At 47.0% G+C, this 144,179-nt stretch overlaps 1 protein-coding gene across 5 annotated transcripts; it reads right to left on the bottom strand.

Annotated features, from left to right (window-relative positions):
- Positions 1-38,366: 38,366 nt before the first annotated feature.
- On the bottom strand, positions 38,367-142,197 carry ZNF740 (zinc finger protein 740). 5 transcript variants are annotated; one of them, XM_063952098.1, is made up of 11 exons: positions 142,091-142,166; positions 139,052-139,095; positions 115,291-115,404; positions 68,232-68,408; positions 65,630-65,713; positions 65,428-65,551; positions 65,210-65,328; positions 50,795-50,871; positions 43,129-43,196; positions 42,920-43,038; positions 38,367-42,332 (listed from the first exon to the last, which is right to left on the bottom strand). In XM_063952098.1, exons 3-11 carry the CDS (start codon positions 115,315-115,317, stop codon positions 42,231-42,233), a joined length of 897 nt encoding a protein of 298 aa, XP_063808168.1. In that variant the 5' UTR covers positions 115,318-115,404; positions 139,052-139,095; positions 142,091-142,166; the 3' UTR covers positions 38,367-42,230. The 5 variants fall into 5 exon arrangements, with proteins under 5 accessions (XP_063808168.1, XP_063808166.1, XP_063808167.1 ...); XM_063952096.1 differs by lacking the exon at positions 139,052-139,095 and having other exon boundaries at positions 142,091-142,197; XM_063952097.1 differs by lacking the exons at positions 139,052-139,095; positions 142,091-142,166 and adding an exon at positions 142,004-142,079.
- Positions 142,198-144,179: the final 1,982 nt, after the last annotated feature.

The raw sequence follows: 144,179 nt of genomic DNA, 5'->3' as shown, positions 1-144,179 counted from the left end.
ACAGATACACTGCAGAAAATCAACAAAATCAAGTGGAACAACAATATGTATATGGCAACAGCAGATGTGGAAGCCCTCTACACGAACATACTGCACGAAAAAGGCATAGAAGCAGCGAAATTCTATTTGGACAAAACGGACCTTTCTGAGAATAAGAAAGAACTACTTCTGCAAAGTATATCATTCATATTAAAGAACAACTATTTTTATTTCAATGGCTCATATTATAACCAACTGGTCGGCACAGCAATGGGCACTAAATTTGCGCCAAGTTTCGCAAATTTATATATGTCATACTGGGAGGAGAAACAAGTAAAAACAAACCCCAATTACAAGAAAAACCTCAGAATATGGCATCGGTATATAGATGATATCATCTTTTTTTGGGAAGGACCGAAGGAGGAATTAGAGAACTACTGTAAATCACTCAACAACAACGATTTCAATCTAACTCTCAGTTTCACAATGAGCCAAAAAGAATTACATTTCCTAGACCTAAACATCTACATTGAGGAAGACAGAATGGAGACCAAATGCTATAAAAAACCCACGGATGCCAATAATCATATAGTCATTACAAGTGAACATCATTTAAATTGGCTTAACAGTGTACCCAAAAGCCAGTTCCTCAGATTAAGAAGGAATTGCAGCAAGAGAAACGTATGTGAGGAACAAATCGACCAAATGAAAAAAGGGTTTGAAGAAAAAGGCTACAATAAAGAACGATTGGGCAAACTCAAAGAGGAAGTTATGAGCAAGGACAGAGAAGAACTCCTTAAAGGACAAAACAAGAGAAATCCCGGAGAAGATGCATTTAAATTTGCCTTTATAACACAATTCACTCATCAACATAAAAAAAATTGAGTATATAATTAAGAAACATTGGCATTTACTACAAAAAGACCATCTGCTTAAAGACACCATACCAGCAAAGCCTAAATTCATCTACAGAAAGGCACCAAACTTAAAAAGCAAACTAACCACAAGTGCACTACCATCCAAAGATCATCACCCCATCAGGAGTAAGGGCTTTTATAGATGTGGGACATGTCAGGCCTGCCGTGAAATAAACACCACCAAATCTAAATATGAAAATTTGAATGTGAACGGCATCACTTATAAACTTCATGACCTGCCACACCACCAATATAATTTATTTCATAGAGTGTAGTTGCCATAAGATCTACGTGGGCAAAACAAGTAGGGCACTCAAAACGCGGCTTGGAGAACATGCGAGGAACATAAAGAAAGGAGTCATGACCCACCCGCTATCTAGTCATTTCAAAGAAAAACACGATTCATCAACAAAACATATTCTGCAATTTCTAGCCATTGAAAATGTGAAAAACACTTGGAGACACAGAGATGAAGTAACGAGACTGGCCAAGACGGAGATGAAATGGATCTATAAACTGAAAAGCCTTGTCCCCAATGGCTTGAATGCAGACTTTGAACTAAAATGGTTCGTTTAATCTTGTTTCCCCTCTTTTTCTGCAAGTCTGACACACTAATAGCATTTGTTTCTATATCTCACGTGTAAATTACTTATTAATCGATTTACTCACGAGGGATTATTCTATTTTACCCTTTTTTTTGCTATATTTATTTTTAATCAATTAATTATACATTTATATGTCCCACCTTTACATTATTTTTATCATTTTCTCATCATCTTCATTTACATTTGTAGACTGTTATTTTTATTATAACCATCATTGCTAGATGTACGTATATATGGCCAAACTATGTTTGTTTATATATGGGAAGTCAGTTGAGAAGGGATTTACATACAGAGCAGCATTAGCGCTGTTATGCGCTTCACATGCGCTCCACTGACGCGACAGGAAGTAGGTTACCGGAAGCAGGATGCGTTCCGTGGTGCTTTCTACGGACCGGAAATGTGCGGTTAACACCCGCTGAACACCCGCTGAACCGCCGTTAAGGATCACTTTGTGGTCATTCCACTTATACCACCAACGTATTAACAGAGGGGAATATTAATGAAATAAAATTATAGATAGTCAGAACCGTTTTTATAAGATCGAGGATTATCAACCGGAAGTGCGACAGATGTCACTTCCGGCGGACGTACAATATTATATTTAAACAATTTTTTGGGAGCTTATAAAGTTTTTACTTACATCTAATTTTCAATTAAACTGAGAAAGGTTTTGTATTTGATATACTGTAGCCACATATCTGGTGTGCATTTTAATTAAATTAGATCAGTGACCTTATGAACCGGATGCAATCTCCACATAGGGTATAAATAGCTTATTCTGACTTAGTTCCTGTCATGCAGCCTTGAGGAAGGGAGAGATCCCGAAACGCGTCGGCACTATATGACAGGAGAACAACCGTGGGAAGGAGACTCACCAGACGGACAGAGTTGTGTGGACTTTGGAGACGGGTTCCGGAGCCGGTATCTCCCTATCTTGACATCTTAAAGGCACACACCCCATGAAAATCTGGTAATTCTCCACCTTTACTTCCACGCACTAGGATGTCTGTTCTATATATTGACACCAGCTATTAACATCAGAAAGGCACTGTTACAGGCTTTGATTTTACCTTTACTCTGGTAAACCTCCATCTATTACCATATATTTTAGAAGTGCCTGTTCATTTGGCTACATTCGTAAATTTTTATTGTTTGAATAAAAAATTGTTTTATTTGCAACATACTACACTATATTTGGAATTATCTCTTTACGCCCACATGTGGATTCCATTTATCCAAAGTACCTGTTAGAACCTACGACAGAGGATACATAAGGGAAGTATCAATTTTATATTGTTACCTGATAAGCGCACCACATCTGGTCTAACTTTCTGCATACACAACTCTAAAGAATATGGCACTAATCCTGCATCATTTTGTCTTAGAGGTACCTGTGAGCACATCCAACATTTCGTTTGGTTTAAGACCATACCCACTAGTGAGTGGTAATCACTCAAGGGATGTCTATCAAATGCTGCCTTATTGCTAGACTGACATTTCTCGATGCACTAATCTTCAATAATGGGGTCACAATAACTACAAAATACAGTAATCCTCAGACAAAAGCCTATCACGTTACCTCCGAACTCTGTAACTACTAGACCTTTGATTTTCTCTGGCTTTAACAAAGTGATAGGCTGATGCTGGGAACCTATAAAGACATCCCTCCTTCCTCCAGAACCAGTTCCAGTCCCACACTCGACTCCTCATGAAAAAAACTCACAAAAATAGAATGTCCTGAAAAAAAAATGTTTGTCAACGGGAAAAAAAAAGAAAGAAAGAACAAAACAAATCTTGTCGATAGCAAATCAATTAAAACGACTGGTCTTTCTGTAATCTTTTAACACGCTTAGGTAGTGTTCAACAGTGCCGCCTCTCAGTCTTCACGGAACAGACTCTCTTGGTGATACTTCTGCGATCTCACTCCATTTACGAGTTCTTTCCGGACTACCGACTTTCCTGCGATGGGAATCGTGGACCCAAGTCTCTCTCGGCTACTTTCACTGGGATTGTGCTGTCAACAAAACTTGGTACGGTCCTTTCCACCTGTCTATTAGGCAACCTGAGCGTAAGAACAATCACACAGTCTCTTGGTTTACAATCAAGACAGTTAGTAGTTGGCATACCAGGAATCAACAGTTTCAAGTTCTTTTGTCAAGTTCTCAAATGCTGGCTCATCTCGATCATTGTGCGGATCAATCATGACATGAGGTTGTCTTCCAAAAAAAAAAAAAATTCGAAGAGGGTAATTCGTTAAGTGGGGATCTGGGAGTGGTTCCGATGCTACATAACACTAGTGGCAGTGTCTATGACCACAATAGTCCTGTTTCAAGCTATCACTTTGCTCCTACTCCTAAGGATAGCATATCTACACACAAATTTCTGCACAATTTTCTTTGTGGTAAACACAGCATTATTTGTGGCAGCAGGATATGCCTCTACCCAGTTTGAGAAAACACTAGTGCACACCAATACATAATTCAAATTCCTACAGGGTGTTAACTGTGCGAAATCGATTTGTGTTACCTGAAAAAGGTCCGACTGCAGGAGGAGTATGGGATGGCTCTGTTGGTACTTCCTTACCAAATATTCTTCCTCATGCAAGTAAGACAGGTCATTGCTTTCCTGCTTGCCTGAGAAGAGAACCCTGGTGCACGCCAGTAAGCTCTTACCAATTTGCACATAACTTCCTTACCTAGGTGAGTCAGACCATGTGCTGCCTCAGTTAGGCCTGGGAGATACGTCCTGGGGGCCACTGGCCTACCTTGTCCATCTCTCCAGAGTCCTGAGGACTCCTAACCATACCCCATCGACTTCCAGACCTCCTTTTCCTGTAGGGAATGCAAATTTGTATCTTAATTTAACTGTTGTGTGTTTGCAATGTAGAGTACCACGAGCATCACTCAAAAAAAAAAAAAAAAACATCTCTGGAGGAGAAAAAGGAAAAGGAAAATATCAGGTCTGCGTTCACCAACGGGCTGTCACTTATGTCTGGTCTCGTAGTAAAGGTCTGATTCAGATATTCCATACCATCATGCATATCAGTGTCTATACAAAATTTCCCTTCACCAGTATTCTAATCCTCCACCCTTTGTGCATGACAAGGCACACTGCAGTAATATACTGGTGCCATCGTGCTGATGAGACATACCTGGTTCGGGCAGAACTTTGAAGGACCAATAAGGCATGTGGTGTATGAATTGTCAAATCATGTACCAGTACTACATACCAGTAATCAGCGCACAACAAGTCATTAACATATTGTACCAGCACCTACCCACTCTCAGGCTGAAAGGACTGTAAACAGTCATGCAGGACTTGGGAGACAATACTCAGGCTGTCACTCGAAATCTTGGGAGAATTGGGTCCATGTATTGTACCACCCTGTGTGAACGCAAAGATGAAGAGGAAAACTGTGAAGAAAAAAGAACAGAGGTTGGTGACAGATAAGTTTGTAGAGGTGGAGAGGATTTTATTAAAATGACAACTGGGTTGGGCACTACGGGGAATTGATTAACTACTTGGTCTACCCCCCTTAAAGCTTGTGCATGCTGTGTCACTACTGGGACTACCTCAGCCATCAATCCAGTGTCCTGTCCATCCTAAATTCATACAGAACCCGGTATCTGTGAGATAATTTCCTCTACCTGTGATGGACATGAATCTAGAACAATGGAATGCAACATTAGTCTTTGAGGGTATCTAACGGGTGGTCTTCAGTATGCCGACTGACGGGATCCCGGCGCACAGTATACCGGCGCCGGGATCCCCACAGCCGGCATACGACACTTATTCTCCCTCGTGGGGGTCCACGACCCCCTTGGAGGGAGAATAAAATAGCGTGGCGCGCGTAGCGAGCCCGCAAGGGGCTCATTTGCGCTTGCCACACTGTTGGTAAGCCGGCGGTCAGGCTCCCGGCGCCGGTATGCTGGTCCCCAGGAGCCCGACCGCCGGCATACCGTAGTGAACTCGTATCTAACATACCTTGTACTTCCTGAACGGGAGTACAATATATGTATTTCACATTTAACAAAATCTCTGTCGATTAAGTTAGTCAGGGGCCACTGCTGCTAGAAAAAAAAAAAGAAAGGGTTTAGCATCATAGAGGCCCAATCGTAACTTCAGCAGGTTTTGTCAAAGGGTAATGTTGCGCTTCTTTCGTTCCTCCCATTTGCCGAATTAGTGTTTACCAGTGGTCTTACCAAGATGAAGAATTTTCTAGTACTGCAAAAAAAAAAACAACAAGCTTCTAGGTCATGCGAAGTATTCATTCAATCCTTCTCATCCCGTATTAAGGGTCTGTACATGGTCCAACAAACATTTCCGAGCTCATCTAGACTAGGGCATTACTAGAAATGAATACTTCTTATGTGGTAATTAAAAAGAAATACCCGGGAGTTACCCTATCTCTGTCCGCTTTCCTACTGGTGAATACTAATGTGCGGACAGGATATTCTCCATTTATGACGTTACTTTATTTTATTTTTGGGTTTTACTATATACACTGCTCACAAAAATAAAGGGAACACTTAAACAACACAATGTAACTCCAAGTCAATCACACTTCTGTGAAATCAAACTGTCCACTTAGGAAGCAACACTGATTGACAATCAATTTCACATGCTGTTGTGCAAATGGAATAGACAACAGGTGGAAATTAGAGGCAATTAGCAAGACACCCCCAATAAAGGAGTTGTTCTGCAGGTGGTGACCACAGACCACTTCTCAGCTCCTATGCTTTCTGGCTGATGTTTTGGTCACTTTTGAAAGCTGGCGGTGCTTTCACTCTAGTGGTAGCATGAGACGGAGTCTACAACCCACACAAGTGGCTCAGGTAGTGCAGCTCATCCAGGATGGCACATCAATGCGAGCTGTGGCAAGAAGATTTGTTGTGTCTGTCAGCGTAATGTCCAGAGCATGGAGGCGCTACCAGGAGACAGGCCAGTACATCAGGAGACGTGGAGGAGGCCGTAGGAGGGCAACAACCCAGCACAGGACCGCTGCCTCCGCCTTTGTGCAAGGAGGAACACTGTCAGAGCCCTGCAAAATGACCTCCAGCAAGCCACAAATGTGCATGTGTCTACTCAAACGATCAGAAACAGACTCCATGAGGGTGGTATGAGGGCCCGACGTCCACAGGTGGGGGTTGTGCTTACAGCCCAACACCGTGCAGGACGTTTGGCATTTGCCAGAGAACACCAAGATTGGAACATTCGCCACTGGCGCCCTCTGCTCTTCACAGATGATAGCAGGTTCTCACTGAGCACATGTGACAGACGTGACAGAGTCTGGAGATGCCAAGGAGAACGTTCTGCTACCTGCAACATCCTCCAGCATGACCGGTTTGGCAGTGGGTCAATAATGGTGTGGGGTGGCATTTCTTTGGGGGGCCGCACAGCCTTCAATGTGCTCGCCAGAGGTAGCCTGACTGCCATTAGGTACCGAGATGAGATCCTCAGACTCCTTGTGAGACCATATGCTGGTGCGGTTGGCCCTGGGTTTCTCCTAATGCAAGACAATGCTAGACCTCATGTGGCTTGAGTGTGTCAGCAGTTCCTGCAAGACGAAGGCATTGATGCTATGGACTGGCCCGCCCGTTCCCCAGACCTGAATCCAATTGAGCACATCTGGGACATCATATCTCGCTCCATCCACCAACGCCACGTTGCACCACAGAGTGTCCAGGAGTTGGCAGATGCTTTAGTCCAGGTCTGGGAGGAGATCCCTCAGGAGACCATCCGCCACCTCATCAGGAGCATGCCCAGGCGTTGAAGGGAGGTCATACAGGCACGTGGAGGCCACACACACTACTGAGCCTCATTTTGACTTGTTTTAAGGACATTACATCAAAGTTGGATCAGCCTGTAGTGTGTTTTTCCACTTTAATTTTGAGTGTGACTCCAAATCCAGACCTCCATGGGTTAATAAATTTGATTTCCATTGATAATTTTTGTGTGATTTTGTTGTCAGCACATTCAACTATGTAAAGAACAAAGTATTTAATAAGAATATTTCATTCATTCAGATCTAGGATGTTGTTATTTTAGTGTTCCCTTTATTTTTTTGAGCAGTATATGTACTCTAATGACTCCATACTTACCAGTTCCACTGGTCTCAGCCACTTCCCCTGCAGGCTACTGCTTCTCTTTTACCGGTTGGATACTCCTCTGAGTGCATGAGAACTGGCTGAAACCAGTCAGGTCACCTTCTCCTCCTAAATAAAACTTTGACATTCATTAGTACATATATAGGTTACATTCATATTTTTCATATTTTTATTATTTTCTATAGTTTTTATGTTGGCTGTAACTGCTTCCACATCTACATACGGCGGTGTACTTGCTTTCTCTTTTTTTTTCTACTGATTTATTGCTGCTACAAGTTCAAACAGTTATCATGTTTTTGTTCTCATTTCATATTACCTGCAATACCTCAGGATCAAACCCACCAACTCTAGGAAATAATGCCCTATCATCCACTGTCATTCACACCCATTCGTCACCAAATAGCCTCCGTGTAGGGACCGTACTTCCTACTCATTATAAATCAAACGGGCCCTCTTGGCCTCCGCTATCCAGCCTGAACCCTGGCTGCCGAACGTTTCCCGCTTGTGCACTTGGCACCTATCGCGGACTTTTGACACGATCCCCAAATGAACAATACAAGCAAACGGTGAAAGTCCTCAGAGTTCTCTCACCAACTCCTTCTCCGCTGGCCGTACCACGCCTCACTCCAATGGTGACCACCGCGTACCCAGTGAGGATATCTCTATCAGGCCCCTCTGCACTGTAAGTATTGACGTATCAACAGCAATAAATCAATACGCTACCTTTTCAGTGGAGGTTAAAAATCAGCCTGTTCTTTGTGGTTTCTTTCCACAGGAATTCCGCCTGGGAAACGTCACCAAGCCATCCTACGGACTTCCCCCCGGAATATTTCCTGAGAGAGAGTCAGCGAAAAATTCATCTACCTTACACAAATCACCTCTGTGTATGCTCCACACAGCGCGTATGATGACGCAATTGCGAAGGGAACGCAAATGGTATCACGTTGTGCCGCGTATCACACACACAGACGTGCGGTCCAATTGCACGGCCTATAGATACTTGTTATCTATATGCCCTACGATCACGGGAGTCGAATTCTACTAGCTGTGCTCCAGAGCCAGAGCGTAATATCAAAAACCTTAACTTCAATGCTTCACAATCTATCAGGGACGTGCAGTCAGGGGAGGCAGTGCCTCCCCTGTCATTACTGATAAAAATAATACAAAGAAGATACTTATGACACATATTCTGTGTCATAAGTATCTGCTTTAGCCTTCATATTATTTTAATAATTTTTACCCTTTAAATATCTGTGTTAAATGTGTGTTGGAGGCACCGCTGTCGGTGCCTCCCGCTGTCAGTGTAAAGGGCCGGAAGCGGGGGGCGGAGCCAAGCACTGGGCAGTGAAAGCCCATTAAAAAAAAAGCAGTAGAAGCGGCACTTACTAGAAGTGCCGCTGTGAGCTCACATTAAAGCACGCCCCTGTCACTGAGGAAGCTGTGATAGGGCAGTGGGCAGGGCCGGCCCTGTCATTACATCTGGTCCAGGTACAAGCACAGATGGCCCTAGACACCGCCGAGATGCTACTGCAAGACAAAATTGCCCCCTTCTTAATCTCTGCCAGTGCTCCCTCCTGTCCACAGGACCAGGCCAGCACCCTTCTTCCCCTCTACCCCGCGATCTCTTGTTAATGTGACTAGACCAGCCCCCTGTGCGGGGTGTGCTCTCTCCTAGTCAGAGGACCAAGCCCCGTAACACTTCTTCCCGTCCTCGATTTCCTTCAGTCTATCCAGTCTGAAAGATCAAGCCCCGCCCCCTTCTTCCGTTCAGCCAGCCCAGTCCCCAATTCCCTACTAACCTGCTCTGGTCCGGATGGATGATCAGACACCATCCCCTTCTTTCCCTCAGCAGTCCCCAGTTCCCTTTTCCCTGGTCTGTCCCTGCTGGAGGACCAAGCCCCGCCCCCTTCTTCCTCACAGCCAGGCCTGCAACTATCCCTCTACCCTGCTCTGTCCCAGCCTGTGGGTCAGGCCCCGCCCCCTTCTTCCTCACAGCCAGCCCTGCAGCTATCCCTCTACCCTGCACTGTCCCGGCCTGAGGATCAGGCCCTGCCCCCTTCTTCCTCACAGTCAGCCCTGCAGCTATCCCTCTACCCTGCACTGTCCCGGCCTGAGTATCAAGCCCAGCCCCCTTCTTCCTCACAGCCAGCCCTGCAACTATCCCTCTACCCTGCTCTGTCTCGGCCTGAGGTGGATCAGGCCCCGCCCTCTATTTCCCCTCAGTCAGTTCTCACTTACCCTGTACCTAGCACTGTCCCAGCTGTAAGACCAAACCCCGCCCCCTCCTTCCACCACTTTTCTTCTGATTTATCCAGCTCTCTCCAAAGGGCCCTGACTCCTCCTACCACTCTACCATGTCGCAGTGTCGCCCTTGACTAACTCTAAAGCTCCGGTGGACAGAGAGAGGACTTCATCATTGTAAGTTCATGTGGAGGGTGGCACAAGGATGTGTAAAAATAAGAATTTACTTACCGATAATTCTATTTCTCATAGTCCGTAGTGGATGCTGGGAACTCCGTAAGGACCATGGGGGGGTAGCGGCTCCGCAGGAGACTGGGCACAAATAGAAAGCTTTAGTACTACCTGGTGTGCACTGGCTCCTCCCCCTATGACCCTCCTCCAAGCCTCAGTTAGGATACTGTGCCCGGACGAGCGTACACAAAAAGGAAGGATTTTGAATCCCGGGTAAGACTCATACCAGCCACACCAATCACACCGTATAACTTGTGATCTGAACCCAGTTAACAGTATGATAAACAGAGGAGCCTCTAGAAAAGATGGCTCACTACAACAATAACCCGATTTAGTTAACAATAACTATGTACAAGTATTGCAGACAATCCGCACTTGGGATGGGCGCCCAGCATCCACTACGGACTATGAGAAATAGAATTATCGGTAAGTAAATTCTTATTTTCTCTGACGTCCTAGTGGATGCTGGGAACTCCGTAAGGACCATGGGGATTATACCAAAGCTCCCAAACGGGCGGGAGAGTGCGGATGACTCTGCAGCACCGAATGAGAGAACTCCAGGTCCTCCTCAGCCAGGGTATCAAATTTGTAGAATTTAGCAAACGTGTTTGCCCCTGACCAAGTAGCTGCTCGGCAAAGTTGTAAAGCCGAGACCCCTCGGGCGGCCGCCCAAGATGAGCCCACTTTCCGTGTGGAATGGGCTTTTACAGATTTTGGCTGTGGCAGGCCTGCCACAGAATGTGCAAGCTGAATTGTACTACAAATCCAACGAGCAATAGTCTGCTTAGAAGCAGGAGCACCCAGCTTGTTGGGTGCATACAGAATAAACAGCGAGTCAGATTTTCTGACTCCAGCCGTCCTGGAAACGTATATTTTCAGGGCCCTGACTACGTCCAGCAACTTGGAGTCCTCCAAGTCCCTAGTAGCCACAGGTACCACAATAGGCTGGTTCAGGTGAAACGCTGAAACCACCTTAGGGAGAAATTGAGGACGAGTCCTCAATTCTGCCCTATCCGTATGAAAAATTAGGTAAGGGCTTTTATAGGATAAAGCCGCCAATTCTGACACGCGCCTGGCTGAAGCCAGGGCCAATAGCATTACCACTTTCCATGTGAGATATTTTAAGTCCACAGTGGTGAGTGGTTCAAACCAATGTGATTTTAGGAACCCCAAAACCACATTGAGATCCCAAGGTGCCACTGGAGGCACAAAAGGAGGCTGTATATGCAGCACCCCTTTGACAAACGTCTGAACTTCAGGAACTGAAGCCAGTTCTTTTTGGAAGAAGATCGACAGGGCCGAAATTTGAACCTTAATGGACCCTAATTTTAGGCCCATAGACAGTCCTGTTTGCAGGAAATGCAGGAAACGACCCAGTTGAAATTCCTCTGTAGGGGCCTTCCTGGCCTCGCACCACGCAACATATTTACGCCAAATACGGTGATAATGCTGCACGGTTACATCCTTCCTGGCTTTGATCAGGGTAGGGATGACTTCATCCGGAATGCCTTTTTCCTTCAGGATCCGGCGTTCAACCGCCATGCCGTCAAACGCAGCCGCGGTAAGTCTTGGAACAGACAGGGTCCCTGCTGGAGCAGGTCCCTTCGTAGAGATAGAGGCCACGGGTCCTCCGTGAGCATCTCTTGAAGTTCCGGGTACCAAGTCCTTCTTGGCCAATCCGGAGTCACGAGTATAGTCCTTACTCCTCTCCTTCTTATGATTCTCAGTACCTTGGGTATGAGAGGCAGAGGAGGGAACACATACACTGACTGGTACACCCACGGTGTTACCAGAGCGTCCACAGCTATTGCCTGAGGGTCCCGTGACCTGGCGCAATACCTGTCTAGTTTTTTGTTGAGGAGTGACGCCATCATGTCCACCTTTGGTTTTTCCCAACGGTTCACAATCATGTGGAAAACTTCTGGGTGAAGTCCCCACTCTCCCGGGTGGAGGTCGTGCCTGCTGAGGAAGTCTGCTTCCCAGTTGTCCACTCCCGGAATGAACACTGCTGACAGTGCTATCACATGATTTTCCGCCCAGCGAAGAATCCTTGCAACTTCTGTCATTGCCCTCCTGCTTCTTGTGCCGCCCTGTCTGTTTACGTGGGCGACTGCAGTGATGTTGTCCGACTGGATCAGCACCGGCTGACCTTGAAGCAGAGGTCTTGCTAGGCTTAGAGCATTGTAGATGGCCCTTAGCTCCAGGATATTTATGTGAAGTGATGTCTCCAGGCTTGACCACAAGCCCTGGAAATTTCTTCCCTGTGTGACTGCTCCCCAGCCTCTCAGGCTGGCATCCGTGGTCACCAGGACCCAGTCCTGAATGCCGAATCTGCGGCCCTCTAGAAGATGAGCACTCTGCAACCACCACAGAAGAGACACCCTTGTCCTTGGGGACAGGGTTATCCGCTGATGCATCTGAAGATGCGATCCGGACCATTTGTCCAGCGGATCCCACTGGAACGTTCTTGCGTGGAATCTGCCGAATGGAATCGCTTCGTAGGAAGCTACCATCTTTCCCAGGACTCTTGTGCATTGATGCACTGAGACTTGCCCTGGTTTCAGGAGGTTTCTGACTAGGTCGGATAACTCCCTGGCTTTTTCTTCCGGAAGGAACACCTTTTCTCTGGACTGTGTCCAGAATCATCCCTAGGAACAGAAGACGTGTTGTCGGAATCAGCTGCGATTTTGGGATATTTAGAATCCAGCCGTGCTGCCGTAGCACTACTTGAGATGGGGCTACTCCGACTACTAACTGTTCTCTGGATCTTGCTCTTATCAGGAGATCGTCCAAGTAAGGGATAATTAAAACGCCTTTTCTTCGAAGAAGAATCATCATTTCGGCCATTACCTTGGTAAAGACCCGAGGTGCCGTGGATAATCCAAACGGCAGCGTCTGAAACTGATAGTGACAGTTTTGTACCACAAACCTGAGGTACCCTTGATGAGAAGGGTAAATGGGGACATGGAGGTAGGCATCTTTGATGTCCAGAGACACCATATAGTCCCCCTCTTCCAGGTTCGCGATCACTGCCCTGAGTGACTCCATCTTGAATTTGAACCTCTGTATGTAAGTGTTCAAAGACTTCAGATTTAAAATTGGTCTCACCGAGCCGTCCGGCTTCGGTACCACAAACAGCGTGGAATAATACCCCTTCCCTTGTTGCAGGAGGGGTACCTTGATTATCACCTGCTGGGAATACAGCTTGTGAACTGCCTCCAATACTGCCTCCCTGTCGGAGGGAGACGTTGGTAAAGCAGACTTCAGGAACCGGCGAGGGGGAGACGTCTCGAACTCCAATTTGTACCCCTGAGATACTACTTGCAGGATCCAGGGGTCCACTTGCGAGTGAGCCCACTGCGCGCTGAAATTCTTGAGACGGGCCCCCACCGTGCCTGAGTCCGCTTGTAAGGCCCCAGCGTCATGCTGAGGACTTGGCAGAAGCGGGGGAGGGCTTTTGTTCCTGGGAAGTGGCTGTCTGTTGCAGTCTTTTTCCCCTTCCTCTGCCCCGGGGCAGAAAAGAGGAACCTTTTGCCCGCTTGCCCTTATGGGGACGAAAGGACTGAGCCGGATAAGACGGCGTCTTTTTATGTTGAGAGGCTACCTGGGGTAAAAATGTGGATTTCCCAGCAGTTGCCGTGGCCACCAGGTCCGATAGACCGACCCCAAATAACTCCTCCCCTTTATAAGGCAATATTTCCATATGCCGTTTAGAGTCCGCATCACCTGACCACTGTCGCGTCCATAATCCTCTTCTGGCAGAAATGGACAGCGCACTCACTCTTGAAGCCAGAGTGGAAATATCCCTCTGTGCATCTCGCATATATAGAAATGCATCTTTTAAATGCTCTATAGTCAACAATATACTGTCCCTATCCAGGGTATCAATATTTTCAGTCAGGGAATCCGACCAAGCTACCCCAGCGCTGCACATCCAGGCTGAGGCGATTGCTGGTCGCAGTATAACACCAGTATGTGTGTATATACTTTTTAGGATATTTTCCAGTTTTCTGTCACCTGGCTCCTTGAGGGCGGCCGTATCAGGAGACGGTAACGCCACTTGTTTTGATAAGCGTGTGAGCGCTTTATCCACTCTAGGGGGTATTTCCCAACGCGCCCTAACCTCTGACGGGAAAGGGTATAATGCCAATAACTTTTTAGAAATTATCAGTTTTTTATCGGGGGAAACCCACGCTTCATCACACACCTCATTTAATTCGTCTGATTCAGGAAAAAATAAGATTTTACTTACCGATAAATCTATTTCTCGTAGTCCGTAGTGGATGCTGGGACTCCGTAAGGACCATGGGGAATAGCGGCTCCGCAGGAGACAGGGCACAAAATAAAAGCTTAAGGATCAGGTGGTGTGCACTGGCTCCTCCCCCTATGACCCTCCTCCAAGCCTCAGTTAGGATACTGTGCCCGGACGAGCGTACATAATAAGGAAGGATATTGAATCCCGGGTAAGACTCATACCAGCCACACCAATCACACCGTACAACTTGTGATCTGAACCCAGTTAACAGTATGATAAACGCAAAGGAGCCTCCGAAAAGATGGCTCACAACAATAATAACCCGAATTTTTGTAACAATAACTATATACAAGTATTGCAGACAATCCGCACTAGGGATGGGCGCCCAGCATCCACTACGGACTACGAGAAATAGATTTATCGGTAAGTAAAATCTTATTTTCTCTGACGTCCTAGTGGATGCTGGGACTCCGTAAGGACCATGGGGATTATACCAAAGCTCCCAAACGGGCGGGAGAGTGCGGATGACTCTGCAGCACCGAATGAGAGAACTCCAGGTCCTCCTCAGCCAGGGTATCAAATTTGTAGAATTTAGCAAACGTGTTTGCCCCTGACCAAGTAGCTGCTCGGCAAAGTTGTAAAGCCGAGACCCCTCGGGCAGCCGCCCAAGATGAGCCCACTTTCCTTGTGGAATGGGCTTTTACTGATTTTGGCTGTGGCAATCCTGCCACAGAATGTGCAAGCTGAATTGTACTACAAATCCAACGAGCTATCGTCTGCTTAGAAGCAGGAGCACCCAGCTTGTTGGGTGCATACAGGATAAACAGCGAGTCAGATTTTCTGACTCCAGCCGTCCTGGAAACATATATTTTCAAGGCCCTGACAACGTCAAGCAACTTAGAGTCCTCTAAGTCCCTGGTAGCCGCAGGTACCACAATAGGTTGGTTCATGTGAAATGCAGAAACCACCTTAGGTAGAAATTGAGGACGAGTCCTCAATTCCGCCCTGTCAGAATGAAAAATTAAGTAAGGGCTTTTATATGATAAAGCCGCCAATTCTGACACACGCCTGGCTGAAGCCAAGGCTAACAGCATCGACACCTTCCATGTGAGATATTTTAAGTCCACAGTGGAAAGTGGTTCAAACCAATGTGACTTTAGAAAACTCAACACCACATTGAGATCCCAAGGTGCCACTGGAGGCACAAAAGGAGGCTGTATGTGCAGCACCCCTTTTACAAATGTCTGAACTTCAGGTACTGAAGCCAGTTCTTTCTGGAAGAAAATCGACAGGGCCGAAATTTGAACCTTAATGGACCCTAATTTTAGGCCCATAGACAGTCCTGTTTGCAGGAAATGAAGGAAACGACCCAGTTGAAATTCCTCTGTAGGGGCCCTCTTGGCCTCACACCACGCAACATATTTACGCCAAATGCGGTGATAATGTTTTGCGGTTACGTCCTTCCTGGCTTTGACCAGAGTAGGAATGACTTCTTCTGGAATGCCATTTTCCCTCAGGATCCGGCGTTCAACCGCCATGCCGTCAAACGCAGCCGCGGTAAGTCTTGGAACAGACAAGGCCCCTGCAGTAGCAGGTCCTTTCTTAGAGGTAGAGGCCACGGTTCGTCCGTGAGCATCTCTTGAAGTTCCGGGTACCAAGTCCTTCTTGGCCAATCCGGAACCACGAGTATAGTTCTTACTCCTCTCCTTCTTATGATTCTCAGTACTTTTGGTATGAGAGGCAGAGGAGGGAACACATACACTGACTGGTACACCCACGGCGTTACCAGAGCGTCCACTGCTATTGCCTGAGGGTCCCTTGACCTGGCGCAATATCTGTCCAGTTTTTTGTTTAGACGTGACGCCATCATGCCCACCTTTGGTTTTTCCCAACGGTTTACAATCAGGTGGAAGACTTCTGGGTGAAGTCCCCACTCTCCCGGGTGAAGGTCGTGTCTGCTGAGGAAGTCTGCTTCCCAGTTGTCCACTCCCGGAATGAACACTGCTGACAGTGCTATCACATGATTTTCCGCCCAGCGAAGAATCCTTGCAGCTTCTGCCATTGCCCTCCTGCTTCTCGTGCCGCCCTGTCTGTTTACGTGGGCGACTGACGTGATGTTGTCCGATTGGATCAACACCGCCTGACCCTGAAGCAGAGGTTTTGCTTGACTTAGGGCATTGTAAATGGCCCTTAGTTCCAGAATGTTTATATGAAGAGATGTTTCCATGCTTGACCACAAGCCCTGGAAATTTTTTCCCTGTGTGACTGCTCCCCAGCCTCTCAGGCTGGCATCCGTGGTTACCAGGATCCAATCCTGAATGCCAAATCTGCGGCCCTCTAGTAGATGAGCACTCTGCAGCCACCACAGGAGAGACACCCTTGTCCTTGGCGACAGGGTTATCCGCTGATGCATCTGCAGATGCGATCCGGACCATTTGTCCAGTAGATCCCACTGAAACGTTCTTGCATGGAATCTTCCGAATGGAATCGCTTCGTAAGAAGCCACCATTTTTCCCAGGACCCTTGTGCACTGATGCACTGAGACCTGGCCTGGTTTTAGGAGGTTCCTGACTAGCTCGGATAACTCCCTGGCCTTCTCCTCTGGGAGAAACACCTTCTTCTGGACTGTGTCCAGAATCATTCCTAGGAACAGTAGACGTGTCGTTGGAATCAGCTGCGATTTTGGAATATTTAGAATCCACCCGTGCTGACGTAACACTACCTGAGATAGTGCTACTCCGACTTCTAACTGTTCCCTGGATCTTGCCCTTATCAGGAGATCGTCCAAGTAAGGGATAATTAAAATGCCTTTTCTTCGTAGAAGAATCATCATTTCGGCCATTACCTTGGTAAAGACCCGAGGTGCCGTGGACAATCCAAACGGCAGCGTCTGAAACTGATAATGACAGTTTTGTACTACAAACCTGAGGTACCCTTGGTGAGAAGGGTATATTGGGACGTGGAGATAAGCATCTTTGATGTCCAGAGACACCATATAGTCCCCTTCTTCCAGGTTCGCTATCACTGCTCTGAGTGACTCCATCTTGAATTTGAACCTTTTTATGTAAGTGTTCAAGGATTTCAGATTTAAAATTGGTCTCACCGAGCCGTCCGGCTTCGGTACCACAAACAGCGTGGAATAATACCCCTTTCCTTGTTGCAGGAGGGGTACCTTGATTATCACCTGCTGGGAATACAGCTTGTGAATGGCTTCCAAAACTGCCTCCCTGTCGGAGGGAGACTTTGGTAAAGCAGACTTCAGGAACCGACGAGGGGGAAACGCCTCGAATTCCAGTTTGTACCCCTGCGATACTACCTGTAGAATCCAGGGATCCACTTGCGAGTGAGCCCACTGCGCGTTGAAATTCTTGAGACGGGCCCCCACCATATCTGAGTCTGCTTGTAAATCCCCAGCGTCATGCTGAAGACTTGGCAGAAGCAAGGGAGGGCTTCTGCTCCTGGGAAGCGGCTGCATGGTGCAGTCTTTTTCCTCTTCCTCTGCCCCGGGGCAGAAAAGAGTGGCCTTTTGCTCGCTTGTACTTATGGGAACGAAAGGACTGAGTTTGAAAAGACGGTGTCTTTTTCTGCTGATGTGAAGTGACCTGGGGTAAAAAGGTGGATTTTCCAGCCGTTGCCGTGGCCACCAGGTCCGATAGACCAGCCCCAAATAACTCCTCCCCTTTATACGGCAATACTTCCATGTGCCGTTTGGAATCCGCATCCCCTGACCACTGTCGCGTCCATAACGCTCTTCTGGCAGAGATGGACATAGCACTTACTCTTGATGCCAGGGTGCAAATATCCCTCTGTGCATCACGCATATATAGTAATGCATCCTTTAAATGTTCTATAGTTAACAAAATATTGTCCCTATCCAGGGTATCAATATTCTCAGTCAGGGAATCCGACCATGCGACTCCAGCACTGCACATCCAGGCTGAGGCGATTGCTGGTCGCAGTATAACACCAGTATGTGTGTATATACTTTTTAGGATATTTTCCAGCCTTCTATCAGCTGGTTCTTTGAGGGTGGCCGTATCAGGAGACGGTAACGCTACTTGTTTAGATAAACGTGTGAGCGCCTTATCTACCCTAGGGGGTGTTTCCCAACGTGCCCTAACCTCTGGCGGGAAGGGATATAATGCTAATAATTTTTTAGAAATTAGCTGTTTTTTATCGGGGGAAACCCACGCTTTATCACACACCTCATTTATTTCCTCTGACTCAGGAAAAACTATTGGTAGTTTTTTCACACCCCACATAATACCCTTCTTTGTGGTACTTGTAGTGTCAGAAAGGTTCAATGCCTCTTTCATTGCCGTGATCATGTAACGTGTGGCCCTACTGGACATTACGTTTGTCTCGTCACCGTCGACACTAGACTCAGTATCTGTGTCAGGGTCTGTGTCGACCCACTGAGGTAACGGGCGTTTTAGCGCCCCTGACGGTGTCTGAGACGCCTGGACAGGCACTAATTGATTTGCCGGCTGTCTCATGTCGTCAACAGTTTTTTGCAAATTGCTGACATTATCACTTAATTGTTTAAATACAATCATCCAGTCAGGTGTCGACTCCCTAGGGGGTGACATCACCAACACAGGCAACTGCTCCGCCTCCACATCATTTTCCTCCTCATACATGTCGACACACGCGTACCGACACACAGCACACACACCGGGAATGCTCTGATAGAGGACAGGACCCCACTTAGCCCTTTGGAGAGACAGAGGGAGAGTCTGCCAGCACACACCCAGCGCTATATATATATACAGGGATAACCTTATATAAGTGTTATTCCCTTATAGCTGCTGTTATTATCGTTATTTGCTGCCAAAAATGCCCCCCCCTTCTCTTTTTTACCCTGATTCTGAAGCAGGACTGCAGGGGAGAGTCAGGGAGCCGTCCTTCCAGCGGAGCTGTGAGGGAAAATGGCGCTTGTGTGCTGAGGAGATAGGCTCCGCCCCTTCACGACGTCCTTATCTCCCGCTTTTTTGTGTAAAAATGGCAGGGGTTAAAATACATCCATATAGCCCAGGAGCTATATGTGATGTATTCTTTTTTGCCACCTAAGGTATATACTGTTATATTGCGTCTCAGGGCGCTCCCCCCCAGCGCCCTGCACCCTCAGTGACCGGAGTGTGAAGTGTGCTGAGAGCAATGGCGCACAGCTGCGGTGCTGTGCGCTACCTTAGACTGAAGACAGGATGTCTTCTGCCGCCGATTTCACCGGACCTCTTCGTCTCTTCTGGCTCTGTAAAGGGGACGGCGGCGCGGCTCCGGTGACCCATCCAGGCTGAACCTGTGATCGTCCCTCTGGAGCTAATGTCCAGTAGCCTAAGAAACCCGATCCACTCTGCACTCAGGTGAGTCCGTTTCTTCTCCCCTTAGTCCCACGATGCAGTGAGCCTGTTGCCAGCAGGACTCACTGAAAATAAAAAAACCTAAACTAAACTTTTATTCTAAGCAGCTCAGGAGAGCCACCTAGATTGCACCCTTCTCGGCCGGGCACAAAAATCTAACTGAGGCTTGGAGGAGGGTCATAGGGGGAGGAGCCAGTGCACACCACCTGATCCTTAAGCTTTTATTTTGTGCCCTGTCTCCTGCGGAGCCGCTATTCCCCATGGTCCTTACGGAGTCCCAGCATCCACTAGGACGTCAGAGAAACTACAGGTAGTTTTTTCACACCCCACATAATACCCTTTTTAGTGGTACTTGCAGTATCAGAAATGTATAACACCTCTCTCATTGCCGTGATCATGTAACGTGTGGCCCTACTGGAAGTCACGTTTGTCTCCTCACCGTCGACACTGGAGTCAGTATCCGTGTCGACGTCCGTATCCACCACCTGAGGTAACGGCCTTTTTAGAGCCCCTGATGGTTTCTGAGACGCCTGGACAGGGACTAGCTGATTAGTCGGCTGTCTCATGTCATCAACCGTCTTTTGTAAGGAGCTGACACTGTCACGTAAATCCTTCCATAAAGCCATCCACTCAGGTGTCGACTCCTTAGGGGGTGACATCTCTATTATAGGCAATTGCCCCGCCTCCACATCATTTTCCTCCTCATACATGTCGACACAAACGTACCGACACACAGCACACGCACAGGGAATGCTCTGATAGAGGACAGGACCCCACTAGCCCTTTTGGGGAGACAGAGGGAGAGTATGCCAGCACACACCAGAGCGCTATATATAGATATAGGGACAACCTTATATAAGTGTTTCTCCCTTATAGCTGCTGTATTGTTAATAACCCGCCAATTAGTGCCCCCCTCTCTTTTTTACCCTGTTTCTGTAGTGCAGGACTGCAGGGGAGAGTCAGGGAGACGTCCTTCCAGCGGAGCTGTGAGGGAAAATGGCGCCTGTGTGCTGAGGAGATAGGCTCCGCCCCCTTCTCGGCGGCCTTTCTCCCGCTTTTTGTGAAAATCTGGCAGGGGTTAAAATTCATCCATATAGCCCAGGAGCTATATGTGATGTATTTTTAGCCAGCCAAGGTGTTTCTATTGCTGCTCAGGGCGCCCCCCCCTAGCGCCCTGCACCCTCAGTGACCGGAGTGTGAAGTGTGCTGAGAAGCAATGGCGCACAGCTGCAGTGCTGTGCGCTACCTTGTGGAAGACAGGATGTCTTCTGCCGCCGATTTGCCGGACTCTTCTTGCTTCTGGCTCTGTAAGGGGGCCGGCGGCGCGGCTCTGGGACCGAGCTCCAAGGCTGGGCCTGTGATCGGTCCCTCTGGAGCTAATGGTGTCCAGTAGCCAAGAAGCCCAATCCACTCTGCACGCAGGTGAGTTCGCTTCTTCTCCCCTTAGTCCCTCGATGCAGTGAGCCTGTTGCCAGCAAATAAAAAACCTAAACTAAAACTTTCACTAAGAAGCTCAGGAGAGCCCCTAGTGTGCACCCTTCTCGTTCGGGCACAAAAATCTAACTGAGGCTTGGAGGAGGGTCATAGGGGGAGGAGCCAGTGCACACCAGGTAGTACTAAAGCTTTCTATTTGTGCCCAGTCTCCTGCGGAGCCGCTACCCCCCATGGTCCTTACGGAGTTCCCAGCATCCACTAGGACGTCAGAGAAATGTTATTGTGCAGAATGTAGTGCAGTGCAGTCATTTTGTGCAGCGTATTTAGTGTAGTGATGTAGTGCGGCATATAAGGGCGTATTTAGTGTAGTGATGTAGTGTGGCATATTTAGTGTAGTGATGTAGTGCAGCGTGTAAGGGCGTATTTAGTGTAGTGATGTAGTGCGCTTATAAGGGCGTATTTAGTGTAGTGATGTAATGCGCGTATAAGGGTGTATTTAGTGTAGTGATGTAGTGCGCATATAAGGGCGTATTTAGTGTAGTGATGTAGTGCGCGTATAAGGGCGTATTTAGTGTAGTGATGTAGTGCGCATATAAGGGCGTATTTATTGTAGTGATGTAGTGCGCATATAAGGGCGTATTTAGTGTAGTGATGTAGTGCAGCGTATAAGGGCGTATTTATTGTAGTGATGTAGTGTGCATATAAGGGCGTATTTATTGTAGTGATGTAGTGCGCATATAAGGGCGTATTTAGTGTAGTGATGTAGTGCAGCGTATAAGGGCGTATTTAGAGTAGTGATGTAGTGCGCGTATATGGGCGTATTTATTGTAGTGATGTAGTGCGCATATAAGGGCGTATTTAGTGGTGATGTAGTGCAGCGTATAAGGGCGTATTTAGTGTAGTGATGTAGTGCGTGTATAAGGGCGTATTTAGTGTAGTGCGGCATATAAGGGCGTATTTAGTGTAGTGATGTAGTGCGCATATAAGGGCATATTTAGTGTAGTGATGTAGTGCGCGTATAAGGACATATTTAGTTTAGTGATGTAGTGCGCGTATAAGGGCGTATTTAGTGTAGTGATGTAGTGCGGCATATAAGGGTGTATTTAGTGTAGTGCGCATATAAGGGCGTATTTAGTGTAGTGATGTAGTGCGCCTATAAGGGCGTATTTAGTGTAGTGATGTAGTGCGTTTATAAGAGCGTTTTTAGTGTAGTGATGTAGTGCGGCGAATAAGGGCATATTTAGTGTAGTGATGTAGTACGCGTATAATGGCATATTTAGTGTAGTGATGTAGTGTGCGTATAAGGGCGTATTTAGTGTAGTGATGTAGTGCGCGTATTTAGTGTAGGGATGTAGTACGCGTATAAGGGCGTATTTAGTGTAGTGATGTAGTGTGCGTATAAGGGCGTATTTAGTGTTGTGCGCGTATAAGGGCATACTTAGGGTAGTGATGTAGTGCGCATATAAGGGTGTATTTAGTGTAGTGATGTAGTGCGGCGTATAAGGGCGTATTTAGTGTAGTGATGTAGTACGCTTATAAGGGCTTATTTAGTGTAGTGATGTAGTGCGCATATAAGGGCGCATTTAATGTTGTGCACGTATAAGGGCTTATTTAGGGTAGTGATGTAGTGCGCATATAAGGGTGTATTTAGTCTAGTGATGTAGTGCGCGTATAAGGGCGTGTTTAGTGTAGTGATGTAGTGCGCGTATAAGGGGGTATTTAGTGTAGTGATGTAGTGCGGCGTATAAGGGGGTATTTAGTGTAGTGATGTAGTTCAACGTACATGGGGGGATTTAGTGTAGTGATTTAGTGTAGAAACGTACTGCGACATATAGGGGGGTGTACAGTAGTGATTTAGTGCCTCATACTGGGATTATATAGTAGGTATGTAGTGTAGTGATTTAGTGCTGCGTAAAGAGTTAGTGCTAGGGGGCACCAGTCAAAAGCTTGCCTTGGGCATCAAATGGGTTAGGGCCGGTTCTGCGTACAAAGCTGTGTAAGGCGCGGCGCCACAGTTAGGAGGGTGCCTGATTACAGAGTTGTTTGCACTCTATCCAGATCCTCTCTGTAAACTGCACCACCGACAGGTGTCCAGGTGAGCCGGGATTGTCATGGAGGGGAGGTTCATGGATCCATTGTCGGACTCTGTGACGGGGGATTTCTACAGGTGCTGGGAGCTCCGCAGGGTGAGAGGGCTTTCTTGAAAGGAGGGGCCGCTGCTGAGTCTGTCTGTCAGCATGAGAAAGGTTCTATGTGAGGAAGGGGGCATGTCTACAGCCACGGTGACCCCCCTAGAGCCGGCCCCTAGCAATTGCCTAGCACATCTGGGACAGTGTTGGATCCAAAGTGATCTGTAGCACTGTGTGCATGTGACATTGGGAGTCAAGCTAGTCCCCCCAAGTCGGTCCCATGCCCCCTTCTGCTCGGCCGGTTCACACTGTGTGCAGGGCCATATGGCCGCTACTGCGATCAGTGCTCTGATTGGGTAGTGGTCACTGGTCCTTTAGTCACAACTACAGTAAAATCTGTTTCCACCATCCTCTCACATCCTCTGCCTGTCCGTCTCTTTCCTCTGTGTGTCTCTTTCCACCATCCTCTCACATCCTCTGCCTGTCTCTTTCCACCATCTTCTCACATCCTCTGTCTGTCTGTCTCTTTATTCTGTGTCTCTTTCCACCATCCTCTCACATCCTCTGCCTGTCTGTCTCTTTCCTCTGTGTGTCTCTTTCCACCATCCTCTCACATCCTCTGCCTGTCTGTCTGTCTCTTTCCTCTGTGTGTCTTTTTCCACCATCTTCTCACATCCTCTGCCTGTCTGTCTGTCTGTCTGTCTCTTTCCTCTGTGTGTCTTTTTCCACCATCTTCTCACATCCTCTGCCTGTCTGTCTGTCTCTTTATTCTGTGTCTCTCTTTCCACCATCCTCTCACATCCTCTGTCTGTCTCTTTCCTCTATGTATCTCTTTTCACAATCCTCTCATATCCTCTGCCTGTCGCCTGTCTGTCTCTTTCCACCATACTCTCACATCCTCTGCCTGTCTGCCTGCCTGTCTCTATCCTCTGAGTGTTTCTTTCCACCATCCGCTCACATCCTCTACCTGTCTCTTTCCTCTATGTATCTCTTTCCACCATCCTCTCACATCCTTTGTCTATCTGCCTGTCTGTCTCTTTCCTCTGTGTCTCTTTCCACCATCCTCACATCCTCTGTCTGTCTCTTTCCTCTACGTATCTTTCCACCATCCACTCACATCCTCTGTTGCCTGTCTGTCTCTTTCCTCTATGTGTCTCTTTCCACCATCCTCTCACATCCTCAGTCTGTCTGCCTGTCTGTCTCTGACAGCAGAGAGGGATCTGAAAAGATCCCCCACCTGCACAAGCTGACGCATCAGGGACGCCGGCGGTAACTGGCATCGGCTTGGGGGTGGTAGCAGGTATCAGCTCAGCAGCGGTAGGGGTCATCAGCGGGACTCAGTGAACATTATGGCTGCAGTGCCTCACCAGCCACTGACCTCACCGCACGCCACTGCAATCTATACTCTATCACGCTCCTCTGCAAGTTTCCTCACTACTTGCGTATTTCTCTATAACGTAAGGTTGCAACCCTTTCACGCCGCCGAGCCTCTGCCAACTTAGCATCTCCACAGGTTCACGGTTTCCGGGGTTCAATACATCCACTCCTACTTTCAACTCACACTAATACACAATGTTTTTCTGTACAGAAAAATACCACTCCCTTTGATTGGTAGCTTGCCCCAGAGGTAGTACACTTTATCTGATTTTAAAAGCAGATTACTATAATATTTTGTTTAGTTACTTGCTATTGTATAAATATGTCTTCTATCCCGCCTTTAAATTTATTTCTATTGTGTGGTTAAACTTGCGCTCGCTACTTCACGCAACTTTGCGCGTCCCTGCGCCACATGTACGTTCCTGTACGCTTACCTCACGTACTGTACCATGTGTATACCGTGCGTTCGCAACTTAATATACACTTATCACGCTCAATGTGGGCAAAATGCTACTGCTCACTACACAATACACTTTTGTTCTTCACACCCGCTGGAAGTCGCCCACATGGGTAATCCTCCTTTGAGTGCTTACCTAAATTTTTAGGCCGGAACTGCGTTTTGTGTGTGTTTTAGAATGTACCCACTTACACAAATACACAAAATGTATAACAAATAAACGTATCCGATTCTTTGCAGATCTATAATGACTATTGACTATAATTTAAATGCTATGATTCAGATTGGATAGCTATCTTGCAGAACATACGCTGATATAAATATACACATAATTATAATAATATATATACACCATTTACTGCACTTCTATGTAACTCCTTCACCCATTCATATGTATTCGTAAACACATACTGAATGAATGTAGTTTCTCTCAGAGCCTCTATTTTGCATATCAACAGAGGTTCATATGCTTGTACAGGTAGGTGGTTGAACAGGTTTCAATTAACATTTAAATGACTATCTTGTAGCAGACAGAGATTTAACAAATCCTGGGAAAGAAGAAAAAAAAACACCTCTTTTTTTTTTTCTGTGTGCAATTTTTTACACCAAGCCAAGCATTTATCTCACCATTTGTCTCTCACTAGGTCCAATTGAAACTATTTGTAATTGACTATGGCATGGGTTTGTTAAATTCATTGGTAGCTTATACATGGTGTTGGATTTGTACATATATGTTGTTTCTTTGTGACAAAGGAAACTGACTGTTTTAACCAGACTGAAAGTCAGCTATTTAGCTAGGTGGATAGAGTGACCTTCCTAAAAAGGCCACTGCTCCTCCCCCTCATTCCCAGCCATGTGCTTGGGCAAGATGGTGGACAGGCCATGTGGCTAGCTCTTTTGTCACAAAAAAAAAATCACAATTTATACAAGCACCGGAAGTCTGTTACTTTTAGGCCTGGGTTTAAAAGTATGTGAATAGGCCTGAGCATGCTAACACAGCTATATCATACCTATGCACCAACTTTTAAATGCTCTTTAAATTTACTTAACAGATAAACAATCCAATCTGAATCAAACACAATATGACTTATTTGAACTTTGTTTTGCAACAATAAAAAACTAAGCTGTAGCATTTTAAATACTGTGCATTTATATATTGTCCCTTGAATTTCATATCAGCGCCTTACTGATAACACAAAAGAACAAACGGATGTTGTTCAGCAGCATGTCGCGATGCGTCCATCGTTAGCTGGTAGACCACAGCCGCATCTGTATGGTGCATCATTAAGAACGTGATATCGCGGACGCAGCCCCCAACTGTAAGAGTCAGATATATTTCTAAGAATTGTTTAAAATGCCAGCCCTAATATATGTTGCGGACGCAAGGCGCATCTTATTACCATGTACGATAAAAGTGCGCTGTACGTCGCAAACACTACATCCCTTAAGAGAAAACAAGTACACGCACACATTTAGGAGTTCCAAAGCTCATTGATGTATATATTTGATATTAAAAGGATATGTATACAATATATCATATGTACAGTATATATATGGTTAGAGTACAATTACATAGGAAGCAGTTGTTACATAAGAATCCATACAGTTACAATCAGCAATTACCCCATTTGCTCAATGCACCCTCAGCTCCATTTCCTCCATCTCTCTCAATGCTCACAGTAGCAGAAAGACAACAAAACAGAACTTCTTGTGAGTCTGTAATCAGCCATACACTGTGTATGTTGGGGGAGTACATGTCTTCTGTTATTGGTCCAGGGGAGGGAACTTTCTCATTCATGATGAGTCATTGGTCAGTGTGAGGGCTTTTGTTCTAGGTTGCTGGCCCATGTATCTTCCAGAAATCCTTTTGTTCACTTCAGAATTGTGGCTTTATAATTCTACAATTAATCATAACTACTCATTGCAATGTGCTACAATCCAACCACAGGCACCAAACCAATCCACTCATTCCTCCGATCATTTTGACACCAAGCACGACATGTCCATCTTGCTCCGCTCCAAGAATACACATACATGGTGTTATACCCCATTATATAATTTAAAACCTTATAATGTCTGGTGCTTTACATGTTTAATTTATGTGTGGTATGAAATCTATTCGCACGCACAGCGACTCATCAGTGTGGAGTTTACCTGTGCTGTGTATGTAATATTTTGGACTTCGACGCCAACCAACCTTGTTGGGATCATAAAGGACAAACAGAGTGTCCGACTTTCTGTGACGAGAAGTTCTCTTAACATAAATCATCAAAGCCCTTACAACATCCAGGGATTTTGAAGTAATTGAGGAGTCAGTATCCACTGGCACCACAATAGGTTGGTTGATATGAAAAGCCGACACAACCTTTGGAAGAAACTGCTGACGCGTCCTGAGCACAGCTCTATCTTCATAGAAAATCAAGTAGGGGCTCTTGCAGGACAATGCCCCCATTTCCGACACACGTCTATCAGATGCTAATGCCAACAGTGTGACCGCCTTCAAAGTAAGAAATTTGACATCAACCTCCTGTAAAGGTTCGAACCAATCTGACTGCAGGAACTGGGCTGGATGTGCAGAACCCCTTTCAAGAAAGTCTGAACCTCAGGGAGGGCAGCCAATTGTTTCTAGAAGAAAATGGACAAGGCCGAAATCTGGACTTTTATGGAGCCCAGGCGCAGGCCCACATCCACTCCTGCTTGCAGGAAGAGGAGAAACCGTCCAAGTTGAAACTTCTTGGATTTACACCAAGAAACATATTTTTTCCAAATCCGATGGTAATGTTCTGACGTTACTCCTTTCCTATCCTGTATCAGGGTAGGAATAACTTTGTTCGGAATGCCCTTCCGAGCTAAGATCTGGCGTTCAACCTCCATGCCGTCAAACGTAGCCGCGGTAAGCCTCGATAAGCGAACGGCCCCTGTTGCTGAAGGTCCTCTCAAAGAGGAAGAGGCCTAGAATCTTCCAGCAGTAACTCCAGAAGATCCGCGTACCAAGCCCTTCTTGGCCAGTCCGAAGCAATGAGAATCGCCTGAACTCTTCTTTTTATTTGTTTTGAGAATCCTTGGGATGAGTGGAAGTGGAGGGAACACATACACTGACTTGAACATCCACTGAGTTACCAGGGCGTCCACTGCCACTGCCTGTGGATCCCTCAATCTGGAAAAGTACCTCCGAATCTTCTCTTTTAGGTGTGAGGCCATCATGTCTATATGAGGTATGCCCCATAGACTTGTCACCTCGGCGAACACCTCTGGGTGGAGGCCCCACTCTCCTGGATGGAGATCGTGTCTGCTGAGGAAGTCCGCTTCCCAGTTGTCCACTCCCAGAATGAAGATTGCTGACAGCACCACCGCGTGCTTTTCCGCCCAGAGGAAAATTCTGGTTACCTCTGACATTGCAGCTCTGCTCTACGTTCCGCCTTGTCGGTTTATGTAGGCCACTGTCGTTACATTGTCTGACTGAACCTGAATGGCCTGATCTTTCAGAAGATGTGCCGCTTGTAGAAGACAGTTGTACACAGCCCTTAGTTCCAGAATGTTTATCGGAAGGATGGATTCCAGACTTGACCACCTTCCTTGGAAGTTTTCCCCTTGGGTGACTGCGCCCCAACCTCTGAGACTTGCATCCGTTGCTAGAAGGATCCAATTCTGAATACCAAACCTGCGGCCCTCTAGTAGTTAAGAAGTTTGCAGCCACCAGAGGAGCGAGATTCTGGCTTTCACTGACAGACGTATCCCCTGGTGCATATGAAGATGAGATCCTGACCATTTGTCCTGGAGATCCAGTTGGAAAAAACCAGGCATGAACTCTTCCGTACTGTAGAGCCTCGTAGGAGGCAACCATCTTCCCCAGAAGGCGAATGCACTGATGAACCGATACCCGGGCTGTCTTCAGGACATCTCAGACCATTGTTTGTATCATGCTTTCTCTGCTGGCAAAAACACCCTCTGTACTTCCATGTCGAGGATCATCCCCAGTAACGACAGTCTCCTTGTCGGCTCCAAATGCGACTTTGGAAGATTCAGGATCCATCCATGATCCTGGAGTAGTTGAGTTGAGAGAGCAATGCTCTATAACAGCTTCTCCCTGGAAGACGCTTTTATCAGCAGATCGTCCAGATAAGGAATTATGTTCACACCCTGCTTGCGGAGGAGTAGCATCATCTCCGCCATGACCTTGGTGAACACCCTCGGTGCCATGGAGGCCAAACGGCAGTGCCTGGAACTGATAGTGACAGTCCAGCAGCGCAAATCTTAGATCCTTAATATCTAGGGATACCAGAAATTCTCCCTCCTCCAGACCTGAGATCACCGCTCTAATAGACTCCATCTTGAATTTGAACTCCCTCAAGTAGGTTTCAATGATTTTAGGTTTAAAATCGGCCTTACCGAACCGTCCGGTTTCGGTTCCACAAACAGGTTTGCGTAGTAACCCTTGTGTTGTAGGTGAGGTGGAACTGGAACAATGACATTTGACCTTAGCAATTTTTGAATGTCTTCCTGTAGGATAGCACTTTCTGTCAGCGAAGCTGGCAAGCCTGATTTGAAGAATCTGTGAGGTGGGAGTTCTTGAAACTCCAGTCTGTACCCCTGGTTAACAATATCTTGAACCCAGGGATCCAGGCATGAGGACGCCCAGACATGACTGAAATTTCTTAGTCTTGCTCCCACCTGCCCGATTTCCAGGCTGGGAGGTCCACCGTTATGCCGAGGACTTTGAGGAAGCAGAAACAGGTTTATGTTCCTGGGAACCTGTTGGTGCAGATTTTTGGGATTTCCCCCGACCACCTCTAAAGAAAGTGGAGGGGGATTTGGACTTTTTAACTTTAGCGGTCCGAAAGGACTGCATTGCAGACGTAGGATATATGACTTCCTAGTCTGTGGTGTAGCAGAGGGAAGAAAAGCTAAATTACCCGCAGTTGCTGTGGAGATCCACGCATCTAATACTTCCCCAAATCTAACTCCTCTAGTAAAGTGCCTGACCACTTTACTATGGCTTTAGAAATCCATGCACAAGCAATAGTGGGTCTTAAAGCTACGCCATTTGCGGTGTATAATGATTTGAGTGTACTCTCAATCTTGCGGTCGGCCGGCTCTTTTAAAGCGGTGGACCCAGGGACAGGTAACACCACTTTCTTAGACAACCTAGCTACAGAAGCGTCTACCACCGGCGGGTTTTCCCACTTTTTCCTATCCTCCTCAGGGAAAGGAAAAGCAATGAGAACCCTTTTAGGGATCTGGAACTTTTTTCTAGGTTTTCCCAGGATTTTTTAAACAATGCGTTTAGTTCCTTGGATGCAGGGAAGGTAAGGTGGGACTTCTTACTGTCAGTAAAGTAAGCCTCCTCCACCTGCTCAGGTATCTTCTCAGAAATATGTAAAATGTCCCTAATGGCCTCAATCAAGGGATGCCTCTCCCCCCAGTATATCCCCCTCACCGTCTCCCGTATCAGAGTCGGTATCCGTGTTGGCTTGAATTATTTGGGTAAGAGTACCCTTTTTAGGGTATATACCGGTGGTCTTGGATGAGGTAGTGGGAGCAGAATACGACAAAAACTCTACAGATCTTTTCAAAACCTGTGTTTCATTCTCATTATGAGCTATCCTAGATGAAATCTGGGATATCATCCCCTTAATAGAAGCCACCCACGGGGGTTCGGATTCAGAAGGTTGAGACAGTATATTGCATTCCTGAGTACATGGAATAGACTCCTCTGGGTAAGAGACACACACTGCAGCACAAGATAGAGTCCCTAGACATGGTAAGGTGAGATATATACACATACACACACACACACACACACACACACACACACACACACACACACACACACGAAAATGTCAGACACAGTTTCCTCCAAAGTACCTTCAGAGAGACAGAGTATAAGGAGCACACACAGCGCACCAGTAGGCAGTTATTATGATAAATGCTTGGCGCTGACTGAGTAACTTTAATAGATTAAACAGTTAATAACACTCCCCTGGTACCGCAGAGGATAACTGGAGTTAAGTGGAGTGCAGCGCTCCCTGGCAGCGTCTCTGTAGTGTGATCTGCAGGGAGAAAATAAGAATTTACTCACCGGTAATTCTATTTCTCGTAGTCCGTAGTGGATGCTGGGGACTCCGTAAGGACCATGGGGAATAGACGGGCTCCGCAGGAGACTGGGCACTCTAAAGAAAGATTAGGTACTATCTGGTGTGCACTGGCTCCTCCCTCTATGCCCCTCCTCCAGACCTCAGTTAGGGAAACTGTGCCCGGAAGAGCTGACATTACAAGGAAAGGATTTTGGAATCCAGGGTAAGACTCATACCAGCCACACCAATCACACCGTACAACTCGTGATAACCTTACCCAGTTAACAGTATGAACAACAACTGAGCATCACTCAACGGATGGCTCATAACAATAACCCTTTATTAAGCAATAACTATATACACGTATTGCATAAAGTCCGCACATGGGACGGGCGCCCAGCATCCACTACGGACTACGAGAAATAGAATTACCGGTGAGTAAATTCTTATTTTCTCTAACGTCCTAGTGGATGCTGGGGACTCCGTAAGGACCATGGGGATTATACCAAAGCTCCCAAACGGGCGGGAGAGTGAGGATGACTCTGCAGCACCAAATGAGCAAACACAAGGTCCTCCCTCAGCCAGGGTATCAAACTTGTAGAACTTTGCAAAAGTGTTTGAACCCGACCAAGTAGCCGCTCGGCAAAGCTGTAAAGCCGAGACCCCATCGGGCAGCCGCCCAAGAAGAGCCCACCTTCCTTGTGGAATGGGCTTTCACTGATTTTGGATGCGGCAATCCAGCCGCAGAATGAGCCAGCTGAATCGTGCTACAGATCCAGCGAGCAATAGTTTGCTTTGAAGCAGGAGCACCCAGCTTATTGGGTGCATACAGAATAAACAGCGAGTCAGTCTTCTTGACTCCAGCCGTTCTGGAAACATATATTTTCAAAGCCCGGACTACGTCCAGCAACTTGGAGTCCTCCAAGTCCCGAGTAGCCGCAGGGACCACAATAGGTTGGTTCAAATGAAACGATGATACCACCTTTGGGAGAAATTGGGGACGAGTCCGCAATTCTGCCCTGTCCATATGGAAGATCAAATAAGGGCTTTTACATGACAAAGCCGCCAATTCTGATACACGCCTCGCCGATGCTAAGGCCAACAGCATGACCACTTTCCACGTGAGATACTTTAGTTCCACGGTCTTAAGTGGTTCAAACCAGTGGGATTTCAGGAAATCCAACACAACGTTAAGATCCCAAGGTGCCACTGGTGGCACAAAAGGGGGCTAAATATGCAGCACTCCCTTTACAAACGTCTGAACCTCAGACAGTGAAGCCAGTTCTTTTTGAAAGAAAATGGATAGGGCCGAAATCTGGACCTTTATGGACCCTAATTTCAGGCCCATAGTCACACCTGACTGTAGGAAGTGCAGAAATCGACCCAGCTGGAATTCCTCTGTAGGGGCCATCCTGGCCTCACACCAAGCAACATGTCTTCGCCATATACGGTGATAATGCTTAGCTGTTACATCCTTCCTAGCTTTTATCAGCGTAGGAATCACTTCATCCGGGATGCCCTTTTCCGTTAGGATCCGGCGTTCAACCGCCATGCCGTCAAACGCAGCCGCGGTAAGTCTTGGAACAGACAGGGCCCCTGTTGCAACAGGTCCTGTCTGAGAAGCAGAGGCCATGGGTCCTCTGTGATCATTTCTTGTAGTTCTGGGTACCAAGTCCTTCTTGGCCAATCCGGAACGATGAGTATTGTTCTCACTCCTCTTTTTCTTACTATTCTCAGTACCTTGGGTATGAGAGGAAGAGGAGGGAACACATATACCGACTGGAACACCCAGGGTGTAACTAGCGCGTCCACAGCTATCGCCTGAGGGTCCCTTGACCTGGCGCAATATCTTTTTAGCTTTTTGTTGAGGCGGGATGCCATCATGTCCACCTGCGGCAGTTCCCATCGATTTGCAATCTGTGTGAAGACTTCTTGATGAAGTCCCCACTCTCCTGGGTGGAGGTCGTGTCTGCTGAGGAAGTCTGCTTTCCAGTTGTCCACTCCCGGAATGAACACTGCTGACAGTGCTTGTACGTGAATCTCCACCCAACGAAGAACCTTTGTGGCTTCTGCCATCGCCACCCTGCTTCTTGTGCCGCCCTGGCGGTTTACATGGGCGACCGCCGTGATGTTGTCTGACTGAATCAGCACTGGTTGGTCTCGAAGCAGGGGCTCCGCTTGACTCGGGGCGTTGTATATGGCCCTTAGTTCCAGTATATTTATGTGCAGACAAGTCTCCTGACTTGACCACAGCCCTTGGAAGTTTCTTCCCTGAGTGACTGCCCCCCATCCGCGGAGGCTTGCATCCGTGGTCACCAGGACCCAGTCCTGTATGCCGAACCTGCGGCCCTCGAGAAGATGAGCACTCTGCAGCCACCACAGAAGAGACACCCTGGCTCTCGGGGACAGGGTGATCAGCCGATGCATCTGAAGATGCGATCCGGACCACTTGTCTAACAGATCCCACTGAAAGATCCTCGCATGGAACCTGCCGAAGGGAATGGCTTCGTATGAGGCCACCATCTTTCCCAGGACTCGCATGCAGTGATGCACCGACACCTGTTTTGGTTTTAGGAGGTCCCTGACCAGAGTCACTAACTCCTGGGCCTTCTCCTCCAGGAGAAACACCTTCTTCTGTTCTGTGTCCAGAATCATACCCAGGAAGGGCAAACGCGTTGTAGGAATCAGCTGCGACTTTGGAATATTCAGAATCCAGCCGTGCTGTTGCAACACTTCCTGAGAGTGTGCTACGCTGATCAACAACTGCTCCCTGGACCTCGCCCTTATGAGGAGATCGTCCAAGTACGGGATAACCGTAACTCCTTGCTTCCGAAGGAGTACCATCATTTCGGCCATTACCTTGGTAAATACTCTCGGTGCCGTGGACAGACCAAACGGCAACGTCTGGAATTGGTAATGACAGTCCTGTACCACAAACCTGAGGTACTCCTGGTGAGGTGGATAAATGGGGACATGCAAGTAAGCATCCTTGATGTCCAGAGATACCATAAAATCCCCCTCTTCCAGGCTTGCAATGACCGCTCTGAGCGATTCCATTTTGAACTTGATTTTTTTCATATAAATGTTCAAAGATTTTAAATTCAGAATGGGTCTTACCGAACCGTCCGGTTTCGGTACCACAAACAGTGTGGAATAGTAACCCCTTCCCTGTTGAAGGAGGGGGACCATTATTATCACTTGCTGGAGGTACAGCTTGTGAATTGCCGCCAGGACTACCTCCCTTTCCGTGGGGGAAGCTGGCAAGGCTGATTTTAGGTAACGGTGAGGGGGAGTCACTTCGAACTCCAGCTTGTATCCCTGAGATACAATTTGTATAGCCCAAGGATCCACCTGTGAGCGAACCCACTGGTTGCTGAATTTTCGGAGACGCGCCCCCACCGCTCCTGGCTCCGCCTGTGGAGCCCCAGCGTCATGCGGTGGACTTAGTGGAAGCCAGGGAGGACTTTTGTTCCTGGGAACTAGCTGCATGGTGCAGCTTCTTTCCTCTACCCCTGCCTCTGGCAAGAAAGGATGCACCTCTGACTTTCTTGCTTCTCTGAGAACGAAAGGACTGCATTTGATAATACGGTGCTTTCTTAGGCTGTGAGGAAACCTGAGGCAAGAAAGTCGACATTCCAGCTGTCGCTGTGGACACAAGGGCCGAGAGGCCGTCCCCAAACAATTCCTCACCCTTATAAGGCAAAACCTCCATGTGTTTTTTAGAATCGGCATCCCCTGTCCATTGCCGAGTCCATAAGACCCTCCTGGCAGAAATGGACATTGCATTAATTCTAGAGCCCAGCAGGCAAATGTCCCTCTGGGCATCCCGCATATATAAGACGGCGTCTTTTATATGGCCATGGGTTAGCAAGACAGTATCCCTGTCTAGGGCATGGACAGAGTATCTGTCCATGCTGCTACAGCGCTACACATCCAGGCTGAAGCAATAGCTGGTCTCAGTAGAGTACCAGAGTGTGTACACAATGACTTCAAGATAGCTTCCTGCTTCCTATCCGCAGGATCCTTTAGGGCGGCCGTATCCTGAGAGGGCAGGGCCACCTTTTTAGATAAGCGTGTCAGTGCCTTGTCTACCCTAGGGGAGTATTCCCAACGTAACCTGTCCGTTGGCGGGAAAGGGTACGCCAGCAGTAATTTTTTGGAAATCACCACTTTCTTATCAGGGGAACTCCACGCTTCTTCACATAACTCATTTAATTCATGTGACGGGGGAAAAGTCACTGCCTGCTTTTTCTCCCCAAACATATACACACTCTTGTCAGGGACAGGGTTAACCTCTGAAATGTGCAATACATCTTTCATTGCAATAATCATGTAGCGGATGGCCTTGGTCATCTTAGGCTGTAATTGTGCCTCATCATCGTCGATACTGGAGTCGGACTCTGTGTCGGCATCTGTGTCAACCATCTGAGATAGTGGGCGTTTATGAGACCCTGACGGCCTCTGAGTCGCCTGGGCAGGCCCGGGTTGAGACCCCGGCTGTCCCAAGGCTGCAGCGTCATCAAACCTTTTATGCAAGGAGCTTACATTATCATTTAAGACCTTCCACATATCCATCCAATCAGGTGTCGGCCCCGACGGCGGCGACACCACATTTATCCGCACTTGCTCCGCCTCCACGTAACCCTCCTCATCAAACATGTCGACACAGCCGTACCGACACACAGCACACACACAGGGAATGTTCTGACTGAGGACAGGATCCCACAAAGGCCTTTGGGGAGACAGAGAGAGAGTATGCCAGCACACACCACAGCGCTGTATAACCCAGGGGTATTCACTATAAGTGATTACCCAATAGCTGCCGATTTTATGTCTTTTGCGCCTAAATTTATGTGCCTCCCCTCTCTTTTTTACCCTTCTTGTACCTGGATACTGCGGGGGAGAGCCTGGGGAGCGTCCTTCCAGCGGAGCTGTGAAGAGAAAATGGCGCTGGTGTGCTGAGGAAGAAGGCCCCGTCCCCTCAGCGGCGGGCTTCTGTCCCGCTTCTGTGTGAAAAAAATGGCGGGGTTTTTTACATATATACAGTGCCTGACTGTATATATGTATGTTATGCCAAAAAGGTACTTCAATTGCTGCCCAGGGCGCCCCCCCCCCCCCCCAGCGCCCTGCACCCTACAGTGACCGGAATGTGAAAGTGTGCTGGGAGCAATTGCGCACAGCTGCGGTGCTGTGCGCTACCTAAATGAAGACAGGAGTCTTCAGCCGCCGTTTTCGCCATCTTCAAGCTTCTGTTCTTCTGGCTCTGCGAGGGGGACGGCGGCACGGCTCCGGGAACGGACAATCAAGGACAGATGCCTGTGTTCGAACCCTCTGGAGCTAATGGTGTCCAGTAGCCTAAGAAGCGCAACCTAGCTGTAGACAGGTAGGTTTGCTTCTCTCCCCTCAGTCCCTCGTAGCAGTGAGTCTGTTGCCAGCAGAAGCTCACTGAAAATAAAAAACCTAACAAATACTTTCTTTTACTAGCAGGCTCAGGAGAGCCCACTAGGAGCACCCAGCTCTGGCCGGGCACAGATTCTAACTGAGGTCTGGAGGAGGGGCATAGAGGGAGGAGCCAGATAGTACCTAATCTTTCTTTAGAGTGCCCAGTCTCCTGCGGAGCCAGTCTATTCCCCATGGTCCTTACGGAGTCCCCAGCATCCACTAGGACGTTAGAGAAAATGGCGCTGGTGAGTGCTGGATCCGCTCTGAGAAGCCCCGCCCCCTGTAATGGCACGTCTTCCCGCACTTATTATATTATACTGGCCCGAGGTTTTCTTGCTGCTAACAGTGTGATTAGCCCCTGTTAGCATAGTTGACCAGTGTTAGGGTATTAGCCTTGCCCAGGGCGCCCCTCACAGCGCTGCACAACATGTACCTCTGAGTCCTCCGGAGCGCAGTTTCTCAGAGCTGCGCTCCCCACCCTTGTGCCGCCATTCCCACCGGCGTCATACTCACCACCGCATCATCTGGCTCTGTTAGGGGGTGGCGGCAGTGCTGCGGGAGCGAGCGGTCCCCTCAGGGGCTTGCGATCAACACCCTCAGGAGCTCAGTGTCCTATCAGTGGAGATAAAAGCCATTAACCTCTAGGGTAGGATCCTACTCCCCCCCCCCCCCCCCCCCCCAAGTCCCACGAAGCAGGGAGGCTGTTGCCAGCAGCCTCCCTGTACCTAACTCTTTAAAAAACAATAAAACCAAAAGAACTCCTAGGAGCTCCCCTAGCTGTGACCGGCTCTACCGGGCACATTTTCTAAACTGAGTCTGGTAGGAGGGGCATAGAGGGAGGAGCCAGCCCACACTATTAAACTTTTAAAGTGCCCATGGCTCCCAAGGGACCCGTCTATACCCCATGGTACTAATGTAGACCCCAGCATCCTCTAGGACGTAAGAGAAAATAAGTTTCAGGTGCCACGCAGGATTCCTTCCATATACCACATTTCAGATAATGATACTGCACATAGAGAACTGTCACCAAGGGTAGCTGTTCCTATGGCATGATTATCGAAGGATAGCTCAGACAGGAAATGTGAAAATGTGCTGAAGTCCATTTATGTAGACCTAGTATGGCCTCAGCCTGGGCAGTGAAGGTTATGGAGAAGTGGTTTGACCTTTTATTAGAGGAGATCGAGTCAGACTGAACTAGGTCCCAGTTTTTGTCTATGGTAGAGCAACTCAAAATAGGAGCAGATTAATTGTGAGAAGCTGCTTTAGATGCATCTTTGGTTCAGTCAAATATTTCAAGTCTAACAGTGCTGGCTAAACAAGGGCTCCGTGGAGCAGTTATGTACAGCAGCGACTTGTCCACGGCTCATACGGTACATTTGTCAAATTTTACACTTTTTATTATTTTGCATACAGAAATGCTATTTTTGGACATAAGGTATTACAAAAATCTGCAAGTCCATGGGTGTGATGGGGACGAGAAGTGGAGTCGCAGTTGGTATTTCCATACAGCAGCAATGGCCCTTCACCCCACTCTTCACTAATTTAATCGAACCCAAAGAAACAAACTGTTGTAAGTTAAAAATGTATGCAATTAGGAAATAAAAGAACAAAATAAGGAGCCCTATGTTAGGATTTACTATCTGCCCTTAAAAGACGTTATAAATAAAATAAGTTAAGAACATTCAGTTACTAATTTGATCACAGTTGTTCAAGGGTTTAAACCTTTACAACTTAAAAGAACACACAATACAGTGAAGATTTTTATATATATAAAAAAACAACTTTATTTAAATATTCTACATACACCGGCAGTAAGAAGCAAAAATAACATACAACAGACTGCACAGTGTTCTAAAACTACAAAACAAACCTCTACTCTAAAGTTACTGAGAAACAAAAATGTGTGAAAATAATCATATAAAAGTATTAATACAGTAGTTACATTTAAAGCCTTGGACTAGATCTCTTGAATACACTTGGCTAAGTTCCGGAAGACCCATAAAGAAGGATACCACACACTAATAAACAAGCAAATTTCTCTTGATTATATTTATACTGGTATTGGGAGTGTAACAAATATGTTGATGTTTACAACCTATTAATTAAGCTGCCAACACCAGTATTACAGAATAAACCAACTAAAAATGAACAGTGTTTTGAATTTGGGGCCTAGAATCCGGGTGCCAGGACCTAGAAATGCTCAAGTCTGACAGCCAAAGATTAGAGCAATAGTTTCTGGAAGATCTTCCAAATTGTAATGGAGGGTGTTATTACAACAATGGAATTTACGGCATAATACAAAAAAGCAGTTTATTGAATACCTGCATATTTGTTCCAAAGCTACAGTTAATTTCACCGAGTAGCGCCACATCACATATTTAACACAATATTAAAAACCTGCAAAGTATTAAAATGTATTAAAAATCAAATAAAAAATAAACTAGACGTAAAAGATTTTCAACATACACTGAATTGATTGACACAGCTGATAACTTCTTACCGGTAAGCTGTGTTTAAGTCACATTTCATAGTCGAAAGGTATCACATCATTTATAAAGACATATCCTTATAAATTAAAGCACAGTCTTTTCATTACCATTGTACAATAAACTGAGTCGCTTTCTAACCTGTTCAACATTGTTTCTTTGAATTTAGATGCAAAACTCTAAAATGTTGTTCACATTAATGTATGAAATACATATAAGAGGAAAATGGCTTATAATAAGGTATAAATGGTACTTTGCCCTGGGACAGCAGTTGGTAGTCTTATAGGGCTTTAGACACGGCTGGACAAAGCATAGGTTAATACTACAAATATACATTGTGATATTTAAAGCTTGGACTAAACTCAGTATTAATACAGTTAATGCTAGCTCAGTTGGCGTGTGCTAAAATAGTTCAAATTGGGTTTAAACCCCCTCATCTCCATTCAGTATAGGTCCACCCTTCCATGTAACCCAGAGATGGAGAAGTGGTTGTCGGTGTGCCATTCTCATTATATTCTAATACTAAATTATCCCAGCTTTAATTAATTCAAGATACCACAAAAAAAACCAATGTAGCCGATCTCTGTTCCTTATATTTCCCGCAGGATTAAAATGGGTTTTCCTTTCCTTAGGATTCTTATTAAAGAGTATGTATCAAAACTTGGAGATAAAGTAGAGAAGTTGTGTGATGGAACCAATCATCTCCTGTCATTAATCAAGCACAGTCTTTTAAATGACAGAAGCTGTTTGATTGCTTTGAGCAACTGCTCCACTTTAGCTCTCACCAAGGATTGATACATCTCCCCTTCAGTCTCCTATCTTCCCTATAGTAAGTAGTTAGGTGGGGATCCTCTCCTGGCAGCAGCACCACGATTTGTTGCCTATAGTGGGAAGCTCTGCGCTCTCTGGAGATGGCCAGATAAAAGCAGCGACTGCTCTTTTAGAGGAGCACAGACTATAACCGCAGGAGAGAAAAACAATGGAAGAAAATAGCACACATTTTCCAAAGATTTAAGTGGCGCAGAATTCTCATACACAGCAGGAGAGCTATTAGTCGGACACACAAACTATATCATTCTTCAATTTACTGGGACTTTTCTAAAGCTGGCTACACACTAGATATATTGGCCATTCGAGCTAACAGCTAATCTATTGTAAGATGGTCGACAGGTCGGCGCATCTGGCTGTGTGTACGGACGGTCTTGCTGTGGGGACTGAAGTCAAAGTTGGGCAGACAAATTCAAATGTCCGCCCAGCTGTGATGTCAGGGCAACACACCGAGCGCCCGTAAGAGTGTATTCTTACCTGAATTGGCTGCTCGGGCGGCACAACGGCCAGCTGGCCATCAAGTCGCCCAGGTGTGTACCCATCTTTAGTCCTTTTAGGTCTAACTTTATTACTTTATCTTCTAAAACTAAGCAATTAACATGATTCCATATCTATGTATATATTTCTCCTTCTTGAAATGTAGTCAAGTCTAAACCTTAAAATTATTACACGGTAATAAGGGTTCTAATAAGGTTACTAGAATCTTCTCAGGTTTTACAGAGTATGTTTGCATCTCACATTACTAATGAAACTTCAGGCACCTTCAATGGTTGAACTGTCTCTACAGACATTACTGTAAAAAACAAAAACAAAAATCAGCTATAGATGGAAACAGCATCTCCTTCAGGCTGAATGAGACATTTAACAAACGCCACCGAAAACTAAACAATTAGTTTCTGGAAGTTAAATTAAAAACTGCATATTTGACATTTGCTTACTATGTTCCTGGGTCTCTAATGGGTCTAACCCAGTGATTCTCAAACTCGGCCCTTAGGACCCCACACAGTTCGCATTTTTCAGGTCACCCAACAGGTGCACTATGTATCACCGTAGTCCATATGACCTGTAAAACTTGAACTGTGTGGCACCCCGAGGATCGAGTTTGAGAACCTGTGGTCTAATCATTCAACATCAAAATCCTTTGTTCTCTTCCCACAAGGATGGTTTGAAATGAACTGAATGGCTGTAACTGCCCTTGCTCTACGCAGGTTACTAATACTGTAAGTAAATAGGTAGGAAGTTTTTGTTTTGGGTTTTGTTTTTTGGAGGGTGGTAGGTTACTGTCATACCTCTTTTTCCACCAATCCCCTCAAGAGCCCGGATCCAACCTGGGTTAATTGAACACGGTTTCAAGACCACTTGAAAACCTGTTTACATTCTAAACTGGACTGGGGTAAGTGATGGGTCTTCCCTCTGCTGACGCTTGGAGATATCGACACCACACCGTTACCTGGGTCCTTCCTGGGGTAAAGTGGGATTTATTTATTTTTTCCTGGGTTATTTCTCTCAGACCACTCCCAGCAAACTTGGACCCCGGTTGTCCTGGCAATAACCCGGAATATAAGTTTGGAGGAACAGGAAGATTCAGACAACACTGTAGCAGATAATTCATCATAAACTTTTGTTACATATTAGGCCCTACACCCAAAAATATTTTTTCCATTTTAGGTTGTAGCCCAACATCAAACATTTCATATTTTGTACCTGTCACCTACACATCCTGTAGGCATCTATTGTAAGAATACAGCCTATCAAGTCATTATGGGGACCATGGATGTCACTGAGGCACTTTAGTGTACTGATAGGGTGAGGTCACTAGTTCCTAGTGAGTTAATAAGCTACAGTTTCACGCACATTGGTCCACCCACTACATGCTGCCTTATTGTCTCATTTCAGGTGACAGACGCACACTGACCATTCTCAAGAAAACGCTTGCCGCTTCAAGAATAGTTTTCAAGGATGTGCCAGCATGCAATATGGAATCTTTCAATTGAGTGATCTGCATGGAGCCCTTAAAATAAATATACCTTTTTTTTTTTTTTTTTACAGAAAATGAAATGTATTTCATCACAGAACTATGTTACATTGGACTGATTACATATTACTGAATTAGTCTTCTCAGATCATTAGACTTTAGATCTAAGTTTGCTATTTTGGGCATTACAAAAGGTCAGATATGGCCAAATATCTTGTCGATATCACCAGCCATGCGCTTCAGGGAAGTGATTTCAGATGTCACGGATTTACTAGCAATGTCCTGAGTGAAAGTAGTAGTAGTAGTGGAAACAGAGCAGCTATCAATCACAAGCTACAACACTAATTCGATCTCAGGAGTAGTTATAGATCTTTGCTTGCGGCATCCCTGGCAAATTCTTTTGTGTTTCAGAAGTCTGTCTGTCCTTGAGAAAGCCTAAAAAAGACAACAAAGAGAAACGTAAGCAAACATAAAATAAAATTTTATATATATTTTTCTTGTTTTATTTAAATAAAATCTGTATATAGAGTATACACTGTAACAAGAACCTAATGATATATAGGCTCTCAGCCAAAACAGTAATAGAGCGGAAGTGTCTGGGAGCAGCAGGAGGATCCTCCTCCCACCTCAGAGACTAGAAGATTACTAGAGTTGCGGGAGCTGGAACTCTGCCAACTGTGCAGTACAGACATCACCATTGTCACTTGTACATGGTACCTCTACATTAAAGAAATATCTGATGCACTGTCTGAAATAACATATCATTTATCAATCAGCACTTTCTTTCAGCTAAAAAATGATAATTAAAAAAAACTATGGTATAATTACACAGCCAGAGACCAGAGTACACCTAATGATTTGGCTACCTATCATACTACTCAAACATGACCATCAGTTGACAATGGATTGGTCCCAATAGTGTAAGATTTTGTTCTCTGTAACTAATTGCAATTAAACAATAACAAAGACTGAGCAGCTAAGGGGAGGGTGGTAAGATGGCACAAGGTTTTGGCATTACCCACCTGCTGACACAGCTCGCACTGGTAGGGCTTCTCTCCACTGTGGACACGTTTGTGTCTTTCCAGATGATACTTCTGGATGAACTTCATGTCACACATGTCACACTCGTAAGGTCGCTCTCCTACGATAACAGTGAGCCACACTGAGGATTTATGTACCTAGCACCATCAATAATGATCATTGTCTGTGGCACAGTGGGGCCTGGTCTTACCTGTACTAGTGAACATGTCTCTGTCAATACGGAAAGATGGGGAGTATGAAGGTAAAATTGTCCCAGACCTAAAATATATATGTCATGATGAGTTTGCAGGAAAGTACCCCAATGATAATTTCCCAGTATGTCTTAAATTCCTAAGACATGATATGTAGTATCTGCAAGCCAGTAATACCTTTCAAGGTACAATGTCGGGAGGGAAAAATAAGACCAAAAAACAAAACAAAACAGTACAGTAACATGGGTGGGTAAACAGTGTAGTAACTTGGGTGGTGTGTTGAAGCTCAAAATGTAAAAAGGTAATGAAAAGCACTGCTCTTTAAAATGTCTGGCTTAAGCATGCTGGGAAGAAGTTATTGTGCTGGGCATAGCACTTTAATATAGCCTTCACACCACACAGACAATATCCAGATATCAGAATATGAAGGATACCAACATTTATAAATGATATCAGCTAAGAACAAAACATAACAAAATAAGTGATTTGGGGTTCTATTGAGTACTTTATATTTGTAGCAGGAACCTGTAGACTGCATAAACAGTTTAATATTTTACCAAAAACTCATTTTTTTTCTAAACCTTTTTTCAGTCAGAGGGAGCGAACACCGTAAACACACACACACACACACACACACATATATATATATATATATATATTAAGTTGCTACAGCAGAGAACTTCATGAAGGCGAGCTTGAATCAAGTCTTCCATAATGTCTTCTAATGATAAACTACCGCATTAGACCCAGGCAAACATACTTGAATTGCAAAAGAAATTGGTAATGGGTGATAGAACATTTCACAGAATTGTTATTCAGGGACTGAAAGTTCAAGAGGTAAGACCTCTAGAGGTAAGATCATCATCATGTTACAAGACCATGTCTAGATCCTAGTGTCCTTGGGATCCTGAGGTTTGCCACCATATTGCCAGTAATGCAGGTTATCCATGTTGCTTACTTAGCTACTTTAAGGGTGAAGTCTGTCCCCAATAACAGTCTACCTTCCATGTGCTTCTTGCCATCTACTGGCAGTTACTGTGGACACAAGATTTCCAAGTATAAACAGACACTGAGGGCAAGATGCATCAAGCCTTGGAGAGAGATAACGTGGAGAGATAAAGTACTAACCAATATGCATTTAACTGCTATGTTACAGGCTGTGTTTGAAAAATGTCAGCTAGGAGATGATTAGTTGTTACTTTATCTCCAAGCGTTGATACATATCCCCCTCAGTTCGCTGTGTGGTGTCAGAATATTTTTCTTTTACTCAGCTGGCCAATATTCAGCCTCCTTTCTTCTGGAAACGTAATGTTTCTCTAGATGAGGATTGGGACACTGGTATTTAGGAAACTGCCCAAAATATACATTGTGAAGCCCAAGAAGAGCACTAGGCCTCCAGAAAACTATTTCAGACACTGGCGAAATGAAATGCAAAAGCAGGATAGAAGCAACGTAGCCCAACACACAAGCGGGTGTGAGTCTTGCATGCGAAACAATGTTTTCTTGAGATTGGTAATGTGTCATTAAATTACAGAAACATTTCTATAGGGCAGTGGTTCTCAAACTCTGTGTTGTGGCACCCTGGGGTGCCTCGGGTTACTTACAGGGGTGCCTTGGATTGGTGGTCCAGGACCAAATTAAAATGATTTATGGTCAATGTAATAGGCAAAAACAGCGCTGGTGGCTGTCAATCATAAAATATGTGAACAAACACAAGTAAATGCCCATCACCACAAAATTTAACCTAAGGATGACATATAAACACAATTTACTTAATTCAATATTTATTTCTAAATTTCTTAATAAGAAACTTTTTGACTATGGGTGCCGTGAAAAAAATTCTGATGTCCTAATGCACCGTGATTCAAAAAAATTGGGAACCACTGTTATAAAGTGTTTCTTTTGGTAGTTTTGAAGGTGCTAAGTCAGACTTTCCATGGCTGCTGTGTTAAGCCCCACTAAGGACAGCACTTTGCGCTTTTAGAAAGAATTCTGTCACTACTTCCTGTAGTGACTCAGACACTTCTATATGTCTTCAAGATGCGATATTAATATCAATGTACCACAAGATGCAGAGAGCTGGCACGGGCGGGGTTCCTTAGTGTTCACAGTGATATTGGGTTACGGTCGTTTGGTCGATACAACTTAGGTTGACACTCATTAGGTCGACCACTGAAGGACGACAATGCCATTAGATCGACATGTACTAGGTCGACGGGTCAAAAGGTCGACATGAGTTTTATAAAAAATCTATTTTTTTGGATTTTTTCATACGTAACGATCCACGTGGACTACGATTGAAACGGTAATCTGTGCCGAGTGAAGCGAGGCACCTTGCCCGAAGCATGGCGAGCCATGCAAGGGGACACGGTGCACTAATATGGGTTCCCCGTCACTTTACGGAGAAAACGACACCAAAAAAAACCTCATGTTGACCTTTCGACCTTGTACATGCCGACCTAATGCATGTCGACCTTCAGTGGGAGACCTAAGTTGGGTCGACCCAACGACCCATACCCGTGACACTTATTCAGGATCAACACCCAACATTAAATTCAATGTAAAAAAAAAATCTGAACTAATAAATGCGTAATTTCTTTTTAGTCTGTTGAAAATCAGTCACTGCTTCACACAAAACAAGCAGACAAATATACACACGTTAAAGGTATTGTAACTGCTACATAAATAATCTACATTTGCAGTCCTTCATCAAGCAGGAAAGAGATTAGCCACAGGTCTACCTCTCCTTCCTCTTTCTATGCACGTTTGTGCTCTAACCCAAATAAAACTAGTACGTATGGTACTGTTAGTCTGCAAATGATTGAAATTTACAGGGAAAGTTGCAAAGAGCTTGTAAACTACTTGCATGGTTAGATCATATCTCCAGTAAATTGGGGTAAATTTACTAACGTTTCTAAAACAGAGAACTGGTGGTGTTGCCCATGGCAACCAATCAGATGCTGTCTATCATTGGGATCAGAATGAGATCCCGGCGGCGAGAGCAGCGTGTCCCCTCGCGGGCTCACCACAGGGTTCTATTCCCCATCGGGTGGTGGCGTGGACCACCACCCAAGTGGGGAAACCAGCAAGCGGTTGGGATTACGACCGCCGGTATTTCAGCTGGTGTCAGGATTACGTTTCGGTATCCTGACCGCCTGGATCCCGGTCAATTGACTGCTTCCCCTATCATTTTTTAAAAGGCAATAGAGAAATGATAGACAGCATTTCATTGGTTGCTATGGACAACATCACCAATTCTCTGTTTTAAACACTTTAGTAAATTTACCCCTTAGTATTTATTTGTTTTTACATTTTTTAGTATATCGTATGCACTACAAAACCGATTCCATGTACGAAGCTCAAACATAGTTTGCTCTAATTCCAAACATTCCACTGCGGTAAAGTTAAAAGTAAATAAACTTTAATAATTTCATCCCTCATTTATCGTCTCTCAAGTCGGTCATTCATTAACAGCCCTATCGCTGTGTTTCAAAGGTTATTCACATTAATCTAAAATAAACAAAAAACAAAAGAGCTGAAACAGTGAATATGTATCAAAAATCACAAGTTTATTTAAATATTCTACACACACTGGCAATAGGAAGGGCAGAAGTACAACAGACTGTACAGAGTTATAAACTACACTGAAAAAAGGTCCAGCTACTCTAATGTCAAAAAGAATAAAAAAAAAAACCTAAAGGTAAAACTAAAAGAAAAAAAATATATGTTTTTGACCCGTCTAAATTAAAACTAGGCAATCTAACAGAAGAGTAAAAAATGTAATAATGGAATTGACTAATCAGAAAGCAAAGAGTGAGGTGAGTGGCCACGTGCTAATGTTAAGAGCTTCTCCACACTTAGGGCGAGATGTACTAAGCCTTGGAGAGTGATAAAGTGGTGAAAGATAAAGAACCAGCCAATCATCTCCTAACTGCCATGTTGCAGGCTGTGTTTGAAAAATGACAGCTAGGAGCTGATTGGTTTGTAGTTTCTCTCTCTCTCTCTCCAAGGCTTAGTACATCTGCCCTTTAACCATTTTTTATTAACACATAACAGTGCAGTGGAAATAGGACAAACCAGAGCTGAAGGTGCGATTCCCTCCATTACGTTGTAAAATGTTAAGCTGCGCTTATAATGTTAGGATGCCGCATAACCTATTTCTCATGCATGACCGCGCACTGCCAGTACAAGGGACTGTATTGTAAAAAAAACTTCCTTGTGATTATACATGTGTGAACAAGCTCTAAGGCTGCTAATCATTATTTTATAGGGTAGTGCCAAAGAACATCATTAAGAAAATAGCAAACTTTACAAAGAAAATGAGCCGCGCAAAAAAACTTTATAAAAATAAACAGGGATTTGGTAGTAAAGCCAGCGGTGCCTAAACCTAGCCGTCTGCATCCTCAGAATGTTGACAATTCACATGGTGACATTTCAAATGTTGACACTGTGAACCTGTCCACAATTTGAGGATGTCAACATGTTGGCAGTTTGGACTGGATACCAACCAATTACAGGGCACAATAGACCTTGTAATGAAACAATAGCTCCAAGATCAAATTTCCTATACAGGCTTAATCATTTGTACATTCAATAAAAGTACATTTATTTCAGCATTCCTGTATGAAATACATACAGGTCTCTCTAGATTGAGTCATTGCACCACATGTCGTAGTGTATCCTATGACAGGGCTAGGCAAGACACAGAACAGTCAGACATACAACTAGAATAATATGTAATGTGATCACTCTCATCCACTGTCTGCTATTCATGTACAATACAATGAGATTTATAAAGAAAGCACAAAGGTTTATAGTGCTACATAAGAACAATGTACAAGAACAGAAATGCAGACATGGGGGGATATTCAATTGTTTGAAAAGTCAGTTGGGTGTCTGTTTGTTCCTATCTAATAGACAGGAAAAAACAGACACCCAACCGACTTTTCAAACATTTGAATTGCCCCCACGGTGTTCAGCAGTGACATTAGTCATATCAATTATTTAATATGGTTTTCTAACAAGTTACCTCAGTACAAACTAGAACCCCAGACACATAATTGAATGTACATGTATATTAAAAAAAAAAAGTTAACCACTAAAGTTACTTAACTCCATAACCATAATACAGACAGCCGTTTGAAAAGTGTATTCATGTAATACATTTAATGCCTATAATGGTTTCCTTTCCTTAAAACTGAAAACATGCAGTAACAATAACAAGCAGCAATTCTGGTCTGGCTTCATGACACGTAACTGGCAACTGATGACGTGTATGTTATAGGCAAGGAAGGGTGAGTTTTAAGAGAAATCTTTTCTAACCTGATATTACATTACACTGCATATCTGTTCCACATCAATTAATAGTAAAATAGATGATGGGCTTTTTAATTTGAGGAGAAAAGATTAGCCGTCTCTTTTCCCTATTTCTCAGGTAACCCGATGCAAATGGAGGAGAGTGAGATAAGGTTTGTTCACATCTGAATGGTCTAATCCAGTGGTTCTCAAACTGTGTGCCGTGGCACCCTGGGGAGAGGGGGGGGCGCATTGCAGGGGTGCCTTGGATTGGTGGTCCAGGATCAATTCAAATTAGTTATGGTCAATGCTATAGGCAAAGCTAGTGCTGGTGGCTGTCAATCATAAAACATATGGACAAGCAGAAGTGAATCCTGCCTCTCACAACACAATTGAACATAAGGATGACATATAAACACAATTCACTTAATTTAAAATTTGTTTCTAAATAAGAAACTTTTGACCTAAGGGTGCCGTGTAAAAAATTCTGATGCTTTAGGGCGCCATGATTCAAAAAAGTTTGGGAACCACTGCTCTAATCTATGGACAGATAGGGAAAGCAGTGTCCTTGGGCAACATGCATCACAGTAAGACCCTGATATCTATCCATGCCTGTATACGTTGACTATAGTTTTATTTCCAATTTTATATTCTTCGTCAAATGTAATATGTGAGAGCTCTATGCGTACAATTCATTCTACTTGTCGTTTAATTTTTCATTTAAAAAAAAAAAATCTTGTTTATGGCTTATTTATAGCTTCGCAACGTATTTAATCTAACAGCAATTACATTCATAACAAATAGTTTTCTTTGCAAATCTTGGGGGTACAAATGACGTAAATGGGCTGCCAGGGCTTACCTAGGCAGGGGTGCTGAGAAGGGGTGGGGGGCTTTTGCTAATTATCTGTGCCCAGGCTTGTTGGAGGGACCCGGGTAAGCGGATAAGGGAGGAGGGGGGCAACGCTGAGAGGCACCAGGAAAACTAAGTTTTTGTTTTAGGCCTCATGGAAACACCTGCATCTATTTGGCCACACCCCCTCAGTACCCTGCCTATTCTCGGCAGCCCTGTATCTAGGTGGAAAATGATTGAGATACACTTCCTTAAAAAAAACTAAAAAAAAAAAACTGTACAAGTACCATAAAAACACCCCCTAAAACAAAATACTACATAAACGAAAAAAAAAAATAAAATTATATATATATAAACCCATCTTTTCCTTTTTTGGCTGGAAAAAAAAAACAAAAAAAAAAAAAACATGTAGATGTGAACAAGCCTCTATGGAGCTTTCTACTTCATTTGCAGTTTCAATTTAGTGTATACAGAAAAGCTTAGTACCATGCACCCAGAGCAAAGTGGAGGAATGATCACTAGCTTCTTATTACAGAAAGCAAAATTTCTTGGACTATTATAGGGGACCTCTTGGGCATGTCTACTGCATCTGGCAAACATAAAGAGAACAGAAAATGATACATCTCCTTTCACATTTTATTAGTCTGCTTCATTACATGACAGATTAAAAAAAAAACCCTCACTAAACTATGATCAAATACAAAGTAGGACAAAGCCTAGTTTTATAAGCAAACATAAGCATGAAATCACTGAGATTTTTGGTTTTATAATGTCACCAAGACTTGGCCCCTTAATAAGACGTATTAGGAAATACTACAAAATAAAAACATAAAGGAAAGTATTAGCTCTATAAAAACAATGTGTACTGTGTCTTTATATAAAAAAAAAAACCTCTTAATAAAAATTGTACACAGAGAAACTGTTCTGGACAAGGGTATAATGGGACTATTTGCTCCCAGAGTTAAAAGAAACCTATATAAAAGCTTGTAGAATATTTTTTTTAGAATGATAAAAATAGGGAGGACCTCATTGCTTAAGACACTTGCATGTTTTTCATTGTCTTTTTCCTATGGCTGTGCCGATATCTAGTTAGGTAGCTAGAAACAGCACTCCGGGAGCACACGGAACGACTTCAGATTATCACGGAAAAAACCTGAAAATTAGCTGATGATGTCTGCCGGCAGTGGGTTTAATCTTTCAAAGAGCCCTTCAATATATATTTATATAATTTATACATGTTATTTATAGTTAATGAAATGTGTCTAACCACAGAACCATGGTAATCTGCTGCTAGTCTGTTGTATTTGTGACCTTATTTTGTACATTTGGGAATTAGAAGTGGTTCATTAGGAGTAAAAAGAGTAATCTCTCTCGGCTACCAGTCCTGTGCCTTCAGGATAATCTTTTCAGATGTGGCGTCACACCAGGACTGAAGAGAATTCAGTCCTGAGTGAAAGGAGAAAAGCTGGATACCAAGATTACAGGACGTCCCACACAAATGAAGAAGCTACAACACATACTCTGTTTCGGCAATTTTGGAGTGGCAGCCCTGGCACATCCTCTTATGTTTCAGAAGTCTGTCCGTCCGTGAGAAGGCCTGGTAAAGACAAGTGTGGAGAGAGATTAGAAAGATGAAATGCTGATGTAATGATCAGACAGCCAAAATAAGCATTTTTATGGTGACTTTAAAACAGCCAGCTGTAGGGGTTATGTAATAGCCTGAGCTGCTCGCTGGACGGAAAGTCCGGTGTGTCTGCTCGTATTTTCAAAGTGCCAACCTTTTAAAAGGCAAAACCAGGTTAGGTTTGCCTTTTAAATGATTGACACCGTAAAAAGTATTATACATAATAATCAGGTCACTTCTTTGGTTCCTATTTACAAAGAAGAAAGTTGTTCATCATTGATTCTCCCGAGTACGCCTATATAATTCTTACCCCAAACTGTGACCTATATTCAAGATGTGGTCTACCTAGTGATTTACACAACGGTAGCACTTTCCTGCACTGATCTTCCTTCTTCTACATCCCCGAAGTCAGGGGAATTTTTGCAGAGGAGGGGCCAGTGTGCAGACTCTGGGTAGGCCTCCTCCTCTTTAGGGCGCTGCAGACTCTGGCATTGTGTCAGAGACTACTGCGCATGCGCAGGTCTCCGGAAACATGGCACCCGTCATGTTCTGGGGACTAAATTCCTCTGCACATGCGCAGCGGGCGTTTTGGTAGCGATTTTTTTTACTACGGCCGGAGCTCTGACGCGGGCCTCCAGAATGGCAAGTAATAAATCATGGGTGCAATGTGCGCCCTCCTGGACCCATCGGTGCATTACAGAAGAACCAATGACCGGAGTCTATCACCTTTGCAGCTGCTGCCTGGCACTGGTATCTGTCAGCTGGCATCTCTATGTCATTTTCCATTTCAGTTTTCCCCAACATACACAAGTAACAATGTTTTTTGACCCAGCCAGTGAGCTAACCCCTAAATGTATCTACCCAAAGCTGCAGCCTAATCACCTTTTCTGAATCTTCCTGTAACACGTTGCTATCCTTCTCTGTGCTAACCCTATACAGGTTGAGTATCCCTTATCCAAAATGCTTGGGACCAGAGGTATTTTGGATATCGGATTTTTCCGTATTTTGGAATAATTGCATACCATAATGAGGTATCATGGTGATAGGACCTAAGTCTAAGCACAGAATGCATTTTTGTTACATATACACCTTATATACATAGCCGGAAGGTAATTTTAGCCAATATTTTTTGTAACTTTGTGCTTTAAACAAAGTGTGTCTACATTCACACAATTCATTTATGTTTCATATACACCTTATACACACAGCCTGAAGGTCATTTAATACAATAGTTTTAATAACTTTGTGTATTAAACAAAGTTTGTGTACATTGAGCCATCAAAAAACAAAGGTTTCACTATCTCACTCTCACTCAAAAAAGTCCGTATTTCGGAATATTCCGTATTTCGGAATATTTGGATATGGGATACTCAACCTGTATAGCTTAATGTTATCAGAGAATACAGACATTATCTAGGCCTTCTAGAAAGGCAATTAATAAAAACATGGAAAAGGACAGTGACCAATACTGACCTCTATGAAACACCAATAATATTAGCTCATTCTGATTATGTCTCGTTAATAACTACCCTATTGAACTAGTGATCTATTAGTTGCCCTAGCACGGTCATGTATTATCATCTTCACTAATCAACAAAGCACCCTAAAAATCAGTAATGGGGTGAAGGGTTTTACGACAGTAAAACCACACATGGAAATCAGGTCACATAAGGTGTCTGGTGACACATTAGCTGTCCCACATGAGCAAATTACAGGGGGATATATAATTCCACCATGGGGCCATTTATTTGTGACGTTCTATTTCACCTGCAGAATCTCCAGTGAAAACCGATGGTCTAAAAATAAGAATTTACTTACCGATAATTCTATTTCTCGGAGTCCGTAGTGGATGCTGGGGTTCCTGAAAGGACCATGGGGAATAGCGGCTCCGCAGGAGACAGGGCACAAAAAGTAAAGCTTTCCGATCAGGTGGTGTGCACTGGCTCCTCCCCCTATGACCCTCCTCCAGACTCCAGTTAGGTACTGTGCCCGGACGAGCGTACACAATAAGGGAGGAATTTTGAATCCCGGGTAAGACTCATACCAGCCACACCAATCACACTGTACAACCTGTGATCTGAACCCAGTTAACAGTATGATAACAGCGGAGCCTCTGAAAAGATGGCTCACAACAACAATAACCCGATTTAGTTAGCAATAACTATGTACAAGTATTGCAGATAATCCGCACTTGGGATGGGCGCCCAGCATCCACTACGGACTCCGAGAAATAGAATTATCGGTAAGTAAATTCTTATTTTCTCTATCGTCCTTGTGGATGCTGGGGTTCCTGAAAGGACCATGGGGATTATACCAAAGCTCCCAAACGGGCGGGAGAGTGCGGATGACTCTGCAGCACCGAATGAGAGAACTCCAGGTCCTCTTTTGCCAGGGTATCAAATTTGTAAAATTTTACAAACGTGTTCTCCCCCGACCACGTAGCTGCTCGGCAAAGTTGTAATGCCGAGACCCCTCGGGCAGCCGCCCAAGATGAGCCCACCTTCCTTGTGGAATGGGCCTTAACAGATTTAGACTGTGGCCGGCCTGCCACAGAATGTGCAAGTTGAATTGTGCTACCAATCCCACGAGCAATCGACTGCTTAGAAGCAGAAGCACCCAGCATTGTTGGGTGCATACAGGATAAACAGCAAGTCAGATTTCCTGACTCCAGCCAACCTGGAAACTATATTTTCAGGGCCCTGATAACATCCAGCAACTTGGAGTCCTCCAAGTCCCTAGTAGCCGCAGGTACCACAATAAGCTGGTTCAGGTGAAACGCTGACACCACCTTAAGGAGAAACTGGGGACGAGTCCGCAGCTTTGCTCTGTCCGAATGGACAATCAGATATGGCTTTGTGAGATAAAGCCGCCAATTCTGACACTCGCCTGGCCGAGGCCAGGACCAACAGCATGGTCATTTTCCATGTGAGATATATCAAATCCACAGATTTGAGTTGTTTAAACCAATGTGATTTTTTAGGAATCCCAAAACTACGTTGAGATCGCCCAGTGCCACTGGAGACATCAAAGGGGCTGTATATGCAGTACTCCCTTAACAACTTCTGGACTTCAGGAACTGAAGCCAATTTCTTTCTGGAAGAAAATCAACAGGCCGAAATTTGAACCTTAATGGACCCAATTTGAGACCCATAGACACTCCTGTTTGCAGGAAATGTAGAAATTAACCTAGTTGAAATTCTTCCGTGGAGCCTTCCTGGACTCACACCCTGGCACATATTTTCACCTAAGTGGTGATAATGTTGTGCGGTCACCTCCTTCCTGGCTCTGACCAGGGTAGGGATGACCTCTTCCGGAATGCCTCTTTCCCTTAGGATCCGGCGTTCACCCGCCTTGGCGTCAACGCAGCTGCGGTAAGTCCCGGAACAGACACGGTTCTTGCCGAATCAAGACCCTTCTTAGTATCTCTTGAAGTTCCGGGAACCAAGTCCTTCTTGGCCAAACCGGAGCCACGAGTATAGTTCTTACTCCTCTCCTTCCTATCATTTTCAATACATTGGGTATGAAAAGCAGAGGATGGAACACATACACCGACTGGTACACCGACGGTGTTACCAGAGCGTCCCAGCTATTGCCTGAGTGTCTCTTGACCTGGCGCTTCAGGTGGGACGCCATCATAACCACCTTTGGTCTTTCCCAACGGTTTACAATCATGTGGAAACTTCCAGATTAAGTTTCCACTTTTCCGGGTGGAATTCATTTATGCTGAGGAAATCTTCCCAGTTGCCCACTCCCGGAATGAACACTGCTGACAGTGTTATCACATGATTTTCCGCCCAGCGAAGAATCCTTGCTGTCATTGCCCTCCTGCTGCTTGTGTCGCCCCGTCTGATAACGTGGGCGACCGCCATGATGATGTCCTACTGGATCAGCACCGGTTGACTTTGAAGCAGGAGTCTTCCTAGGCTCAGAGCATTGTAAATTGCCCTTAGCTCCAGTATATTCATGTGGAGAGAAGTCTCCAGACTTGACCACACTTCCTTGGAAATTTTTTCCTTGTGTGACTACTCCCCAGCCTCTCAGGCTGGTATCCGTGGTCCCCAGAACACAGTCCTGAATGCTGAGTGTGCTGCCCTCTAAAAGATGAGCACTCTGCAGCCCCCACAGAAGAGACACCCTTGTCCTTGGAGACAGGATTATCCGCTGATGCATCTGAAAATGCGATCCGGACCATTCGTCCAGCAAATCCCCTGAGATCTGCCGAATGGCATCGCTTCGTAAGAAGCCACCATTTTTCCCAGGACTCCTGTGCATTGATGCACTGATACTTGGCCTGGTTTTAGGAGGTTTCTGACTAGGTCGAATAACTCCTTGGCTTTTTCCTCCCGGAGGAACACCTTTTTCTGGACTATGCCCAGAATCATTCCTAGGAACAGCAGACGTATCGTCGGAAAACAGCTGCGATTCTTGGAATATTTAGAATCCAGTCGTGCTGTCGTAGAACTACTTTAGATAGTGCTCTTCCGACCTCCAACTGTTCTCTGGAACTTGCCCTTTTAAGGATATCGTCCAAGTAAGGGATAATTTAGATGCCTTTTTTCTTTGAAGAAACATCTTTTCGGCCATTACCTTGGTAAAAGGCCCGGGGTGCCGTGGATAATTCAAACGGCATCGTCTGAAACTGATATTGACAGTTCTGTACCACGAACCAGAGGTACCCTTGTTGAGAAGGGCAAATTTGGACATGGAGGTAATCCTTGATGTCCAGGGACACCATATAGTCCCCTTTTTTCCGGTTCGCTATCACTGCTCTGAGTGACTCCATCTCGATTTGAACCTTTTATGTAAGTGTTCAAAGATTTCAGTTTAGACTATGTCTCACCAAGCCGTCTGGCTTCAGTACCACAATATAGTGTGGAAAAATAATACCCTTTTCCTTGTTGTAGGAGGGGTACTTTGATTATCACCTGCTGGATATACAGCTTGTGAATTGTTTCCAATGCTGCCTCCCTGTCGGAGGGAGCCGTTGGTAAAGCAGACTTCAGAAACATGCGAGGAGAAGATGTCTCGACTCTCCAATCTGTACCCCTGGGATAATACTTGTACTATCTAGGGGTCAACCTGCGAGTGATCCCACTGCGCGCTGAGACTCTTGAGACTACCCCCCCACCTTGAGTCCGCTTGCACGGCCCCAGCGTCATGCTGAGGACTTGGCAGACGCGGTGGAGGGCTTCTTTTCCTGGGAAGGGGCTGCCTGCTGCAGTCTACTTCCCTTACCTCTATGTCTGGGCAGATATGACTGGCCTTTTGCCTGCATGCCCTCATGGGAAAGGAAGGATTGAGGCTGAAAAGACGGTGTCTTTTTCAGCTGAGATGTAACTTGGGGTAAAAAGGTTGGATTTCCCAGCTGTTGCCGTGGTCCCCAGGTCCGATGGACCGACCCCAACTAACTCCTTCCCTTTATACGGCAATACTTCCATGTGCCGTATGGGATCTGTATCACCTGACCACTGTCGTGTCCATGACATCTTCTGGGTGATATGGACAACGTACTTATCTTGATGCCAGAGAGCAAATATCCCTCTGTGCATCTCACGTACATATATATAGAATGCATCCTATTAAATGCTCTATATGAATAAAATATTTTCAGTCAGGGAATCCGACCAAGCCAACCCAGCACTGCATCTCCAGGCTGATGGCGATCGCTGGTCGCAGTATAACCACCGTATGTGTGTATATACTTTTTAGGATATCTTTCCAGCTTCCTATCAGCTGGCTCCTTGAGGGCGGCCGTATCTGGAGACGGTAACGCCACTTGATAAGCGTGTGAGCGCCTTATCACCCTAAGGGGTGTTTCCCAACGCGCCCTAATTTCGGGCGGGAAAGGGTATAACGCCAATATTTGCTATCGGGGTAACCCCACGCATCATCACACACTTCATTTTATTTTATCTGATTCAGGAAAAACTACAGGTAGTTTTTTCACTCCCACATAATACCCTTTTTTGTGGTACTTGTAGTATCAGAAATATGCAACACCTCCTTCATTGCCCTTAACGTGTGGCCCTAATGAGAAATACGTTTGTTTATTCACCGTCGACACTGGATTCAGTGTCCGTGTCTGTGTCTAAATGGGCGTTTTTAACGCCCCTGACGGTGTTTCATGAGACGCCTGGACCGGTACTAATAGTTTGTCGGCCGTCTCACGTCGTCAACCGACCTTGCAGCGTGTTGACATTCTCACGTAATTCCCTAAATAAGCCATCCATTCCGGTGTCGACTCCCTAGAGAGTGACATCACCATTACAGGCAATTTCTCCGCCTCCTCACCAACATCGTCCTCATACATGTCGACATACACGTACCGACACACAGCACACACACCGGGAATGCTCTGACAGAGGACAGGACCCACACTAGCCCTTTGGGGAGACAGAGGGAGAGTTTGCCAGCACACACCAAAACGCTATAATTATATAGGGACAACCTTATATAAGTGTTTTCCCTTATAGCATCTTTATATATATCTCAATATCGCCAAAATCAGTGCCCCCCCTCTCTGTTTTAACCCTGTTTCTGTAGTGCAGTGCAGGGGAGAGCCTGGGAGCCTTCTCTCCAGGCTTTCTGTGAGAGAAAATGGCGCTGTGTGCTGAGGAGATAGGCCCCGCCCCTTTTTCGGCGGGCTCGTCTCCCGCTATTTAGTGAATCTTGGCAGGGGTTAAATATCTCCATATAGCCTCTGGGGGCTATATGTGAGGTATTTTTCGCCAAAAAAGGTTTTCATTTGCCTCCCAGGGCGCCCCCCTCCCAGCGCCCTGCACCCTCAGTGACTGCCGTGTGAAGTGTGCTGAGAGGAAAATGGCGCACAGCTGCAGTGCTGTGCGCTACCTTTAGAAGACTGCAGGAGTCTTCAGCCGCCGATTCTGGACCTCTTCTTACTTCAGCATCTGCAAGGGGGCCGGCGGCGCGGCTCCGGTGACCATCCAGGCTGTACCTGTGATCGTCCCTCTGGAGCTGATGTCCAGTAGCCAAGAAGCCAATCCATCCTGCACTCAGGTGAGTTCACTCCTTCTCCCCTAAGTCCCTCGTTGCAGTGATCCTGTTGCCAGCAGGACTCACTGTAAAATAAAAAACCTAAGCTAAACTTTCTCTAAGCAGCTCTTTAGGAGAGCCACCTAGATTGCACCCTTCTCGGCCGGGCACAAAAATCTAACTGGAGTCTGGAGGAGGGTCATAGGGGGAGGAGCCAGTGCACACCACCTGATCGGAAAGCTTTACTTTTTGTGCCCTGTCTCCTGCGGAGCCGCTATTCCCCATGGTCCTTTCAGGAACCCCAGCATCCACAAGGACGATAGAGAAACACAGGTTCTCAAACTCGGTCCTCAGGACCCCACACGGTGCATGTTTTGCAGGTCTCCTCACAGAATCACAAGTGAAATAAATAGCTCCACATGTGGACCTTTTAAAATGTGTCAGTGAGTAATTAATACACCTGTGCACTTGCTGGGTTACCTGCAAAACATGTACTGTGTGGGGTTCTGAGGACCGAGTTTGAGAACCACTGGTCTAAAAACAAGTCAGTAAAACATTTGAGAACAGGATATGATTTTTCCTGAAAAAATAGGATTTTAATACCTACCGGTAAATCCTTTTCTCTTAGTCCGTAGAGGATGCTTCAAGAACCACAGGGTATAGACGGGATCAGCAAGAGACCTGGGCACTTTAAGACTTTAAATGGGTGTGAACTGGCTCCTCCCTCTATGCCCCTCCTCCAGACTCCAGTTATAGGAACTGTGCCCAGGGAGACGGACATTTCAAGGAAAAGGATATATTTAATTATTTAAACTAAGGTGAGATATCAACAAGCTCACACCTCAAACACGCCATACAACATGGCATTCAACAACAACGCATGCAACGGCATGACCAACAACAGTCACAGAATGACTGAACTCAACACAACATGAGCGTAACTATAACCAATAACTGCAGATACAGCCCGCACTGGGACGGGCACCCAGCATCCTCTACGGACTAAGAGAAAAGGATTTACCGGTAGGTATTAAAATCCTATTTTCTCATACGTCCTAGAGGATGCTGGGGATGCTTCAAGAACCATGGGGTTTATACCAAAGCTCTAGAACGGGCGGGAGAGTGCGGATCACTCTGCAGCACCGATTGACCAAACAAGAGGTATTAGCCAGGGTATTAGACTTGTAAAACTTCGCAAAGGTGTTTGAACCCGACCAGGTAGCAGCTCGGCAAAGCTGTAATGCCGAGACCCCTCGGGCAGCCGCCCAGGATGAGCCCACTTTTCTGGTAGAATGGGCTTTCACCGATTTTGGTAACGGCAATCCTGCCGTAGAATAAGCCTGCTGAATCGTATGACAGATGCAGCGTGCAATAGTCTGCTTGGAAGCAGGAGCCCCAATCTTGTTGGGAGTCCACAGGACAAACAGAGCCTCTGTTTTCCCAATCTGCGCCGTTCTGGCGACATAGATCTTCAAAGCTCTGACCACATCGAGAGACTTCGACTCTGCCAAGGCGTCAGTAGCCACTGGCACCACAATAGGCTGGTTTACATGAAATGACAAAACCACTTTTGGCAGAAATTGCTGACGAGTTCTCAACTCCACTCTATCAGTATGGAAGATTAAATAGGGGCTTTTGTGAGACAAAGCCGCCAACTCAGAAACCCGCCTTGCGGATGCCATGGCCAACAACATGACTACTTTCCAAGTAAGGCATTTTAACTCAACCTTACGCAAAGGTTCAAACCAATGAGATTGAAGGAACTGCAACACCACATTAAGATCCCATGGTGCCACTGGGGGCACAAAGGAAGGTTGGATGTGTAGCACGCCTTTCACGAAGATCTGAACTTCTGGAAGGGAGGACAATTCTTTCTGAAAGAAAATTGATAAGGCCGAAATTTGTACTTTAATTGAGCCCAACTTTAGGCCCGCATCCACACCTGCTTGCAAAAAATGGAGCAAACGCCCCAGCTGAAATTCCTCCGTAGGAGCCTTCTTGGATTCACACCAAGACACATACTTCCTCCAAATACAGTGGTAATGCTTCGCCGTTACTTCCTTTCTAGCCTGAAATAGTGTGGGAATGACTTGACTGGGAATACCCTTTCGGGCTAGGATTTGGCGTTCAACCGCCATGCCGTCAAACGCAGGCGCGGTAAGTCTTGATACACGCACGGTCCTTGCTGTAACAGGTCCTCTCGTAGAGGAAGAGGCCAGGGATCTTCTATGAGTAATTCTTGAAGATCGGGATACCAGGTCCTCCTTGGCCAGTCTGGAACAATGAGTATCGCCTGAACCCTTGTTCTTCTTATGATCCTTATCACCTTTGGAATGAGTGGAAGTGGAGGGAACACACAGACCGACTGAAACACCCACGGTGTCACTAGGGCGTCCACCGCTATTGCTTGAGGGTCCCTCGACCTGGAACAATATCGCTGAAGCTTCTTGTTGAGGCAAGACGCCATCATGTCTATTTGAGGAATTCCCCAACGACTTGTCACTTCTGCAAAGACCTCTTGATGAAGACCCCACTCTCCTGGATGGAGATCGTGTCTGCTGAGGAAGTCTGCTTCCCAGTTGTCCACTCCTGGAATGAAGACTGCTGACAGAGCGCTTGCATGTCTTTCCGCCCAGCGAAGAACTTTCGTGGCCTCGGCCATCGCCGCTCTGCTCTTTGTTCCTCCCTGGCGGTTTATGTACGCCACTGCTGTTATGTTGTCTGACTGAATCAAGACCGGCAGACCGCGAAGATGATGTTCCGCTTGCAGAATGCCGTTGTAAATGGCCCTTAATTCCAGAATGTTTATGTGCAGACAAGCTTCCTGGCTTGACCATTTTTCCAGAAAGTTTCTCCCCTGTGTGACTGCTCCCCAGCCTCGGAGACTTGCATCTGTGGTCACCAGGATCCAATCCTGAATCCCGAACCTGCGTCCCTCCAGAAGGTGAGAACTGTGCAGCCACCACAGAAAGGAGATCCTGGTCCTGGAAAATAGAATTATTTTCCGGTGCATGTCCAGGTGAGACCCGGACCACTTGTCCAACAGGTCCCACTGAAACACTCTGGCATGGAACCTGCCGTACGGAATGGCCTCGTAGGCCGCCACCATCTTCCCCAGCAACCGAGTGCATTGAAGGACTGACACCTTTGCCGGTTTCAGAATCTGTTTTACCATGTTCTGTATTTCCAGAGCCTTTTCCACTGGAAGAAAAACTCTCTGCAATTATGTATCCAGAATCACACCCAGGAACGACAGCCGTGTCGTCGGAACCAGTTGTGATTTTGGCAAGTTTAGGAGCCAACCATGTTGTTGCAGAATCGTCAGTGAGGGCGCAACATTTTCCAGCAACTGCTCCTTGGATCTCGCCTTTATGAGGAGATCGTCCAAGTACGGGATAATTGTAATTCCCTGCTTGCGCAGGAGAACCATCATTTCCGCCATAACTTTGGTGAAAATCCTTGGTGCTGTTGACAGACCAAACGGCAACGTCTGAAATTGGTAATGACAATCCTGAACAACAAACCTCAGGTATGCCTGATCTGGAGGATATTATGGGAACGTGTAAGTAGGCATCCTTTATGTCGACCGACACCATAAAATCCCCCTCCTCCAGACTGGAAATCACTGCTCGGAGAGATTCCATCTTGAATTTGAATTTTTTCAGAAAGAAATTGAGGGATTTTAGGTTCAGAATTGGTCTGACAGAGCCATCCGGCTTCGGAACCACGAACAAACTCGAATAAAAACCCTCCCCCCGTTGTGACGGGGGCACCGTGACAATGACTTGATTTTGACACAGCTTTAGTATTGCCGCACGTTATCCCTGTCTAGGGAATCTATCTCAGATGACAAGTTATCTGCCCACTTTTCAATAGCGCTACTCACCCATGCCGAAGCAACGGCAGGCCTGAGTAGCGAACCCGTAGTGACACAAATGGATTTTAGTGTATTTTCCTGCTTACGATCCGCAGGATCCTTTAGGGCTGCCGTATCAGGAGACAGAAGCGCCACCTTTTTGGATAGACGCAATAGAGCTTTATCCACCGTGGGGGTTGACTCTCACTTTTCCCAAAAGGAAAGGGATATGCCACTGGAATTCTTTTGGGAACCTGTGCCTTCTTATCAGGATTTTCCCAAGCCTTTTCAAAGAGAGCGTTCAGTTCATGAGAGGGAGGAAAAGTGACCGCAGGTTTTTTTCCTTTATACATACAGACCCTAGTATCAGGAACAGCAGGGTCCTCTGTTATATGCAACACTTCTTTTATTGCCACAATCATGTACTGAATGCTCTTGGCCAGTTTAGGATTTAATCTGGCATCACTATAGTCGACACTAGAATCAGAGTCCGTGTCGGTATCTGTTAACTGGGTAAATGCATGCTTCTGTGACCCCGAAGGGGTCTGAGCTTGTGACAACGCCTCTTCCATGGATTTCCTCCATGTCTGGCTTTTAGACTCAGATTTATCTAATCTCTTCGTCAACCGAGCCACATTAGCATTCAAAACACTCAACATATTTACCCAATCAGCCGTCGTCGGTGCCGACACGGTCACTCCCCCAGCCTTTTCTGTTCCCACTCCAGCCTCCTCCTGAGAAGAGCACTCAGCCTCAGACATGACGACACACACGTACCGACACAACCACACTGGGGCTATAGGAGACAGACCCACACCGAAACCTGTTAGAGAAACACAGAGGGAGTTCTGCCAGCTCACAACCCAGCGCCTATCCCGGTTCTGAAGCAAGTAAAATACTGCCCAGACCTGTTAGCGCTTTATATTATAATAATTAGCACCAAATCTCTTGCCCCCCCCCCCCCCCTCCTCGTTTTGCACCCTGTTACTTGTACAGCAGTGTGGGAGGCCAGGATCAGCGTCTCTGTAGCTTCTGTGAAGAGAAAATGGCACCGGTCAGAGCTGAGGGCTAAGCCACGCCCCATTTATGGCACGCTTCAGTCCCGCTTAATTTCATATTTTTTATACTGGCGGGGGTCTGTAATCAGTGCCTAGGCACGTTATACTACTTTTGCCAGTGGCCAACTTGAGGTTTTATGCTGCCCAGGGCGCCCCCCTGCGTCCTGCAGTACCGTTCTCAGTGTGGGAGCATGGCGCGCAGCGTAGCCGCTGCGCAGTACCTCAACAAGCCGTCTTCTGCCGTCACTGAAGTCTTCTGATCTTCTAATACTCACCCGGCTTCTATCTTCTGGCTCTACAAGGGGGGTGACGGCGTGGCTCCGGGAACAAGCAGCTAGGCGCACCAAGTGATCGGACCCTCTGGAGCTAATGGTGTCCAGTAGCCTAAGAAGCAGAGCCTTTGAACTCAGAGAAGTAGGTCTGCTTCTCTCCCCTCAGTCCCACGATGCAGGGAGCCTGTTGCCAGCAGGTCTCCCTGAAAATAACAAACCTAACAAAGTCTTTTTCTGAGAAACTCTGGAGAGCTCCTCAGTGTGCATCCAGTCTCATTGGGCACAGAATCTAACTGGAGTCTGGAGGAGGAGCACAGAGGGAGGAGCCAGTTCACAACCATTTAAAGTCTTAAAGTGCCCATGTCTCCTGCGGATCCCGTCTATACCCTGTGGTTCTTGAAGCATCCCCCTAGGGCGTATGAGAGATAATGAATTTGAAAAGATATTACTGAAAATTTTCAGCTATACCCCTCAGAATGTGTAGGTACAATGGTGGCTTATTGGGCACATAAATGACATAAAACAAATTAGACTGCTGCGCTTGAATAAGATATGTCACCCCATACTCCTGATATCAAAAGATCGGGCTGACGATTGTACAAGTGTGCATGCAGTAGCATTAGCTCATAAAAGGCTGGGATCGGATAGTCGAATCTTAAGTACAGTTTCATTTTTTTCAAGTCATAAATTTTACTGAATAAATGAATATGATACAAATGACAGAAAGATGGATCACATAATGACATTGAGTTACAGTGAATGCCAGAAATAAAGATCCAGGTACAAATATAGCGACAACTGGCAGAAATAGATGTCGGGCAAACAGGTTAGGATGTTAACTGAAGAAAAATGTATCAATATTCACCGTAAACAATTCGGAACAGAAAATGAGTGTAGCAGAGATGGAAGGTCTAAGCCAGAGAACAAGTAATGTGCAGTAGCTATAGAACAAAACAGATACCCCTTTTCCACTAGCTCTAAAAACACGGGTAAATGTGCGGGGGCGCGCATTTACCCGTGTTTTTTCCTAGTGGAAACGGCCCCCCCTGCAAATTCCCAGATCAAGTGATCCGGGAATCCCACCCGGGTACCTTGCCGGGTTGAACACGTGTTCAATCCGGTAAGCTGTGTACTGTAAATGGAAGCAGTGTCGATGCAACACGGCTCCCGTTCACAGTGTATGGAAGGGCGGCGCTGGGAGATCATGTGATCTCCCAGAATCGCCCCTGACGCGTCAGCAGCAGCGTCACCAACCCGGCAATATGCCGGGTTGGTGAGCTAGTATAGAAGGGGGCTCTAGCATGGGTCGCAGCCGTCACAGGCTTCTGGCTGCGACCCGTGCTACAAGTGGAAAAGGGGTATAAGAGTGAGAGGGGAATGGGAGGGAGAGGAAAGAAGAAAAAAAAAATAGAAAAAAAAAGGAGAACCCATCGACGAATTAGAAGCGTCAAATATAGAAATTCAGTCAAGTTGTGGTGAATTAAATATAGGCTAAATGTTGCCCGGAAGGGCAACATTATGGTGGGAGTACCAAGGAAGCCAAACGGAATGACATTTTTGTACTGTATTGTTTTGTAGACAAGTGATATATTCCATTTTAGCTACAAACCAAATTCTATTCAATAGCTCTTGGCGGCTAGGAGAAAAGGAGTTTTTCCAGTTGTGAGCTATATGGTATTTAGCTGCACAAGAGATATGGAGAATCAATTTGTTGGAGTCCTTGTACAGTTTCATTTTTAAAGGGGCCGACCACCCAATCCGATCCCCGGCAGCTGACAGGGGGTCACACTGAAAGCACACAGCATGGCTGATCGGGAGAGTTTACCCTGATCTGCTGCTAACTAACTGAAGCAGCATCTCTCATCGCTGGCACACTGAGAGCTGGCTGCAGTTACCAATTATACTCCTACAAAGAAAGGAGCACATCTCCACCCCCCTCACTCCTTCAACAGTTAGATTTAAAATAATTAAAATACAGAGGTGGTTTTGCCATGGGGCAGAATAAGGTGATCCACTATAGAGAACTACTTCACTGAAACACACACACGTGTGAGAAAACAGACAATATTCAGAATCTTTGTCTTGTTATCTGCACCAGCTCTGAGAAGAGATAAATCAGGGACATCACTCACCTGCTGACATCGCTCACACTGATAAGGTTTCTCTCCGCTGTGAACTCGTTTGTGTCTGTCCAGATGGTACTTCTGGATGAACTTCATTTCACACATGTCACACTCGTAAGGTCGCTCCCCTAATTAGTAAAATATAATACAAGGTGAGGTCTTACTAAACAAAATGACTTTGCAATAACCTTATAGGTCCCCTCGACTGTGCAGTGCGCTTATCTTACCTGTGTGGATGTATAAGTGTCTCTTGAGATGGTAGCTGCTCCTGAAAGCCCCATAACAATGCTCACAGATAAAATTTTTGGGTATGTTGAGTGAAAATGGGTTGTTCTCCTCTACTAGGACCATCTGCAACACAGATGACAGTCTAACCAGCTGCGAGACAAGGTTACAAGTACTAAAGACACAGTTAGGACACTCTCATACCTTCTTGTGGCTCTTATTGGCTTGAGGAATCAGTGAGGCTTGATTTCTACCATGAATTGGTTTTGTGGTATCTTTATGTGGCTCCTACGAAAGAATCAAAATAAATAAGAGAAATGCCTATAGAAAAAGCGGCCATAGTGTCGCCTCCATTACAGCATAAAGACCTTTTGAATGTCTATAGCACAAATTCAAATGTTATTGACACTGTGCATGCGTTGATGGAAACAATTATATCTGTGCCCAGCTAGATTACGCTGCCCCCTCTAGGCTACTTCTTAAGGGCCTGCCGGTTGGCAGAATTTCCCGGGGAGAACATTGACACATAGGGGCATATCTACTAAAGTGCAGATCTACAAAAGTGGAGATTTCGCCCATAGTAACTAATCAGATTCTACTGAATATTTATCTAGCACCTTCTGAAAAATAACAGAATTTGATTGGTTGCTATGGGTAACATATTCACTTTTGTAATCCCACACTTCAGTAAATATATCCCCTAATGTCTCAATGTAATTGGAAATGAAAGCATAGAACAAAAACATCTGGAGATAAAGAGACAGCACAGAATCACTTTAACAAAATATAATCATAGTGGTATATTCAATTAAAGTCGGATTCATTCCGACATGTATCTGCCGGAATGGATCCGACAACCCCTATTCAATCCCCATCTAAATTCGACTTTTTCAAGTCGAATTTAAATGGGACGCAGAGGAGGTGAGGGGGCGAGCCACGGGGGGACAGCCGGCGGGCACACAGGAGAGATCAGCGCTACAGTAGCGCTGCAGCAGGATGTAACTCAGCCACCCGACCTCACGGCAGCTTCCACCCGGCTCCAGCAGCAGATATTCCTCCCCCCCCCCGTACCATATATGCCCCCAGTGCCAGATATTTAACCCCCCCCCCCCCCGCCGTCGCTTTTTGGAGGGACACGGAGGGCACAGCTCGTCTCTCCTGTGTCCCTCCTGCTGCATCATCTCCGGCGGCCGCGGGTCTAATAGGGGGAAGTGCCGGTTCGTGAGCCAATTAGAGCTCACGGACGGCACTTTCCCCTATTAGACCCGCGGCCGCGGGAGATGATGCAGCAGGAGGGACACAGGGAGGCGCGCTGTGTGCCCTCCGTGTCCCTCCAACAAGCGGCTGAGGGAAGGAGACTGCAGACTGACATGCGGACGCTCGTCCGCATGTCAGTCTGCTGTAAATCAGTGGCGCCCCCGCAGCCCCTCGCCCCCAAGCCACCGCGAGGACTGCGGGGGCAGTAGTTACGCCACTGCTTACACATTATGCCAACCTTTATTAATGCCTTTATACACATAGGGGTATATGCAATTAATTTTGGATGCATTCCGACATGCATTTGTCGGAATGGATCTGAAAAGGGCCATTCCTGACCATCTCAATTCGACTTTAAAAAAAGTTGGATTGAGATGAGGGAGCTGAGAGTAGCGTGGAGACGGGGGAGAGCAGCAGCTACAGCACAGCATAGCAGGAGGATGGGGCACTGCCGACAGACCACACGGCAGCACCACCCGGCCCCAGCAAGCGGGACCTTGGTTGCTGGGGCCGGGTAGATGCAGCCATGAGTGGCGGTGGTGCCCCATCTTCCTGCTATGCTGCTGTAGCCGCTGCTCTCCCCCATCTCCCCGCCGCTCTCCCCTGTCTCCCTGCTGCTCTCCTCCTCTCAGCTCCCTCATCTCAATCTGAATTTTTTTAAATTCAGATTGAGATGGTCGGAAACGGGGCCAAAACCTGTCGGATTTGGCCCCGTTTCTGACAGAAGCACGCAGATTGTGGCTGTTCCGCTGATCCACGTGCTTTCTGACAAGTCGGAAATTCCTGACTTGTTGGAAAATTCTGGGGTCACTGCCGATCCACGCATTTTGTCAAGGTGACAGAGGGTTTGGTTTTTGGGTCTGTTTTCGCCCATGACGATTCGACCCAAAAAAAGGTGAAATGACATGGCGAAAATGTATTAAAAAACGGGCGAAAATGCCCGCAACTGACCAGGGTGGATATAATTAGTTTCGTTTTTTTTTTGTGTAGCCGAAAAATTGGCACTAATTGCATACCCCCCATAGTCTGATTATATGTTTGGGTTATTATCTTGCTTGAGGATGAACCCTTGGCTAACGAAGTGTATTGCACAGTGTTGTGGTATCCCTTTTGGTTTTAGGTGCCAGTCACTCTGTGCAAGTTGCAGTCCATCAGCTTCCTCCTCCACCATGCTTGACAGCTGGTGTCACAGAAGCACAGGGCTTTATTTACTAGCCGCTGCTTCCCGGCGCATTTAAGCAAAAATGTAAAAGTACAAAGCTTTTCCCTGCAAAACATGGGGTGTTTTACACCTGTTGTAAATTTTGGCCTTAAACAAGCCGCCACTCTGTAAATATACCTCACACCTTGATCGTATACATCAGTTAAAATCAGAAAGAGTTTTAAGTAAAGACGTTTAGCAGTCTATACTGAGAAGGGTTCTTGTAGATAATCAGTGCAATTTAGCGTTGCTAAAGTAAAAAGTAAAACCTGCTATAAAAACTCATCCATGTCGTTCAGTTCCATAGACCTTTGTAAGATAGGACTGCATATAAGTGCATGTGTGTACCGGTGATGTGCAGTTCTCCTCTGTGTCTGATATTTCAGTTATTTCCTCCACATCGTCGTCTCCTTCGTCGCTTGCTATTGTACGTGACAGGCTGGCACTCAGCATTCCCAGCTTCTTACCCGCTGCCGAATGGAGGAGACTCAACCCAGAAATGCCTTCACAGCCCAGCAGGCGACGCTGCAACAACATCATCATTGTTATAGCCATATAAATACTACCAGGGAAGCTACTATACACATAACATTTCTGTGTGCAGTTTACCTACAGTGAACTCTCTCATCTGTAAGGGGGAACTAAAATCACTTCAAATAAAATGTAAGCGGGAAAACCAAAGAAACTTGCTTATACATCTTTAGGTTATCCATCCTGCAGGGTGGGAGAGGGGGTGTTATCTACTACCAGACAGCTGGTGATCCCTTCTCCCCCACCATTTACATGTTACTGTCCCATATTGTGTTAAGACCGCTGTGGGAAAGTTTTGTGAGAGCCTTGGGATCTAGGTGGTCATTCCGAGTTGTTCGCTCGTTGCCGTTTTTTGCAAAGCAGCGATTAGGTGGAAAATGCACATGCGCTAAGTAATTTAATACAAAACTTTGGAGATTTGCACAAGCTCGAGCGACGTTTTTTCAACGCTCGAGTGATCGTAGTGTGATTGACAGGAAGTGGGTGTTTCTGGGCGGCAACTTGGCGTTTTCAGGGAGTGTGCTAAAAAAACGCAGGCATGCCAGGTAAAAACGCAGGAGTGGCTGAAGAAACGGGGGAGTGGCTGGCCGAACGCAGGGCGTGTTTGTGACGTCAAACCAGGAACTAAACGGACTGAGGTGATCGTAGTCTAGGAGTAGGTCTGGAGCTACTCAGAAACTGCAGGGAATTATTTAGTAGCCGTTCTGCTAATCTTTCGTTTGCTATTCTGCTAAGCTAAGATACACTCCCAGAGGGCGGCAGCCTAGCGTTTGCAATGCTGCTAAAAGCAGCTAGCGAGCGAACAACTCGGAATGAGGACCCTAGTGCGGTGGGTGGAGGGCTCCAGGTTACATGGGTGTCATGGTTAAATCAATCAGAAGCATTAAAGCTGATGGCTGGCACAAAATCCACAGTGCTGTGAAAAAAACCACAGCTACTGACGCTTGTTATACTAGCACAGGTAAATCCTCTGAACCAACAAATTACTCTTCACTGTGCTTCATAGCAATTGTCACTGACTAAAACAAGAGGGGATTGCATGTTGCGTATATTTACATAGGAAAACTAAGACTATTAAGGAATTATGTAGTAGTGCAATGTCAAGAGAATAATCTCATTATGGAGATCATTCATTTTGTAACAGGCTGTTTCCAGTGTATTCTGCTTTTATTATTAGCCTCCTCTATTCTCACAAAACCAATTTATTACACAGCGCTGCAGACAACACCATAATCTAATCACCTAGCATGGAGCACAAGTGATTCATCTTCCCCATAGAGTTTAACTACTTGCCTGGCATGGTCGCATCAGATGTGACCATACCAGCAAGTGCTTTATCTGACCTGGTCGCACAGGATGCGACCAGTCAAATAAACAGTGTTAGCAGCTATAGGGAAGGGAAACTTCCCTCCACTGCTGCTGTCAGGGGGACCGGAAGGTCCCTCTGCCTCCCTGCAGCCTCCCCTAAGTGTTGCCGTGCTGCCGATTAGGGAGGCCAATCCCGGGATCGGCGGGATCCCGGGATTTGGGCCCAAAAATGCCGGGATTTGAATCCCGGGATTCACGGGATTACACTGCGCATGTGCGGGAGGGAGTGTGTTTAAATAATACTACTTACAATTAGGCGGGCAGCAGCCATAGACAAACGCTGAACGCGGCAACACTTCAAATGTGGCGCCGGCCGCCAGCCAATCAGAGCTGGCGGACCGGCAGCCAATCAGGGAAGATGCCGCAGCAGCGGCAGCCAATCAGGAGCGACTGCTGCGGCCGCTTCCCTGATTGGCTGCTAGTCCGCCAGCTCTGGTTGGCTGGCGGCCGGCGCTTCCTTTGAAATGCCGCCGCGTTCAGTGTGTCCATGGCTGGCGCCCACCTAATAGTAAGTGGTATTACTTACACCCACCCTCCCTCCGTGCAGTGCTAACAGCCTCCCTCCCGCGCCGCTACCAACCCTCCCCGCTACCTACATCCTCCCGCCCAGCTACCTACACCCTCCCGCACCGCTACCTACACCCTCCCGCACCGCTACCTACACCCTTCCGCACCGCTACCTACACCCTCCCGCACCGCTACCTACACCCTCCCTCCCCCGCCGCTACCTACACCCTCCTACACCGCTACCTACCCTCCAGCGCTGCTCCCTACACCCTTCTTCACTGATCCCTACTGCAATCCCGAGATCCCGGGAGTACCGGGATTGAGCGTTTTTCAATCCCGAAATTGAAAAAACGGCCCGGGATTGGCCTCCCTACTGCCGATCACTGATGATCGGTCAGCACGGCAGGACTCCCCACCCAGCGGCTGCAGACAATAGCTGGGGAAGTGTAAATAAGCCCCTCCCTGTGTACCTGGCAGCTGTCTGGGGTGTAAAACTTAATGTTGTGATGGTCACGATGTTCCCGACCGATGTTCAGATGTTTGAAAAAATTACTTTTTATTTATTTTTTTCAATAAAAAAATAAATAAATATAAAAAAAATCTTTTTTAACTAAAATAATTTTAAATAAGGTTAAATTCATGTTCTTCACCAAATTCACTCGTAAAAACCCCCCGACAATTTCTGAGCAATTTTTTTGGGGGAAAAATTGTCAGTTAAGTGTTTAATATGCGGAGTGACAGCTCCTTTGTTTCTTAGCAGAAAATCTACTATATAAAAGTGAAAATTTGTCCTTCTGTATCTCTATACAAATCCACAGTTTACAAGTGAAGATCGTGAAATTTTACATACGAGCGTATTAAAAACACGTCGGAGGCAACTAAAACAATTAGAAATCCCTAGCAAACCTAGGGGGGGAGACAGCAGCATAAAGTATATCAGGAGACAGCATAACTTCGGAATTGCTGTAGCAATGTACTCAAAAATTGGTACACATATGCCTTACAATCTGGCAACAAACACTGTGGAGGTCAGACACCCCCAGCACCCCTAGCGGTGGGACAGCAGCACAGCGTATGTCAGCAGACAGCATAACTGTGGAAGGCCAGGGTTTACCGTACCCCTCTATTACTCCAGCGAGCTGGTTTGAGGCCCGATGCTTTGTACCCCAAATGCCGGATGGCAGATGCAGGGTTCTGGCATCTGTTATGGGACTGCCCGAAAGTTTACAACTTTTGGACTCAAATTTGGTCTGACATATTAACTACTGACCCATCTCTTCCTCAATTAAACCCCAGGGCCTGTCTCTTCGGGGTGGACCTAGAAGAAACCCACTCATTGCTCACATATCAATATGTCCTATGTCTGACTACGCTTGCCAAGGTTGTTGTTGCACACTCCTGGTTTGCGGAGGCCTCTCCCAAATTATTGGAATGGAGGGCTCTGGTGGCTTTAGTCATAAAATATGAAAAAATAAGATTTTACTCACCGGTAAATCTATTTCTCGTAGTCCGTAGTGGATGCTGGGGACTCCGTAAGGACCATGGGGAATATACGGGCTCCGCAGGAGACTGGGCACTCTAAGAAAGATTTAGTACTACTGGTGTGCACTGGCTCCTCCCTCTATGCCCCTCCTCCAGACCTCAGTTAAGGAAACTGTGCCCGGAAGAGCTGACATTACAAGGAAAGGATTTTGGAATCCAGGGTAAGACTCATACCAGCCACACCAATTACACCGTATAACTTGTGATAAACTTACCCAGTCAACAGTATGAACAACAACAGAGCATCAACAATGGATGCCAACATAATGTAACCCTTTATTAAGCAATAACTATATACACGTATTGCAGAAAGTTCGCACTTGGGACGGGCGCCCAGCATCCACTACGGACTACGAGAAATAGATTTACCGGTGAATAAAATCTTATTTTCTCTAACGTCCTAGTGGATGCTGGGGACTCCGTAAGGACTATGGGGATTATACCAAAGCTCCCAAACGGGCGGGAGAGTGCGGATGACTCTGCAGCACCGAATGGGCAAACACCAGGTCCTCCTCAGCCAGGGTATCAAACTTGTAGAACTTAGCAAATGTGTTTGAACCCGACCAAGTAGCTGCTCGGCAAAGCTGTAATGCCGAGACCCCTCGGGCAGCCGCCCAAGAAGAGCCCACTTTCCTTGTGGAATGGGCTTTCACTGATTTTGGATGTGGCAATCTAGCCGCAGAATGAGCCTGCTGAATCGTGCTACAGATCCAGCGAGCAATAGTTTGCTTTGAAGCAGGAGCACCCAGCTTGTTGGATGCATACAGGATAAACAGCGAGTCAGTCTTCCTGACTCCAGCCGTCCTGGCTACATAGATCTTCAAAGCCCTGACTACATCAAGCAACTTGTAATCCTCCAAGTCCCGAGTAGCCGCAGGCACCACAATAGGTTGGTTCAAATGAAAAGATGACACCACCTTCGGCAGAAATTGCGGACGAGTCCGTAATTCTGCCCTGTCCATATGGAAAACTAGATAGGGGCTTTTACATGACAAAGCCGCCAATTCTGACACACGCCTAGCCGAAGCTAAGGCCAATAGCATGACCACCTTCCACGTGAGATACTTTAGCTCCACGGTCTTAAGTGGCTCAAACCAGTGGGATTTCAGGAAACCCAACACCACGTTGAGATCCCAAGGTGCCACTGGTGGCACAAAAGGGGGCTGAATACGCAGCACTCCCTTAACAAACGTCTGAACTTCAGGAAGAGAAGCCAGTTCCTTTTGAAAGAAAATGGATAGGGCCGAAATCTGGACCTTTATGGACCCCAACTTCAGGCCCATAGTCACTCCAGACTGTAGGAAGTGCAGGAAACGGCCCAGCTGGAATTCCTCTGTAGGGGCCTTCCTGGTCTCACACCAGGCAACATATTTTCGCCATATACGGTGATAGTGTTTCGCTGTCACGTCCTTCCTAGCCTTTATCAGCGTAGGAATAACTTCATCCGGAATGCCTTTTTCCGCTAGGATCCTGCGTTCAACCGCCATGCCGTCAAACGCAGCCGCGGTAAGTCTTGGAACAGACAGGGCCCCTGTTGCAACAGGTCCTGTCTGAGAGGCAGAGGCAATGGGTGCTCTGTGAGCATTTCTTGCAGTTCCGGGTACCAAGTCCTTCTTGGCCAATCCGGAACAATGAGTATTGTTCTCACTCCTCTTTTTCTTACGATTCTCAGCACCTTGGGTATGAGAGGAAGAGGAGGAAACACATAGACCGACTGGAACACCCACGGTGTTACCAGGGCGTCCACAGCTATCGCCTGAGGGTCTCTTGACCTGGCGCAATACCTTTGTAGCTTTTTGTTGAGACGGGACGCCATCATGTCCACCTGTGGCAGTTCCCATCGATTTGTAATCTGAGTGAAGACTTCGTGATGAAGTCCCCACTCTCCCGGGTGGAGGTCGTGCCTGCTGAGGAAGTCTGCTTCCCAGTTGTCCACTCCCGGAATGAACACTGCTGACAGTGCTTGCACGTGATTCTCCGCCCAACGAAGAATCCTGGTGGCTTCTGCCATCACTACTCTGCTTCTTGTGCCGCTCTGGCGGTTTACATGAGCCACTGCGGTGATGTTGTCTGACTGAATCAGCACCGGTTGGTTGCGAAGCAGAGGTTCTGCTTGACTCAGGGCGTTGTATATGGCCCTTAGTTCCAGGATATTTATGTGCAGACAAGCCTCCTGACTTGTCCACAACCCTTGGAAGTTTCTTCCCTGAGTGACTGCCCCCCATCCTCGGAGGCTCGCAACCGTGGTCACCAGGACCCAGTCCTGTATGCCGAACCTGCGGCCCTCGAGAAGGTGAGCACTCTGCAGCCACCACAGAAGAGACACCCTGGCCCTCGGGTCAGGGTGATCAGCCGATGCATCTGAAGATGCGATCCGGACCACTTGTCCAACAGATCCCACTGAAAGATCCTCGCATGGAACCTGCCGAAGGGAATGGCTTCGTAAGATGCCACCATCTTTCCCAAGACTCGCGTGCAGCGATGCACCGACACCTGTTTCGGTTTCAAGAGGTCTCTGACTAGAGTCACGAGCTCTTGAGCCTTCTCCGCCGGGAGAAACACCTTCTTCTGGTCCGTGTCCAGAATCATGCCCAGAAAAGGCAGACGCGTAGTAGGAATCAGCTGCGACTTTGGAATATTCAGAATCCAGCCGTGCTGTTGCAACACTTCCTGAGAGTGTGCTACGCTGATTAGCAACTGTTCTCTGGAACTCGCCTTTATGAGGAGATCGTCCAAGTATGGGATAATTGTGACTCCTTGCTTTCGAAGGAGCACCATCATTTCTGCCATTACCTTGGTAAATATTCTCGGTGCCGTGGAGAGCCCAAACGGCAACGTCTGGAATTGGTAATGACAGTCCTGTACCACAAATCTGAGGTACTCCTGATGAGGTGGATAAATGGGGACATGCAAGTAAGCATCCTTGATGTCCAGAGACACCATAAAATCCCCCTCTTCCAGGCTTGCAATGACCGCTCTGAGCGATTCCATTTTGAACCTGAATCTTTTCAGATAAATGTTCAGGGATTTTAAATTCAATATAGGTCTGACCGAACCGTCCGGTTTCGGTACCACAAACATTGTGGAATAGTATCCTCTTCCTTGTTGAAGGAGGGGAACCTTTACCACCACCTGCTGGAGATATAACTTGTTAATTTCCGCTAACACTACTTCTCTTTCTATGGGGGAAGCTGGCAGGGCCGATTTGAGGTAACGGTGAGGAGGCATCACTTCGAATTCCAGCTTGTATCCCTGAGACACAATCTGTATAGCCCAGGGATCCACCTGTGAGCGAACCCACTGGTGGCTGAAATTTCGGAGACGCGCTCCCACCGCTCCTGGCTCCTGTGGAGCCCCAGCGTCATGCGGTGGATTTAGTGGAAGCCGGGGAGGACTTCTGTTCCTGGGAACTAGCTGTATGGTGCAGCTTCTTTCCTCTACCCCTGCCTCTGGCAAGAAAGGACGCACCTCTGACCTTCTTGCTTCTCTGTGATCGAAAGGACTGCATTTGGTAATACGGTGCTTTCTTAGGCTTTGAAGGAATATATGGCAAAAAGTTTGACTTCCCAGCCGTAGCTGTGGAAACTAGGTCCGAGAGACCGTCCCCAAACAATTCCTCACCCTTGTAAGGTAACACCTCCATGTGCTTTTTGGAGTCGGCATCACCTGTCCATTGCCGAGTCCACAGGACCCCTCTGGCAGAAATTGACATTGCATTTATTCTAGAGCCCAGTAGGAAAATGTCCCTCTGGGCATCCCTCATATATAGGGCAGCGTCTTTTATATGCCCCAGGGTCAGTAAAATGGTATCCTTGTCTAAGGTATCCATTTCCTCAGACAGATTATCTGTCCATGCTGCTACAGCACTACACATCCAGGCCGACGCAATTGCCGGCCTCAGTATAGTACCTGAGTGTGTATAAACAGACTTCAGGATACTTTCCTGCTTCCTATCTGCAGGATCCTTTAGGGCGGCCGTATCCTGTGACGGCAGGGCCACCTTTTTAGATAAGCGTGTCAGAGCTATATCTACCCTAGGGGAGGATTCCCAGCGCATCCTGTCCGTTGGCGGGAAAGGGTACGCCATAAGTAACCTTTTGGAAATCAGCACTTTCTTATCGGGGGAATCCCATGCTTTTTCACATAATTCATTTAACTCGTGTGAAGGGGGAAAAGTCACCTCTTGCTTTTTCTCCCCATACATATACACCCTTTTGTCAGGGACAGGGTTTACCTCTGATATGTGCAATACATCCTTCATTGCTATAATCATGTAGCGGATGGCTTTAGCCATTTTAGGCTGCAATTTTGCATCATCGTCATCGACACTGGAGTCAGAATCCGTGTCGATATCTGTGTCAACCATTTTGGATAGTGGGCGCTTCTGAGACCCTGACGGCCTCTGCACTGTAGGATCAGGCATGGGCTGAGACCCCGACTGTCCCAAGGCATCAGCTTTATCCAACCTTTTATGTAAGGAGTTTACATTATCATTTAACACCTTCCACATATCCATCCAATCAGGTGTCGGCGCCGTCGGCGGAGACACATCATTCATTTGTACTTGCTCTGCCTCCACATAGCCCTCTTCGTCAAACATGTCGACACACGCGTACCGACACACCACACACACAGGGGATGCTCTAAAATGAGGACAGGACCCCCACAAGGCCTTTTGGAGAGACAGAGAGAGAGTATGCCAGCACACACCCCAGCGCTATATGACCCAGGAATCACACAGTAACTTAGTGTTTACCCAGTAGCTGCTGTACATATATTAAATGCGCTAAATTTATGTGCCCCCCCCCTCTCTTTTTACCCTTTCTACCGTGAGTCTGCAGGGGAGAGCCTGGGGAGCTTCCTCTCAGCGGAGCTGTGGAGAGAAAACAGCGCTGGTGAGTGCTGAGGAAGAAGGCCCCGCCCCCTCAGAGGCGGGCTTCTGTCCCGCGATTTTGTGTAAAATTAATGGCGGGGGCTCATGCATATAACAGTGTCCAACTGTATATATGCTGCTTTTGCCAGGAGGTATCTAATTGCTGCCCAGGGCGCCCCCCCCCTGCGCCCTACAGTGACCGCAGTGTGTGGGTTAGTGTGGGCGCAATGGCGCTCAGCTGCAGGTCTGTGCGCTACCTCATATGAAGACAGGAGTCTTCTGCCGCCGATTTTGACGTCTTCTTGCTTCAACCCGCCGGCTTCTGTCTTCTGGCTCTGCGAGGGGGACGGCGGCGCGGCTCCGGAAACGGACGACAAGGTCAGGTCCTGTGTTCGATCCCTCTGGAGCTAATGGTGTCCAGTAGCCTAAGAAGTGCAACCTAGCCGCAGTTAGTAGGTTTGCTTCTCTCCCCTCAGTCCCACGTAGCAGAGAGTCTGTTGCCAGCAGAAGCTCTCTGAAAATAAAAAACCTAACTAAAATACTTTCTTATTAGCAAGCTCAGGAGAGCTCACTAAAATGCACCCAGCTCTGTCCGGGCACAGATTCTAACTGAGGTCTGGAGGAGGGGCATAGAGGGAGGAGCCAGTGCACACCAGTAGTACTAAATCTTTCTTAGAGTGCCCAGTCTCCTGCGGAGCCCGTCTATTCCCCATGGTCCTTACGGAGTCCCCAGCATCCACTAGGACGTTAGAGAAACACACGTACTTATCCCGTAACTCTATGTCCAAATTTCATTGTAAATGGGACAGATGGATTCTGGTACGCCCGGATGCAGAACTGGTGGAGCCCGCTGACATGCAGAGTGTGTAACCCCCCCCCCCCTTTTTTTTTTTGCCGAGGCCGACGCCCTCTGACACCCTCCTACTTATTTGGTGATGTTATAATGTTTCTTGTATACACAATCCTACATTTGTATATGTGATTTCTCTCCTACTCAAGTATAATACTAATTTAATGGCGGTACTGCTGCAATGGTCAGACCAAGCATTCTGACAGTTTTTTCCCTTCTTTCAATTGACTTGTGTATTGTACTGTAATGTAAATTACTGCAACATTTAATGACCAGTATAATGTACTGTTTTGTATGTTGATTGTTTTTTTTTCTCTGTTCATTTCTTACTTCTGTAACTAATGCAAAAATTAATAAAATAAAAAAAATAAGAATTTACTTACCGATAATTCTATTTCTCGTAGTCCGTAGTGGATGCTGGGGACTCCGTCAGGACCATGGGGAATAGCGGCTCCGCAGGAGACAGGGCACAAAAAGTAAGCTTTTAGGATCACATGGTGTGTACTGGCTCCTCCCCCTATGACCCTCCTCCAAGCCTCAGTTAGGTACTGTGCCCGGACGAGCGTACACAATAAGGAAGGATATTGAACCCCAGGTAAGACTCATACCAGCCACACCAATCACACCGTATAACTTGTGATCTGAACCCAGTTAACAGTATGACAAACGTAGGAGCCTCTGAACAGACGGCTCACAACAAATAACAACCCGATTTTTTTGTAACAATAACTATGTACAAGTATTGCAGACAATCCGCACTTGGGATGGGCGCCCAGCATCCACTACGGACTACGAGAAATAGAATTATCGGTAAATTCTTATTTTCTCTAACGTCCTAAGTGGATGCTGGGGACTCCGTCAGGACCATGGGGATTATACCAAAGCTCCCAAACGGGCGGGAGAGTGCGGATGACTCTGCAGCACCGAATGAGAGAACTCAAGGTCCTCCTCAGCCAGGGTATCAAATTTGTAGAATTTTGCAAACGTGTTTGCCCCTGACCAAGTAGCAGCTCGGCAGAGTTGTAATGCCGAGACTCCCCGGGCAGCCGCCCAGGATGAGCCCAATTTCCTTGTGGAATGGGCCTTGACAGATTTAGGTTGTGGCAAGCCTGCCACAGAATGTGCAAGTTGAATTGTGCTACAAATCCAACGAGCAATCGTCTGCTTAGAAGCAGGAGCACCCATCTTGTTGGGTGCATACAATATAAGCAGTGAGTCAGACTTTCTGACTCCAGCCGTTCTTGAAATATATATTTTCAATGCCCGGACCACGTCCAACAACTTGGAATCCTCCAACTCGTTAGTAGCCGCAGGCACCACAATAGGCTGGTTCAGGTGAAACGCTGACACCACCTTAGGCAGAAAATGAGGACGCGTCCGCAGTTCTGCCCTGTCCGTATGGAAAATCAGATATGGGCTCTTATATGATAAAGCCGCCAATTCTGATACTCTCCTGGCTGAAGCCAGGGCCAGTAGCATGGTTACTTTCCATGTAAGATACTTCATCTCCACCGATTTGAGCGGCTCAAACCAATGGGATTTTAGAAAATCCAAGACTACATTAAGATCCCACGGTGCCACTGGGGGCACAACCGGGGGCTGTATATGTAGTACTCCTTTTACAAAAGTCTGGACTTCAGGAACTGAAGCCAATTCTTTCTGGAAGAAAATCGACAGGGCCGAAATTTGAACCTTAATGGACCCCAATTTGAGGCCCATAGACAATCCTGTTTGCAGGAAATGTAGGAATCGACCCAGTTGAAATTCCTCCGTGGGGGCCTTCCTGGCCTCACACCACGCAACATATTTCCTCCAAATGCGGTGATAATGTTGTGCAGTCACCTCCTTCCTGGCCTTTACCAGTGTAGGAATGACCTCTTCCGGAATGCCTTTTTCCTTTAGAATTCGGCGTTCAACCGCCATGCCGTCAAACGCAGCCGCGGTAAGTCTTGGAATAGACACGGTCCCTGCTGAAGCAGGTCCCGTCTTAGAGGTAGAGGCCACGGATCCTCCATGAGCATCTCTTGAAGTTCCGGGTACCAAGTTCTTCTTGGCCAATCCGGAGCCACTAGTATCGTTCTTACTCCCTTTTGCCGTATAATTCTCAGTACTTTTGGTATGAGAGGCAGAGGAGGGAACACATACACTGACTGGAACACCCACGGTGTTACCAGAGCGTCCACAGCTATTGCCTGAGGATCTCTTGACCTGGCGCAATACCTGTCCAGTTTTTTGTTGAGGCGGGACGCCATCATATCCACCATTGGTTTTTCCCAACGGTTCACAATCATGTGGAAGACTTCTGGATGAAGTCCCCACTCTCCCGGGTGTAGATCGTGTCTGCTGAGGAAGTCTGCTTCCCAGTTGTCCACTCCCGGAATGAATACTGCTGACAGTGCTATCACATGATCTTCCGCCCAGCGAAGAATCCTTGCAGCTTCTGCCATTGCTGTCCTGCTTCTTGTGCCGCCCTGTCTGTTTACGTGGGCGACTGCCGTGATGTTGTCCGACTGGATCAACACCGGCTGACCCTGAAGCAGGGGTTTTGCCAGACTTAGAGCATTGTAAATCGCTCTTAGCTCCAGTATATTTATGTGAAGAGACATCTCCAGGCTTGACCATACTCCCTGGAAGTTTCTTCCTTGTGTGACCGCTCCCCAGCCTCTCAGACTGGCATCCGTGGTCACCAGGACCCAGTCCTGTATGCCGAATCTGCGGCCCTCCAACAGATGAGCACTCTGCAACCACCACAGAAGAGACACCCTTGTCCGTGGCGATAAGGTTATCCGCTGATGCATCTGCAGATGCGATCCGGACCATTTGTCCAGCAGATCCCACTGAAAAGTTCGTGCGTGGAATCTGCCGAATGGAATCGCTTCGTAAGAAGCCACCATCTTTCCCAGGACTCTTGTGCATTGATGCACAGACACTGTCCCTGGTTTTAGGAGGTTCCTGACAAGTTCGGATAACTCCCTGGCTTTCTCCTCCGGAAGAAACACCTTTTTCTGAACCGTGTCCAGAATCATTCCCAGGAACAGCAGACGTGTCGTCGGGGTCAACTGAGATTTTGGAAAATTCAGAATCCACCCGTGTTGTTGCAGCACTAGTTGGGTTAGTGCTACTCCGTCTTCCAGCTGTTCTCTGGATCTTGCCCTTATCAGGAGATCGTCCAAGTAAGGGATAATTAATACGCCTCTTCTTCGTAGAAGGATCATCATTTCGGCCATTACCTTGGTAAAGACCCGAGGTGCCGTGGACAATCCAAACGGCAGCGTCTGAAACTGATAATGACAGTTTTGCACCACGAACCTGAGGTACCCTTGATGTGAAGGGCAAATTGGGACATGCAGGTAAGCGTCCTTTATGTCCAGGGACACCATAAAGTCCCCTTCTTCCAGATTCGCTATCACTGCTCTGAGTGACTCCATCTTGAACTTGAATTTTTGTATGTACAGGTTCAAAGATTTGAGATTTAGAATAGGTCTTACCGAGCCGTCCGGCTTCGGTACCACAAATAGCGTGGAGTAATACCCCTTTCCCTGTTGTAGGAGGGGTACCTTGACTATCACCTGCTGAGCAAACAGCTTGTGAATGGCTTCCAATACCGTCGCCCTGTCCGAGGGAGACGTTGGCAAAGCAGACTTTAGGAACCGGCGAGGGGGAGACTTCTCGAATTCCAACCTGTAACCCTGAGATACTACCTGTAGAATCCAGGGGTCCACCTGTGAGCAAGCCCACTGTGCGCTGAAATTCTTGAGTCGACCCCCCACCGTTCCTGAGTCCGCTTGTAAGGCCCCAGCGTCATGCTGAGGGCTTTGCAGAACCCTGGGAGGGCTTCTGTTCCTGGGCAGGGGCTGCTTGCTGCCCTCTCTTACCCCTTCCTCTGCCCCGAGGCAGATATGACTGTCCTTTTGTCCGCTTGTTCTTATAGGAACGAAAGGACTGCGGCTGAAAAGACGGTGTCTTTTTCTGTTGGGAGGGGGTCTGAGGTAAAAAAGTGGATTTTCCGGCAGTTGCCGTAGCCACCAGATCCGATAGACCGACGCCAAATAATTCCTCCCCTTTATACGGCAATACTTCCATATGTCGTTTGGAATCCGCATCACCTGACCACTGTCGCGTCCATAAACTCCTTCTGGCAGATATGGACATCGCATTTACTCTCGATGCCAGAGTGCAAATATCTCTCTGCGCATCTCGCATATAAAGGAAAGCATCCTTTAATTGCTCTATAGTCAATAAAATACTGTCCCTATCCAGGGTATCAATATTTTCAGTCAGGGAATCCAACCAGACGACCCCAGCACTGCACATCCAGGCTGAGGCGATGGCTGGTCGCAGTATAACACCAGTATGAGTGTATATACTTTTCAGGGTAGTTTCCAGCCTCCTATCAGCTGGATCCTTGAGGGCGGCCGTATCAGGAGACGGTAACGCCACTTGTTTCGATAAGCGTGTGAGCGCCTTATCCACCCTAGGGGGTGTTTCCCAGCGCGCCCTAACCTCTGGCGGGAAAGGGTATAATGCTAATAACTTTTTTGAAATTAGCATTTTTCTATCTGGGTTAACCCACGCTTCATCACATACATCATTTAATTCCTCTGATTCAGGAAAAAATAAGAATTTACTTACCGATAATTCTATTTCTCGGAGTCCGTAGTGGATGCTGGGGTTCCTGAAAGGACCAGGGGGAATAGCGGCTCCGCAGGAGACAGGGCACAAAAAAGTAAAGCTTTACTAGGTCAGGTGGTGTGCACTGGCTCCTCCCCCTATGACCCTCCTCCAGACTCCAGTTAGGTACTGTGCCCGGACGAGCATACACAATAAGGGAGGCATTTTGAATCCCGGGTAAGACTCATACCAGCCACACCAATCACACCGTACAACTTGTGATCTAAACCCAGTTAACAGTATGACAACAGAAAGGGCCTCTTAAAGATGGCTCCTTAACAATAACCCGAATTAGTTAACAATAACTATGTACAAGTATTGCAGATAATCCGCACTTGGGATGGGCGCCCAGCATCCACTACGGACTCCGAGAAATAGAATTATCGGTAAGTAAATTCTTATTTTCTCTATCGTCCTAAGTGGATGCTGGGGTTCCTGAAAGGACCATGGGGATTATACCAAAGCTCCCAAACGGGCGGGAGAGTGCGGATGACTCTGCAGCACCGAATGAGAGAACTCCAGGTCCTCCTTTGCCAGGGTATCAAATTTGTAAAATTTTACAAACGTGTTCTCCCCCGACCACGTAGCTGCTCGGCAGAGTTGTAATGCCGAGACCCCTCGGGCAGCCGCCCAAGATGAGCCCACCTTCCTTGTGGAGTGGGCTTTTACAGTTTTAGGCTGTGGCAGGCCTGCCACAGAATGTGCAAGTTGAATTGTGTTACAAATCCAACGAGCAATCGACTGCTTAGAAGCAGGTGCGCCCAACTTGTTGGGTGCATACAATATAAACAGCGAGTCAGATTTTCTGACTCCAGCCGTCCTTGCAATGTATATTTTTAAGGCTCTGACAACGTCCAACAACTTGGAGTCCTCCAAGTCGCTAGTGGCCGCAGGCACCACAATAGGTTGGTTCAGATGAAATGCTGATACCACTTTAGGGAGAAAATGCGGACGAGTCCGCAGTTCTGCCCTATCCGAATGGAAGATTAGATAAGGACTTTTATAAGATAAAGCCGCCAATTCAGATACTCTCCTGGCAGAGGCCAGGGCTAGTAACATAGTCACTTTCAATGTGAGATATTTCAAATCCACCTTTTTCAATGGTTCAAACCAATGGGATTTGAGGAAATCTAAAACTACATTTAGATCCCACGGTGCCACCGGAGGCACCACAGGAGGCTGTATATGCAGTACTCCCTTGACAAAAGTCTGGACCTCAGGGACAGAGGCCAATTCTTTTTGGAAGAATATTGACAGGGCCGAAATTTGAACCTTAATGGATCCCAATTTGAGACCCATAGATAATCCTGATTGCAGGAAATGTAGGAAACGACCCAGTTGGAATTCCTCCGTCGGAACCTTCCGATCCTCGCACCACGCTACATATTTTCGCCAAATGCGGTGATAATGTTTCACGGTGACTTCCTTCCGTGCCTTAATCAAGGTAGGAATGACTTCTTCTGGAATGCCTTTCCCTTTTAGGATCTGGCGTTCAACCGCCATGCCGTCAAACGCAGCCGCGGTAAGTCTTGAAAAAGACAGGGACCCTGCTGTAGCAGGTCCCTTCTCAGAGGTAGAGGCCACGGTTCGTCCGTGAGCATCTCTTGAAGTTCCGGATACCAAGTCCTTCTCGGCCAATCCGGAACCACTAGTATTGTTCTTACTCTTCTTTGCCGTATGATCTTCAATACCTTTGGTATGAGCGGCAGAGGAGGAAACACATACACTGACTGGTACACCCAAGGAGTTACCAGTGCGTCCACAGCTATTGCCTGTGGATCTCTTGACCTGGCGCAATATTTGTCCAGTTTCTTGTTGAGGCGAGACGCCATCATGTCTACAATTGGTCTTTCCCAACGGTCTATTAACATGTTGAAGACTTCTGGATGTAGACCCCACTCTCCCGGATGAAGATCGTGTCTGCTGAGGAAGTCTGCTTCCCAGTTGTCCACGCCCGGGATGAACACTGCTGACAGTGCTATCACGTGATTCTCCGCCCAGCGAAGAATCTTGGCAGCTTCTGCCATTGCACTCCTGCTTCTTGTGCCGCCCTGCCTGTTTACATGGGCGACCGCCGTGATGTTGTCCGACTGAATCAACACCGGCTTTCCTTGCAGGAGAAGTTCCGCCTGGCTTAGAGCATTGTAGATTGCTCTTAGTTCCAGAATGTTTATGTGAAGAGACTTTTCCAGACTCGTCCATACTCCCTGGAAGTTTCTTCCTTGTGTGACTGCTCCCCAGCCTCTCAGGCTGGCGTCCGTGGTCACCAGGATCCAATCCTGAATGCCGAATCTGCGGCCTTCTAATAGGTGAGCCTTCTGCAACCACCACAGAAGTGACACCCTTGTCTTTGGTGACAGGGTTATTCGCAGGTGCATCTGCAGATGCGACCCTGACCATTTGTCCAACAGATCCCTTTGGAATATTCTTGCATGGAATCTGCCGAATGGAATTGCTTCGTAAGAAGCCACCATTTTTCCCAGGACTCTTGTGCATTGATGTACTGACACTTTTCCTGGTTTTAGGAGGTTCCTGACCAGATCGGATAACTCCTTGGCTTTTTCCTCTGGAAGGAAAACCTTTTTCTGAACCGTGTCCAGAATCATTCCTAGGAACAGCAGACGAGTTGTCGGGATTAAATGGGATTTTGGAATATTCAGAATCCACCCGTGTTGTCTTAGCACCTCTTGAGATAGTGCTAAAGCTGTCTCCAGCTGTTCTCTGGACCTTGCCCTTATTAGGAGATCGTCCAAGTATGGGATAACTAATACGCCTTTTCTTCGAAGAAGAATCATCATCTCGGCCATTACCTTGGTAAAGACCCGAGGCGCCGTGGACAATCCGAACGGCAGCGTCTGAAACTGATAGTGACAGTTTTGAACAATGAACCTGAGGTACCCCTGGTGTGCGGGGTAAATCGGAACGTGTAGATACGCATCCTTGATGTCCAAGGATACCATAAAGTCCCCTTCTTCCAGGTTCGCTATCACTGCTCTGAGTGACTCCATCTTGAACTTGAACTTTTTTATGTAGAGGTTCAAGGACTTCAGATTTAGAATAGGCCTTACCGAGCCATCCGGCTTCGGTACCACAAATAGAGTGGAATAATACCCCTTTCCTTGTTGTAATAGGGGTACTTTGACTATCACCTGCTGAGCGTACAGCTTGTGAATGGCTTCCAACACCCTCTCCCTTTCGGAAGAGACGGTTGGTAAGGCAGACTTCAGGAAACGATGAGGAGGATCCGTCTCTAATTCCAACCTGTACCCCTGAGATATTATCTGCAGGATCCAGGGGTCTACCTGCGAGTGAGCCCACTGCGCGCTGTAATTTTTGAGACGGCCCCCCACTGTCCCCGAGTCCGCTTGAGAGGCCCCAGCGTCATGCTGAGGTTTTTGCAGGAGCCGGGGAGGGCTTCTGTTCCTGGGAAGGAGCTGCCTGTTGGTGTCTCTTCCCTCTTCCTCTGCCTCGTGGCAGGTACGACAAGCCCTTTGCTCTCTTATTTTTGTAGGAGCGAAAAGGCTGCGGTTGAAAAGTCGGTGCCTTTCTCTGTTGGGGAGTGACTTGAGGTAAAAAAGTGGATTTCCCGGCAGTAGCCGTGGCCACCAAGTCTGATAGACCAACTCCAAATAACTCCTCCCCTTTATACGGCAAAACCTCCATGTGACGTTTTGAATCCGCATCGCCTGTCCACTGTCGTGTCCATAAGGCTCTTCTGGCTGAAATGGACATAGCACTCACCCGAGATGCCAGTGTGCAAATATCCCTCTGTGCATCACGCATATAGATAAATGCATCCTTTATTTGTTCTAACGACAGTAAAACATTGTCCCTATCTAGGGTATCAATATTTTCAATCAGGGATTCTGACCAAACTACTCCAGCACTGCACATCCAGGCAGTTGCTATAGCTGGTCGTAGTATAACACCTGCATGTGTGTATATATTCTTTTGAATAACTTCCATCTTTCTATCTGATGGATCCTTAAGTGCGGCCGTCTCAGGAGAGGGTAACGCCACTTGTTTGGATAAGCGTGTGAGCGCCTTGTCCACCTTAGGGGGTGTTTCCCAGCGCGCCCTAACCTCTGGCGGGAAAGGGTATAATGCCAATAACTTTTTTGAAATTATCAACTTTTTATCAGGAGCAACCCACGCTTCATCACACACGTCATTTAATTCTTCTGATTCAGGAAAAACTGTTTGTAGTTTTTTCACACCATACATAATACCCTGTTTTACGGTATCTGTAGTATCAGTTAAATGTAACGTCTCCTTCATTGCCAAAATCATATAACGTGTGGCCCTACTGGAAAATACGTTTGAATTTCTACCGTCGTCACTGGAATCAGTGCCCGTGTCTGTGTCGACCGACTGAGGCAAAGGGCGTTTTACAGCCCCTGACGGTGTTTGAGGCGCCTGGACAGGCATTAATTGATTGTCCGGCCGCCTCATGTCCTCCACTGACTGTTTAAGGGAAGATAAACCATCACGTAATTCCACAAATAAAGGCATCCATTCTGGTGTCGACCCCCTGGGGGGTGACATCTGCATATTTGGCAATTGCTCCGCCTCCACACCAATATCGTCCTCATACATGTCGACACCACGTACCGACACACACCGCAAACTCACAGGGAATGCTCTAATGAAGACAGGACCCACTAGCCCTTTTGGGGAGACAGAGGGAGAGTCTGCCAGCACACACCACAAAGCGCTATATATACAAGGGATATCCTTATATTAAGTGCTCCCTTATAGCTGCTTTAATATATATATATATAGCCATTAATGTGCCCCCCCTCTCTGTTTTACCCTGTTTCTGTAGTGCAGTGCAGGGGAGAGACCTGGGAGCCGTTCTGACCAGCGGAGCTGTGACAGAAAATGGCGCCGTGTGCTGAGGAGATAGGCCCCGCCCCTTTTTCGGCGGGTTCTTCTCCCGCTATTTTTCCAGTCAGGCAGGGGTTAAATATCTCCATATAGCCCCTATGGGCTATATGTGAGGTATTTTTAGCCTTGTATAAGGTTTATATTTGCCTCTCAGAGCGCCCCCCCCCAGCGCTCTGCACCCTCAGTGACTGCCCAGTGAAGTGTGCTGAGAGGAAAATGGCGCACAGCTGCAGTGCTGTGCGCTACCTTATGAAGACTGAGGAGTCTTCAGCCGCCGGTTTCCGGACCTCTTCACGCTTCAGCATCTGCAAGGGGGTCGGCGGCGCGGCTCCGGGACCGGACTCCACGGCTGGGCCTGTGTTCGATCCCTCTGGAGCTAATGGTGTCCAGTAGCCAAGCAGCAAATCCACTCTGCATGCAGGTGAGTTTACTACTTTCCCCCTAAGTCCCACGTTGCAGTGATCCTGTTGCCAGCAGGACTCACTGTAAAGAAAAAAACCTAAACTAAACTTTCTCTAAGCAGCTCTTTAGGAGAGCCACCTAGATTGCACCCTTCTCGTTCGGGCACAAAATCTAACTGGAGTCTGGAGGAGGGTCATAGGGGGAGGAGCCAGTGCACACCACCTGACCTAGTAAAGCTTTACTTTTTTGTGCCCTGTCTCCTGCGGAGCCGCTATTCCCCCTGGTCCTTTCAGGAACCCCAGCATCCACTTAGGACGATAGAGAAACTACAGGTAGTTTTTTCACCCCCCACATAATACCCCTTTTTGTGGTACTTGTAGTATCAGAGATATGCAAAGCCTCCTTCATTGCCGTGATCATATAACGTGTGGCCCTACTTGAAAATACGTTTGTTTCATCACCGTCGACACTAGATTCAGTGTCTGTGTCTGTGTCGACCGACTGAGGTAAAGGGCGCTTTACAGCCCCTGACGGTGTCTGAGACGCCTGGGCAGGTACTAACTGGTTTGCCGGCCGTCTCATGTCGTCAACTGATTTTTGTAATGTGCTGACATTATCACATAATTCCATAAACAAAGCCATCCATTCCGGTGTCGACTCCCTGGGGGGTGACATCACCATTATCGGCAATTGCTCTGCCTCCACGCCAACATCGTCCTCATACATGTCGACACACACGTACCGACACACAGCAGACACACAGGGAATGCTCTTATCGAAGACAGGACCCCACTAGCCCTTTGGGGAGACAGAGGGAGAGTTTGCCAGCACACACCCAAGCGCTATAATATATATGGGAACAACCCTATATAAGTGTTGTTCCTTATAGCCGCTTAAATATATAAAAATATCGCCAAAATATGCCCCCCCTCTCTGTTTTACCCTGTTTCTGTAGTGCAGTGCAGGGGAGAGTCCTGGGAGCCTTCCTCACAGCGGAGCTGAGCAGGAAAATGGCGCTGTGTGCTGAGGAGAATAAGCCCCGCCCCCTATTCCGGCGGGCTTTTCTCCCGGAGTTTTAGACATTTGGCATGGGTTAAATACATACATATAGCCTTAATGGCTATATGTGATGTATTCTTTTGCCATAAAAGGTATTATATATTGCTGCCCAGGGCGCCCCCAGCAGCGCCCTGCACCCTCCGTGACCGTCTGGTGTGAAGTGTGTGACAACAATGGCGCACAGCTGCAGTGCTGTGCGCTACCTTCATGAAGACTGAAGAGCCTTCTGCCGCCTGTTTCCGGACCTTCAATCTTCAGCATCTGTAAGGGGGGTCGGCGGCGCGGCTCCGGGACGAACCCCAGGGTGAGACCTGTGTTCCGACTCCCTCTGGAGCTAATGGTGTCCAGTAGCCTAAGAATCCAATCCATCCTGCACGCAGGTGAGTTGAAATTCTCTCCCCTAAGTCCCTCGATGCAGTGAGCCTGTTGCCAGCAGGACTCACTGAAAATAAAAAACCTAAAAAACTTTTTCTAAGCAGCTCTTTAGGAGAGCCACCTAGATTGCACCCTGCTCGGACGGGCACAAAAACCTAACTGAGGCTTGGAGGAGGGTCATAGGGGGAGGAGCCAGTACACACCATGTGATCCTAAAAGCTTACTTTTTGTGCCCTGTCTCCTGCGGAGCCGCTATTCCCCATGGTCCTGACGGAGTCCCCAGCATCCACTTAGGACGTTAGAGAAAATATGATAACTGTGGAAGGCCTGCAGCGATTTACACCAAACTTGGTACACATATGACTTACACTCTGGGAACAAACTCTGTGGGGGTTAGACACGCCCACAGCACCCCTAGGGGTGGTACAGCAGCACAGAGTATTTCAGGGTACAGCATAACTCCCGAATGCCTTTACCAATTTACAACAAACTTGGTACACATATGCCTTACAAGCTGGGAACAAACACTGTGGGGGTAAGACACCCCTAGCACCCTTAGTGGTGAGGCAGCAGCACAGAGTTTCTCAGCAGACAGCATAACTCTGGAAAGCCTGGAACAATTTACACCAAACTTGCTACACATATGACTTACACGCTGGGAACAAACACTGTGGGGGTAACACAACACTAGCACCCGTAGGGGTGGGCCAGCAGCACAGACTATATCAGGACATGCATGATATGTCAGTGATGACAGGGCTACATGTGACAGGGCCAGTGACATGATGTGAGGAGGGGAATGCAGGTAGCACAAACCCACACACTGAGAGTTATATAGTGGAAGTAACACGATACCCCAGCAGCACAGAGTATATCAGGAGATATATAATGTGCTGCGCTATATAAGAAACTGTAAAAAAAAAATTCACAGGGGCACTGACATGATCTGAGGAGTGGAATGGAGGCAGCAGGAAGCCACAGACTGAGAGTTGCATAGTGGGAAGAGCAGGGTCCCTTGGCGGACCAAAAAGGGGTCCGACCACTACACAAAGTGCGTCAGGGAAGCAAGATATGCCTATATACTAGATCTCCAACCAACGTAAATTAACGAACAACTATCATTCTAATTTACCATCCTCATCCCGTAGCGGAGCACGGGTATTCAGCTATCTACAATGTTACTTAGACTGTGTGTTTAATACAGGTTGAGTATCCCATATCCATATATTCCGAAATACGGAATATTCCGAAATACGGACTTTTTTGAGTGAGAGTGAGATAGTGAAACCTTTGTTTTTTGATGTCTCAATGTACACAAACTTTGTTTAATACACAAAGTTATTAAAAATATTGTATTAAATGACCTTCAGGCTGTGTGTATAAGGTGTATATGAAACATAAATGAATTGTGTGAATGTAGACACACTTTGTTTAATGCACAAAGTTATAAAAAATATTGGCTAAAATGACCTTCAGGCTGTGTGTATAAGGTGTATATGTAACATAAATGCATTCTGTGCTTAGATTTAGGTCCCATCACCATGATATCTCACTATGGTATGCAATTATTCCAAAATACGGAAAAATCCGATATCCAAAGTACCTCTGGTCCCAAGCATTTTGGATAAGGGAGACTCAACCTGTATTTACATTTATTTTTGTAAACAGACATTCTTACAATCTTGGGCAATGCCGGGTACTCCAGCTAGTTGTCAATAAAACAAAGTGCACAGTTATGTTTTGGGGATTTTAATTTCATAATCACTGAAAATCATCTGTCTCGCCCATGTGTTTATGTCCAACTGTTGGCCAGGAAAATGACTGGGAACCTTTAAATGTATTAGAATCTCTCTTATTCTGTTAAGGTATTCATTTAAAAGTAATGCCAATAACGCTACTAACAGATAAATCACTGAAGTAGAATAATCTTTCATTTATTTAGTAACAGGCTCTTTTATATAGCGCAGCAAATTCCGTTGCACTTTTCCAATTGGAAACAGTGATAAAGCAAAACTGGGTAATCACAGACAGTCACAGGGGTGGTCTTCAGTTTGCCGGCTGTCAGGATCCCGGCGCACAGTATACCGGCGCCGGAATGCCGACAGCCGGCATACCAGCCAACACTTTTTCTCCCTCTTGGAGGGAGAATAGATAGCGCGCCACCGTGCCCGCAGCGTGGAGAGCGCAGCGAGCCCACAAGGGGCTCATTTGCGCTCGCCCAGCTGTCGATATGCCAGCAGTCGGGATTCCGGCGCCAGTATGCTGGCCACCGGGAGCCCGGCCGCCAGCATACACTACTACACCCAGTCAGAGGTAGGAAGGCCCTGCTCACAAGCTTACAATCTGGTAGTAGACATGGATACACAAGGATAGGTGTTATCTATAGCATAACTGTCCACTGGATTGCAAGGTTCTTGGAGGGCTATATGATATAGTCACACAGTGATGTTTACCCGGGGTCAGGAGGATGGGAAAGTGAAGAAAGAGAAAATACGTGAGGCTATATGTGGACGCTACAGTGGGGACGTAAATAATCATTAGTGTTCATTCTAGCATCCTGCACCTAATCAGTGAGGAGAGCATATTTTATTTATAAGGGTAAAATTTTATACGTGGTTTATCACTACAGTATCTATGGAGATACATCATGTCTACAATTTAGCAAAATGAAAAATAAGATTTTAAACCTACCGGTAAATCTATTTCTCCTAGTCCGTAGAGGATGCTGGGGACACCGTAAGGACCATGGGGTATAGACGGGCTCCGCAGGAGATAGGGCACCTAAATAGAACTTCGACTTTGGGTGTGCACTGGCTCCTCCCTCTATGCCCCTCCTCCAGACCTCAGTTAGAGAACTGTGCCCAGAGGAGATGGACAATACAAGGCAGGATTTAGAAATCCAAGGGCAAGATTCATACCAGCCCACACCAATCATACCATGTAACCTGGAACATACATAACCAGTTAACCGTATGAACAACAACAGTAACGGTCCAGGACCGATGTCAACTGTAACATAACCCTTATGTAAGCAACAACTATATACAAGTCTTGCAGAGTTTCCGCACTGGGACGGGCGCCCAGCATCCTCTACGGACTAGGAGAAATAGATTTACCGGTAGGTTTAAAATCTTATTTTCTCTTACGTCCTAGAGGATGCTGGGGACTCCGTAAGGATCATGGGGTTTATACCAAAGCATCCAATCGGGCGGGAGAGTGCGTATGACTCTGCAGCACCGACTGAGCAAACGCTAGGTCCTCATCAGCCAGGGTATCAAACTTGTAGAATTTAGCAAAAGTGTTTGACCTCAACCAAGTCGCCACTCGGCAAAGTTGTAATGCCGAGACGCCTCGGGCTGCCGCCCAAGAAGAGCCCACCTTCCTAGTGGAATGGGCCTTAACCGAATTTGGTACCGGCAATCCAGCCGTATAGTGAGCCTGCTGAATCGTATTACAGATCCAGCGAGCAATAGTCTGCTTCTAAGCAGGTGCGCCAATCTTATTGGCCGCATACAGGACAAACAGAGCCTCTGTTTTCCTAATTCTAACGTGTTTGACCCCGACCAAGTAGCAGCTCAGCAAAGTTGCAATGCCGAGACACCCCGGGCAGCAGCCCAGGGGGAGCCCACCTTCCTAGTGGAATGGGCATTCACCGATTTCGGTAACGGCAAGCCTGCCTTGGAATGAGCCTGCTGAATTATTTGACAAATCCAGTGGGCAATGGTCTGCTTGGAAGCAGGGCATCCAATCTTATTGGGAGCGTATAAAATAAACAGAGAGTCTGCTTTCCGCAATGGAGCCGTTCTGGCTACATAGATTTTCAAAGCTCTGACCACATCCAGAGACATATCCTCAGCCAAAGCGCCAGTAGCCACTGGCACCACAATAGGTTGGTTAATATGAAAAGGGGAAACCACCTTTGGCAGAAATTGTTGCCGAGTTCTTAACTCAGCACGATCTTCATGGAAGATCAAATAAGGGCTCTTGGGAGACAAGGCCGCCAACTTTGACACCCGCCTAGCGGATGCCAATGCCAATAAAATGACAACCTTCCAAGTGAGGAATTTCAACTACACTTTACGTAAAGGTTCAAACCAATGTGACTGAAGGAACAACAACACCACGTTAAGGTCCCAAGGTGCCACAGGGGGCACAAAAGGAGGTTGGATATGCAACACCCCTTTCACAAAGGTCTGCACCTCAGGAAGTGAGGTCAATTGTTTCTGAAAGAAAATGGACAAAGCAGAAATCTGCACTTTAATGGAGCCCAATTTAAGGCCCGCATCCACACCATTTTGTAGAAAATGGTGAAAACGGCCAAGGTCAAATTTCTCCACAGGAGCTTTCTTGGACTCGCACCAGGAAATATATTTCCTCCAAATACGGTGATAGTGCTTCAACGTCACACCCTTCCTGGCAAGGATAAGAGTAGGTATGACTTCACTAGGAATACCCTTTTGGGCTAAAATCTGGCGTTCAACCGCCATGCCGTCAAACGTAGCCGCTGTAAGTCTTGATAGACGAACGGCCCCTGCCGCAGCAGGTCCTCGCGCAGAGGAAGAGGCCAGGGATCGTCGACCAGTAACGTCAGAAGATCCGGGTACCAAGTTCTCCTTGGCCAGTCCGGGACCACAAGGATCGCCGGTATGCTTGTTCTTTTTAGAAGCCTCAGCACCTTTGGGATGAGAGGAACCGGAGGGAACACATACACTGAGGGGAACACCCAGGGTGTTGTCAGTGCATCCACCGCATCCGCCTGAGGGTCCCTGGACCAGGAACAATACCTCGGAAGTTTCTTGTTGAGGCGAGACGCCATCATGTCTATATGGGGAACCCCCCATCGATTTGTTAGCAGCGTGAAGACCTCCTGATGGAGGCTCCACTCTCCTGGATTCAGGTCGTGTCTGCTGAGTAAGTCTGCTTCCCAGTTGTCCACTCCCGGAATGAATATTGCCGACAGAGCGCTTGTTTGCCTCTCCGCCCAGCAAGGAATCTTTGTGGCTTCCGCCATTGCCGCTCTGCTTCTTGTGCCGCCTTGGCGGTTTATGTAAGCTACTGCCGTGACATTGTCCGATTGGATCAGAACCGGCAGGTTTCGAAGAAGATGTTCCGCTTGTAGAAGGCCGTTGTAAATGGCCCTCAGTTCCAGAACGTTGATGTGAAGATGAGTTTCTGGACTTGACCATCTTCCCTGGAAGGTCACCCCCAGAGTGACTGCCCCCCAACCTCGGAGACTTGCATCCGTGGTCACTAAGATCCAGTCCTGGATCCCGAACCGACGTCCTGCAAGGAGGTGAGAGCTGTTGAGCCACCACAGGAGGGAGATCCTGGTGTTGGGAGATAGAATTATCTTCCGGTGCATATGCAGGTGGGATCCGGACCACTTGTACAACAGATCCCACTGAAACACTCTGGCATGGAACCTCCCGAATTGGAGGGCCTCGTATGCCGCCACCATCTTTCCCAGCAATTGAATGCATTGATGAATGGAAACCGTTTTCGGTTTCAATAAGAGTTTTACCAAACTCTGAATTTCCAGAGCTTTCTCCACAGGGAGAAAAACCTTCAGCTGGACCGTGTCCAGAATCATGCTCAAAAACGCCAATCGGGTTGTCGGGATCAACTGTGATTTTGGCAAGTTCAGGAGCCAGCCGTGCTGTTGCAGAACTGACATGGACAGTGCAATGTCCTGTATCAACTTGTCTTTGGACTTCACCTTTATCAGGAGATCGTCCAAGTACGGGATAATTGTAACCATCATTTCTACCATTACTTTGGTAAAAATCCTCGGAGCCGTGGACAGACCAAACGGCAACGTCTGAAATTGGTAGTGCGTATCCTGGATAGCAAACCTCAGGAAACTTTGGTGAGGAGGATAAATGGGGTCATGAAGGTAAGCGTCCTTTATGTCCAAGGAAACCATGAATTCTCCTTCCTCCAGACTGGAGATCACCGCTCTGAGAGACTCCATCTTGAATTTGAATTTCTCTAGGAATAAGTTGAGAGATTTCAGGTTGAGAATAGGTCTCACCGAGCCGTCCAGCTTCGGCACCACGAACAGGCTTGAATAAAAGCCCTGCCCCTGCTGATCTAGGGGTACCGGGACCACAACCTGATTTAGACACAATATTTGTACTGCACCGCAGATTAGTTCCCTTTCCTGCAGTGAAGCTGGCAAGGCTGATCTGTAAAACCGGAGAGGGGGCACGTCTTGAAACTCCAGTGTGTACCCCTGGGATACAATCTTCAACACCCAAGGGTCTAGATCGGAGCGAACCCAGACCTGACTGAAAAGCCTGAGACGTGCCCCCACCGGAGCGGGTCCCTGTAAGGGGGACCCGGCGTCATGCGGTGGGTTTAGCAGGAGCCGGGGAGGACCTCTGCTCCTGGACACCCGAGGAGGCGGGTGCCCTTTTTCCTCTACCTCTACCTCTGGTAGCCAGAAAGAAGTTGCCTCGGCCCCTTCTATACTTGTTGGGCCGAAAGGAATGCATTTAATAATTTGGCTGTTTCTTTTGCTGCGTAGGAACCGAGGGCAAGAAGGTAGATTTACTACCCGCGGTAGCCGCTGATACTAAATCAGTAAGCCCCTCACCGAAAAGTTCTCCTCCCTTAAAGTGAAGGGATTCCATATTCCTTTTGGAATCAGCGTCAGCATTCCACTTATGAGTCAAAAGCGCATGTCTAGCCGCAATGGACATAGCATTCGCCTTATCACTAAGGAGTCCAGCGTCACGTACAGCCTCTTTCAAGTATGCAGCTGCATCTCTAATATAACCCAGCGTCACCTGGATGGAATCTCTATCTAGATTCTCCCAATCAGAAGACAAAGTGTCTGCCCACTTTTCAATAGCACTACTGACCCACGCGGACGCAATAAGAGGCCTGAGCAACATCCCTGTAGTAGTGAAAATAGCCTTCAGGGTAGCCTCCTGCTTACGGTCCGCCGGCTCCTTAAGGGCCGTCGACTGAGCTGCAGGGAGGGCTACCTGTTTAGACAAACGCGCCAGGGCTTTGTCTACAGTGGGGGGATTCTCCCACCGGTCCCTATCCGACTCGGGAAAAGGGTATGCCACGTTGATTCTTTTAGGAATCTGAAACCTTTTACCAGGGTTAATTCTAATGCTATCAGAGAGCGTTCAGTTCAAAACAAGGAGGAAAAGTAACCGAGCGCTTTTTCTCCGTGTAAATCAGGACCCTGGTATCAGGTGTAATAGGGTCCTCATTTATATTCAAGATATCTTTAACAGCTACAATCATATACTGAATACTCTTAGCCAATCTTGGATCTAATCTGGAATCAGCATAATCGACATCGGCATCAGAGTCCGTGTCGGTACCTGTGTCAACTAATTGGTCAAAACTACGTTTGTGTGACCCTGCAGGGTCTTGCAACTGTAATAAAGCGTCCTCTACTGTTCTCTTCCACACCTGGGATTGAGACGCAGACTCATCAAACTTTTGATTTAATGATGTGACACTAGCATGCAAAGCATTCAAAGTAGTTAACCAATCTGCAGTCGGCGGTGCCGACAGGGCCACTCCCAAAACATTTGGTGTCCCCAACAAATTGTCCCCCGGAGAGGAATAATCAGCCTCCGACATGTCGACACCTGAGAGACAGCACACACACCAAGCAGTGAGGGAACACAAAGGGAAATAGCCAGCTCACACCCCAGCGCCAAATAAGCAGGTCTGTGAACACCGAAGACGCCCCAGAGCTGTCTGCGCTTGTTTTACATAAATAAATATGCCCCCCCTTATGTCTGTTTAGCCCCCTGGTACTTGCTGCGGAGAGGAAGGACCAGCGACTTCAGCTTGTGGAGGAGGAAATGGCGCCAGTGAGCAGTGAGGAAGAAGCTCCACCCCCAACATGGCGCGCTTCTTCCCGCTTTTATTATTTAATTATATGCCGGCGGGGGTTAGCGGGCAGTGCCAGGGCACTGTAGGATTATGCCAGCTTTATATATATGAGGTAATATATGCTCCCCAGGGCGCCCCCCCCCCCCCCCCAGCGCCCTGCACCTAGCAGTGTGTACTCAGCGGGAGCCTGGCGAGCACTGTGCATAGCCGCTGTGCGGTACCTCTACAATGCAGTCTTGAAAGATGAAGAGAAGTCTTCTTTCTTCTTATACTCACCTGTCTTCTGACTTCTGGGTTGAAGAGGGGGGACGGCAAGCTGTGGGAGGGAGCATCCAGGAGAGCCCGGCGTTCGTCTCCCCTCAGGAGCTGAAGGCATCCTGTCAGCAGCAGCAGAGCCCTGGAACTAATCAGAAGTGGGTCTAGAATGCTCTCCCCTCCTGCCCACGAAACAGGGAGTCTGTAGCCAGCAGATCTCCCCAAAATAAAAAACCTAACATTAAGTCTTTCAGAGAAACTCTAGGAGCTCCTCCTAGTGCCCTGTGTCTCGGCCGGGCACATTTCTAAAACTGAGTCTGGTGGGGGATATAGAGGGAGGAGCCAGGTCACGCCCCTTTTGAAAGTCTTGAAGTGCCCATGTCTCCTGCGGATCCCGTCTATACCCCATGGTTCTTTGAGCGGTCCAACATCCTCTAGGACGAAATAGAAAGGATTTACCGGTAGGTACTAAAATCCTATTTTCTCTTACGTCCTAGAGGATGCTGGGGACTCCAATAGGACCATGGGGTCTATACCAAAGCTCCAGAACGGGCGGGAGAGTGCGGACGACTCTGCAGCACCGATTGAGCAAACATGAGGTCCCCATCAGCCAGGGTATCAAACAGGTAGAGTGTAGCAAAGATGTTTGAAACCCGACCAAGTAGCCGCTCGGCAAAGTTAACCCGCCGAGACACCTCGGGCATACGCCACAGAAGAGCCCATCTACCTAGTAGAATGGGTCTCCCCTGACTTCAGTCACGGCAATCCAACCGTAAAATTAACACGCCGAATCGTATCATAGATCCAGCGTGTAACAGACTGCAGAGACGCATGCGCCCCAAGCACGCTGGGAGCATACCGGACAACCAGAGCCTCTGTTACCCCAAACTGAGCCCAATTGGCGACATAAACCTTCAAAGCCCTGACTACATCGAGAGACTTTGAATCAGCCAATGCTGAAGTTACCACAGGCATCAAAATAGACAGATTTTTGATAAACCCCGAAAACCCTTTTCGGTAGAACTACTATCCGAGTTCTCAAATATATCCACTTGGAAGATCAAACAGGGACTCGTGAGACAAAGCCGCTACTTCCGACAACCGCCTCGCATTTTCCCAAAAAAGCAAACGCATGACCACTCTCCAAGAGAGAAAATTTAACACAACCTTTAATAAAGGTTCCACTCAGTGAGACACAAGAAACGCAACACCACATCAAGATCCCACTGTGCCAATAGGGCACAAATGGCGGTGGGATGCGCAGTACTCCTTTCACGAAAGTCTGAGCTTCCAGATAGGTGGCCAATTCATTTATTTTATTTTTTATGAAAATGTATAAGGCCAAACTGCCCTGAAACCCAAATATGGTGGTAAGGCTTTGCAGTTACTTCTTTTCTAGCCTGAAGAAGTGTGGAAATGACCTCACTGGGAATACCCATTCGGACTAGGATATGGCGTTCAACCGCCACGCCGTCAAACGCAGCCGCGGTAAGTCCTGATACATGGCCGGATCTTGTTGTAACAGTTCCTCCCGTAGAGGAAGAGGCCAGGGATCTTATATGAACAAATCTTGAAGAACTGTATACCAAGCTCTCCTTGGCTAGACCGGAACAATGAGGATCGCCGGAACCTCCGTTCTTCTTACGTTTATCACCTTCAGCAGAGTGAAAACGGAGGGGACACATATACCGACTGAAAACACCCAAGGTGTCACGAGGTCGTCCACTGCTATAGCTTGAGTGATCCTTGACCTGGAATCCTATTCCTGAGGTCTCTCGTTGAGGTGAGACGGCAACATGCCCAATTGAGACACTCCTCAAAGACTTGTCACTTCTGTGAAACTTCATGATGATGACAGTCTTTCTCCCGGATGGAGAGCGCGTCTGTAGAGGAAATCTATTTCTCCTTCGATTACGTCCGGACCGAAGACTGCTAATATAACGTTTACCAGTCTTTCCACTCAGCGGCAAACTATTTCAGCTTCTGCCATTGCCGCTTTGTTTCTTGTTCCGCCCTAGCGACTTACTTACGTCACTGATGTCAAGTCGTCCGACAGAATTAACACGGGCAGATCGCGAAGAATATGTTCGTTGAAAACCGCTCTTAATTCAAGAAACTTATTGTAGACAAGTTTCGCAGCTTGACCTCTTCCTCTGGAAATACTTCCCATGCAAGGACTGCTCTCCAGCCTCGGAGATCTGCATACATGGACACCAGGATCCCGAACCTTCGTCCCTCTAGGAGGTGAGAACTGAGCCGACCCCACAGGAGCGATATCCTGGCCATTAGAACAATATTCCGGTGCCTGTGCCGGTGAGACCCGGACCACATTCCCAACAGGTCCCATGAAAACCACTCTGGCATTCAACCTGCTCACCGAAAAGGCCTCTTAGGCCGCACCCAACTTCTTCATCAACGTAACATATTGATGGAGTGGCACTACAAATCTGATCCGACTCAGGATCCTCAGACCTCTTTTCCACAGGAAAACACAGAACCTCAACCGTTCAGTATCTACCCTGATACCACCTCCGACAACTGCGCCGTTGGGAACAACAGCCCATCCCTGTGTTGAAACAGTCAGGGAGAAACAACGATTAGCACCACTTGTTTCTTGACCTCGCCTCAATCAGGTGAACATCTCAGTACAGAATAACAATGGCTCCTACTATTGAAAGAAAACCATCATACTACCATCACACCAGTGAAATGGCCAATACAATCCTGGCTATCCCTCCAGGTAATGTGAGTGCGTAGAACAACGCATGTAAAACCTTTTTTTTTTTTTTTACAAAACCAGGACAGGAGGACAAGGCCCTGAACCTGACGCACCCCTGGTACGGCGTTGCGTACTACCTCCCCTTCCAGAGGGGAAACGGCAAAATCCCTTAGAAAACCAGTGAGGGGAAACATCTGTACTCCAGAATGTCCCCCTTTAGATTCTATAAGTAACTCACCGGTCCTAGTCTATTCGTGGATCAACTGAAAGTAGTAACTGAGTCCTCACCGGAGCGGGGTCCCTCCACATAGACTCTGCGACATGTGGTGTATGTGGTAGAAATAGAAACGACATCCTCATCTGCGAACCTAACAAGGCTGCAGAACTCTTACCTTATCACCTTTCACAGGCTGTACAGAAAGGGAAAAAAAACAAAAAAAACTGTATTTAACCGATTAAAATGACTGCATCCCTCAAAAGAATGCGTCACCAACTGTTGCCAGGGAATCTAACTCCCGAAGTTAGACTTACCAGGAATATCCACCGAGATTGTCTGAACTGAGGCATCCCCCCAACCAGCGGTACACCATCCCAGGGAAAACTCCAGTAACTCTCGGAGTCAGCCTCAGCAGTCCCCCGGCCACACTACCTGTATACATACGGCAGCCTGTCGCAAATTTATAGAGAGGATCCAACATAAGGAACCTCCCTTCTCTCTTTAGGGTAAATCTATTTTATGACCTACCGAACACAAACACTCCCTCATGTGTCTGCAATGCAAAAAGCCCACAGCATAGAAAAATAATCATATCACTTAGCTGTCCTGTATACGATCCATTGAGACAGGGCCCCATGTCGACCAGTCGTTGACTTTCACAATATTCCATCCGTGGTAGAAAAAGAATAACCCTTCTGACTTCAGAAGAGGGTGTGAGCCACAGCCGACCTAGAGCTTTATCAACAGAGCGACCAGCACATGAAAAGGAATACTACCAGTATTCATCATAAATCATAATATGAATTTACATATTGTAATACACATATAGCCACATATCCTAAATATATATATAACATACATATAATCGGATTGTCCCAAGCCTTCTGGTCCCCAGTGACATTAATGTGTTCTGAACGTGTATGACCATGTACTGAAAAGCCCCAGTTGTGGATCTACCAGGAATCATTATAGTCGACAGAAAACCCCAATATTCGTCGACAGCAGGGATTAATAACCAGGCAAAATTACCGTCTTGCGACCCCAAGGGGTCCGAGGGAAGAAACTTACAACTGTATATACACAGGTATAAGTCAGATACAGCATGTCCAGCTACCCCCGGTGACAACAGTTGGTGCCGACAGGGTCACCCACATACCATTGTGCCTCCCATAAATATTTAATTTTTATGTTGTAGCAAGTACCCACGTGCGTCGGCGATGCCGACAGTGAACCCCATAGGTGTTTATAACAGAACACTCACGCCTGTCGACACAAGTGTACTAAAATGGGTATATCAGACAGGGAGCACACAAAAACTACACACAAGAATGATTTCATGCCCATTCCTAACTCAACTAGTGTTATATATGTGTACATAACACTAAAACACTGTGCCCCCCCCCCCCCTTGTTTGTGCATTACATACATCTTGGCGGGGACAGAGAAAAAATGTCGCTGACCCTGTATGTGTGAGGGCTAAGCCCCGCCCCCCTCGGCGCGCTATAGCTCCATTATATATATATATATATATATATACACATACACACACACAGGTCTGGCACCGTATATAGTGTAAATACACTATATACCATAGGAAACCAATGCTGCTCAGGGCGCCCCGTGCGCCCCGCTCCCACCGTGTGGGAGCACCGACGCGCAGCGCGCTCGCAAATGGCGGGGGTAACGGCCCCGGCGTCCGGGGGATCGTATGTACCTTTTTACTCCGTGAAAACAGCCCTCGGTAACTGCCGCCCAGGGCGCTCCCCCCCAGCGCCCTGCACCCATGGAAGCTGGCGGCGCTGGAGAAATTACGCGTAGTGCGCTATAAGCTGCTGGCGGGGGTCTGGGACACGGAGCCCCGACCCCTCAAATGCACTATAATACAGCGCTTTAGAAAGAAAAACCTGTAACTTGCTGCCCAGGGCGCTCCCCCCCCAGCGCCCTGCACCCGTGTAAGCCGGCGGCGGGGGATCAATGGCGCGCAGTGCGCTGTAGGAATGCTGGCGGGGGTATGAGACACGGTGCTTTCACTGCCAGCCTAATCAAGAAAACAGTAACTTGCTGCCCAGGGGGCTCCCCCCAGCACCCCGCGAGTGCTGTTGGTGTGTGGGAGCATGGAGCGCAGCGCGACCGCTGTACCTCCGTTACTGAAGTCTTCTGCCGTCACTGAAGTCTTCTGTTCTTCACATACTCACCCGGCTTCTTTCTTCTGGCTTCCGTGAGGGGGTTGACGGCGTGGCTCCGGAAACAAGAAGCTAGGCGCACCAAGTGATCAAACCCTCTGGAGCTAATGGTGTCCAGTAGCCGAGAAGCAGAGCCCTTGAACTAAGAAGAAGTAGGTCCTGCTTCTCTCCCCTCACTCCCACGCTGCAGGGAGCCTGTAGCCAGCAGGTCTCACTGAAAATAAAAAACCTAATATAAAGTCTTTTAGAGAAACTCAGGAGAGCTCCCCTAGTGTGTGTCCATTCACTCCTGGGCACAAAGTCTAACTGAGGTCTGGAGGAGGGGCAGAGGGAGGAGCCAGTTCACACCAAGTTTAAGTCTTTATAGTGTGCCCAGGCTCCAGCGGATCCGTCTATACCCCATGGTCCTTTTGGAGTCCCCAGCATCCTCTAGGACGTAAGAGAAAATATGTTCTACTAACTGATTAGGTGAAGGGTGCTACAATGAACACTAAAACGTAAAACTAAAGCAGTATATTTACAATAATAAAAATAAAAATAAATAACTAAGAGTTAACAATAAATCACAAACTAATTACACTCATATTTAACAGGAATTATGCCAAACACACAAAATACCTTTAAATAAAATATAAAAATAAGGACAAAAACCCACCCAGAACTCTGTGATATCAGGTGGAATTTACTATGTTAAAGCTTCACTGCCACACATGATAAACATTTTTTGCAAAAGTGCTCTTCCCCCTAGATGGAGCTTTGAGGCTGCTACATTCTGCTAGTCTCTAGTGAGACGTGAGCAAGAGAACCCATTACAAGCTACAATCTTTAAAGCTGGGCATACACTATACAATTATCTGGCAGATAATCTCCCAGATCTGGCTGGTTGGAAAGAAAATCTGGTAATGCATGAGAACAAATGACAATCGACCATTTGATCCCAAACACTGGAAAACTGACAAAAACGGTTGTTCATGCAAATTGGTTGAATCTGAATTTTAACCAATTTGTCTGAACAATAGGTTTTGACCGTTGTCCGTATTATCTGCTTTGTGCTTCAGTCAAGTGGTTATTCTCTCTATGTTGCAAACTCACCTCCAGATTGCAATGTTTAAAAGCTATCCCTTGGAGCCTCTTTTGTCCAATTCTTGCTCAAATTGCAAAAAGCATTATGTAACATAGGAGGTGCCAGGGCCTAAAAATAATCACTAATCGCATCTAATGCTGGGCATACATGCTACGCTTATCTGGCAGATCACCCAGATAACTGTAGCATGTATGTAGCCAGCTGATTCGAAACTATCAATTGGTTGGGCATTCCTGATTGTCCAGGATGTCTGTCTGACGCAATATTTTCTAAGTGTCAGGTTGGCCGCATCGGGCAGTGTATGCCCTACCATGACCACCAGACATACAATTTCCCTGTTCCTTCAAATGTCTCCTCCCCAGGGGCGGAGCGCTGATATCATGTGACATACACTAGGATTGACAGACATTTTATCTTGCTATTTATGTCCTGCATAACATTTGGGAATAGTTTCTATTGACATAAGTGATGATACATATTCGGAACTGCCCCATATCCTGCTTACTCTTAAGGGGGGGGGGGGGGGGTACTGACGGGAGAGATGTGTGCTGACCGATCTTAACACAGACCGCTCAGCACACATCTCGATGTGCTGAGCGAGGGGGGGCGCTCACTTCACACAGCGCTGAAGTGAGCGACCCGCGATAGCTATCGCTGGGGGGCATGCACACGGCCAGGGTCGGACTGGCCCACAGGGGTACCAGGGAAACCACCGGTCGACACCCACTGCCTGAGGACCCAATCCTTCCTCTGGGGATCAGGTTCAAGACTGTGAACTTGTATTATACATGGTAGATATGTTGCATTACACTGCACTAAATTATTGTGTATTTCAAGCCTCTGTGGAGGCTGGTCATGCCCCCTTTGTAGGCTTGCCACACCCCTAAGTATGGGCCCCTATCACTGCATTCCCCCGGTTGGCCCATCATGACCCAGTCCGACACTGCACACGGCAGATCCGTGCTTAAAATCTAAGCAATCTAGTCAGATTGCTTAGATTTTAAACACGGATCTCTCCGTGTGTACCCCCCTTTAGATCTGATTGACTGCTGGTCCCTGAATTCATTATTTTGACCACTCAACATTTATTAAACCTCCCAGTGCCTCAGAAAATACGACACTAAAGTATCTTTAAGAATTGTCCCCAATCCTTTGATGCTGAGGTTTTAAGGCATGCTTTGTTCTGCACTAGGATTGCAGTCTGACAGTGTCGCCTATGTGGTCCCATAATGCATAGCACTTATGCTGGCCATACATTAGGACGATATCGGATACGAATGTAAGATTTCAATGCGTCGTATGACGCATTGTGTGCATATAGTATGTGTTTTCGGTAGGCTTGCGTGTCCCTGTTGGTCGAATGTTTGCATCAAATGATCATTTGTGCAGCCCATATTATCCATCATAATCGTATGTACATACGATTATGCATACGATCAGCGTCCTTTTAAATGACTTTTTTTTTTTAGTGATGGGTGAGGCATACGATCGTACGATAGATCGTATGATTCTTCTTGTGCAAAAAAAAAAAAAAAAAAAGACAAATTACGTGCGATGGGTTCCACGGGGGATTGAAGGGAAATCGGATCGGATGCTGGTCATCCTAATGTATGGCCAGCATTAGGGTCTAAAGTTTCAGTTTCTTTGGAAGGAACAACTTTTTCACTGACTACTTCATTTGTTCCATATCACACTCAATATGAAGATTGATAGAGGTCTGAATGGCTTAAAATAAGATTTTAAACCTACCGGTAAATCTTTTTCTCGTAGTCCGTAGAGGATGCTGGGGACTCCGTAAGGACCATGGGGAATAGACGGGCTCCACAGGAGACATGGGCACTAAAAAGAACTTTAGGTATGGGTGTGCACTGGCTCCTCCCTCTATGCCCCTCCTCCAGACCCCAGATAGAGAAACTGTGCCCAGAGGAGACGGACAGTACGAGGAAAGGATTTTGTAAATCCAAGGGCAAGATTCATACCAGCCACACCATTCACACCGTATAACATGGGATATACGAACCAGTCAACAGTATGAAACAAAACCAGTATCAGTCCAAAACTGATCCAAATGAAACATGACCCTTATGTAAGCAACAACTATATACAAGTCCTGCAGGATGTTATCCGCACAGGGACGGGCGCCCAGCATCCTCTACGGACTGCGAGAAAGAGATTTACCGGTAGGTTTAAAATCTTTTTTTCTCTTACGTCCTAGAGGATGCTGGGGACTCCGTAAGGACCATGGGGATTATAGCAAAACTCCAAAACGGGCGGGAGAGTGCGGACGACTGTGCAGCACCGAATGAGCAAACATTAGGTCCTCATCGGCCAGGGTATCAAACTTGTAGAATTTTGCAAAAGTGTTTGAACCCGACCAAGTCGCGGCTCGGCAAAGTTGTAATGCCGAGACGCCCCGGGCAGCCGCCCAAGAAGAGCCCACCTTCCTAGTGGAATGGGCCTTAACCGAATTCGGTAAAGGCAATCCAGCCGTAGAATGAGCCTGCTGAATCGTGTTACAGATCCAGCGAGCAATAGTCTGTTTAGACGCAGGAGCACCAACCTTGTTGGCTGCATACAGGATAAACAGAGCCTCTGTTTTCCTAACCCGAGCCGTTCTGGCCACATAATTTTTCAATGCCCTGACTCGGAATCCTCCACGTCCCTTGTAGCCACAGGCACCACAATAGGTTGGTTTATATGAAAAGAAGAAACCACCTTAGGCAAAAATTGGGGACGAGTCCGCAACTCAGCTCTATCCACATGGAAAATCAGATAAGGGCTTTTGTGAGACAAAGCCGCCAACTCTGACACTCGCTGTGCCGAAGCTAAGGCCAATAACATGACCACTTTCCAAGTAAGATACTTCAACTCAACTGTTTGAAGCGGTTACCAGTTAGACTTAAGGAACCGTACCACCACGTTAAAGTCCCATGGTGCCACTGGAGGCACAAAAGGAGGCTGGATATGCAGCACCCCTTTCACGAAAGTCTGGACTTCTGGAAGAGAAGCCAATTCCTTTTGAAAGAAAATGGATAAGGCCGAAATCTGAACCTTAATGGAGCCTAACTTTAGGCCCAAATTCACTCCTGTTTGCAGGAAGTGAAGAAAACGGCCCAGATGGAACTCTTCCGGAGGAGCAGTCTTGGCTTCGCACCAAGACACATACTTCCTCCAGATACGGTGATAATGTTTCAATGTCACCTCCTTCCTAGCCTTTATCAGAGTAGGGATGACGTCCTCCGGAATGCCCTTCTCCGCTAGGATCCTGCGTTCAACCGCCATGCCGTCAAACGCAGTCGCGGTAAGTCCTGGAACAGACAGGGCCCTTGTTGTAACAGGTCTTCCCTGAGAGGAAGAGGCCACGGATCTTCTGAGAGCATTTCCTGTAGATCCGGATACCAGGCCCTTCGAGGCCAATCTGGAACGATGAGAATCGCCTGAACCCCTCTTCGTCTTATGATTCTCAGTATCTTTGAAATGAGAGGAAGAGGAGGGAACACATAGACCGACTGGAACACCCACGGTGTCACCAGTGCATCCACTGCAATCGCCTGAGGGTCCCTTGACCTGGCGCAATATCTCGGAAGTTTCTTGTTGAGGCGTGAAGCCCTCATGTCTATTTGAGGCAGACCCCACTGACTTGCAATCTCTATGAAGACTTACTGATGAAGTCCCCACTCTCCTGGATGCAGATCGTGTCTGCTGAGGAAGTCTGCTTCCCAGTTGTCTACTCCCCGGAATGAAGACTGCTGTCAGAGCGCTTACACGACTCTCCGCCCATCGAAGAATCTTTGAGGCTTCTGCCATTGTCACTCTGCTCCTTGTGCCGCCTTGGCGGTTTACATGAGCCACTGCTGTGATGTTGTCTGACTGAATCAGAACCGGTAGACCCTGAAGTAAGGTCTGCGCCTGATGAAGGCCGTTGTATATGGCCCTTAATTCCAGAATGTTGATGTATAGACAAGCCTCCTGGCTTGACCACAGATCCTGGAAGTTTCTTCCCTGTGTGACTGCTCCCCATCCTCGGAGACTCGCGTCCGTGGTCACCAGAACCCAGTCCTGGATTCCGAACCTGCGACCCTCTAGAAGGTGAGCACTCTGCAGCCACCACAGGAGAGATACCCTGGCCCTGGGGGACAGGCGGATCATCTGATGAATCTGTAGATGTGACCCGGACCACTTGTCCAGAAGGTCCCACTGAAAGGTTCTGGCATGGAACCTGCCGAATGGAATGGCCTCGTAAGACGCCACCATTTTCCCCAGCACTTGCGTGCAGTGATGTACCGACACCCTGTCTGGCTTCAACAGGTCCCTGACCAAGTCCCGCAGTTCCTGGGCCTTTTCCGTCGGGAGAAAGACCCTCTTTTGTTCCGTGTCCAGAATCATGCCTAAGAAAGGCAATCTGGTTGTTGGAACTAACTGTGACTTTGGCAGGTTTAGAATCCAACCGTGTTGTTGTAACACCCTCAGGGAGAGTGATACTTTGACCAGCAACTGTTCTCTCGATCTCGCTTTTATCAGGAGATCGTCCAAGTATGGGATAATTGTGATCCCCTGCTTGCGCAGGAGCACCATCATCTCCGCCATTAATTCTCAGAGCCGTGGACAGCCCAAACGGCAACGTCTGAAATTGGTAGTGACAATCCTCCACCACAAATCTCAGGAACGACTGATGAGGTTGATAAATGGGGACATGAAGGTATGCATCCTTTATGTCTAGAGACACCATATAATCTCCCCCTTCCAGACTTGCAATGACCGCCCTGAGCGACTCCATCTTGAACTTGAACCTCTTTAAGTATAGGTTTAAGGATTTTAAATTTAGAATGGGTCTGACCGAACCGTCCGGTTTCGGGACCACAAACAGGGTTGAGTAATAGCCCATCCCCTGCAGCAGGGGAACCTTGACCACCACTTGTTGGAGACACAATTTTTTAATTGCTGCTAAAACTACCTCCCTCTCTGGGGAAGAAGTCGGCAGTGCAGATTTGAGAAACCGGCGAGTTCCAGTTTGTACCCCTGGGAAACAATGTCTATTGCCCAGGGATCCACCTGAGAGTGAACCCAGACTTGGCTGAAAAGACGAAGACGTGCCCCCACTGGAGCGGACTCCCCCAGCGGAGCCCCAGCGTCATGCGGTGGATTTAGTAGAAGCCGGGGAGGACTTCTGTTCCTGGGAACTGGCTGTAGCTGGCAGCTTTTTCCCCTTGCCCTTACCTCTGGCAAGAAAGGAAGATCCCTGAGCTCTCTTGGATTTATGCGGCCGAAAGAACTGCATCTGATAATGTGGCGCTTTCTTAGGCTGTGAGGAAACATAAGGTAAAAAGTTGTTTTACCAGCAGTAGCTGTGGAAACTAGGTCCACGAGACCTTCCCCAAACAACTCCTCACCCTTGTACGGCAAAACCTCCATATGCCGTTTTGAGTCGGCATCACCCGACCACTGTTCGGTCCACAGCGCCCGCCTGGCAGAAATCGCCATAGCGTTTGCTCTGGACCCCAGTATACCTATATCCCTTTGGGCCTCTCTCATATAAAGGACCGCATCCTTAATATGTCCCAGGGTCAATAAAATAGTTTCCTTATCCATCGTATCAGCAGATAAGGTATCGGTCCACGCTAGTACAGCGCTACAAACCCAGGCCGACGCTATCGCCGGTCTGAGTAATGTATGTGTGTAAATTGACTTCAAGGTACTTTCCTGCTTGCGGTCAGAAGGATCCCTGAGGGCCGCTGTATCCTAAGAGACGGCCGCGCCACCTTTTTGGAAAGGCGCGTCAACGCCTTGTCCACCCTTGCGGAGGATTCCCACCGTATCCTGTCCTTGATAGGGAAAGGATACGCCATAAGAATCCTTTTGGGAATCTGCAGCTTCTTATCTGGAGTTTCCCAAGCACTTTCAAATAACTCATTTAATTCAAAAGAAGGTGGAAAAGTAACCTCAGGCTTCTTTTCTTTAAACATGTGGATCTTAGGATTAGGCACCGCGGGGTCATCTATAATATGCAGCACATCCTTTATAGCAATAATCATATAATGAATACTCTTAGCCAATTTTGGCTGCAACCTCGCATCATCATAATCGACACTAGAGTCAGACTCTGTGTCGGTATCTGTGTCAACTAACTGAGAAAGCGGCCGCTTTTGAGACCCAGAAGGTCCCTGTGACATAGGGAAAGGCAGGGTATGACCCTCTGTGTTGTCCCTAGACTCTGCTTTGTCCAAACATTTGTGCAATAAATTCACATTTGCATTTAAAATATTCCACATATCCATCCAGTCATGTGTTGGCGTTGCCGACGGCGACACCACACTCATGCGCTCCATCTCCTCCCTAGGAGAGCCTTCCGCTTCAGACCTGCCGACACGCACGTACTGACACACCACACACTCAGGGAAAGCTCTATCTGGAGACAGTTCCCCCACAAGGCCCTTTGGAGAGAGAGAGTATACCAGCACACACCCAGCGCCAATAATCTTGGGAAAAAGAAAAATATTACCCAGATACAGCGTTATTCACTGCGCCCAATTATGTGCCCCCCCCCCCTTCTTTAAAACCCTCTGTCACCGGTGATCAGCAGGGGAGAGTCCGGGGAGCCAGCTTCTCAGCGTGTGCTTGAGGAGAAAATGGCGCTGGTGAGTGCTGAGGGAGAAGCCCCGCCCCCTCAGTGGCGGGCTTCGGTCCCGCTCTCTCTTTAAACTGGCGGGGGCTCTGAAATAATATCAGCCGTTGCGATCCGGGACACGGCGGGTAGCCCTGTGCCAGCGCGCAGGTAGGGAGCTACTCACAGAGTGCAAAAGCATAGCCGACATTTGATGCTTTTGCACCCTTGCGGGGAGGGGGGGCTGCCCTGTGCTGGGCGTTCCCCTGTCATGTCTAGGAAACTGATTGGCACCCTTGCAGGGGGGGGCTGCCCTGTGCTGGGCGTTCCCCCGCATGTCTAGGCCGTTGCGATCCGGGACACGGCGGGTAGCCCTGTGCCAGCGCGCAGGTAGGGAGCTACTCACAGAGTGCAAAAGCATAGCCGACATGTGATGCTTTTGCACCCTTCCAGGGGGCGGGGGGCATTGGGGGCTGCCCTGTGCTGGGCGTTACCCTGCATGTCTAGGAAACTGATTGGCACCCTTGCGGGGGGGTGGCTGCCCTGTGACGGGCATTCCCCCGCATGTCTAGGAAACTGATTGCATATGTGCTAAATTTAGCACATCTATGATCAGATCTGAATTAGGCCCCAAGTAAGGAAACCTTACATAAGGATTGCTATTTCAGGAACCAACGGATGATACATGTTTTGACTTATTCTTCAAGACCTCAGTATTCAGATCTAGAGAATATGCTACATGATAAAAAAAAAATACCATTCCTGAAATGTAAAAAATACAGGTGTCCAGTATACGTATCCACACTAACCTCACAGTGCATGTTAACATGGGGAACAGGAGAGAGACTTAAGAAAACCACCAGCTCCCTGAACTATACGTCACCAATGGAATATTTACATTAATATAACACTTTGTCACTGTCCCACATAGAAAGTGCAGTATATAGAATGTCACCAGAATTGAAAACCCAACTACACAGAAGAACTGAGCACGATTTCAAACTATATATTCCCCTCTCAAGAAGAAGCGAGAATAAATGAAAAGCATTAGTTGGACCTAGCTAGCCAGTAGGGGTGTAGTATGATATGTCGGCGGCCGGGATCTCGGCGGCCAGCATACCGGCGCCGGGATCCTTACCGTCAGCATACCGGCAGCTGGGCGAGCGCAAATGAGCCCCTTGCAGGCTTGCTGCGCTCGCCACGCTGCGGGCACGGTAGCGCACTACGCGGGCACAGTGGCGCCAACTAGTTGTCTGGTAGGAAAGATAATCTGGCAGTGTGTGGGAGGAAACGATTATCAGCCGTTTGCTCCCACACTCTAAAAAACGTCCAGAAACGGTCTGTCCAACTTATTGGGAAAATCAAACCTGTTTGATTTTCCCAACTAATCATTCAAGTGCAGGGAGAACTTTCTCCCCAACTGAACGATTCCTAGATGCACCCTGCTGGCTAGTGTCCGCCTACTTTTGTCTCTCTGGAACAGTAGGTACCGGCCACCTCACCACCGCCAGCATGCTTCCCGCACCGGGCGCCGGCCTCTGTCTCGCACCGGCAGCAGGGGCCGGCCACCTCATCGCCGCCAGCCTCTGTCCCGCGCCGCCGCAGGTACCAGCCACCGGCCACCTCACTGCCGCCAGCATCCTTCCCGCACCGGTCGCCAGCCTCTGTCCTGCGCCAGCCGCAAGTACCGGCCACCTCATAGCCGCCGACCTCTGTCTCGTACCGGAGACAGGGGCCGGCCACCTCATCGCCACCAGGTTCCACCCCGGCACTGTCTTCAACATCGCAGGGATTGGCTCCAACTACAGGAGGGACCGCCCACCTCAGCGCCACCAGGCTCCATTCCTCACAGGCTGCAGGGTCCGCTGCCTTAAATGCCGCAGGGACCTGCCATTCACCGCCTCCTTCCCGCTCCAGCTACAGAAGCCAGGCACCACCTCACAACGCTGCAAGCTCCAGTCGCCAGGCACATATGGAGCTTTGCAGCACACACACACACCGCTCCACTAACATAGCGGGATCCAGCCTGTCGGACAATCCGCGGAAACAGGTAGGTGCAAATCTGTTATTTATTCCTGCACCCCAATTCACCCTCATGCGGCACCCCTCCTCCATTCCCCACACAGACTTTTTAGGTGGTCAGCTATTGCCCCTCATCAACTTAATATGTGGGCAGTAAAGTAAACCTTCCACTCCAGTACTCCTGAACCCTAATTCACCACTCTTGCTGCACCCCTGACACCCAGCCCCACACCCGGCACTTGGTAACATGTGGGCAATAAGCCCCACCCTCCAGTACTATTGCATCCTGCACCAGGATTCAACCGTGGCACCTGCAAGCCCCGCCATAACCCCCTCAACACACTTAGGTGGTCAGCTATTGTCACTCATATACTTAAGATATGTGGGGGTGTGAGAGAGCAAGAGAGATGTGACGGAAAGTGAGATGTGAGGGTGCGAGACAGACGTGACGGAAAATGAGATGTGAGGGTGCGAGACAGACGTGATGGAGAGCGAGATGTGGGGGTGCGAGAGAGAGGTGATGGAGAGCGAAAAGTGGGTGTGTGAGAGACGTGACGGAGAGTGAGATGTGGGTGTGCGAGAGTGATGGAGAGTGAGATGTGGGGGTGCGAGAGATGTGATGGAGAGCGAGATGTGGGTGTGCGAGAGAGAAGTGATAGAAAGTGAGATGTGGGGGTGCGAGAGAGACATGATAGAGAGAGATGTGGGTGTGTGAGAGAGAAGTGATGGAGAGTGAGATGTGGTGGAGCGAGAGAGACATGATACAGAGTGAGATGTGGGTGTGCGAGAGACGTGATGGAGAGTGAGATGTGGGTGTGCGAGAATGATGGAGAGTAAGATGTGGGGGTGCGAGACAGACGTGATGGAAAGCGAGATGTGGGGGTGTGAGAGAGCAGTGATGGAGAGTGAGATGTGGAGGTGCGAGGCAGACGTGATGGAAAGCGAGATGTGGGGGTGCAAGAGAGACATGATAGAGAGCGAAATGTGGGTGTGCAAGAGAGAAGTGATGGAGAGTGAGATGTGGGGGTGTGAGAGACGTGATGGAGAGCGAGATGTGGGTTGGGCGAGAGATAAGTGATGGAAGGCGAGATGTGGGGGTGCGAAAGAGACGTGATGGAGACGTGGGTGTGCGAGAGAGAAGTGATAAAGTGAGATGTGGGGGTGCGAGAGAGACGTGATAGAGAGCGAGATGCGGGTGTGTGAGAGAGAAGTGATGGAGAGCGAGATGTGGGGGTGCGAGACAGACGTGATGGTAAGCGTGCTGGGGTGTGGGAGAACAAGAGACATGAGGTTAGGTGGTCAGCTATTGCCCCCAACATACTTAATACGTGAGCAGTAATCCACCCACTCAGCTGCTCCTGCGTCCCGACACCGCAATTCCACAGCGCCATCCCCTTCCGACACTTGCGATCCCTGCCACAATAAGGGCCAACGTACATATAGCTTCGTATACTGTTATACTATACAGTATGTGTGAAGCTGGTGCAAACCACGAGTCCAAAATATATAGATATTATTATTATTATTATTAATAATAATAATATTTTTTATTTACATGGCGCCACAAGGGCTCTGCAGCACCCATTACAGAGTACATAAACAAATGAGCAGAACAAGAAAACAGCACATACAGTTCCAGACAATATAGGACAAGTACAAGGTATTTAACCATAGCTGCATCAGCAAAACCTGACACTGGAACAGGTAAGAAGGTGACAGAAAGCAGAGAGTATGGTGCCATCGAAGGGAGTATGGAGTATAGCATAGTGTAAGAGAAGGAACCGTGAGAGCTTACATGTACTGTAATAATGAATGATGTTTAGTTGCAGTGAGAATACCATTATTAGGGGGGAATCCAATTTGGTGTGAACAGCGAGTGCCACATACAGCCACACTTATTTGTGGGTGCGAGCTGTTTGCACTTATTTGTATGTCCCTCTACTCTTTCACTGGGTGTGGTACGGAAGGTCGACAGTAACTAGGTTGACCACTATTGGTCGACAGTAACTAGGTCGATAGGTCAAAAGGTCGACATGAGTTTTTGATGGATTTTTGGTGTCGTTTTCTCCGTACAGTGACCGGGAACCCCAATTAGTGCACCATGTCCCCTCGCGTGGCTCGCCATGCTTCGGGTCAGGTTACTGTTCCCAATTGTAGTCCACGTGGATCGTTAAGTATGAAAAAGGGAACAAAATTGTGAAAAAGTCATGTCGACCTTTTGACCTGTCGACCGGATCCCCCTTTCACTCATGCGACCTGGGAATTTCCCGGGTCTGTGAAGCAGGAAATTCCCAGGTCTCAGCCTGACTGCGTCCCAGCTAGTTTCCTTTCAAACATTCCAAAAAAGCCAGGTTGATGCGCATTCACTTGCAAAATCCCGGGTTTTTGCTGCATGTGTAAAAAGGGGTATTAAACTGCTTATAATTGAGCAGTGAGAATTCCATTCCTAACTGAACATAACTGAAACTATTTGTTTTTCCAATTGTTACATTTGTAAGTCTACTATTAGAAATGTATCCACATTGAGATACAATCTTCAGCTATAGTGGAGCTGCTACCTGCATAATTAACAGGAAATAATTTTTTAACCCCTGGATGCCTACACGGACTGAAGAGGACCGATCTTCACTGGAAATAGGTGAGTATTTTTTTTTTTTTTTACAGGTACCCTAATGGATTCTACTGGACAAGGCGTGGGATGTATGCAAGAACATGTGTGTAAATAAACTTGTACTTTCAAGGTGTGTGTTTATTTCTATATTTCTTTTATTGTGGAACTACAAGTACCAGCGTGCCCATTAATGCCTCGCATGCTGGTACTTGTGGTTCTCCAAGTACAAGTATATGCGGGGGAGTTCAAAAGGTATGTTTTTTACAAATTAAAAAGATCGAAAATAAAAAGGAGATACTGAAGTACATGTACTAGGGCAAGCTTGTACTTGTGGTTCTCCAAGTTACAACTTGCCTTGGCAGCCCAACCATGCTGGGATCCATAGTTCACTATAAAAATAAGTCAATTTAATAAAAGTATGGTGGTGAAAAAAAAGCCTAATTTCACAGACACTGTCCGCCTACTTCAGTGACAACACAAGTTGGACAGAAGTTGGCAGGTTGGTCTGATGAAAAGTTGGCAGGTTGGTCTGATGAAAAGTTGGTTAGATGTGTGGAGCACTGATGAAAAGTTGGTTAGATGTGTGGAGCACTGATGAAAAGTTGGTTAGATGTGTGGAGCACTGTTTTTGTTGGACAGACAAGTTGGACGGTTGGAGGTTTGGAGAAAAGTTGGTCTGATGTATGGCTAGCATTACTCCATGAAACACATACAGCAAGCCTTCCTTGTGGACTTTCTCTATATACATTTGTCACTAGTAGGGAGATAGGAACATAAGGGTACTAACTGCATTTCTGTGTAAATGAGCCATCATCAATCACTCCTCAAGAATCTTGCACAAGGTGTGTGGCTGGAAAGTCTCTGTCCTGGTGTCTTTCACCACGATCAATTCATAACAGTCCTAAAGTAATAAAAAAAAAATTAATGGTATCAACTGGGTATGAGCCAACAAGCAAAAAGAAAACAGTATTAAGAAAAATAAGATTTTAATACCTACCGGTAAATCCTTTTCTCTTAGTCCGTAGAGGATGCTGGGGTCACTTCAAGAAACATGGGGGTATAGACGGGATCAGCAGGAGACATGGGCACTTTAAGACTTTCAAAGGGGTGTGAACTGGCTTCTCCCTCTATGCCCCTCCTCCAGACTCCAGTTATAGTTACTGTGCCCAGGGAGACGGACATTTCGAGGAAAAGGATTTATTGTTAAACTAAGGTGAGATACATACCAGCATACACCTCAAGCACACCCTACAACATGGCATTTAACACAACCCAAGTCAACAGCATGAACAGCAGCAGCAACAGGCTGACTATAAACGTAACACAACATGTGTGTAGCCACAACGAATACCTGCAGATACAGTACGCACTGGGACGGGCGCCCAGCATCCTCCACGGACTAAGAGAAGTGGATTTACCGGTAGGTATTAAAATCCTATTTTCTCATACGTCCTAGAGGATGCTGGGGTCACGTCAAGAACCATGTGGATTATATCAAAGCTCTAGAACGGGCGGGAGAGTGCGGATGACTCTGCAGCACCGATTGACCAAACATGAGGTCCTCATCAGCCAGGGTATCAAACTTGTAGAACTTCGCAAAGGTGTTTGAACCCGACCAAGTAGCCACTCGGCAAAGCTGTAATGCCGAGACCCCCCGGGCAGCCGCCCAGGACGAGCCCACCCTTCTGGTAGAATGGGCCTTCACCGATTTCGGCAACGGAAATCCACCCGTAGAATGAGCCTGCTGAATCGTAAGACAGATCCAGCGTGCAATAGTTTGCTTGGAAGCAGGAGCCCCAATTTTGTTGTGAGCATACAGGACAAACAGAGCCTCCGTTTTCCTAAACTGAGCCATTCTGGCCACATAAATTTTCAAAGCTCTGACAACGTTGAGAAACTTAGATACCAGCAAGGCGTCAGTAGCCACTGGCACCACAATAGGTTGGTTCAAGTGGAACGACGAAACCACTTTCGGCAGAAATTGCTGACGAGTCCTCAACTCATGGAAGATCAAATAAGGGCTCTTGTGAGACAAGGCCGCCAATTCAGACACCCGCCTGGCGGATGCCAAGGCCAACAGCATGACCACTTTCCAAGTGAGGAATTTCAACTCCACCTTTTGTAAAGGTTCAAACCAATGAGATTGAAGGAATTGCAACACCACGTTAAGATCCCACGGTGCCACAGGGGGCACAAAGAGAGGTTGGATGTGCAACACACCTTTCACAAAAGTCTGAACTTCTGGAAGGGAGGCCAATTGTTTCTGGAAGAAAACCGATAAGACTGAAATTTGTACTTTAATGGAGCCCAACTTTAGGCCCGAATCCACACCGGCTTGTAGAAAATGGAGAAAACGTCCTAACTGAAATTCTTCCGTAGGAGCCTTCTTGGATTCACACCAAGACACGTATTTTCTCCAAATACGGTGGTAATGTTTAGACGTTACTCCTTTCCTGGCCTGAATAAGAGTGGGGATGACTTCCTTGGGAATACCCTTTCGGGCTAGGATCCGGCGTTCAACCTCCAAGCCGTCAAACAAAGTCGCGGTAAGTCTTGGAACACGCACAGCCCCTGCTGTAACAGATCCTCTCGTAGAGGAAGGGGCCAGGGATCTCCTATCAGTAATTCCTGAAGATCTGGATACCAAGCCATCCTTGGCCAGTCTGGAACAATGAGGATCGCTTGAATCTTTGTTTTAATTATGATCTTTATCACTTTTGGAATGAGTGGAAATGGAGGAAACACGTACACCGACTGAAATACCCACGGTGTCACTAGGGCGTCCACTGCTATTGCTTGAGGGTCTCTCGACCTGGAACAATATCTCTGAAGTTTCTTGTTGAGGCGAGACGCCATCATGTCTATTTGAGGAATTCCCCAAAGACTTGTCACTTCTGCAAAGACCTCTTGATGAAGACCCCACTCTCCTGGATGGAGATCGTGTCTGCTGAGGAAGTCTGCTTCCCAGTTGTCCACTCCTGGAATGAAGATCGCTGACAGAGCGCTTGTATGCCTTTCCGCCCAGCGGAGAACCTTTGTGGCCTCTGCCAATGCTGCTCTGCTCTTTGTTCCGCCCTGGCGGTTTATGTACGCTACTGCTGTTATGTTGTCCGACTGAATCAAGACGGGCCGATTGCGAAGATGTTCCGTTGTAAATGGCCCTTAGCTCCAGAACGTTTGTGTGTAGACAAATTTCCTGGCTTGACCATCTTCCCTGGAAGCTTTCCCCCTGTGTGACTGCTCCCCAGCCTCGGAGACTCGCATCCGTGGTCACTAAGATCCAGTCCTGAATCCCGAACCTGCGTCCCTCTAGGAGGTGAGAGCTGTGCAGCCACAACAGGAGTGAGATTCTGGTCTTGGAAGACAGGATCATCCTTCGGTGCATGTGCAGATGGGACCCGGACCACTTGTCCAACTGGTCCCACTGAAACACTCTGGCATGGAATCTGCCAAACTGAATGGCCTCGTAGGCCGCCACCATCTTCCCCAGCAACCGAGTGCATTGATGGATCGATACTTTTGCTGGTTTCAGAATTTGTTTGACCAGGTTCTGAATTTCCAGCGCCTTTTTTACTGGAAGAAAAACTCTGTAATTCTGTGTCCAGAATCCTTCCCAAAAACTACAGCCGTCTTGTCAGAACCAACTATGATTTTGGCACGTTTAGGAGCCAACCATGTTGCTGCAGAATTGTCAGGGAGAGCGTAATGTTCTGCAGTAATTGCTCCTTGGATCTCGCCCTTATTAGGAGATCGTCCAAGTACGGGATAATTGTGACTCCTTGCTTGCGCAGGAGAACCATCATTTCGGCCATTACTTTGGTGAAAACCCTTGGATCCGTGGACAGACCAAACAGCAACGTCTGAAATTGGTAATGACAATCCTGAACTGCAAACCTCAGCTAAGCCTGATGTGGAGGATAAATGGGAACATGTAAGTATGCATCCTTTATGTCTACCAACAGCATAAAATCCCCCTCCTCTAGACTGGAGATCACTGCCCGGAGAGATTCCATCTTGAATTTGAATTTTCTTAGGTAGAAATTTAGGGATTTGAGGTTCAGGATTGGTCTGACTGAGCCGTCTGGCTTCGGGACTACGAACAGGCTCGAGTAAAAGCCTTCTCCCTGTTGCGACGGTGAACCCTGACAATGATTGACTGTGACACAATTTTTGTATTGTGGCGCATACCACCTCCCTGTCCGGAAGAGAAGCTGGTAAGGCCGATTTGAAAAATCGGTGAGGGGGAACGTCTTGAAACTCCAGTTTGTACCCCTGGGACACTATTTCCAAAACCCATGGGTCCAGGGCCGAACGAGCCCAGAACTGACTGAAGAGCTTGAGACGTGGCCCCACCGGTGCGGACTCCCGCAGAGGAGCCCCAGCGTCAATCGGTGGATTTGGCAGAAGCCGGGGAGGACTTCTGCTCCTGGGAACTGGCCAAGGCCGGTGATCGTTTACCTTTTCCCTTTCCTCTAGTAGCAAGAAAGGAAGATCCTCGGCCTTTTATGTATTTATTGGGTCGAAAGGACTGCATCTGATAGTGGTGTGCTTTCTTTTGTGGTGCAGGCACATAAGGTAAAAATTACGACTTACCCGCGGTAGTCGTAGATACCAAATCAGTGAGGCCATCACCAAACAATACACCACCTTTATATGGTAGAGACTCCATAGCTTTCTTAGAGTCAGCATCAGCATTCCATTGATGAATCCACAATGCTCTCCTAGCTGAGACTGCCATGGCATTGGCCCTTGATCCCAAGAGGCCAATATCCCTCGCAGCTTCCTTTAGGTAGACTGCAGCTTCCCTGATATAACCTAGTGTCAAAAGAACGCTATTACTATCCAGGGTATCTATTTCAGATGACAAGTTATCTGCCCATTTTTCGATAGCGCTACTCACCCACGCAGATGCAATGGCTGGTCTGAGTAGCGTACCCGTGGTGATATAAATGGATTTCAATGTATTTTCCTGCCTACGATCCGCAGGATCCTTTAGGTCTGCCGTGTCAGGGGACGGAAGAGCCACCTTTTTGGACAGCCGAGATAAGCATTGTCCACAATGGGGGGGTGACTCCCATTTTTCCCTATCCCCAGAAGGAAACGGACACGCCACTGGAATCCCTTTGGGAATCTGAAACTTTGTCAGGATTTTCCCAAACCTTTTCACAAAGCATGTTCAGTTCATGAGAGGGAGGAAACGTTACCTCAGGTTTCTTTCCTTTATACATACAGACTCTAGTATCAGGAACAGCAGGGTCCTCGGTGATATGTAATACGTCTTTTATTGCCACAATCATGTACTGAATGCTCTTTGCCAGTTTTGGATCTAATCTGGCATCACTATAGTCGACACTTGAGTCAGTGTCCGTGTCAGCCAGCTGGGCAAATGAACGTTTTTGTGACCCCGAGGGGGTCTGGACTTGAAACAACACATCCTCTACGGATTTCTTCCATGCCTGGTTCTGAGACTCAGATTTATCCAATCTCTTATTTATCAGAGCCATATTAGCATTCAAAGCACTCAACACATTCACCCAATCAGGTGTCGGCGGTGCCGACAGGGTCACTCCCACAGCCATTTGTGTCCCTAACATAGCCTCCTCCTGGGAAGAGCAATCCGCCTCAGACATGTCGACACACGTGCAACCAACACACGCCAACACACTGGGCCTATAGGGGAGAGACCCACAGTAAAGCCTGTCAGAGAGAGACAGAGGGAGTTATGCCAGCTCACATCCCAGCGCCCAATCCCAGTCTGAAACACCACAGAAAATGCCCCAGACCTGCAGCGCTTTTATAATTTACATATAATGCACCAAAATCACTGCCCCCCCCCCCCCCCCCTGTTTTGCACCCTGTTACTTGTACAGCAGTGTGAGAAAGGACCAGAGTGTCTGCAGCCTTGTGTAGAGAAAATGGCGCCAGGCTGTGTGCTGTGAGGGCTAAGCTCCGCCCCCGTAATGGCGCGCTTCAGACCCGCTCTATTTAAAAAAAATAAGAATTTACTTACCGATAATTCTATTTCTCATAGTCCGTAGTGGATGCTGGGGACTCCGTCAGGACCATGGGGAATAGCGGGCTCCGCAGGAGACGGGGCACATCTAAATAAAGCTTTTAGGATCACATGGTGCGTACTGGCTCCTCCCCCTATGACCCTCCTCCAAGCCTCAGTTAGGTACTGTGCCCGGACGAGCGTACACAATAAGGAAGGATCTTGAATCCCGGGTAAGACTCATACCAGCCACACCAATCACACCGTACAACTTGTGATCTGAACCCAGTTAACAGTATGATAACAAAAAACGAAGTAGCCTCTGAAAAGATGGCTCACAACAATAGTAATAACCCGATCTTTGTAACAATAACTATGTACAAGTATTGCAGACAATCCGCACTTGGGATGGGCGCCCAGCATCCACTACGGACTATGAGAAATAGAATTATCGGTAAGTAAATTCTTATTTTCTCTAACGTCCTAGTGGATGCTGGGGACTCCGTCAGGACCATGGGGATTATACCAAAGCTCCCAAACGGGCGGGAGAGTGCGGATGACTCTGCAGCACCGAATGAGAGAACTCCAGGTCCTCCTTAGCCAGAGTATCAAATTTGTAAAATTTTACAAACGTGTTCTCCCCTGACCACGTAGCTGCTCGGCAAAGTTGTAATGCCGAGACCCCTCGGGCAGCCGCCCAAGATGAGCCCACTTTCCTTGTGGAGTGGGCCTTTACAGATTTAGGCTGTGGCAGGCCTGCCACAGAATGTGCAAGTTGGATTGTGCTACAGATCCAACGTGCAATCGTCTGTTTAGACGCAGGAGCACCCATCTTGTTGGGTGCATACAATATAAACAACGAGTCAGATTTTCTGACTCCAGCTGTCCTTGAAATAATAAGAATTTACTTACCGATAATTCTATTTCTCGGAGTCCGTAGTGGATGCTGGGGTTCCTGAAAGGACCATGGGGAATAGCGGCTCCGCAGGAGACAGGGCACAAAAAGTAAAGCTTTAGGATCAGGTGGTGTGCACTGGCTCCTCCCCCTATGACCCTCCTCCAAGCCTCAGTTAGGTACTGTGCCCGGACGAGCGTACACAATAAGGAAGGATTTATGAATCCCGGGTAAGACTCATACCAGCCACACCAATCACACTGTACAACCTGTGATCTGAACCCAGTTAACAGTATGATAACAGCGGAGCCTCTGAAAAGATGGCTCACAACAATAATAACCCGATTTTTGTAACTATGTACAAGTAATGCAGATAATCCGCACTTGGGATGGGCGCCCAGCATCCACTACGGACTCCGAGAAATAGAATTATCGGTAAGTAAATTCTTATTTTCTCTATCGTCCTAGTGGATGCTGGGGTTCCTGAAAGGACCATGGGGATTATACCAAAGCTCCCAAACGGGCGGGAGAGTGCGGATGACTCTGCAGCACCGAATGAGAGAACTCCAGGTCCTCCTTAGCCAGGGTATCAAATTTGTAGGATTTTACAAACGTGTTTGCCCCTGACTAAATAGCCGCTCGGCAAAGTTGTAAAGCCGAGACCCCTCGGGCAGCCGCCCAAGATGAGCCCACCTTCCTTGTGGAATGGGCATTTACATATTTTGGCTGTGGCAGGCCTGCCACAGAATGTGCAAGCTGAATTGTATTACACATCCAACTAGCAAAAGTCTGCTTAAAAGCAAGAGCACCCAGTTTGTTGGGTGCATACAGGATAACAGCAAGTCAGTTTTCCTGACTCCAGCCGTCCTGGAACCTATATTTTCAGGGCCCTGACCACATCTAGCAACTTGGAGTCCTCCAAGTCCCTAGTAGGCGCAGACACCACAATAAGCTGGTTCAGGTGAAACACTGACACCACCTTAGGGAGAGAACTGGGGACGAGTCCGCAGCTCTGCCCTGTCCGAATGGACAAACAGATATGGGCTTTTTTGAGAAAAAAAAACCACCAATTTGACACTCGCCTGGTCCAGGCCAGGTCCAAGAGCATGTTCACTTTTCATGTGAGATGCTTCAAATCCACAGATTTGACTGGTTTTAAACCAATGTGTTTTGAGGAATCCCAGAACTACGTTGAGATCCCACAGTGCCACTGGAGGCACAAAAGGGGGTTGTATATGCAATACTCCCTTGACAAACTTCTGGACTTCAGGAACTGAATCCACTTCTTTCTGGAAGAAAAATCGACAGGGCCGAAATTTGAACCTTAATGGACCCCAATTTGAGGCCCATAGACACTCCTGTTTGCAAGAAATGCAGGAATCGACCGAGTTGAAATTTCTTCGTGGGGCCTTCCTGGCCTCACACCACGCAACATATTTTCGCCACATGTGGTGATAATGTTGTGCGGTCACCTCCTTTCTGGCTTTGACCAGGGTAGGAATGACCTCTTCCTGAATGCCTTTTCCCTTAGGATCCGGCGTTCCACCGCCATGCCGTCAAACGCAGCTGCGGTAAGTCTTGGAACAGACATGGTACTTGCTGAAACAAGTCCCTTCTTAGCGGCAGAGGCCATAAGTCCTCTGTGAGCATCTCTTGAAGTTCCGGGTACCAAGTCCTTCTTGGCCAATCCGGAGCCATGAGTATAGTTCTTACTCCTCTACGTCTTATAATTCTCAGTACCTTAGGTATGAAAAGCAGAGGATGGAACACATACACCGACTGGTACACCCACGGTGTTACCAGAACGTCCACAGCTATTGCCTGAGGGTCTCTTAACCTGGCGCAATACCTGTCCCGTTTTTTGTTCAGACGGGACGCCATCATGTCCACCTTTGGTAATTCCCAACGGTTTACAATTATGTGGAAAACTTCCCCATGAAGTTCCCACTCTGCCGGGTGGAGGTCGTGCCTACTGAGGAAATCTGCTTCCCAGTTTCCATTCCCGGAATGAAACACTGCTGACAGTGCTATCACAAGATTTTCCGCCCAGCGAAAAGTCCTTGCAGTTTTTGCCACTGCCCTCCTGCTTCTTGTGTCGCCCTGTCTATTTACGTGGGCGACTGCCGTGATGTTTTATCCCACTGGATCAATACCGGCTGACCTTGAAGCAGAGGTCTTGCTAAGCTTAGAGCATTATAAATTTACCCTTAGCTATATTTATGTGGAGAAAAATCTCCAGACTTGATCACACTCCCTGGAAATTTTTTCCTTGTGTGACTGCTCCCCAGCCTCTCGGGCTGGCCTCCGTGGTCACCAACATCCAAACTGAATGCCGAATCTGCGGCCCTCTAGAAGATGAGCACTCTGTAACCACCACAGGAGAGACACCCTTGTCCTTGGATATAGGGTTATCCGCTGATGCATCTGAAGATGCGATCCGGACCATTTGTCCAGCAGATCCCACTGAAAAGTTCTTGCATGAAATCTGCAGACTGGAATTGCTTCGAAGGAAGTCACCATTTTTTTACCATGGCCCATTGTGCAATGATGCACTGATTTTAGGAGGTTCCTGACTAGCTCGGATAACTCCCTGGCTTTCTCTTCCGGGAGAAACACCTTTTTCTGGACTGTGTCCAGAATCATCCCTAAGCACAGGAGACTTGTTGTCGGGATCAGCTGCGATTTTGGAATATTTAGAATCCACCCCTGCTGTTGTAACAGTATCCGAGATAGTGCTACTCCGACCTCCAACTGTTCCCTGGACTTTGCCCTTATCAGGAGATCGTCCAAGTAAGGGATAATTAAGACGCCTTTTCTTCGAAGAAGAACCATCATTTCGGCCATTACCTTGGTAAAGACCCGGGGTGCCGTAGACAATCCAAACGGCAGCGTCTGAAACTGATAGTGACAGTTCTGTACCACGAACCTGAGGTACCCTTAGTGATAAGGGCAAATTTGGGACATGGAGGTAAGCATCCCTGATGTCTCGGGACACCAGATAGTCCCCTTCTTCCCGGTTCGTTATCACTGCTCTGAGTGACTCCATCTTGATTTGAACCTTTGTAAGTGTTCAAATTTTTTTAGATTTAGAATAGGTCTCACCTAGCCTTCTGGCTTCAGTACCACAATATAGTGTGGAATAATACCCCTTTTCTTGTTGTAGGAGGGGTAATTTAATTATCACCTGCTGGGAATACAGCTCGTGAATTTTTTCCCATACTGCCTCCTTGTCGGAGGGAGACCTTGGTAAAGCAGCCTTCAGGAGCCTGCGCAGGGGAAACGTCTCGACATTCCAAACTGTACCCCTGGGATACTACTTGTAGGATCCAGGGGTCCTGTACGGTCTCAGCGTCATGCTGAGAGCTTGTCAGAAGGGTTGGAACGCTTCTGTTCCTGGGAATGGGCTGCCTGCTGCAGTCTTCTTCCCTTTCCTCTATCCCTGGGCAGATATGACTCTTATAGGGACGAAAGGACTGAAGCTGAAAAGACGGTGTCTTTTTCTGCAGAGATGTGACTTAGGGTAAAAACGGTGGATTTTCCAGCAGTTGCCGTGGCCACCAGGTCCGATGGACCGACCCCAAATAACTCCTCTTCCTTTATACGGCAATACACCTTTGTGCCGTTTGGAATCTGCATCACCTGACCACTGTCGTGTCCATAAACATCTTCTGGCAGATATGGACATCGCACTTACTCTTGATGCCAGAGTGCAAATATCCCTCTGTGCATCTCGCATATATAGAAATACATCCTTTAAATGTTCTATAGTCAATAAAATACTGTCCCTGTCAAGGGTGTCAATATTTTTAGTCAGGGAATCCGACCAAGCCACCCCAGCTCTGCACATCCAGGCTGAGGCGATCGCTGGTCGCAGTATAACACCAGTATGTGTGTATATACTTTTTATAATATTTTTCCAGCCTCCTGTCAGCTGGCTCCTTGAGGACGGCCCTATCTATAGACGGTACCGCCACTTGTTCTGATAAGCGTGTGAGCGCCTTATCCACCCTAAGGGGTGTTTCCCAACGCGCCCTAACTTCTGGCGGGAAAGGGTATACCGCCCATATTTTCTATCGGGGGGAACCCACGCATCATCACACACTTCATTTAATTTATCTGATTCAGGAAAAACTACGGTAGTTTTTTCACATCCCACATAATACCCTCTTTTGTGGTACTTGTAGTATCAGAAATATGTAACACCTCCTTCATTGCCCTTAACGTGTGGCCCTAATAAGGAATACGTTTGTTTATTCACCGTCGACACTGGATTCAGTGTCCCTGTCTGTGTCTGTGTCGACCGACTAAAGTAAACGGGCGTTTTAAAACCCCTGACGGTGTTTTTGAGACGTCTGGACCGGTACTAATTGTTTGTCGGCCGTCTCATGTCGTCAACCGACCTTGGCACGTGTTGACATTATCACGTAATTCCCTAAATAAGCCATCCATTCCGGTGTCGACTCCCTAGAGAGTGACATCACCATTACAGGCAATTGCTCCGCCTCCTCACCAACATCGTCCTCATACATGTCGACACACACGTACCGACACACAGCACACACACAGGGAATGCTCTGATAGAGGACAGGATCCACTAGCCCTTTGGAGAGACAGAGGGAGAGTTTGCCAGCACACACCAAAAACGCTATAATTATATAGGGACAACCTTATATAAGTGTTTTCCCTTATAGCATCTTTTTTATATAATTCTAACGCCAAATTAGTGCCCCCCCTCTCTGTTTTAACCCTGTTTCTGTAGTGCAGTGCAGGGGAGAGCCTGGGAGCCTTCCCTCCAGCCTTTCTGTGAGGGAAAATGGCGCTGTGTGCTGAGGAGATAGGCCCCGCCCCTTTTTCGGCGGCCTCGTCTCCCGCTCTTAACGGATTCTGGCAGGGGTTAAATATCTCCATATAGCCCCCGGAGGCTATATGTGAGGTATTTTTAGCCAAAAAAGGTTTTCATTTGCCTCCCAGGGCGCCCCCCTCCCAGCGCCCTGCACCCTCAGTGACTGCCGTGTGAAGTGTGCTGAGAGGAAAATGGCGCACAGCTGCAGTGCTGTGCGCTACCTTAAGAAGACTGAGGAGTCTTCTGCCGCCGATTCTGGACCTCTTCTCGTTTCAGCATCTGCAAGGGGGCCGGCGGCGAGGCTCCGGTGACCATCCAGGCTGTACCTGTGATCGTCCCTCTGGAGCTAATGTCCAGTAGCCAAGAAGCCAATCCATCCTGCACGCAGGTGAGTTCACTTCTTCTCCCCTAAGTCCCTCGTTGCAGTGATCCTGTTGCCAGCAGGACTCACTGTAAAATAAAAAACCTAAGCTAAACTTTTCTAAGCAGCTCTTTAGGAGAGCCACCTAGATTGCACCCTTCTCGGCCGGGCACAAAAATCTAACTGAGGCTTGGAGGAGGGTCATAGGGGGAGGAGCCAGTGCACACCACCTGATCCTAAAGCTTTACTTTTTGTGCCCTGTCTCCTGCGGAGCCGCTATTCCCCATGGTCCTTTCAGGAACCCCAGCATCCACTAGGACGATAGAGAAATATATTTTTAATGCTCTGACAACGTCCAGTAACTTGGAGTCCTCCAAGTCGCTAGTAGCCGCAGGCACCACAATAGGCTGGTTCAAGTGAAAAGCCGAAACCACCTTAGGGAGAAAATGAGGACGTGTCCGCAGTTCTGCCCTGTCCGAATGGAAAATCAGATATGGGCTTTTGTCTGATAAAGCCGCCAACTCTGAAACTCTCCTGGCTGAAGCCAGGGCCAATAGCATGGTTACCTTCCATGTAAGGTATTTTAAATCTACCGATTTTAGAGGCTCAAACCAATGAGATTTGAGAAAATTCAAAACTACGTTCAAATCCCACGGTGCCACTGGAGGCACTATTGGGGGTTGTATATGTAGTACACCTTTGACAAAAGTTTGTACTTCAGGCACTGATGCCAATTCCTTCTGGAAGAAGATTGATAAGGCCGAAATTTGAACTTTAATGGACCCCAATTTTAGGCCCATAGACAATCCTGCTTGCAGGAAATGTAAGAATCGACCCAATTGAAATTCTTCCGTTGGAGCCTTCTTGGCCTCACACCACGCAACATATTTTCGCCAAATGCGGTGATAATGTTGTACAGTCACTTCCTTTCTAGCCTTAATCAAGGTAGGAATAACTTCCTCTGGAATGCCCTTTTCTTTTAGAATCCGGCGTTCAACCGCCATGCCGTCAAACGCAGACGCGGTAAGTCTTGGAACATACAAGGTCCCTGCTGAAGCAGATCCCTTCTTAGAGGTAGAGGCCATGGATCCTCCGTGAGCATCTCTTGAAGTTCCGGATACCAAGTTCTCCTTGGCCAGTCCGGAGCCACCAGTATTGTTCTTACTCCTCTTTTCCGTATAATTCTCAGTACCTTTGGTATGAGAGGCAGAGGAGGGAACACATACACTGACTGGTACACCCACGGTGTTACCAGAGCGTCCACAGCTATTGCCTGAGGGTCTCTTGACCTGGCGCAATATCTGTCCAATTTTTTGTTGAGGCGAGACGCCATCATGTCCACCTTTGGTCTTTCCCAACGGTTCACAATCATGTGGAAGACTTCTGGATGAAGTCCCCACTCTCCCGGGTGAAGGTCGTGTCTGCTGAGGAAGTCTGCTTCCCAGTTGTCCACTCCCGGGATGAACACTGCTGACAGTGCTATGACATGATTCTCCGCCCAGCGCAGAATCCTTGCAGCTTCTGTCATTGCTCTTCTGCTTCTCGTGCCGCCTTGTCGGTTTACGTGGGCGACTGCCGTGATGTTGTCCGACTGGATCAACACCGGCTGACCCTGAAGCAGCGATTTTGCCAGGCTTAGAGCATTGTAGATCGCTCTTAGCTCCAGTATATTTATGTGAAGGGACGTCTCCAGGTTTGACCACACGCCCTGGAAGTTTCTTCCCTGTGTGACTGCTCCCCAGCCTCGTAGGCTGGCATCCGTAGTCACCAGGACCCAGTCCTGTATGCCGAATCTGCGGCCCTCTAACAGATGGGCACTCTGCAACCACCACAGGAGAGACAACCTTGTTCTTGGTGACAGTGTTATCCGCTGATGCATGTGCAGATGCGATCCGGACCATTTGTCCAGCAGATCCCACTGAAATGTCCGTGCATGGAATCTGCCGAATGGAATCGCTTCGTAAGAAGCCACCATCTTTCCCAGGACTCTTGTGCATTGATGTACTGACACAGTTCCTGGTTTTAGGAGGTTCCTGACAAGTTCGGATAACTCCCTTGCTTTCTCCTCCGGGAGAAACACCTTTTTCTGAACCGTGTCCAGAATCATTCCCAGGAACAGCAGACGAGTTGTCGGGGTCAATTGAGATTTTGGAAGATTCAGAATCCACCCGTGTTGCTGAAGCACTACCTGGGTTAGTGCTACACCGACTTCCAGCTGTTCTCTGGACTTTGCCCTTATCAGGAGATCGTCCAAGTAAGGGATAATTAATACGCCTTTTCTTCGTAGAAGAACCATCATTTCGGTCATTACCTTGGTAAAGACCCGAGGGGCCGTGGACAAACCAAACGGCAGCGTTTGAAACTGATAATGACAGTCTTGTATCACGAACCTGAGATACCCTTGGTGTGAGGGGTAAATTGGGACATGCAGATAAGCATCTTTTATGTCCAGGGACACCATGAAGTCCCCTTCTTCCAGATTCGCTATCACTGCTCTGAGTGACTCCATCTTGAACTTGAATTTCTGTATGTACAGGTTCAAGGATTTCAGGTTTAGAATAGGTCTTACCGAACCGTCCGGCTTCGGTACCACAAATAGTGTGGAATAATACCCCTTTCCCTGTTGTAGGAGGGGTACCTTGACTATCACCTGCTGAGAATACAGCTTGTGAATGGCTTCCAAAACCGACGTCCTTTCTGAGGGAGACGTTGGTAAAGCAGACTTTAGGAACCGGCGAGGGGGAGACCTTTCGAACTCCAACATGTAACCCTGAGATATTATCTGCAGGATCCACGGGTCCACTTGTGAGCGAGCCCACTGATTGCTGAAAATCTTGAGTCGACCCCCCACCGCTCCTGAGTCCGCTTGTAAAGCCCCAGCGTCATGCTGATGGCTTTGTAGAACCCGGGGCGGGCTTCTGGTCCTGGGCAGGGGCTGCTTGCTGCCCTCTCTTACCCTTTCCTCTGCCTCGCGGCAGATAAGACTGTCCTTTTGGTCGCTTGTTTTTATAGGAGCGAAAGGACTGCGGCTGAAAAGACGGTGTCTTTTTCTGTTGGGAGGGGGTCTGAGGTAAAAAAGTGGATTTGCCGGCAGTTGCCGTGGCCACCAGGTCCGAAAGACCGACCCCAAATAATTCCTCTCCTTTATATGGCAATACTTCCATATGCCTTTTGGAATCCGCATCACCTGACCACTGTCGCGTCCATAAACTTCTTCTGGCAGATATGGACATCGCGCTTACTCTTGATGCTAGAGTACAAATATCCCTCTGAGCATCTCGCATATAAAGAAAAGCATCCTTTAATTGCTCTAGAGTCAATAAAATACTGTCCCTATCCAGGGTATCAATATTTTCAGTCAGAGAATCCAACCACACTACCCCAGCACTGCACATCCAGGCTGAGGCTACTGCCGGTCGCAGTATAACACCAGTATGTGTGTATATACTCTTCAGTGTAGTTTCCAGCCTCCTATCTGCTGGATCCTTGAGGGCGGCCGTATCAGGAGACGGCAACGCCACTTGCTTTGATAAACGTGTGAGCGCCTTATCCACCCTAGGGGGTGTTTCCCAGCGCGCCCTAACCTCTGGTGGGAAAGGGTATAATGCCAATAACTTCTTGGAAATTAGCAGTTTTCTATCTGGGTTAACCCACGCTTCGTCACACACGTCATTCAATTCCTCTGATTCTGGAAAAGCTACAGGTAGTTTTTTCACCCCCCACATAATACCCCTTTTTGAGGTACCTGCAGTATCAGAGATCTGCAAAGCCTCCTTCATTGCCGTGATCATATAACGTGTGGCCCTATTGGAAAATACGTTTGTTTCTTCACCGTCGACACTAGATTCATCTGTGTCGGTACCCGTGTCGACTGACTGAGGTAAGGGACGTTTTACAGCCCCTGACGGTGTCTGAGACGCCTGAGCCGGTACTAACTGGTTTTCCGGCCGTCTCATTTCGTCAACTGACTTTTGTAATGTGCTAACATTATCACGTAATTCCATAACTAAAGCCATCCATTCCGGTGTCGACTCCCTAGGGGGTGACATCACCATTACCGGCAATTGCTCTGCCTCCACACCAACATCGTCCTCATACATGTCGACACACACGTACCGACACACAGCAGCCACACAGGGAATGCTCTAATCGAAGACAGGACCCTCTTAGCCCTTTGGGGAGACAGAGGGAGAGTTTGCCAGCACACACCAAAAGCGCTATAAATGTATATAAACAACCCTAGAAGGTGTTGTTTTTGATATAAGCGCTTTTAATATATCAATATCGCCAAATTATGCCCCCCTTCTCTTTGTTACCCTGTTTCTGTAGTGCAGTGCAGGGGAGAGTCCTGGGAGCCTTCCTCACCAGCGGAGCTGAGCAGGAAAATGGCGCTGAGTGCTGAGGAGAATAAGCTCCGCCCCTTTTTCGGCAGGCTTTTCTCCCGGGTTTTAAGAAAACTGGCCTGGGTTAAATACATACATATAGCCTTAATGGCTATATGTGATGTATTTATTTTGCCACTAAAGGTATTTAATATTGCTGCCCAGGGCGCCCCCAGCAGCGCCCTGCACCCTCCGTGACTGAATCAGTGAGACGTGTAGCAACAATGGCGCACAGCTGCAGTGCTGTGCGCTACCTTCATGAAGACTGAGGAGTCTTCTGCCGCCTGCTTTCCGGACCTCCGTCTTCAGCGTCTGTAAGGGGGATCGGCGGCGCGGCTCCGGGACGAACCCCAGGAGGACCTGTGTTCCGACTCCCTCTGGAGCTAAGTGTCCAGTAGCCTAAGACTCCAATCCATCCTGCACGCAGGTGAGTTGGAAATCTCTCCCCTAAGTCCCTCGATGCAGTGATCCTGTTGCCAGCAGGATTCACTGAGATTTAAACCTAAAAAAAACTTTTTCTAAGCAGCTCTTTAGGAGAGCCACCTAGATTGCACCCTTCTCGGACGGGCACAAAAACCTAACTGAGGCTTGGAGGAGGGTCATAGGGGGAGGAGCCAGTACGCACCATGTGATCCTAAAAGCTTTATTTAGATGCGGAGCCCGCTATTCCCCATGGTCCTGACGGAGTCCCCAGCATCCACTAGGACGTTAGAGAAAATGTTTATACTGGCGGGGGTCCGAACAGTTCCCTGGCACTTAGTCTGCTCTTATCAGGTAGTTATTGAGGCTAGATATGCTGCCCAGGATGCCCCCCCACCCCCGCACCCTTTAGTGCCGCTGTGTAGTGGGAGCATGGTGCGCACTGCGATCGCTGTGCGGTACCTCAAAGCCACTGAAGTCTTCTGATCTTCTTCTACTCACCTGTCTTCTGACTTCTGGCTCTGCAAGGGGGGTGAAGGCGGGCTCTGGGAACGAGCATCTAGGCGTACCTAGTGATCAGACCCTCAGGAGCTAATGGTGTCCTGTAGCCAAAGAAGCAGAGCCTTTAAACTCACAGAAGTAGGTCTGACTTCTCTCCCCTAAGTACCACGAAGCAGGGAGACTGTTGCCAGCAGTCTCCCTGAAAATAAAAAACCTAACATAAGTCTTTTTCAGAGAAACTCAGTAGAGCTCCTCAGAGTGCATCCAGTCTCACTGGGCACAGATTCTAAACTGGAGTCTGGAGGAGGGGCATAGAGGGAGGAGCCAGTTCACACCTTTTGAAAGTTTTAAAGTGCCCATGTCTCCTGCGGATCCCGTCTATACCCCCATGGTTCTTTAAATGACCCCAGCATCCTCTAGGACGTATGAGAAATCAGGTTACATATTAAATTTACTGCATAAACAGCTTTTTGTAATTTTAGACTCATTGTCCTCTTTCATATTGCCTTTGATGCATTTTCCATGCACGTTTTATGTCCTTATTTCTGCCATCTATTGTAGCGGCAAATTACCGGGGCTAATGGATCCTCTAGGTGCTATCCAATTAGCCCAGACAAGCCGGCCCTGATCGGGGATTATGCTTCAAATCCCTGATAACCAGCCCTTAGAGACCTGGTTTTCTCAAAAACACATGGATCCGGGAACCTATTCCTGATCCCACGTGTTTTTGTCCGAAAATGCGACATTTTGCAGCCGGAAAAAAAAACCTATTTATAGTTGGATAGCCAGATAATGACCATCGGGCTAAAAACGCGAAATTAGCCTGGTTTTTTTTTTGGTTGAAAAATTAGCTCGGCTAATAGGATACACCCCCCCCCCCCCCCCCCCCCCCAAGAGTATTCATTGTATTTGAGCACAATACTTAAAACTAGCAGGTTTTCTGTGGCACTAGGGTCAGTTACCCACCAGCGTTCTAATTTATCACTTCTGATGGGTTTGTTTTTCTCCAAAAGTCCATTACCTGAAGCCAAAAAGCTGCTAATTTCCCACACAATGAGACTGAAGACACAGTCTGTCTAGTACTCAACAGACCTACATGGGAAACCTTTACACTGTACTCCAGTTGCCCAGCCCCATATATACATGATCAAACTGTCCAGGATTCTGGCATTTGGAGATCGCAATGTATAGATTGTAAGCTTATTAACAGGGCCCATTTACTCCTGTTATTAACCAGTCTGGTTTCATTACTGCGTTTGTGACCAATTGTAAAGTGCAACAGAATTTGTTGGTGTTATATAAATAAATGTTAAGCCGCTGAATCCATTACAACGACTTGCTTAAAATTCCAATAGAGCTATGGGGAGGCTGCACTGTGGATGGTAGTGTCTTAGGGGTCCATTTACTAAGCCTCAGGTGGAGATAAAGTGGACGGAGATAAAGTACCAGCCAATCAGCTCCTAACTGCCACGTCACAGGCTGGGTTTGAAAAATGACAGTTGGGAGCTGATTGGCTAGTGCTTTATCTCCACCTGAGGCTTAGTAAATAGACCCCTTAGTCTGACAAGAGTCTGCTGTTGCTATGTTTGATTAATGACCGTTTGCTCAGTCAAAATTCTTTCCCGTTTTACTTATCTATATTTATTTTCTGATAAGACAAAAACATTTGAATCAATTATTAGAAAAAAAAAACAAAAGGAGTTTAATTAAGACTGTACGTAGAAAGCAATTAGGTTAGGGTTACTGTAAAGCACCGTACACACGGGGAGATGTGTGCTGAGCGATCTAGCACAGAACACTCAGCACACATCTCTCTCCCACTCAGCACAGCACAATGTGTGCTGAGCAAGGGGGGTGGACAGGGGGGAGGGGCGCTCACTTCACACAGCAGTGAAGTGAGCGATCTACAAGATTTGGCATGCATGCATGCCAAATCTAGAGTCAGCGATAGCGACGCGCAGGGCCCTGCATCGCTATACACACACGGAGAGATCCGTGCTTCATTTCTTAGAATTTAAGCACGGATCTCTCCGTGTGTACTCCCCTTTAGTAACTCCAAAAGCATACCTCCCAACAGGACCCTCTCCAGGAGGGACACAATGCTCTGCTTCTGGACTTTTTTCTCAATTTGTGATTGCCAGCACCTGTGTGAACAGGTTAATGGATAAGAAAGGTGTTTCAGCACAGGTGATGGCAATCATAAATTAAAAGGGAAGTCCAGGAGCAGAGTATTCTGTCCCTCCTGGAGAGGGTCATGTTGGGAGGTATGCAAAAGGATTATTTAACATTTATATCAGTTGAAAGATGATTAAATTGCCAAACACAAAACAGAATTGTGACTAACATACAAACAGGTAATGCCTTGTCACATACTCATACCCTTCAACATTTTAAACATAAATATCGGTACAAATTAGAAAAGGGGGCGTGGCCACAGGTAAAGGGCCATGTGGCCACACCCCTTTTCCTATACTTTCAATGGAAGTTTTGAGAGACAGACCATAAAAAAAAGGTACTGTATCTGGTAAAAAGGTACAGTTGGAGGATATGCATACTATGTAATCCAGTCTGTCCGACCAGTCTCTGCAGGCAATTTAGCCAGGTGTCGGGATAACATGGATAGGTCCAGTTCTTCCAGAGATGATAAAAGTTTAGGATTAGATACTATGGTCATGTTTTAGTTTATAACCAACACTCTGTGTGGGCCTAAACAGCCAACAAACATTCTGATTATGCTGTGAAATATATCTGGTTGGCCGGCACCACAGCATGGAGATCTGAGACGTGGCTATCATATCATCAGTGTGTACACACGGTGAGATCCTTGCTATGTCTGATTTTGACTACGCGATTTCCCTTGAACTCCCCCAGAGCTCAGATAGCACAGATAGTCAAAATCTGTACTATCCGTGCTTGAGATTTTGTCAATGTACGATTTTGACTAAGTGCCAATTTTGAGTATACTTTGTACTAGATTGTACACTAGATAGTCAAGATTGACTTGCCTGCACAGTCTATCTAGCCTTACGATACCAACCCCACAGGAGCGCGCATCGGGATCAAATCTGTATCGCAAGCTGCCTAACACCCTGAGATGTGCACTAACTTTTCCTTCTGGTGCCCACACACTTATGAGATAATCGGTGCTATCCTTCGATTTCGACCACATCTGTGAGAGAAATTGAAGGATTGTATGCACATTTTAGGTACCTTGAGAGGCAATGCGCGGGCACGCCAGTCGAATATCGCGTCTCAAGATATTATGTGCTGCACATAATATTTGTCGTATCGCAGAGCGATTGCATGTGGTTTTAAACCCACATGAGATATATCGCACTGCGATGTGCGAAGCGCTCCCACTCGGCGGTGACGTGCCCATTACGTTATTACCATGCGATCTATCGCATGGTAACCACTTTGGCAGTTCAGGTGCGATTTGATCGCACCTGAACTGCCGGTGCGATGCCCTGCGATGTCGCGTCGCAGGGCATCGCACAAGTATATGGCCAGCATTAGATTTTGACTATATAGTCAGAATCTTACAGATTTATCTCACCGTGTGTACTAATATTACCAGATCTAACAATCAGGTAAAAAATATTATTTTCATTCGTGCAAAATTAGAAGGGACTGACACTGCAGGCTGGATGGAAGCACATAGTACATGGCTGGAAAAACTGTAATCTGCATATTAAAACAGGCATCTGACCATCGACTGCATGACAGATGGACAGAGAGAAGGGATGAGGCAATAAACAATAATCGGAGCACCTCAACACACTGCAAGATGTATGGCGGTGATCTACATTCACTACCTGGAGCTGGCTGTATCACAGTCACGTGGATCAGGCAGGTTTATTACCCAAATGATCCAGAACTTTTACCCTGCCATTATCAGGCTGTGAACAATTATTGTTAATGTCCATAATATGAGTAATCGTTAAGAACAGCAATTTAATCTTTCTGATCTAAACAATTATCGTTCAGTGCATGGAAAGCTTTAGACAAATGTCTCTCTGCAACTTGGAATTACGTCTCTGCATCTAAGTATTCTTACACGTCTCTATTGCAGCAAACAACGTCTGTTTTGGGACAGGTCAGAGACAGATACGAAAGACACAATACTTGGTTTGCCATATGATTTTAAAGAGGTTATAACAGATCCTCACACCACCCCAGTGCAGAGAACACAATCTGTACCTGCTTCGCACTAGAATGTATGAGGAGGATGAAACTTATACAGCGTTAGATCAGGCTGTGTGGCCCAAATCCCCAATGACCAGAATGCTGCATGAACTTATTGGTTAAATCTGTCACATATGTGTTAGCTCAATGGGGTCGATTCAATTCGGCAACAGATGAATAGCGCCGGGAATTAGCTCCTGACGCTATTCAATTCAGCTAAAGTTAAGTCTCCTGACGCTATTCAATTCAGCTAAAGTTAAGTCGGCGAATGCCCGTTTTCGCAGACTTAACAGGTAGTTTTGTCAGGAGAACGGGCATTCTCCGACTTAACTGCCCGCAGCGATGCTGATTCCCGACAGAATCAGCCTCGCGCCGGCCGCGCGGCAGCACTTTTGTCGGTTTTCTTCTCTCACCCCCTGGGGCTGAGAGAAGAATTCCCGACAATTGCGGGTAACTAGTAGCTGAATTGAATAGCGTAGGGAGCTAATTCCCGGCACTATTCATCTGTTGCCGAATTGAATCGACCCCAGTGATTGGTTTGGACATCTGGATCCAATAAGACCACTACAAACTTCCTGCTATGGGTTAACAGGACAGCTATCAAATAATATATATAATAGTGTACATTTAGATGGATTTCAAGTTCATCAGATGGAGACCCAATTAACTATAATATTTTGACTGGCCTGATTTTTTTGCGCTACCTACGCTATCATCACCTATGTGCCCCAGACACCTTCACCGTGCTTTATGGAAATGTCCTAAGAGAAGTCCTCTGGATGAGCTCCGCCAGGAAATGTGCATGTTGGAAACGGGATGTAGTTATGTGACCGGCAGGAGGCCGCCGGTCACAATACCGACCACTACATCTCGCCTGCTCTCTCCACCCGATATATCAGAAAATCAACAAGGATCGATAATTGAAAGAAACAGGGGAGGCTGGGGCTCTGCCATTATTATATGTCCTGGTAGCTGCTCTTCTCTGTAGCCAATGGAAATATACTGAGTGCTGCAGCTGCACCTCTCCGCATCTTGCGGGTGGGGTGTGCCATCCTATCACTGCGACCAGCAGCAATCTGGCAGGCACACATTGGGGATCCAAGGGTGCAGACGGGCCAGGGGGTTCCTCCGAGATTGGCGGTTGCTGAAAGATTATCTTCTGGCAGCCGTCCAGTGGACATTTCTGACTGGTCGTATCAGCTGAGACCATGTCAGGGAAAGCCCAGCCTGGCAGGGTCACATCTGATGTGACCACCCCAGGCAAGTGGTTAAGTTCATCATTCTAGCAGCAGTAAAACTACCCGCATTCATTATAAAACATTTTCAGTTCAGCCTGATTTATGCCTTAAATTTGTCATGAGAGCGAGTCTGTGTTAGGAATGTCGCTATTACATGTACCACTTCTATATTTGAATGTTTTTGTGAAAGTATGCCTAAATACTTACCTCAGTTCATATTGTTGTTGCATGTGGTGCATAACTACGTCTATGGGACAGCCTGCACTCTGCAAGGAAGCCGAGGTGGGACAAGCGGACTGGCACTTGTGTGAAAACTACATTCTGCATAAAACATATTTTATCTACAACCTTTTTTTTTTTTTTTTTTTTTTTAGAGCAATTGGTGAGACTACAATAGGTGTGACCTGTTCACTAGCTAAAGCAAAGAATAAAATGTGTCAGTAACTTGTGGTAATAGTGAGGGACATGTGTAAAATATGGATAATGTAAATGCCAGTCACAAAACTCCCAGCCATGTTGAACTTTATAAAGTTATCAGGGTTGAGGTAACAGTTTACCAGAAACTTTTTAAACACCATAAGATCTGCCCAGATTTCAGCTTTATACCAATAGTCAATGACACAGGACATTTACACAAAGTGTGATCCTAGTGGCTGATTACTTTTGATCATGGGTGGCCAGACTTTTGGAGTCGGTGATCTACTTTGAAAGCTGAAAAGCTTTTGTGATCTATCTAGGTGGGACAATTGCGTGCGCCACAGGTGTGCGCCCAAAAAAAGGGTGTGGCATAACAAAAGGGGGCATGGTAGAACAAAAAAGGGGCATAGCCTTGCTGCAGAGGGTGTAATGACTGTTTCGCACAAAATCACACATTGATCCCCACAGGTAAAAACCTCAAACACATATACCCCCACAGTGCCATGTGCCCACACTAACATTACTTTATCTTAGGCAGACTGGCTGGATCCCCGCTGCTGCTGCCGGCGCTGCCTGGATCAAACCAGATCCAGCAAGCACACAGGCTCCTCACATCGCGTTCCCAATCGTGCATTGCGCGGCTGACGTCACCCGCACAATGCATCATTGGGAACGCTCCGGAGTCAGAGAGGTGGCAAGTCACACTTGGATTGCGATCTACCGGTAGATTGCGATTAACGTTTTGGCTGCCTCTGCTTTTGATAGATGGCATTAGACTACTATGTTATGATGAACTAGTATAGATAAAACCTGGTCTTTGCATCAGAAAATAATACCACCAGTGAACAAAACAGGCACTAGGGGGTATCCTATTAGCAGCGAAAAAACTGAGTTTTGCCGCAAATTGTGAAAAACCCCTTTCCAATTAGCCGTGAAAAGTTTTCATCCATTAAATTTACCGCAAATTTCACTTCACCTACTCTGTGCAGATGAAATGTTGGTGAAAATCCATATTTTAAAAGGTAAAAATGCCAGAATTTGGTTCAGAACCCATGGGACACCCACTGGAATTACTAATTAGGCACTTTGAAGTTTTTAATTAGTTTTAATTAGCCAATAATGAAAGGTCAGTTTTGGGGTAAAAAAGTGCAAAGTTATAGAATTTGGGGTTCAAGGTATAGGATAAGTATATTGGTGTGCTTTATGAGTGGGACAAGTGTTTTTAGGTTTGCAGGTGGGAGCAGTCGGTCTGTTTACACTTTTTTTTTTTTTTTTTTTTTTAAGTCCCATAAAATAACCCAAATATATACTTACATCTATTTTTATGTATCCCGAATTCAATTTGAGCACCTTTTTTGCTGGAAAAAAAAAACTTGTTTTCATAATATTTTTAAAATTTTTAATGCATTTAACAGCAATTTGACACAATGTAAGTACCCCAAATACTTTAATATGACCTATAATACACCTCTATACTGTTGTCCTATGTTAGTTAAGTATTTTTTTTGAGGTACAGGCTGATTTCCCCATTTTCACCCTGATTTTTCATTTTTTTTTTTCTTTGCACGTCTGGAATAGGATAGGGCAAAAAACGGGAGCGCGCATACCTGCAAAAAAGCCAAATTTGTGTGATAGATTAAAAAATATATATTTATTTTTAAATTGCCGCAATCTTGCAGGAAATTGAATACTGGTATGTGGGTATACAGGGTGTACGAGACAAAAAAAAAAAAACCACTGTAGATAAAACCTGTTACCCTAGGTGCAACATTTACTATACTGCTCTATTGTTAATGGGACTAATTTTTATGATACATCTCGGTCTACATAACTTACGGGTGCAAAAGACAAATTGATGATGATGATTAGTGACCTCTTCTGATTGGATGACTCCATCCCATTTATGCTAATACTACAGTAATGTTAGGGCTGCCATCTATTGACATTAACTATCAGCCCTTAGAAATAAAGCACATTTCCAGGTCATATTTTAAAGGAGAGGACCGCTGATGTGTGTACTGATTTGAACTTCATAAAAAATTACAACATAAATAAAAAGAAAATGAATTTTGTCTTTGCGTCTTGTTCAAATTTGCTTTAACCTGGTGAATGGAACTTTGTCATTAAGAACACTGACCATACACTATGCAAACACAAGGATAATACTGGGTAAATGGTGCTTCGGAATAATGATAATAAGTATTACTCCCCTGTAAATCGAATTATTTCAATTCTCCTTGAACGGAATGTGCATCTTGAAAATGACATTAAGGGAGGAAAAAAACAGTACTATTTGTATAGGCAATCACACTGTATTCAATACGAATTAAAAAATAATTAGTTATAAAAGAGTGCAGTTCAATCCACCAATTTAGGAGCCAGCTATTATTGGGGTTGCCCTCAAACATTTGACTCACAACTGTACGTTGATAATCAAGCATGTAGTATGATCTCAAGGTTTACACCAACAACATACAGTTGTGAGTCAAATGTCTGGGGAACAAACCCAAGAATGGCTCCTAGGGTGGTGAATTGAAACGCACCCTTTTATAACGAATTATTTCTATTTCACATTGGATACAGTAAATTGCCTATACAAACTGTATTACACAATTTCTTGTTTTTTTTCTCCCTTTATGTCATTTTCAAGATGCACAGTACTTTCAAGGGGCACGATTCAATTCAAAGCGAGTTGAATATCACCAGGAATTAGCTCCCAGTGCTATTTAATTCTGTGCGCAGTGAGAGCCAGCGACCGGAGTTCTTCTCGCAGCTCCCTGGGGATGCGAGCAGAAATCCGACAAAAGTGCAGGCACTGTGCTGATTTCTGCCCCTTAGTGCGGCGGAAATAGCATTGCGCTGGGCACTTCAGTCGGAGAATGGTGATTAGTCCAGGAGAACGGGCATTCTCCGACTTACCATTATGCAGAATTGAATAGCATCGGGAGCTAATTCCCCAGCGCTATTCAACTCACTTTGAATTGAATCGTGCCAAAGGAGAATTGAAACAATTGTATTTACAGGGCAATATTATTTATTATCATTATTAATCCAAAGCACCATTTACCCAATATCATCCTTGTGTTTGCATTGTTTTGTAGAGCATTGGTGTTAGCTCTTTATACTGCTGTATAGGTCGCATTAGGGTGCGCACAGAAAGGATACTATTTTTCAACTGTACTGACCATATAATGTATTGTGTAGGAATTGTGTATTTTTAGTATTTTCTACCACCACTGGGAAGCCATACCTCCTGAAGTACATTAAGCTTGGTAATGGTATGTAGCCATCATATGGTAACCATTCAATGATTGGCTTAACCACCAATGGTTCCTTACTGTGCATGTACAATGTACCCAGTAAGTTCACGCATGCACAAGGGAGCACTTTGTGGGTCCTCCTTCCTGGTGTCTGGAGCAAAATGAACGTCAGCCATCCGAAATAAATCTCCACATTTTTCTCTATACTACATATAGGGGGTGAATTCAATTGTTTTCTGGATGCCCATTGGAACAATTCAGTTGTTTACCCTCGATAAAGCATGGGTACTGTGAATGAATGCCCAATGGTTAAACCCATCTAAAGTACCTCTTTGGGCGCACAAACTCCCGTTTAAGCACCGAAAGTGCAAACTTATCGCAAATTTCAGCTCGCCACCACAGGAGGCTGCTTGCTGAAATGTGGCCCCACGCAGCCAGCTATTTGCACCTGAACAGAGCAACAACTGAATTGCTACGCCAGGCGCCATCTAATGGCAGCCATGGGGAAAGACAATTTATCACCCCTTATAGAGAAACAATATTATAGGCTCTCTCCTTCTAAAATGGAAAGATATATGTGTCAACCATTGCAATCCTGGCACTGAGTGTATAAACAATATCATCAAATTAGGAACATCGATAGTTGCCTATTCCATCACTGTGGAAGCAGATTAGCAGTTAGGAGAGGCACAAATACATAACTCTATCCAAAACCGTTCGCTACACAGTAAATGTATAGGTCACTGCAGGCGGCACACAGTATGCAGCAGGCAACAAGGGGGGAGGCAGAGAGCAGCCCTCCAGCCGCTGCAGGGATATGATGCAGGCTATGATGTGGGGGCTGCCGGACCCCCACACTATAGTAGATAGCACCACACACGCGCACCCTGAGGGTGTGAGGGCTGCAGGTACACAGGGGGGGAAATACAGTACAATAACACGAGACCTTCCAGACGCCTATTATATAATAACCAGAGCAGTCAGCAGTCCCCTATGCAGGCGGTACCTGTTACTTACTACTGCATCTATACATCAGATTATTAGTCGATAAAATTAAAAATGGCTCCATTGGCCTCAGGCCCAAATAATATACCTTGCCAGCCGCGACCTGCTTCGTATCCCACTTCTTCCGCTGCCCCGGAACCTTTTTCCCTCGAGACTTCCGGCGCAGGTGCACATGCGCACTGCCAGCCCGGCCTGATCTAGCCGCCATTTTACTAGAGGCAGCATAGCAAAAGAGAGTTAACTTGTGACAAAGTAACCGGCGACAGCTTATGTGGTGTGTAATTGCAAAAGTGACAACATTAAAAGTATTTTTTGTTTATACTGTAAGTGAGTTTGCCGGAAATCAGCGCAAAGAAGGTGATATAAGGGCAGTGCTTATTGCTTACTGTAAAGTTGTTTGCTGCAAGAAAATTCATTAAATAAGAGTAAAAGAATTAAATGAACATGTGGGTCAGATATTAACTGTAATGCACCGAAACGAGCCATGTCGAAAGTAATGCAGTACTAGAGTAAAAAGCCATATATTGTGTGGCATGTGCATTTTGGCTGGCAGTGGGATATGTTCTACAGTGCCATTGCAAAGAGCACCCACCGATATAGCATTACCACAGTGTAGGAGGCCTCATCTTGATCTGGGTGTGGATCATAAGGTCGACAGTAAATAGGTTGACATGGACAAATGTCGACATAAGTTTTCTCAAAATTTTGGGTGGCTTTTTTTGGGGGGAAAGTGACCGGAAACCCCAATTAGTGCACTGTGTCCCCTTGCAGCTTCGTGCAAGGTGCCGTGCTCCACTACCACTGCACTCGGCACAGGTTACTATTCCCAATCGCAGTCCACGTGGATCGTAAAGTATAAAAAAGTAAAAAAAATGGGGGGGAAAGTGAAAAACTAATGTCGACCTTTTCATGTGTCGACCTAATGCACATCAACCAATAGTGGTTGACCTAATGAGTGTCGACCCAAGTGTTGTCAACCTAAAGACCGGATACCTTATGCCCCGGATTCCATGTAGTCTAAAAGCAGCACTGCATTCTGAAGAACCATGAAGAAGGGCCCTCATTCCGAGTTGTTCGCTCGCTGCTAATTTTAGCAGAATTGCTAATACGCTAAAATCCGGCAGTTCTGCGCATGCGTATGCACAGCAGGGCGCACACGCTAAGCAAATTTACACAAAACTATGCTATTTTACTCACAGGCGAACAAAGCTTTTCAATCGCTCTGCTGATTGACAGGAAATGGGTGTTTCTGGGCGGAAACTGGACGTTTTCAGGGAGTGTGCTAAAAAACGTAGGCGTGCCAGGTAAAAACGCAGAAGTGGCTGGAGAAACGGAGGAGTAGCTGGTCGGACGCTGGGTGTGTTTGTGAAGTCAAACCAGGAACTAAACGGACTGAGGTGATCGCAATCTAGGAGTAGGTCTTGAGCTACTCAGAAACTGCAAGGAAATTGCTTTCGTTAGCAATTCTGCTAATATTAGCAGAATTGCTAATCTTTCATTAGCAATTGCTAATCTTTCGTTAGCAATTCTGCTATGCTAAGATACACTCCCAGAGCGCGGCGGCTTTGTGTTTGCATTTCTGCTAAAAGTAGCTAGCGAGCGAGCGAACAACTCGGAATGAGGGCCAATGTTGCTAATATTACAAAGTTACTTTAAGGGGCAGATGCACTAGGCACCAGTTTTACTGTGCTAGGAATGCTCCAGGTGTAACAACTGGTGCTATTCAATTTTCTGCTGCGGGGTACACTGGGCTCCACAGGTAATGACGTTGGGGGTGTAGAGTAGGATCTTGATCCAAGGCATCAACAGGCTCAAAGCTTTGACCTTCTTCCCAGAATGCATAGCGCCGCCTCCTCTATAACCCCGCCTACGTGCACAGGAGCTCAGTTTTTGTTAACCAGTCCAATGCAGTAACAGGCAAAAGAGATGACAACTGTAGCCACATACACCACATTCTCACGACAGGAGAAGTGTCAGCGGCTAATGCCATACCAGCCCAAAGAAGCTTAGTGCGTCAGGGTGGGCGCCCTGTGGAGCCCAGTATACCTCGCAGAAAGAGATTTAACAACGGTAAGTTCTTACCATAAATCTCGTTTTCTGCTGCGGGTACACTGGACTCCACAGGGAATGACAATGGGGCTGTCCTAAAGCAGTTCCTTATGGGAGGGGACGCACTG

Source organism: Pseudophryne corroboree, chromosome 2 (genome assembly GCF_028390025.1).
Source record: "Pseudophryne corroboree isolate aPseCor3 chromosome 2, aPseCor3.hap2, whole genome shotgun sequence".
NCBI classification, from domain to species: domain Eukaryota; kingdom Metazoa; phylum Chordata; class Amphibia; order Anura; family Myobatrachidae; genus Pseudophryne; species Pseudophryne corroboree.
The sequence above is the reverse complement of the archived record's forward strand: the minus strand, read 5'-3'. Positions and strand labels throughout refer to the sequence as shown.

Bases quoted from the DNA above. Each gene is read 5' to 3' on its own strand.
- ZNF740 (XM_063952096.1), bottom strand. From the start codon at position 115,317: ATGATGGCTCATTTACACAGAAATGCA. The intron at 68,409-115,290 runs GTTAGTACCCTT...ATGTTGTTGCAG, and splicing joins CTCATTTACACAGAAATGCA to CGTCGCCTGCTGGGCTGTGA. The intron at 50,872-65,209 runs GTGAGTGATGTC...TGTCTTTACCAG, and splicing joins AGTGTGAGCGATGTCAGCAG to GCCTTCTCACGGACGGACAG.